Source organism: Chionomys nivalis, chromosome 8 (assembly GCF_950005125.1).
Source record: "Chionomys nivalis chromosome 8, mChiNiv1.1, whole genome shotgun sequence".
Lineage (NCBI taxonomy): Eukaryota > Metazoa > Chordata > Mammalia > Rodentia > Cricetidae > Chionomys > Chionomys nivalis.
The window spans coordinates 4,786,900-4,930,454 of NC_080093.1; the positions used below are offsets into that span (position 1 = coordinate 4,786,900).

Sequence of the window (143,555 nt, forward strand, 5' to 3'; positions counted from 1 at the left end):
ATATTCAAGCTTGCATGAAGGAGCCAGGTTTGTGGACTATTGTTGTGATAAGCAAAAATGTGCTACATTGCTGCAGAATATGACTTTAACTATGTGAAGGTGTGTTACATTTGTTTATGCTACATTGTTAACAGGGTAAGGATCTATGTTTAATTAGGTAAAGATGTGTTCCTTTTGTTTCACCTTGTCTTCCTAAGGTACCTAATAGCTCTAATAAAAGCTGAGTGACCAATAGCTAGGAAGTAGAGGGATAGGTAGTGCTGGCAGGCAGACAGACTAAGTAGGAGGAGAAATCTAGACTCAGGAGCGAGAGAAGGAGGAGGAGAGAACAAGGGAGAAAGAGAGGGACACTCCTGGGGTCAGAAATCAGGCACAAGAAGCAGGAAAATAGGACAGGAAGGAAGGAAGGAAGGAAGGAAGGAAGGAAGGAAGGAAGGAAGGAAGGAAGGAAGGAAGGAGGGAAGGAGGGAAGGAGGGAAGGAGGGAAGGAGGGAAGGAGGGAAGGAGGGAAGGAGGGAAGGAGGAAGGAAAGAAGGAAGAAAGGAAGGAAGGAAGGAAGAGGAGGGAGGGAGGGAGGAAGAACGAAGGAAGGAGGGAAGGAGGGAGGAAGAAGGAAGGAGGGAAGGAGGGAGGAAGGAAGGAAGGAAGGAAGAAAGGAAGGAAGGAAGAGGAGGGAGGGAGGGGGAGGGAGGGAGGAAGAACGAAGGAAGGAGGGAAGGAGGGAGGAAGGAAGGAAGGAAGGTAAGAAGCCCTGAGGCAAGGCATGAGCTAAGCTAAGTCAGAACATTCAAAACTAATAAATTATGTAAATATTCTGAACTAAAAGAGAAGCTGAAACCCCAAACACTTCTGGTCTCAAGCATTTTGGTTAATTGTTGTGGTCACCCTGAGGATCAACCTCATGCCAACTGTCTCCCCTCATTTCCCGCCTCCTCACACTGGTCCCTGAATTATAGTAATGAAAATATTCTCCTAAATGAGGTCCCTGAACACAGGCGTCAAGGGGCCAGGGCTTAGACTAAGAGAGAAAACTGGAGAAAGACGATGTGGGTATGAGCCAAGTGCAGAGCCTATTGTCTCAGCCTGTTTCCTGCGGCTACAGTAAGACTCAGCATTTCAGGATGAGTGACATTTGGCTCACAGCTCTGGAGGCAGAGGGCATGACACTGACTTCTGGCAAGGGCTTGCTGCTGTGTCATTCCTTGGCAGTAGTGGGGAAGGCACAGGCAACCTCAGTGTCTCTGTGATGACATTGGTTCACTAATTGCTACTTGTTAGGCCCCATCTCCCATTAGCACCTGGGGACAGAGTAGCCAAGACATAAACTTTGGAGGGCACACTTAGAACCCTTCATCCGCACAGAGGGAGGCCTGTGTTGGTCTTGCCAGAGATCTTTACTTCTGCATCCTTAAACTGCCCCTCTTCCAGTTCTGTGTGTGCTGTCGCCCTCTAAGTCGTGAAACAGAAGACCAGTTGAACTGGACAGCTTCCATCTCAGCAATCCTCATTTTCACAAGTGGGATAGAGAAGGTGGAGGAGCAACCGTGAGGTACAGTCAGCCTTCGGCCAGGTAGAACCACTCTTAGCTTTTCCCATTAGCAAATTGTTTCTGATTCGTTCTCACAGTGTGGGGGCTCCCACCCAATTTCCCAAGTCAGGCTTGAGAAGTCTGGTAGACAGCAAAGCACCTCAGGTCTGCTTCCACTGGTTCTGGCTGGGGACCACCCTACTATCAGGATGGTGGTTTCACAGTGGGAGGCACCTGAGCCTGGAGTTCTTGCCTGCTAGCTATTTCACCCCCACCCCAGTCTCTGTTTAGGGCATCACAACTTCCCTCCCTGCTCTGAGTGCCCTAACCACACCTAGCCTTAACTCCAGGAAGAGGCCAAAGGTCAGAAGCTGTAAAGGTACTAACTGTAACTCTGTGTAATAGTTTCCACTTCCAGTGTTCTACTTAAATTTTTTTTTCTTTTTTTTAAAAAAAAAGTTTTATAGCTCAAGAGTTAAAGCAAGATCATCTTCATTATAAGAAAACTCATTTATATCCCTGTTTAAAAGCTGCTTTTAGAAAAATCATAAAAAGGAAAAGCAATATTGATTTCAAAAGAAACCAGATGTTTGGTACAAACTAAAGTCCCACAAGTAGTTCAAACATAATGGTAAGCAACTTAGAACATTTTGTATTATTTTTTTTATTTTTTTTGTACACTCACGACTTCTTTATTACAAATTAGCCTGTAAGTATGCCTCCCTACAGCAAAATTAGCATTGTCTCAGGAACAATTTTTTTTATTAATTTATTTATTTATTAAGGATTTCTGTCTCTTCCCCGCCACTGCCTCCCATATCCCTCCCCGTCCCCCAATCAACTCCCCCTCTCTCATCAGCCCTAAGAGCAGTCAGGGTTCCCTGCCCTGTGGGGAGTCCAAGGACCTCCCACCTCCTTCCAGGTCTAGTAAGGTGAACATCTAAACAGCCTAGGCTCCACAAAGCCAGTATGTGCAGTAGGATCAAAACCCAGTGCCATTGTTCTTGACTTCTCAGCAGTCCTCATTGTCCGCTATGTTCAGTGAGTCCGGTATTATCCCATGCTTCTTCAGACCCAGTCCAGCTGGCCTTGGTGAGTTCCTGAAAGAATATCCCCATTGTCTCAGTATGTGGATGCACCCCTCACGGCCCTGAGTTCCTTGCTCATGCTCTCTCTCCTTCTGCTCCTGGTTTGGACCTTGGGGTTGCAGTCTGGTGCTCCAATGTGGGATTCTGTCTCTGTCTCCTTTCATCACCTGATGAAGGTTAATATCCAGGAGGATGTCTATATGTTTTTTTGGGGTTCACCTTCTTATTTAGCTTCTCTAGGATCATGAATTATAGGCTCAATGTCCTTTATTTATGGCTAGAAACCAAATATGAGTGAGTACATCCCATGTTCCTCTTTTTGGGTCTGGCTCACCTCACTCAGGATAGTGTTTTCTATTTCCGTCCATTTGCATGCACTTCCGGTGTTCTACTTAAATTTTTTTTTTAAAAAAAAGGAAATTTCATGAATAAATCCAGATTTCTGGCTTCATGGAAAAATGGGAATATTTGGCAATGCCAAATATTCTCTTGACATCTGTTGACTGAGGAGTGTTGCCTGCTATACATGGGGACTTAGGCATCCACCTGAGGTCTGACTGTTGCCTAGGACTTCACGTCTGGCCTCTGTAGGTATTTTGGTGTAAGCATTAAGCTTGCTCCATTAGTTTACTAGATCTAACTGAGAACCAAGGACGGGCCTTACTCCAGACCCTGAAACACACAAGTTCTAGCATGGACTATGGTGTTATATTTTGGTGGAGGTGATTCTGAACAATAAATTCATTCATATTTAGTATTTCCACGCAGCAATAACTGCTCTCCTCAGGTGGAGGACACATAAAGCAGTCAGGTCCTGGTGGGGACAAGTGGAATGTCACTTTGTAAAGGGTGTCTCTGAAAGTCATAAGGTTGCCTGTAAGCAGAGACTAAAGGCAGTGGAAACTCCCCAAGGCCAGGAGAAGGGATTTTTGTCACCAAGCCACCCCTATTAAGACCTTTGAGACAAGAGAATAAGCAGAAAAGCCTCGAGGAACATTCTAGCCCCAACACCAAGCATTCTTATTCGTCCTTATTGTTTTTGAATTCCACTATAAGTTAAACACAAATGAGTATCGCAGTAAGTTCTTATTCTGTTACTACAAAATAGATAAAATTCAGATTCGGCATTTATCCTTCTAGGAGAGTGAGTCAATCCTCTTTTGTACCCAGGGTTTGGAGACTTGTCCTGTCTGCATTAGTCAGAGGGGCCACAGTCTGCATTTCTATTTAGATTCCAAGAGGGGGTACAGCTATTCTTTAGGCTCCTTTTCTGGAGTATGATCATGGCTAGTGTTCGCCAGTTCCCTCCACCCCCACTCTCTCACACACACCCTGAGATCTGGTTATCCACATAAACATGATGCTACCATGAGTTAACTTTTCTATTTTGAGAAGCATGTCAGCTTGAAATACCTCCACCTTGTCTCAGACGCATGCGTGCTGACGGAGTTGCCAAAATTGTCCCTTGAGTAAGTAGCAGCTTTAAAAGCCAACCAGCTGGGGACTCCACAGCAGAAGGTCAGCAAAGGAAAGTAGAAGTTGGATTCTGAAGGCTCAAGGCGTCCTGAGGGGTTTCATAGTGGTGGGATTTTGAAGGCGTGAACATCTCGACTGGGTTCTGGTTTTCTTGCCTGTTGCTTCTCCCTGGGTACCACACTCCAAGATGAACGTGCAGGCCTGCTCTAGGTGCGGCTATGGCGTCTACCCTGCTGAGAAGATCAGCTGTATAGACCAGGTCAGTGGAGATGTTCTACCGTCTTTGGGAAGATTGACATGCCTGGGACATGTGTCTTCTCACATATGGAGCTTTACTGAACGATAAGGGAAGGATGCATTCTACTTTTCTTAGGTTCTATTCATTTCTATGTCTTCTGTGCTGCTTCAAGAAAAAAAAATTGTTTCATTTTAGAGTGTTCTACTCAAGTGTATAGTTCATGAATTTTAGTTTCATTTTGTCCATGATCCTCGACTTTTTACCTTAAAGTCTGTAAGCCCTGAGTCTGGAGAAAGACCACTAACTGTCTGGTCTTTTCCGTGCCTTCCAGACATGGCACAAGGCGTGTTTCCACTGTGAAGTCTGCAAGATGATGCTCTCTGTTAATAACTTCGTGAGTCACCAGAAAAAGCCGTACTGTCACGCGTAAGTGTCTGATAGCCAGCCCCCACGGCTTGGCTTCTGGTTTCTAAAAAGTAGCCAAGCAAGGGATGGGGTTCTCAGCTCCAGGCTGGATTCTATGCACCTTCTCTGGGAAAGTGCTCATTCAAATCTAGTCACGGAAGAGCCCTAATGTGGGACTTTGGCGAAAGACCAGCTCCCCCATTGTAACCGTGTGTCAAATTATAAAACCTGTAGGACACGGCAACAAAGATCTGCATAGATGGGGCTCCAGAAATGCTCTTAAGTGATGTCCGGATCTATGCCCGCCCTCAGTGAAAATTACCCTCCATGTTACGTGTGTTGAATTCACTTATGTTTACGAGGGATAAGATTTAGTGGGAAGCCATGAGCTGTGTTCTGGAATTTTGTGCTCATCCATCTTAAAAGAGACCAGTTTTCTAGGAAGTCACTTGTCCCCTTGGATCAAGCACTTTTCTAATTTTGATTTCCATTGCGTTTGCAGCCATAACCCTAAGAACAACACTTTCACTAGTGTCTACCACACACCTTTACATCTAACCGTGAAGACGCCTGTGGCCGCCACGGGTGGGGTAAGTCACTTAGCTTTGCAGTTTGAAATGCCTTTAAGGGAACGCGTTGGGCTCAGACCCCTGCTGATTGTTAAGTGATTCTGTTTATACACAGGCCAGTTCACTTCCTCTTCACACACTCAGAGTGTTTATAACTGCTCTTTGTCCTACAGCAGTGGAGACCAGTACACAGGTCCTTGGTTCTAGCATAGCCTTTGTGTCTGGCCAGCCAGGACACAGTGATTATCACTTTGTATAATAGGCCTTGCATACACTAGGTAGTTAATACATAATCAGAAAAGGTTTCAACGAGTCTTTCTTTTTCTCCCTCTGTCGTATTTTGGGTATTTTGGAGTAGAAAACCAAAGCCCTCCGGGTCTACGCTCCGTAACTCCCTTGAATGAGTGGCAGTTTATGATTATCCAGGGATAGCTCAGAGATATTTTAAAAAATGAAATTTGCTTTGGGAGGTAGGTGAGAGGGCTAGGCAGGCAAGGGTGGTGTGTTCGTATGTCCAAGCGTGTGCTCTGTCACCCGCCCAGCTGTTGGTAACGTCGTATCTATTAATACGCTGTGTCATCAGCCTTCATCTTTCTCCAGGCCCATGAGACGCTGCTCTGTGGCATGGAAATTTAGGCAGATTTCTAAAATTAGGGATTACCCAGCAGGTGCAGGGCTCTCTAGTAATCTCTCTTCCTGGCACCGCCCTGTTTGCGTTGACTCTGGCACTCGCTGAGCTGTCCTTAGGAAAGTCTGTTCATGTGTCGTCTCTGCAGCTGCTGTCACCAGACCTCCCTCCCAAGGCACGCGGCATTAAGTTTGGATTTAACTAGCGCGTGCGGTACTGACTGGAAAATCGCTTATGTCACTTCATATATAAGCCAGGGGAGCCGACACTGTTCTTATCTCACTCTCGAGACGTACAAACCTATACAATCCCATCCAGAGCTTGGCGTACAAATCCGGATCTGTCTGGCTGCAGAGTCCATATGATTGGCCCACTTGTATACACACCTGGAGGGTGGAAAACTGCAGAAGCCAGAAAAATGAAAACTTCATGTATCCAGAAGTTTCTGTGGTTGTGTTCAGGGAGAAGGACTTGACCTCAGAATGCATGTGTCATGCTTGGTACAAAGAGATCTGTGCTGTCTGCCATTTCCTGGCCTCCCTCAAGCCTCATCTGACAGGGCTATCTTGGAGTTATACAAGGAGGCACACAGTGTTTATTTACCTTTCCCTGGGCAGCGGAGGGTTTGCTTCCTTTCAACTGTGTATGACAGTCCTAACCTGGAAGGATGCGTGGGTAATCTATCACTCTCCTTTAGACCACAAGCAGGAATGACACTTTCCCAGCATGCCTGACAGTGTCTATTTTGTTTGCATCTATATGACCATGTGACAGTGTGTACGTGTTCCTATGTTTGCACATGGGCAGTGTGTAAGGGTGCTAGCAAGTGTAACCAGACATACATGCACATACAGACACATGATACATGCCCTGCTGTATATATGTATACATTCATGGGCATTGAATGTTTATGGTATGTTTGTATACATACATATGTGTATGTGGTGTGCATATATGCATGTATGAGTCTGTCTGTGTGTAAGTGTGTGTGCAAGTATATTTCTGTGTATATATGTACGTTTTTGCATGGTGTGTATAGTCTGTGCACATATAAAAATTATTATTGAGACTCCTTTCTCCAATTTTTTTCATTAGGAAAAACTGAAATAAATAATCATGTCCTTTTTAGGTCCCAAATCTTTGAGCTACCCTAGGGTTTGTGATGAACGAATTTTTCAACACTACCCTTCCACTCTTTGAGAAACACAGCCAATTCAAAAAGAAATATATTCAGTGTTTATGTGCTAGAATTTTCAAAGGAAGGAAAGGCCTGCTTCAGTGGCAGTGGGGATAGGGAATTGGGGTAAAGACTTCAAGCTGGCATCGATATATGATTTGTCATAGGCATATGATTTTCTGCTTCACAGATGTCATAAAAATAAATGCTTATTAAGCCAGCAGTTCAAGTTTTCTGAGAGTGGATGGAATTTCTATGGCTTCTGTTCAGAGACTGAATCTCCTTTTCAGCATCCCCGGTGGCATGGCAGCTTTGGCTTCTTGCCTCGCTCAGTCCAGTGGCTGTGGTCACTCAGGGCCGACAGTGCTGGGCAAGGGTGGCAAGGCGGCTTTCTGAAAGTGGGGTGCAGCCTCTTGTTTTGGTCACATGTTGTCTTTTCCTTAAGTTGTGATGTCGTGATTCTCTAGCAGGGTTGTTTTACCCATGTAGGACATTTGCTGATTGGGGACTCTGTCACTGTCTCAACTGGGAGGGAGGAATTATTGCACCTGGTGGGGAACCTCCTGCCATGCTCAGGGGAGTCCCCCAAGACAAAGACTTAGCTATGTAACAGGAACCCTGCCTTGAGGTTCTGTTCATGACAGTCTCTCCAAGTCCAATGAGGGATTGGCACCAGACAGTAAGCAGTAGCAGCCTGGGAAGTCAAAGACAGAAGTGTCCTTGCCTGGAAACTGGAACCCCTAGGTTAAATTTTTCTTTCTGCCCTTGTTTCTCCATTGTCTGTAAAATGAAGAATTTAAACTTTAGCTTGTAAAAACTGAAATTTTGGGGCTTCATCTCAGATCCAACAAATTGCGATATCTTGGCTTCGGATTTAAGAAGTTGCTGATTTTTTTTCTTATTATGAGTCCTTTCGTGGAGTTTTCTTTAAGAAACCTTTGCTTTCCCCCAAATCTGGAGGTATTGACCTGCCAGTTCTCCCCAAACTGATCTGGATGGGGACACGATATTGTACATCAGTGTCTTTGCCATCACAGTTGGAATCGTGGTGTGGCTTATAGATACTGCCGATGGCCTATCATAACTGTGTGAAACTATGAAGCCTCGGGGACAGTAAGGAAGCTGGAGGAACATAAGCAGAAGGACTTAGTTCACCAGTTCTCAAGATCTACTATAAAAGCAACATCTTGTCACTTAGTGCACTGAGCCAAAGACAGACAGTGGATGAGATAACACAGTCTGGCAATGACACCAAACACCACTACAGTTCACTGTCAAAAGAACGCTCGTTAGGGCACACGTTGGAGAGACTGACGTTTGCACACTTGCTCACAGCTAAACGGCTGAAGAGTCATAAGACTAGATAAGTGTGTGGGCGGGTTAAGTTGGCTCCTATCCTAATACTACATACAGAAATCAACTAAAAGGGTATTTCCAGTCAAAACAGGAAAGGAATAAACTTACACGGAAATACAAAAGGTAGACAGACTCCATGACATCAGAGAGCCAGTGCTTTATCTAGTCTGGTGGATGGTGAGTGACAGATTAATGGAAAGAAAGCCACGTGGAAAGACTTTCCCCTGTGTAAATTTGTGGAGAATTTTGATGTGGGGTTCCCCTCTGCACGCTGTGAATATGTTTTATTACCATTGGTTAATAAGGAATCTCACATCAGAATTTAGCTTAAAAAGCTACATATTCACTTGTTTCCGTGTGCGTATGTATGTGCGTATGAGCATTTGTGCCTGGGCGTACACGTGTGGTTAGAAGGCAACTCGTGGGAGTCAGCTCCCTTTCCCCACCATGTGAGTGTTGGGGATTGAATTGAGGTGGTCAGGGCTGATGGCAAGTGCCTTCACTAGCTGAGCAGAGCCACCTCTGTCTTTTCGATTTCACCACTCAAGAGCACTTTACCCACAGCAGGGGTTCAATACCCACCACCTGGCAGGTGGCAAAAATGAAGCAAACCACAGTGGGACCAATAACGCAGTGAGCTTTGTGGTACCGCTAAGATGCCTCCCAGCTGAGACTTGGAAGAACCGCCCCAATTTAGCTGTGCATCGCCTATTTTCTCTCCCTTCTCTGATGGAAATCTTACTGACACCGCTTTCACTGTGTACAGCTCAATGGCCAAGAAGATGGTAAGCAGGTAGAATCCGTTTTCCATTGGGACATGAAGTCCAAGGATGGAGCAGGCACACCTAGCAGGCAACCACTGCTGAGTGAGGTGAGTGTGGAAGGGAGAGGAGGGGCAGACCAAGCCGAAGAAGACCACTATTGCTGGAGCTCCTAAGGGACCACTAGCTTCGAGTCGGGCCACCTGTCTGTAGACTAATCCTTCCTGAGAGCACCCCAACTGTGTCTGCCCAGCTCAGATTTGTCACCTTCTGTCCTCCAACCTCAGGGTTTCTGTCACCAGGAACAGTGGTCCCAGTCCTGTGACACTCCACCTGATCCCAGGCCTTCCTCTCTGTCTCTCTGCCCCCCTCCTCTGAATCAGCCATTCCTCCCTGGTCCTGTAAGGGCCTCCTAAAATGGCTCTGCCTGCCTCTGCCTCCCACATGCTGGGATTAAAGGTGTGTGCCACCATACCAGGCTGTAAGAGATTTGTTTGTTTTTTTGGTGGCCCATTTCCTCCTCCTTCAGGTCTTACATTCTTCCTTTCCCCCTCTCCTGTGATTTTTCCTTGAGCCTTGGAGGGAGTGATATAGAGGCATGTAGGGCTATGAATATACTATTATTATTTATTTATTATAGAGGCATGTAGGGCTATGAATATACTATTATTTATTCTGGGAACTTTGACCAGTTATGAGTCTGTGCCCTAACTGCTGCATGTCTGACCAAGGCTGAGAGCATCACTAACCTGTGGCTACAAACTTCAATATTCAGGACAGTAGTAGATGCCCCTACTGCCAATGGCCTCTCTGGCCTTGGTATCTTGACCAGGTCACAATACCAGATCCATGTGTGTCATAAGTTCCCTCCTGTAGAAAAGGGTCTCAAATCAAGTCAGAAAACAATTTTATCACCTATAAAAACTTGTTAACCCACATGGCAATTGTGACGATTAAAGAATGGATAAATGCAAAGATGTCAGAGTAATGTCGGGTGCAAGAATATCAGCTATTAGTATATTTATTGATAACTATATGCCAATGTATTTTTCATTAACCAATGTGCATTATTTTCTTGCTGTCTTTCCATTCCACGGACACTTGAGAGCTAGGTCCACATCAGCACCTTTTAAGCGTGTGGATGTGTGTCAAGGACGCATCATTGAGAGCAGATGCAGGGTGTTGCCTTATTGGTGGGCAGGGCTCTCTGTTCTTACACATGATAAAGCTGCAATAATTACTCGTTTGGATATGGGGGTGTGTTCCTAGAACAGACAATGAAAACTGAGCTTGTGATGGCCAAGCATACATGACTTTTCATTTTCACGAAGGCTGTCGATTGCTCTCGCATACAGGTTACCTTAAAATGCTTCATTCTCCCTAAAGTATGTGTAAGCACACACATGTTTTCTAGTGTCTGTTTACTTCTTTTGTTTTATTCCTGAAGTTTTCACCAAATGTTTTAAAAGAAAAATCTTTTTCTTTTTCCTTTGGTTTTTCCATTGACAGATACAAAATAAGTAGTAAGCTTTCGAAATTTTGCTGGGTAAAGCTGACTTACTCATATCTGCCTAAGGTGACCTCTCCTGGCCCTTAATACACAGAGGAGCAAAGAAGTATTTTATTGCATCGGGAAGGTTTCTGTAACATAGAGGATCTCAGGGAATTGTTAGTCAAGATATTAGGTCATTTTCTTGTCTGAAACCCAGGAGCAGTTTGGTTGACTGAGACCCTGAATGTGTTTAGGGGGCTACATACTTTTAGAGAGCAGATTATCTTCACAGTGAAGGATTGCTGGGGTTGTGTGGGGTGGGCTGGGGGAGTGTGGGGTGAACTGGGGGGTGGACTGGGGAGAATGTGGGGTGGGCTGGGGGGATTGTGGGATGGATTGTGGGGTGAACTGGGGGAGTGTGGGGTGGACAACCAAGCAGGCACAGAATGTGTCTGGATGCAGGTGCCTGCTTTCTTTGTAGAGAGATTATTGGCCGGGGTATGGAGACAGGAACACTTGGTCTCCAGGAGATCTGCCAGACCCTGAGATCGTAAGGATGGTTGAAGCTCAGTCTCTCGGTGAGGTAAGGGCTTATGAACCACTTGCAATCAGTAGGTAACAATTCCTCTACATATTCCTTTATTTTTAAGATTGTGGTGGAAAGAACACCTGCCCTTGTCTTGACTTGACTAATGTCTTGTCACCATGGGAAAAACCCCTGACAGGGGGATGTTTGTTTTTGGCTCATGGATGCCGGGGTCTCAGTCCATCATGGCAGCGACTTGTTCACAGTGTGTACCAGGAGGCAGAGAAAAGGATTCTCTCTGTCTCCGCCCTTCTTTCGCCCAGCATTTACTTTAGTTTTCCCCCACCTAGCTCTGTTCTTCTGCCCTATCACAGGCTAAGACAGTTTCTTATTCATCAACTAATAAAAGCAACACATAGACAGAAGGACCTCCCACACCAGGAAGGGGGAAGTCTAGCTATAATGCCCCTCTCCCCAAGATTCCCATGTCCCAGTCTGTGGATCCTGTTACTCAGTTTCCTTACACATCAAAGACACTGTTTAGATGCGATTATGTTAAGGATCTCATGGTGATAAGGAGAACCTGGATTCTGAGGGTTGCCTCACAAAGTTCTCTCCAGCCAGTAGACAGGGAGGACAGGGCCAGAGGAAAGTCACTGTAGCGAGAGAAGCAGAGATCAAAGCCATGTCAGGTCAAAAAGTGAGGACTACGGGGGACTCTGAAGAGAGAAGGGGGAGAGATGGATTCTCCTCGTGTTCCAGAAGGAGCTGGTCCTGTTGCCCACAGTAGACTCCTCACCTCTAGAACCATGAGGGAGCAGTTCAATGGTGCTGGAGCAGAGAGGGGTGGAGAAACCCTTCACTGCAGATGGCGCCCTTGCTTCTTCTCTACACAGCCCATACAAAGCTTCCCGCTGAAGACTCTGCTGGGGAAATTACAATTAGTTTTTGTAACCTTTTCCTTTGGAAAACAGACAGCAAGATAAACAGAAATGCTGAGGTCATATTTCTTATTACAAAAGTTATCCCTCGGATTGCTCAGAAAAAGATGAGACTTCTCTCTTCCTGTGCTGTAGAACTCCCTCTGGAGATGAGCTCCAGCCGAGTCTCTTGGATTAATTGCCATGCTATGATACCAGGGCACATGAGGAAGTTGTACCAGGCTCCCCATAAAATGATATAAACACTAGAGGTGGTTCCCTTTGACTTGGGGTCTGTGGGTCCTCAGTCTAGAGGGTGTTATTCAAGGAGATTGATGTGTTTCCCACAAAGGGGATGAGTCCAGTGTCTCTGATGTCATTGTATCTCATGAGCTCTTATCCAGTACCAGGCTGGTCCTCATGCCTCTGTGGTTCCTCAGCAGGGCTATACAGGAGACTGCGAACAGCAGCAAGGCAAGGGGAGCTTCCCAGCCATGATCACACCTGCCTACCAAAGGGCCAAGACAGCCAACCAGCTGGCCAGCCAGGTGAGAGTCCCTGGGCTCACTTGTATCCTTGATGATGCTAACTTTTGACATGAATGCAGCCAGCCCTGCAATTCAGGAGAACAATACAAAGAACGTTTTACAGGGTTGTGAAAACTAAGTTTTCCTTATAATGTGTCTTGATTGGGCCACATCTACAAAATGTGAAGAAGGGAAGAATGCAGAGGCCACAGAACTCAGCCAAAGACTCAAATAAACATTCATCCAGGTTGCTGGTTTTCCTTAGAGTGGACACAGATCTACCTGGAGCATAGCATAGCTTATGGGTTAAGAGCTCAGGCTTTAGAGGTGGAAACTTATGATTCGAATCCTGGCTCTTTCAAACATTAGCTGTGTATCTCTGGTCAAATTACTTAGCTTTTCTGCCCCTCAGCTTCTCGTTCAGGGTAAAGAATAGTCCCACTGGATGTGATTGTTGAAATGGTCACGGGAGTTGCTAGTTAGTGACACTTAGAAGTGCCTAGTACTCTATAAATTGGCACATCAGCAAAGAGAACGTTTGTGAGCACAGACTCGGTTTGTTTTGTGCATGCTTGAAGGTTTAGCTTCTGGAGAGCTGTAAGGCAGGGTCCTCCCTGAGGCTTAAGGTAGGTGTGACACGGCTTTGACTCGGCTTCTCCTTGCCAGGTACAATACAAGAGAGGCCACGATGAGCGCATCTCCACGTTCACTCCAGTGGCAGACACTCCTGAGCTGCTACGGGCCAGAGCTGGGGGACAGCTTCAAAGTGATGTAAGAAACAGTGTAGGAGGGCTGGGGGAAATGGATCAGTGAACAAAACATTTGCCACGCAAGCCTTATGACCAGAGTTCAGATCTCCACAGCCCTTAAAAGATCCAGACAAGTGCACTGCACAGCTGCAACCCCAGTGCTCGGCAGGCGGAGACAAGGGTTCCTGGAACAAGCTGGGGAGCTAGAGTAGCTAGAATCAGAGAGCTTCGCATTGAGTGAGAGATCCTGCCTCGATACAGAAGGTGGAGAGCAATCAAGGAAGTCACTAAACATCAACTTCAGGTCTCTCTATGTAAGCACACATATGCAAAGGAGCCTGCAGACATGTGTACCCATCCTCATGTGAACACACATATACACAAACATGTGTACCACATACATATGAAAAATGATTTTGTCTAAGGCATGATGGTCCTTACTTAACATCGCTCGTTTTTTTGTTATCTGGAGAAGAGGGAGGGAAGAATGGAGGAGGAAGTGATCCCTGCTGGGCACCAGAAAGAGCTTCCTGAGGTCACTGTCATAAGTCAGCCCTCACCGGCCTTGAAGAAACTCTTTGAACAGAATACACTAGGTTATATTTGCACCCAGCCAGGCGTATCAGATGCATGAGAGAGAAACCTCTCGGGCCACTTCTGAGGATGTCCCTTTTCCACCATTGTCCCTTCTCATAGCCCATACGCTCCACCGTGTGCTAGGTCCAAGAACCGAGTGTGGTTCTGAATGGAAGATCGGAGCACAAATCCAGCTTCATGGCTGAGATCTGTGACTGAGATGCCCACTTTGTCTTCCAGACTTGACATCAGCTCCTCAGAGACAGCCTTCCTGCTTTGCTCCACAGCCCCAGCCCTGGCCCACAGCCGCTGCCCTGGCCCCCAGCCCCAGCCCTGGCCCACAACCCCAGCCCTGGTCCACAGCCCCAGCCCTGGCCCCCAGCCCCAGCCCTGGCCCCCAGCCCCAGCCCTGGCCCACAGGCTGGGGCTCACGACACTCTGCATGGACCCCCTTGGATGTCTAGTGGGACTGCAGTGGGGCATTCACTGGTTTCTTTTGAACTACCCAGGTGAGATACACGGAAGACTGCGGAGCTCCGAGAGGGAAAGGCAGTTTTCCCGCCATGATCACACCTGCTTACCAGATAGCGAAGAGAGCCAGTGAGCTGGCAAGCGATGTAAGTACCTGTGGCCGTGTTGTCATGTTAAGGAGGAAGCCAGAACTTAGCCTGGATTAGGAAGTCCAAGTTCCTGTCTGTTTTAACATGTTTGACAAGACCAAGAATTACCTTTCCCTCACCTGAGCTGCACACCTTAGACCCACACAGACAGAGAGCCCCTCGAGCATGTATTTTTACTCTGTGACTCTCATAACGGGACTCATTGATTTTTTTTCTTACCCTCCAAACAGGTGAGGTACCATCAACAATATCAAAGAGAAATGAAGGGAAAGGCTAGTTCTGTCGGAGCTGAGGGCGGCGTGACCAAGGAATGTGCAGACCAGTATGGCCAGGTGTGTGGTACTTCTGGGAGAGGCCTTGGTCCTCTCCAAAGCCAGATTGGTTTGTCCCCTACAGCGGTGACAGCCATGGACATATGATCAATATATAGATAACAAATCCCAGTACCTTGAAAAGAAGAGCCTACACCAGTGTGGCGACTTGGCCAGTAATAAGATGTTTTCATCTGTTCACTGAAGGACAATTACTAGGAATCAAACTGGTTGGGTTAGCACTGTATGAGCATTGGAAGGGATCAAAATGTATGTCTTGAGGGGCTGAGGAGCTGGCTTAGTGGGTGAGAGTGCTCGCTGTGTTAGAGGGAGAACTTCAGCTCAAATCTCTACCACCCATATTTATAGAAAAGGGAGGCAATGGGCAATGCCATGTTCAGCGATAACTCCAGTGCTGTGCAAGGGGGAGATACGAGGATCATTGGGGCTTCCTGGTTGCCAGCCTAGCTTCCGTTTCAATGAGAGACCCCATCTCTAGGAAATAGGGTGCAGGATACTAGAAGTCCCTCTTTGGTCTCTGCACACATGCACCCCTGCACATGCATGTTCAACATACACACCCCAAAATCTTTATCTTATTGAAAATATTAAGTATTTCCCTAAGTAACAGAAATTACTTCCTTAGGAAGTAAATAGTTCATCTAGCTTACTAGAAAAGCAGCATGATCTAGATTACAAAAGGCTTTATTCTACTTGATTTCTGGTTACACAGCACACGTGGCTGATGGGGACCAGTGTGGAGATGTCAAAGCACCTTCTGCAGAGATCTGATGTTGGGTCTAAACAAAGTAGTGTTTGAGACTAACAGAATACAACCACCATGGATATTCAGTGGCAGCATGGGGTGGGAGAGTCCTTGGCTTATTGGATATTGTGATGATTGATGAGGATGACAGTTTTTTATGTGTGTATGCATGTATGAATGAATGTATGTGTGTATGTATGTATGTATGCATGTATGTATGTATTATATGGTGGTTCAGGCTCTAGGACCTAGTGTCTTAGCACCACATGGTACATCTTTGGCAGTCCCTGGAATGTCCTCTGTGGATGAGCTTTCCTGAGATCAGTCTCTTGAGCTATCATTGCTGAGGACCACACATGTCAAGAGGGACACATTACTGACCAAAGCTTTTGATTGACTCATCAGGTTTACTCAGAAGAGTGTGATGAACCTCGGGGAAAGGGCAGCTTCCCGGCCATGATCACTCCAGCTTATCAGAATGCCAAGAAGGCCAATGAACTTGCTAGTGATGTAAGTACTGGCGGAGTCACAGAGGTGGAACCACGGAAATGCTGGGGGCTGCTCTTACTGCTCCGTGGGGATACGGGAATGCTGGGGGCTGCTCTTTCCGGGAGCCACGCGCAGACATCTCTTAGAGTCAAGTGAAAGCAGAATGCTAGTGTTGCCCCAGGTCCAGACTCATGGTGTCTTCTTGAGCTGCTCATAGACTTTGAGCCCATTTATCTGTCCATGTGGAAATGAGACTAGACAAACCGCCCTGCTCATGTGTCATTTGAAAAGGTACCAACGTTGGTCCAAGCAGATCAAAACCCATCATGAAACCAAAGCCCCATTGTGAAATTGAGCCTTTTAGGGGAAAAGCTTACTGAAAGGATGTAACAAGTCTTTCTCTGTCCCACCAGCCAGCTCCCAAATAGTGATACGGAGACTCATTATTAATTATGAAAGCTCGGCCTTTAGTTTAGGCTTGTTCCTAACTAAGGCTCATAACTTATATTAACCGTTTATAGTAATCTGTTTTGCCTTGTGGCTCTTTACCTCTCTTCCATCTTGTACCTCCTGTTTCCTCTCTGTGTCTCCTGTCGGCTCCTGTGTAGGGCCTGATTATCTCTACCCTCTTCATGTCTCTGCCTGGAAGTCCCCCCTATACCTCCTGCCTAGCTATTGGCTGTTCAGCTTCTTATTACACCAATCACAACAAATACATCTTCACACAGTGTACAAATACCCTACAATGGAAAAGGTCATGTGATTATCAAATTGAGTGTGACCCAGTGAGTGATAAGAGATTTTTATCTGGAGAATGTTAGCAGCTGGCAGTCCTTGAGAGACGGGCTATAATTAAACTTGGTAAAGTGTGGCACCCTCTGCAGTTCTTAACCTGGCCACTCGGACGTGGTCTCTGACTGGAACCTAATTCATTTCTCCCCTTTACCCTTCTTCATTCTGCCACCATTCAATGAGTACCCAGTAACCCAGAACAGAACCACCTTTGCCTCAGGAAGGGAAATGCAAGACTTTACTCCTTTCTCTGCAGACAAAGCAGAAATGGTGTTGGAATTGAGGGCAGGATGGGGTTAGAATTTCTCTTTAAGGTGGCCGCCTGAAGAACCTCTTTCCCTTTCTCCAGGCAGAGTTAGAGGGGCCAGGAAGAAAGAGTTTTAACACAAAAAAGAATCAAGTGGTTTCTAAATTTAATAAAGGATTTTTAGAGAGTCTAGAGGAATATTTCTCCCTTTAGAGAATTATAGCACGTCTGTCCGTGTTAGCATTACCTCGGGGTTATTTCAGATTTCTCGCGCGGCAGCCACAACCCCAGACCCTCTGTGTGTGCTCCTTCCAGATAAAATACAGGCAGGACTTCCAGAAGATGAAAGGCGCCGCGCATTTCCACTCGCTCCCGGCCCAGGACAACTTGGTTCTTAAGCGCGCTCAGAGTGTGAACAAGCTTGTGAGTGAGGTGAGTGTTTGGGGGATCCATTCTCCTGTATGCTCCTCCTTTCTCCAGTGGATGCAGTAGCCCTGTTGAAAAACACAGTTGCCGCTGCTGCTGGCACTTACCTATAGCCCTGGCCTTACTGGGTAACTGGGGCTGGAGGGTCAGGAGTTTAGACACAGTGAGTCAGAGGCCAGCCTGCACTGTGTGAGACCCTGCCTCAAAACAAACAAAATGAAACCACGCATACTGCCTGCGTGTTTCCTGTTTCCATATCAAGTGTACACAGAGCCAAAGAAGTTAAATCTTTATCTGTTGGCTCAAAACTTTCTTACTAAATATTCAGAAGTGCCAATCAACAGATTTGTAGATGTCAGAGCGAATACTACATGTTGCAACTTTTAGAGATTTATTTTAAGTTTTAACTGTGTGTGTGCGCGCGTATGTATGTGAATGCAGGTGCCCTGAGAGGTCAGACGAGGGTACCAGGTCTCCCTGGAGCTGGAGCTACAGGCAGTTATGAGCCACCCTCTTGGGAAGCAAACTCAGGTCCTCTGCAAGAGCAGCAACTTCTCATCATTGGACTGTCTCTTTGTCCTGCCTCTGAGCCATCTGCCTAGCTCCTATGCTCCAACTTTTAAAACTATGAGTTGTTTCATTTGTGTGGAGACAAAGTCTAGAAAGACTGTTGCAAACTCCACATTTCTCTTATCACTGGAGTCAGAGTTGAGAGAAGCTGTGTCTACCATAGGAGTTCCCCTTTCCTTCCAGGCTGGCCTGGCTGCTCAGGGCTGCACATTGCTTGACCCACTCCATGTTTAAGCCTTAGTTGGCAAGAACATTTGTCCTCTAGTTCCCTGGAGCTCTATTGTCCCTTAATGATGGTCCTGTCAGCTGCTGCTCAGTACTTGAAGACCTGTGAGTGGCAGCTCTGACTATGGGAAGATTTGTGGCTATGAAAGTGCCCTGTGTCATGTTCTCTGAGGATCGGGCACTGAGATGCAGGTATCTTGGAACAACCTGTTAATTCTGTAAGGCCTTGATCTCAAACCAAGCTGATCGGTTACCTTCTGACCTTTGGCCTTTGAATGCTCAGAATCAGACTTCCCAGTTTCTCATCAGGAGCCTTGGATGCTTTGAGATGGTGGCCGGGTGCTGAGAGCTTAGATGCTCTAGATGATTCTAATAATCTAGAGCAGATGTCAGCACACTATGGCCTTGGTTTCAGTTCTAGCTCATGGCCCAGATCTAGCTCAGGGCCTGTTTTTATAGATGAAGTGTTCGGGACACAGTGACCTTGTTATCTGGCTACATACTGCTTTTGGCTGCCATCAGGATCTCATGGTGAACATGAGCACTGACACAGATACTGCTTGGAGGACAAAGCCTGAAATATTCAATTTATTTTGTTAGCTATATGATAGAGTAATGATTATATTAATATATAATTAATGTTAACATATAGTTCTCTATATGGTATATATAATATCACTTTGTTAGTTCTGGTAGACCTGTGCAGTCATTGGACCATCTCTTTTTCATAGCCCAGAAAAGGAAAGTTTCTGGAATGATGTAGAGATCTCAGGGACAGAGGTAGAACAAGAGGCCGTTGGGCAGGTGGAGGAAAGGAACAGCTCAGGGAGATTCACACAGGAAAGAGCCACTCCTTTTTCTCCGTGAATATACATTATTGAACATATGACTATCAAGACATGTATTTATAGAGCCTGGGGAGATGGCTCAGTGGGTAAAATGCTTGCCACACAAACAAAAGGACCCAGGTTTGGCTCTCTAGAATCCAGTCAAAAGACAGAAATGGTGGTGCAAACTTATAACTGCAGCGCTGTGGGTGGGAATGTGTGGGGTGGGGCCCGGGGAGCAGAAGCAGCTAGGTCCTGGGAACCTGCTCTCCAGCCAGTGTGACTGAAGGAGCAAGTTCCAGCATGAGACCATGCCTCACAAAAAAACAAGGTAAGATGCTCAACACGGACCTCTGGCCTCCACATGTGGACGTATGAGTATGTGTATGTGCACACACACACACAGTTTGTTTTGTGTGGCTGTGCCTGGACCTGAGTGTATGTTTATTCACCATGTGCATGCCTGGAGGTCAGAGAGCACTGGATCCCTGAAACTGGAGATCCTCCATGTGGGTGCTGGGAACTGAACCCAGGTCCTCTGGAAGAGCAGTGGCCTCTTCACACTGAGCCATTTCTCTACCCCTCCCCCGCCCCACTTTAAGGAACTATCTCTAGCGGTAGGATTCAAAAGCACACATTTTCAACTATACATCATTTGTCTGCATTGAAATGCACCTTGCACACCTGTAGCTCTGCCATATGGTTTTGTCAGGCCCTGTCACCATTTAAGAGGTATTTCCTTTGGTGAGTGATCCCACTGGCACTTTCTGTTTTGTTTGTCCCTGTGATTATCAGCCCTGTCTCTCTTGGTGGTACTCACCTTAACTGCTTTCTGCAGTTACCTGGGACTGATAACAATAGCCTCCCATCCTGCAGTTACCTGGGACTGTCTGTTGGCTAACATGGCCTCACATCCTGCACGAAGCACAGGGGGGGCTCCTATGCCAGCCTATTTTAAATTAAAGATGGCCTTCCTTGGAATGGGTTCCTCCATCGAATTCCGTTGTAAAGTATTGTTAAATTTTTCTGATGTGTTCACAAAGAGACCTTCATGTGGGTCTAGAGTGGGAGGAGATTCCTCAAGTGGACTTATCTCTGCCTTGGGCTCTCAGAAGAAACAGGGCATGGCTATCACATAAACAAACAAGGCATTTTACCCCAAGAGTACCCACGCCATTTATAAAACCATTTGGGCCACCATCATTATTATTGTTATTTGATGCTGCAGAACAACCCCAGAGCCCCATACTGGTTACACTCACTGACACCTGAGTTACAACCCAAGCCCTGGGATGCTCACCATCACCGGGTTACAACCCAACCCGATCTACAGTTCTTGATCTGCGCAAAGAGTTACAGTACTTGCTATTGAGAAGGGCTACATATTTGTAATTTTCAGAATGAGAGAATGAGATAACTTGCTTTGTTATTTATTTTTATAGAGGAACACACACACACATTTTTAGTATCCTCTGCCCTACTTTAAATCTTGAGTTGAAAGTTTTCTAAAATAATATCCCAGTCAGGTCTTGGGTCTATTTTCAAGAATGACGTCCGGTTTGGTTCTACTAAGCACCCGGTGTTCGGTTTTCCAAGGTGGAGTATAAGAAGGACCTGGAAGGTAGTAAAGGTCACAGTATCAACTACTGTGAGACTCCCCAGTTCAGGAATGTGAGCAAGATCTCAAAATTCACCAGTGATGTGAGTTATTCCCGAGCCATCTGTCTGGGCATGTTTTGTGAGTTGAGCTTCTGTGTCTCCTGAGAGGCGGTCTTGGTGACAATATCCATGTGTCTTGGAGAAGCATGGCCTCCCAGGTGCATGGTACCTTGAGTGTTGGTTAGGTGTGTCTTCTGGGGTTAGTCTGCTTATCACCAAATGATGTCACAACCCCAGTATTCCCTGCTTGCCCGTATGTGACCGAGTCCTCAAGGCAGGACTGTGTACATCACATCTTTGTGGCATAGTGGCTGTTCCTGGTGCTGAATGCTAGCATGGGAGCCCGATGGAGCATGCTGTGCCCCCTTCACTGTGACTGTGTGCTTTGGAGTTGATTTATGATCTCACGTGATCTTCATTGTCAGTTGGAGAGACACCGAACGCTGGAGTGCCACTTACGAATGTGGATGTCCTCAGAGAAGTTTTGAGGACATATTTATTCCATTTTGGTTTTCCTTTTATTCAATAGACAGCATTTAGGACAAGTCTCATTATTCTGCATGGTTGCCCTAGTGATGAACTTTTACATCATAAAATTTGGCAAAGATCGGTTCTATTTTTTGTGCATAATCATTTCTCAATATCCACAGGGAATTAGTTCAGCACCCCCTTGGTAAATGCTACAATCCTAATATTCTCAAGTCCCTTATATAAAAATGTTGTAGTAATGAGACACAGCCTTTGCACACACAACTCAAGATTACTCATGATACTCAATGAAGCACAATTAATAAAAACTCAGAGACAGAAATTGGGGTTCAACCTGAAGAACAGAAAAGCAAAGCAGTCAGCCACTGGCTCTTGCCTCTACCTCAGCCAAAAACGGTAAATCTGCCTGCAGGAATCTCAGAATGAGACTGAGACTGAGAGCTGTCTCCTCCTGTTCTGTAATTCTCTCTAGTTCTGGGATTGAGGGTGTGTACCATGTACCACTACTGCCTGGTTGCTATGCCAAGCAAGTGTGGCTACTGGGATTAAAGGTGTGTGTCACCACTGCCTGGTCTGTAAGGCTGGCCAGTGTGTCAGTTTTACTTTTCTGATCATCAGGCAAGTTTTATTTATCAAAATACGAATGAAATGCCAGTATGACTCAATGCATCAAAGATGGTACATAAACAGCTATGCTAGAATTGTAAGAGCAAAGCTTGCTCATGTTTAGTACAGACACAGCCTTCTTCTCAGAGGTCTCAGTCTGTGGTTGGTTGAAGCTACAGATGCAGAAGCCGTGGATACAGAGGACTGACTGCGTGTAGACAATGACGTAATACCATGCCCTGACTTGGCTTGGGGACCCCCAACACTGTCAGGGCTCAGCCATTGGTTGTCCCCTGCCAGCTCCGCACTCTCACGGTACATTTTCATACTGAAAAAGTCTGGTAAATTTAAAATTAAACGTGTAAAAATGAACAAACAGAACCAGTCTGCTTGGTGCTCCCCATGAGACCAGTTTCTGTGTGCTTGTCTGACTGTCTTTCATCAAGTTCTTGTGTTCTTTTGAAATCTAAGTTGTTTTTAAAGAGTTTATTTTTTCAGTAGTGGAATTGTGTTTATTTTTAGTCTTAGACCAGTAAGATAAATAGTTTACCTTCATCTAGTTGGGAAATTTTCATCAAAACTTTAATGTTTTTGTGTAGAATAAATATAAGGAAAACTACCAGACGCACCTGAGAGGCCACTATGAAGGAGCCGGTATGGACAGGCGTATGCTCCACGCTCTCAAAGTTGGCAGCCTGGCCAGCAATGTGAGTTGTGCTGAAGGGGTGATAGGAAGCAGCTGGTGGGAAGACTTTAGCCAATTGTTTTTTTTTTTAACTTCCCCTTTAATCGTTTGTAGGTTTTGGTTTGTGAAAAAGACCTGCACAGACCTTTAAATGTTAACCAATACAGTAAAAAAAAAAAGTATAAAAATCTTTTAAAGCTTTCAGAGCTCAGCTAAGCGTGAGTTAGTATTTCTTGCCTTGAAGGATCCATTATAATTAATCCAGGGTAACAAAATGCTCAGCTTCTGAAGGATGCTGTAAAATGCACGAGTGTGATTCCTCCTTGAAATATTGCAGGATCTCACAGCTTTGACTCTGAGTTGCTTAGTTAGCTGGTAACTTTGGTTTTTCAGTCACTGAAGACACGCCATGGCTGAACAATAGTTAGAGCGAGGGGGCTAACCAAACTCTAGGGGATAGCATGGCAGCTCGTGCTCTCTTATCAGCTTTCTGGGCTTAGTTCACAGAGTGCAAACACCAGATTCTAAACCTTGGAGGAAATAAGTACGCGAAGAAGACCGACTCCACATTCAAATCATCTAAATGTTGGTTTTTTTTCTACCTCAGCGTGCCAGTGCTGACTGTTAAAATATGACTGAAATATTCTGAAATTTTTAAACTTTTCATTCATTTTCTTAGTTTGTCAAGAAGCACTTTTGTTGTAGACCTGCATGCAAGTGCTCGTTTTAAACAAAAATGAGGATCTCATAATTAAAAAGAAAGATAAAATAAATGCATTACTCGTGGAAGTTAACTAATCTTTGATTACTTAAGAATGATTTCAATTAGTTAAAGGCAAACGTGTGAACATAATGCAGTTTTCTTCCGAGGTGACGAAAGTGAATTAATTTTGTTCCTAATTATTTAAAGAAATATTTATGATATTCAGAAAAGGTCAGGGGAAAGCAGAAGCTGATATCTCTTCTCTTTGGGTTTCAGGTTGCCTACAAGGCTGATTATAAGCATGACATTGTAGATTATAACTACCCAGCCACCCTCACGCCGTCCTACCAGACAACGATGAAATTGGTTCCCCTGAAGGAAGTGAGTCCTCTGTTACCCTTGTATTCTATGGCTTGCGGTGGAGCAAGGCTTGGGCAGCAAGATAGAAAGGGAAAAGATCCCACCAATCTATAGGAGGTTTGGAGGGACAAAGAAAGGGCCTGCACCTCCTCTGGGAAGTCCATGCATGCATAACTAAAATCTCGCTTTCTGTGTAAAATATGAATGAGTCTGCTCTTGTCTTAAAAGTCTCCTAAAGTTCAATTTATCTTTGTAGAATCTGAAGAGCTACATCTGCTGAACACATAATAATTATTCCATAGCAATGATGACCTTTAAAAATTAGAACATAGGGCTGGAGAGATGGCTCAGAGGTTAAGAGCGTTGCCTGCTCTTCCAAAGGTCCTGAGTTCAATTCCCAGCAACCACATGGTGGCTCACAACCATCTGTAAAGGGGTCTGGTGCCCTCTTCTGGCCTGCAGGCATACACACAAACAGAATATTGTATACATAATAAATAAATAAATATTTTAAAAAAAGAAAAAAAATTAGAACATAGTATGCTGAAGATTAAGTAGATGTAAGTTAAGGGCAAATGGTAATGCTGGCTCTACCTTTTCTCAGGGGTGTATTAGCAAGCATAGACAAAGAGGAGGATGGGTGGATGGATAGATGGATGGATAGATGGATGAATGGATGGATGGATGGATGGATGGTAGATAGATCTTTTAGTACAGTAGTTGAGCCTACTTATGGTTTGGCATCCCAAACAAAATAATGCTATTAATTAAAATTAATATTTTATTGTGTTCAGTATTGAAATTTTAGAAAAATATAGAAAAAAGTATAAAGAAACAGAGTAATTTGCTCTCTTAAAAATGAGTTGACCTAAAAGTTTGCCAACAAAGGTGATCTTCAATTTAATCTAGTAAGTAATTCTGTGAGTGTTCTCTGAGTGCCCAGGGTGCCTTCCTTCTGTCCCTGTGGGCTCAGCACAGCTCCAGGGACTGGCTGGAATTTTCCCACTGGTAAATAGCCCATTGTGTCTCCCTCTCTTTTGCTGAGGGTAAGATGTGATGGGATTGTGTTAGTTAGATCCGAAACAGTGTCTGGACAATCAAGAGATAGGAGCTCGTAAATGACATCCTATTAAATGAGTTTCGCAAAGGCGAATACAGCAGCGGATGAGAACCAGAAGGACATAGTGGACCAATACTTTGTGCCTCTTTTTCCCAGGAAGTTTTGTTAGGTTGCCTTGTTATATCCCAATAAAACCAAAACATCTTACTTTTGATTCCAAATACTCTATAGGCTGCTTAGCAATTGAAAGTAAAATCATGAGTGTGTGTGCTTGCAATCAAGTTTTTGAGATCACGCCTAATTAATAGCACAGACAAAATGGCATGGATTTCTACAGCTCTGTATTTCCACTGTGACATTGTCCACTACTACAGTTGCGACTGTAGGGCTCGCCATCGAATTACACACCTGAAGTGTAGCTAGCTCAGAAAACTAGACTGCAGTGGAGATGGGGTTTAGAGATAGCATCGAAGCTGGAAACATACGCCATGCCCAGGGTCATTGCTCGCTTGTGCCTATGTGGAGTAAAATCAAAACATCACATAAAAAGGGATGCCATGTCTCGTGTCGCTGCGATCGGCGGGGCCCGAGTTGTGGCTGATGTACAGATGTATCTTAACCTCCTTTCTCTTACTCTCTTGGCTCTGGCATATGTTTGAGCAAACTATTTCTAGTGTAGATTATTAACATTCAGGAAGTTTGGGAAGTCTTTTTTTTTTTAAAGAGAATTTGTGGTCTTGCCATCTGGTAGCCTTAAAGGTGGTAAAATAGCCATGAAATTGAATATAGTGTGGGTCCTCAATTAGAGAGCATGCCTTCAGATGGATTTTTATAAGCACTAATAGAATTAAAATGGGACTCGATGCTTAGCATGGAGCCTTTCAGAACGTAGATTGAAGCAGTGGCCAAACATTAATGAAACTGGGAAGCTGTGATTAATCACTGAGACTGTTAATTATGTCCTGCAGAGGAAAGTAATTGTGTTCAGTGGCATATTTAGCGCAGAATTATCAGGAAGGAATGTGCTATTTTAAAAATACAGTTTTTGTGGCGGTTTATCATGCATAGTTCTGAATCCTAATAAGACTCTATTATGAGTTGATAATTTTCCCCTCTGAATGAGGAAATCATTGCACTGTAATCACATTAGTACTTGACATTGGAATGACTTTATATTCCCTAATTTTCTCTATATACTCTGGATACACAAAGTTTCTTCTTCTTGAATTATTAATGAGAAGCATAAAAGTGACGGTCTCCAGACCCAACAGAGCAGTCGGCTCTGTGCTGGAAGCTCCGCAGTGTCCACGTGTGCTGCTGTAGAGACAGATATCTGTCCTTTGTTTGCAAATGGAACACATTTCCTGGTCTAAATATACAAGGGTTCTCACTGGGGAACCCCCATCCATCTGTAGTCATCCCAAGCCTTCCAGAGCTTACAGAGCAAAGACCCAAGGGCCCAGACTGAGGACCAATTTGCCAGTGGGTCTGGGATGCCTATCGTAGCTTTTACCCTTTACTAGCTTAGCAATCACTTCCCTTACCACCTTGGAAGGTCAGGATTATTGCAGGATGGTGTGTGGAGCACTTGGAGCCATGAGAGCTGCATGGGAGCATCCTGTGTTGCCCATCACTAACTGATATTGTCAGGGACAAGGATGACATCAGTAGAGGGGTGACTTGGAACAAACAAGCTGGAAGCCAGCACACCCAAGGTGGCTCTCAAGTTTACTTCATGCATGCATGCCTTTCTTTCTTTCTTTCTTTCTTTCTTTCTTTCTTTCTTTCTTTCTTTCTTTCCTTCCTTCCTTCCTTCCTTCCTTCCTTCCTTCCTTCCTTCCTTCCTTCCTTCTTTCTTTCTTTCTTTCTTTCTTTCTTTCTTTCTTTCTTTCTTTCTTTCTGTTTATAAAACTATGGACTTGACTTGCCAGCTGTCAGCATTACAGCGGATCTGGAGTGGGAAGTGCTGGGAGACTGGGATTGCCATGGGTGGGATGTCTGGGATTTCCAGAAGACAGCACAGTCTTTTTCTCTGTCTTCTGGCATTTACGTTCATTCAGCTCCATTTTCTGTAGTGTGCCCTGGGAGGAGATGGTATGAGTGTCTTGTGTCATGCATCCATCACTCGTTCTCAGCATCTTCTGCATCCCCAAGATTCTGCATTTGCTGTCCTTTACTGGAAAGAGATGCTTCTCTAATCAAGGTCGTGAATAGCATCATCTATGGCCAGAAGGACATATACTTAGGAGTCATCTTGGGATTATTTCAGCTTAGGTAACTACTGTATTCAGCCTCCACCCGGGGCCTATGATCTCAAGACATCATCATGAGTCTTTGAACTCTTCTTACACTACCAGGCATGGATTCTTTCCAAACCAATCAGAAGGCTGTACAAGAATAGATCTAGCAAAAGTCAGGCATGGAGGAAGAGGAGTTAAGGAGTAGCCTATCTTTTTCTGTTGAATTATTTGCCACTAATAGATTCAGGGAGACCTTAGGGGTCATTGCCTTCAACTGTGCACCCTAGGAGCCAACTGATACTTCCAGCCTGGTGGTTCCAGATGACCATGGTTAAACTAAATGAGCCATAAAATAAAACCCCAAAGCATGAATTTGGAAAAGGGATTGGTGAGAATAGGGGGAAGGGGTTGGTGCAGATAGGGGGAGGTTGGTGAGGATGGGGGAGGGGTTTGGTAGGATGGGGAGGGCTTGGTGAGGATGAGGGGAGGGACAGGTGAAGATGAGGGGGTTGGTGAGGATCAGGGGAAGGGGTTTGTGAGGATGGAGGAAGGGCTTGGTGAGGATGAGGGAAGGGGTTGGTGAGAATGGGGGAAGGGTTGGTGAGGATGGGGGAGGGGGTTGGTGAGGATGGGGGAGGGGGTTGGTGAGGATGGGGGAGGGGGTTGGTGAGGATGGGAGAGGGGTTGGTGAGGATGGGGGAGGGGTTGGTGAGGATGGGGGTGTGGGAAAGAGGGTGACTTGAACACATTATACACAAGTATAAAATGGTCAGGTAATAAAAATGATCAATCAAACACCTTGTAAAAAGAAATATTGAAAACCAAATTTAGAAAGCCCCGTCTTGGAGCTCTGTCTTTAGAAGTGACAAAATGCCATGGAATTTTAAAGACTGGGAAATTATTCAAGAAGCAACCCCATTAAGATTTGCTTAAGCCAGGATTGTATACGTTTATTTTTAAAGTTGTCAGTGACTTGTGTGTACATTTGCTGTGTGCATGCTTTAAAACATGTATACATTGTGCGACATCTAAGCTGAGTGACTGGGCCCATGGGCTCAGAACACTGCAGTAGTTTATTTACAAAAGAAAGTGGACTTATTGCTTCTCGGTAACAACTGGAAAACAGAGCCACTGTGTGCCCCATTCTGGGCCCTGAGGCCATGTGAGGAGGCCAAGCAGAGGGGGCAGTGGGTAGTGCTACTGCCCTGACCCACCCTGAGGTTCTGGGTGGGTTTGCCAGACTTAGGCATCAAGGCCACAGCTGGGCTTAGATATTGGCGGGACTCTGTCAGCCTGGGATGTCTAGGCAGTGGAGGCTCGTCAGGAATACCTGTGTGGGCAGAGTTATGTCTAACTGTTATTGATCTGCGCAGACGCCATGTCTGTTGAAAGAAAGAAAGAATAAGTGGATGAAGTCAGGCATGTGGGAAGTGAGATTAGGGATGAGTTTACTTCTTACACTTTTCCTTGGATTTCTGGTAAATGAAATTGTGACAGTCGGTGGCCAACCACTGCCTCACTTCTTTGACTTTACCTAGTCCTCTTGCTACCCTAAGTAGGTTTTGGGGTTCTTGCTCACCTCAACTCAGTCCTTCTAAATGTTGTCTACCTTCAGGCTACAAACCTAGCTCTTGACTTCTTTTCCATGATCCCTTTCCTTCTGGGTCACAGTCAGGTGTATTTAGAGGAAAATGAGCTGGTTGGTGCATGTGTTCTTGCGTACCAATGACCGATAACACTTTACTCTTGGAAAAATAATTTGTCCAGAGGTAGGAAAGCTGGTAGCTAATGCAAGAAGCTTTGCAGGGGACCCCCATGCCCTCTCTTTCAGGAAGACACTGAAATATGGGTGGTTTCTTTGGGGACTGTGGAAAGGCAGAAGTGAAGCCAAGCAGCAGCTGGTGCACACGTGCAGGCACCATCTCTCTGGTCTCATCAGGACCACCTCTTCAAGGGTCCCAGAGGATGCTTTGCATCATCAACACAGAAATAGAGCCGAGGCATCACTCAGTGGGAGAGAGCTCACTCAATGGGCTCAAGGCCCTGGGTTTTTCTGTCTCAGACAGATAGACAGGGTTTCTCTGTGTAGCCCCAACTGTTCTGGAACTCACTCTGTAGACCAGGCAGACTTCGAACTCACAAAGATCTGCCTTCCTCTGCCTCTGGAGTGCTGGGATTAAAGACATGTGCCACCACCACAGGCCCAATTTTTTCTTTTTTAAAACACATCTCTTTTATGAAGTATTATATATATATGGGAAAATTCTATTTAGTGTATATAGTATATATAGTTACTGCTGTTTATGAGACTCTTGATGTGGGTGCTGAGAACCAAACCCTGGTTCTCTGAAAGACCTGTGCATACCCTTAACCATCTCTCTGGCCCCTTGGTTGTTTTATAAAGTGACCCTGTGTCCGTTTTCACTGGCAGTGAACCTAGGGATGGAGTTATTGGGATAGAGATCTTGTGTTTGTTCTCAAATGCTGTTCAGGATTCCAAGTGTCCTTACCACAGTCATGACTGCACTATGAGTCCCCATAGCTACCCTGTCCTTGCCAACACTTACTGTTGCCAGTAACTGTGCTTCTCTCTCTGTGGGTGCGTATTGCTTGTCTGGCGGCTAACGTAAAGATGCGTGTTTCCTGTGTTCACTGCTGAGTTAGCTGATCTCCTCTCCCAGCTGCTCTCCCCCGCCCCACTCCCATCTGTTGGCTTGGTATGCCCACTGGTACACAGTTAACAGTCCTCATTCTTTTTCCAATTCTCCGAGAATCACTACACGGCTGGGGAAGGGAGCCAGGCATGTCATAGAGATAACGGCAAGTGACATTCCCTGTGCCTGATTTTGCCCAGGTCAACTACAGGCAGAGCATCGACAAACTGAAGTACAGCTCGGTGACAGACACACCTCAGATTGTCCAAGCCAAAATCAATGCCCAGCAACTGAGTCACGTAAGTAGCACATTCCTGCTCAGCTGGGACTTTTGCAATGGCTGTGAATAGCTATCCTCAAGGATTTTGCTTTTATTAATGCTGGAATAGCTAATAACAGCCACGAAAAGATGCTCCTCCTTTCAAACATCTTATTATAGGGAAGGTCAGTATATGCGAAAACAGAGTCCCAAGTACCAGCTTCAACAACTAACTCTCAACTCATCCCACGTCACACTTCATCTGTGCGCCTCCCACTTCCCCATCTCTAGTATTCTGAAGAAAATCCACACACTATCTAGCTCCATCTCTAGGTATTTTAGTATGGATGTCTAAAACGTAAAAAGAATGAAACATGGTTTTGCAATTTTGATATAGCACACCAAAGATTAAAAAAAAAAAAAACCAACTAACAATAAATCCAACTGTCACCAGTGTCTCAGGTCCAGGGTTAATTTTTGAGCAACGCTCCTCACAGATGGCATTGAAGTCTTCCATCAGAAATCACCTGTCTGCTGGGCAGTGGTGGTGCACACTTTTAATCCTAGCACTCCATTTAGGAGGAAGAGGCAGGCAGATCTCTGTGTGCTCGAGGTCAGCCTGGTCTACAGAGCTAGGGCCATACGGAGAAACCCAGTCTTGAAAAAACAAAAGACAAAAAACAAAAAACATAAAAAGAAGAATTTACCAGTTTGTTTAGCTATTTTGTGCACATATGATGTACTTTTTTGAAATGTGCATTTGATAACCAAACATTATCAATTATTACTACCGACAATGTTGTGTTTTGACGATGGGTGAGTGTCTAGCCTGTGTACAGCAAACGCCCCACACAGCAGCCCATTAAAAACGCCTTGCAAACTCACAAACTCGGATGTGCCTGTGAGATGTTTCATTTTTTATTTGACATCTTCAATCTGTTAAATAAACCATTCCCCCAGAATTATAGGTTTTCTTGTAAAGGGCCCTTCTCGGGTGTTCCCTCTCAGGGATGGGAATCAGAGGGAGGTGGGAACGGAATGAACTCCCCAAGGCTTTCCTCCTGCTGTGCACAAACCTTGCAGAGTATTGTAAATCCAACAGGCTAATTACCGGGCTGACTACGAGAAAAACAAGCTCAACTACACTTTGCCCCAGGATGTTCCTCAGCTGTTGAAGGCCAAGAGCAACGCTGAACTATTCAGTGAGGTGAGAGCAGAGTGGGAAGGGATCGTGAAAAACCAAACCAACCAACCAAACAATCCCAAGCTAAGGGGCTCTCCTCCCAAAGAAGGAGCTTTTCTAGGGTGTTCATCACAGCATAATTTAGTATGTTGTCAGTCCCTAAGGATGAACCGTTCATAGCAACGCAGTGCTTGTGTGCACACACATGTGGCGTGTGAACACACACCCTCATCTCCGTCACCGTCATCCTCCTGGCGCCTACTATGTGTGGGGAATTTTAAGTGTTAAGAACAATCTTGATTTGATCAACAAAGACACAGGAAGTTCCCGGGGTGGCTGTACCTAAACCACTGGTCTAGATGGAATTTACAGGGCAGAAGAATTCAAGACAGGGCCTGATGTTTTCTGCAAGATTGTTTTTATGTTGAGGCAGAGGCTGTGGCAGCAAAAATGTGATGAGTGACCCACTACAGTGTGGCATTAGTGTAGCTCCTACTGTTTAGTGGCACGGGTTTCGATATGAGACGGATGGATTTGGAAGTCACATTGGTCTCTTGTTATCTGTGTGACTCTAGCAAATATCTTCAGCTTCCTTCCCCTCAGCCTGTGTGCAGATCTGTAGTTAGCACCTACCAAGCGTGCAGGACGGGACCACACACAAGCTGCTACCAGGCAGCATCCGTTCCTTGCATCTTGGGAACATTCACCAGTTTAGAATTTGTCTTTGTGCTCCATACCCAGCAGCCCCGAAAATGCTATATGCATTTTGAAATTGGTTAACCCCAGCTCAGAGACATAATTGTCCAAAGTCACAGGTCCAGGCAATGGGGGCTTTTCTTTGTCCTCTGGTGAGTGGTACTGAGGATCAGTAAGCTGTGTTAGCCATTACTGTGACAATCTTGACAATACCAGCCAAGACTCCCCTGCCTGCCAACAATGGAGGAAACCAAGTTTGCTTTAAAGAAGAAAACCTCTCAACCTCTGGCAGACGAGAGGGAGGGGCAGTGGATCCCACTCACCTGTGTTTTTATTTGTAGGTGAAGTACAAAGAAGGCTGGCAGAAGACAAAGGGGAGAGGATTTGAAATGAAGCTGGACTCCATGTCTCTGCTGGCTGCCAAAGCCTCGGGGGAGCTTGCTAGCAATGTAGGTTCTTCTCGTTAACTCAGAGATGTATAAGGAATGGTTGCAGCGCAATGCCAGCGCCTGCTGGAAAAATAATGGCTGTTAACACTGTAAACACCACAGCACTTTAATCTTCTGGGTTTGAGAAAGATGAGGGGCTTTTCCCCTCAGAATTGTTCTCTTCCAACTCGTTACAGTCAGAGTCCCTTCTATGACAGTTACTCTCTTGTTCACACGAGACTTTCTGCTTCCTCTCAAGATTAAATACAAAGAAGAATATGAAAAAGCCAAAGGCAGAGCCCTGGGAACCACCGACTCTAAGATCCTGCATTCTCTGCAGGTGGCCAAGATAAACAGCGAGGTAAACTCCCCCTACCCTGGCCCTGACTCCAAAATGACAGGTTCACTCCTGGGCAACGCTTTCTTTATGACACCTGCGCCTGCACACTTTTCTTCCTGGGCTCCTATGAGGGACTTGTTCACCTTTTTATTTTGCCAAAGCTTGGTGTTCTTTAAAAGTACGTGAGGTGTATGGCCCCGAGGATGACAGCATCTACTGATCAAGGCTCATAGGCTCCTGAACACATCTGTTTATGCCACAGATGTTTGCTGGGACTCTGGATCTAAAATAAGAAAGCAATGCTCGCAAGTCCCCTCCCCCCAGAGAACTTAGCTCAGAGGGGAGAGTGTCTTAGACCATCGTTCTGCTGTTATAACAGATTGTCAGCGATGGCTCTTTGTGGAGCAAGAACTTTGCTTTGTCATGTAATTTTGGAGGCTGGAAAGTCCAAGGATGTGCAGCTGTGTCTAGTAAGGGCCTCGTGTTGCACAGGATGAAAAAGTGTGAAGGGGAACGGATGTGTATACAAAAGAGAGCTCATGATGGCCTTGCTTTCTATTAGGAGCAGCTGCTCTTATGGTAATGAATCCAGCCCCACAAGAGGCAACAATAATGTGTTCATGTGTTCCAAAACACAAACACTTCTACTTAGCTCTGCCACCACCACCACCAACACCACAACCACCACCATTACTACCACCATCATCACCATCATCAACACCATCACCATCACCACCACCACCATCACCACCATCACCACCATCACCATCATCACCATCACCACCATCACCACAACCACCACAACTGCTGCCGCCTACTGTTTAGTAATTAGACCTCATTATAGCATTCAGTGGGGGGCGAATCATATCTCACCATAGAGAGGTTAGACAGTGAGTGTATAGTTGATTGTGATGATGTTCTGGGTGGAACAGTACCAGTATGACCTTGGTAACACAGATTTGGAGTCACCTTTCTAACAGAAAGGTGGTCTCACCCAGAATGCCCGAGAGTCTCTCCCACACTTTCACAGAACTCCACAAGAACAGCCTTTAACCAATGCAGTCTTGTTTTGTTGCATTCAAGGTTGAATATAAGAAAGGGTTTGAAGAGAGTAAAACCCACTTCCACCTGCCCATGGACATGGTGAACCTCAGGCATGCTAAAAAGGCCCAAGCTCTCGCCAGCGACCTCGACTACAGAAAGAAGCTGCATGAATATACAGTGCTCCCTGAAGATATGAGAACTCAGTGGGCCAGGAAAGCCTATGGGCTCCAGAGCGAGGTGAGTGAGCCAGATGCGGGCTCCACCCATGCACCTTGCCCTTACATACAATCTCAGAGTGATTGGAGCCTGTTCGTAAATCCATTGTCTGACACAGAGAAGTAGGAGGAGCTAGAGCTGCTCCAGGTCCAGGGAGGACAGACAAGAGAGGGGTGGGTGAGGTAGAGACTCAGGATGGGGCGGGGCTCAGAGCCAGTGTGAAAGTCAAGATGTACTGAAGTGACTTGAGCCAAGGAGGAACATGCTGGAAACATTGGTCAAGCAATATGAGACACCACTTTTGGTCAGTCTGGTGTTTCAACACAGAGGTAGAATATGCATAACTCAATCACAAGGGCCGTCCAGCAGCTTTTCCTCCTAAAGGAAGGCCTGCTAAGGATATATGGGGAGCGGTTTTCTTCCATCAACTTGGTTGTGTGTCAGATGAGAGCTTGGTGGCTTTTCTCTTGCAGCTGCAGTACAAAGCTGACCTGGCATGGATGAAAGGGGTCGGGTGGCTGACCGAGGGTAGTCTCAACCTAGAACAGGCCAAGAAGGCTGGACAGCTCGTCAGCGAGGTAACTTGAGTGTCTGTCCCTGGGCTCCAGGCTCTGAGTCACAGAGGGCTGGTTCCCTCCAGCACCCTCTTGCACCTCCAGCGCTTTAACCTGAATGAGTCAAAGGGAAGACCCATCTTCATGTCTCCCCGAAATGTCTCCTGAGCCAACTCCCCATGCCCTTAAATTTCCTGTAGGAAACTGTTTGTTTTGTTTTGGTTTTTATTTTTGTTTTCTTGACACAAGATCTCCTTATAGAGCCCATGCAAGCCCTGAACTACAAATCCTCCTGTTTCTGCTTTCTGGATGCTGGGATTACAGAATTGTGTCCCCATGCCCAGCTCTGGGGAGGTATTCTATGAAATTTATCAGTTTATTTTGAGAAGTAGTCTTTTTAAAAGACCATTTTTTTTTACTTCAAGCTCCCAAGATTCTGAACAGAATATCACAACTCACATCATGATATTTGGTACCACACATTGAATTATTGAAAATGTTACATAAAATTGCCCTGAGATAATAGCTATCATAAGGTATATATGAAACATAAATGAATCTAGGTTGGAGTCTCATTCCCAAAATATCTCAATATGTACAAATACACACTCCCCCAACACACACACAAACAAATAAACACAGAGAAAAGTTCCCTGAAATCTGAAAGGCTTCTCATCTCAAGAAACCAACCTGAGATGTCTTTCTGACACAATACCATGGGAACCAGAGTGTGGCATTTGTAGTGAGTGTTTGCCATACTCTCTGGAGACATGGGTGAAATCACCACGTCTTGTGGACCCTCTTCTCATAGAAAGTGAGACAGCTGCATAGAGATACTGCCAGGCCCGTGGTCCAAACCTGCGCATCTGGTTATGTCTTGGGGAGCTTAGGTTTGGTGGTCCAGTCTGTCATGGAGGGGAAGGCACGGTAGCAGGAGTGTAAAGTCACATGACACCCACAGTTAGGAAGCAGAAAGAGATGGATGCTGATGCCCAGTTCTTTTATTGATGATGATGATGTCTGGATCCTTAGTCCCTGGGATGGTGCCACCCATATTCAGGGTGTGCCTTAGCACCCCAGTTGAACTCATCTGGAAACACCCTTAGTAGCACATCCAGAGGCTGTGCCTCCAAGGTTGATTCCCCATACCAGCAGGATGGAGTGAGGATGAAGCATCGTGCCTGTGTTGTGGGGGTGGGGTATATGATTTCTTCTGAAGTGGAGTTTGGCATTTGTAGTAAGCCTTCTCTTAGGTCTGTGTTTTCCTTTTAAAAGATGGGAATTTGAGGTCTCCAACATTCCTGTCACTATTGGGTCCTCAAAATACTGCAGAATTCTGCTAATGGCACTAGAAGTCCCAGTGGTACCAGCTTGTGAGTTCCCTACACTATGGCTTGAACAAGTCATCCTCAGGGGCCTCCTTTCTCATCCATCTTGGCAACTCCAGTGGAAAAGTCAGAGGAAATAATCCTCAGGAAAGACAAGAAGTCCCCGTGAGGAGGCAGAATTAACACATTTGAAAATTTGCCAATTAGTTACTGACTGTGGGACAAAGACAGACTTCAGACAAAACAGACCTCAGAGATACAGAATGGCATATGACCTCTGACTTTTGACCCATTGCTTTGATGTTCTTCTTGACTTAGTTCCTTGGATACTTATGGGGACATCATAGGCAGTGGTGATGGAGAGGCACCAGCCTTGTGTTCTGTGTACTTAGGTTACATGGAAAGAATGGGCACTGAAGCATTTTGTTCACCTCAGGGTGACAGAGGTTCCTTCCTCATTATCATTATACAATTGAAGGAAGAGGGTCTTGGGTCTGTTAAGAGACAAACACTGAGTAAGGGAATTGGAATGTGGGGGAGGTGAGATTTGAACCTACCTTTGTAGTTTTAACTAAGTTTGCTCCACTTTGCCCTCTAGTGTCAGACCTCAGTCTGGGAGACAGACTCCCCTTCCCCGCATTGTACACGGACAATGCAGGGGTTGCTGAGAGACACCAAAGATCTCACCAGTCATCACAAGGAAAACAGACTCGTGTGAAGCAGAGGCAGGAGGAGACCGGAGCTTCTTGGCCTGCCAGTGTAGTGCAGACAAGTTCCAGGTTCTGTGAGAGACACTGCCTCAAAGAATGAGGTAGAGAGAGGTGAAGGAAGACACCCAAGATTGACCCCTGGTCTCTACATGCATGTGTTCTCACACATATGTGTGCACTCTTGTATGTGTATACACACACACACACACACACACTCTCTCTCTCTCTCTCACACACACACACACACAAGCTGTGAGGTTCTGTTTTGGGACCTGCAATACCCTCTTCCCTGCCCAAGGAAATGTTTGAGCCATAAAAAGTACAAAAGTGTGTGTGTACGTGTATATGGTGGAAGGGGGCAAGCGCACCCTAACACTATGGGGTACCTTTCCTCTGCAAATAGAAAAACTACCGGCAGAGGGCCGACGAACTGAAGTTCACCAGTGTGACCGACAGCTCCCAGATGGAACATGCCAAGAAGAGCCAGGAGCTGCAGAGTGGGGTGAGTCCTGGGCTGCCCTGGCGGCAGCAGTTTGCTGTGTCATGGGCCTGGGATCTCTGGAGACAACCGCAGGTGCTGCCCAGCCTCAGCTCAGGAATCAGAGAGCCCCTCTCAGGAGTCTGGACCTGGTGTGCTGCAGGCCCACGTCTGCAGATAAATCACTAGCCTCCCAGTTCTGCACACCCTGCTCCTCCCCAGTCACCAAGATAGACGGATGCCCTGCTTCTTTTGCTGCCAGGATTTCTTAAGTCCCTCTCCCTTGTTTCTCTTTATCCTGTCCTTTATCCCAGACTATAATTCTGGATTAACAGAGAATTATGTTGGAGGAGGATTTGCTTTTGGCCATGTGCTGGTCGAGTTCACATAAGGGAGTCAGAGCAAGGTACCACCTGTATGGTTTACAGACTGCTGTCCAACCCAGAGCCCTTCCACTAATGCCATAGTCTGCTCCTCCTAACCTCCCCTCCCACGGGTCCAGCAAATGCCATACCCCTGCCAGAAGGGCTGCCGGAGGCAGGGGTAAGCTACTGCTTACAAACACAACTTTGGGAGGGGAGAGAAGGAGAGAAAGTAGAGTCTGTTCTCACAGATAAGCTGGCCTGGTCGCTGCCCACTTCCTGGAGTCAGTTACTTCCTCCCAGCGTATGAAGGCTGATCATGGGGTGCAGGAGGGAGTGCGCTTTCTGCCCAGTCTCTCTGGAGCTCTCTGGGTGGGGGGAGTCATTTTTGATGTTCACAGGGTGATGTAGACGACAATAGATTTGGGGAGCCAATGGCAATTCTAGGGAAAGATGTGGAGGCAGAAAACCTGGAGGGTGTTTACGTTGCTCTCTGTCCCTAAACATTTTTCCCGTATTATTTCTTAATGTCTGATATATAGAGATGAATACTTTGTATTGGTATGGACTTTGGTCTATTGATACAAATTTGAGGTCGATTTGCTACACTGTGTTATGTATTTCTGCTCTTGTTTAAGGTGTTGTGTTTGTGCAGCTCATTTTAAAATGTACTGTATAGTTAAGAAATGCAGATTAATAGATAGTCACCTGTAATAATCAAACATCGTAGTCATGTTACTTAGGTTTTCTAGATGTACAGAGCTATATTTTAGATAGATAGATTATCTTCAAACACTTTAAAGAATTGTAGAATATGGCATTTAAATAACTTAGGATTCTGTTGGCATGAGACATGACTGCTCCTGGCAGCACCAATCTATTCCTGAGAGAATGTTGGGCACTAGGGATACTCCACTTGGAACTTGTTTTCTCCTTGGCAAAACTGACCTTGAACTCACAGAGATCCTCCTGCTTCTGCTTCCTGAGTGCTGGGATTAAAGGTGTGTGCCACCACACCTGGCCTATAGGATTGTGTGGTATACTTGTAATATGTTTTATATTGTAATAAACAAAAATGGTTTCATTTTCTTAGAGACATATGCTGGAGCATTGTCTGTCTTTATTTGTGAAGGTATACCCCTGATGGCCATAACTTCTAGTATATGTGTGATTATTGAATCAACCTTTTATGAACTCAAAGTAGTTGTTCATTGAAAACCTGAATAGGTATTGATGGTGTGGTGTACATATTTTAATTTTCCAAATTCTACAAAGTGTAGCACATCCACCTGTCAGATTTCATTTCTTTGAGTACCCTTTGGGTTAGTCCCTGCAGGTAGCGGTGTTTGGTTATACAAAGAACAAGTAGAACATCTCATTATAATGGCCTTAGCTTGTTGCCATGTAATAGAAAAGTGCTTTTTTAAGCCTTTGCTATTGATGTGATGGTTTTTATGAAATTCTGAGGCCTGCAACACTCTTCCAATCAATAATTGATCAATTTCTGCATTACCTTGTGCTAGAGGACCTGGCAGACCCTTATGGGGATAGGATTGTGTTATGTATATAGGACAAAGCCTATTTCTGATTATATCTTGAACCTGAATAAATGAAGATGTCAATTCTGTATCATCTGGTATAAATTCAGTGGTTTCGATATGCAAAACAACTCTTTTTGCATATTGCAAATCAGTAACTATATTGAGAAAAAATTTTAAATCCTTAGTACCACAAGAATAGCATATAAGTCTGCCTTTTAGACATAATTATAATGGCTTTGTTCCACTTTATTTAAATCTTCCAATTTGTAACCTGCCTTCCTGATTTATTTGCAACAGTATAGAATATAGGGGCTCCAGTTATTGGTGTATCACGTACAATGTGGGGAAGGATCCAAGTAGTTCTCTTTATAAGGTTAAGGTTGCTGCTTTTGGGATAATTGCTATTAATTTCTTCCAAAAAATTAACACAAGTTCTTTGCCAGGGTTCATTGTCATCCCATAATTTTTTAATTTTATCATTAATAAAATGTTCTATAATCTCTGCCAGGTCTACTCCTGCTAATTGCACTGGCGTTCGATATTTAGTTTTTTATGTTTGCTTTTTGAGATAAGGATCTTACTCTATAGCCCAGGCTGGCCTGAAATCCTCAGAAATACTCCTGCTTCAGCCTCCCTAGTGTTGTAATAGGAGCGGCGGGGCTGCGTCCCTGGCACCCAGCCGCCCGCATGGCTAGCTTATGCCCCGAAATAATTACACGGAAACTGTATTCTTTTAATCACTGCCTGGCCCATTAGTTCCAGCCTCTTATTGACTAGCTCTTACATATTGATCTAACCCATTTCTAATATTCTGTGTAGTACCATGAGCTGGCTTACCAGGAAAGATCTTAACCTGCGTCTGTGTCTGGTGGGCGAATCATGGCGACTCCTTACTCGGCTTCTTTCTCCCAGCATTCTGTTCTGTTTACTCCGCCCACCTAATTTTCTGTCCTATTAAAGGGGCCAAGGCAGTTTCTTTATTACTTAACCAATGAAACAACAGATAGAAAGATGACCCACCTCCATCACCCTAGTGCTGGGATTACAGACATAAGCATGTATTTCCTCTAACTGACTTATAATATTTATACTTAGTTATGAGGTACAATATTATAATCTGATACACGAATATCATGTATTGGTATAGTGACCAAACCACAGTAGTTAGCATTTCTAATTTTCAAATATGATTTTTATATGTTGGGAACCATTCATGTTCTTGGTATTTCTCTCAAGAATGCAAAATTAATTGCTGTAGACCAAGGGTGGCCTACATATGTGTGTGTACACACATATCTGTGTACTTCCCTGTATAATACATGCTGTATAACAAAACTTCCCAACAGCTGTATTTTTGTATCTATTATGCATCTATTCTCCCTGACTCCTGCCCCCTCCCCTTTTTTTCTACTTTTATGAAGTTACCTTTTTCAGTTTCTACAGACGAGTGACATCATGTGGCCTGTGTGCCTGGCTTGTTGTATTTACCTCAGCATCCTTGATTCCATCTATGTGGCACCAGTTATGATGGTGACACACTGTTATCCTTCCCCAACCCTGCTCTCTCTCTCTCATCAGGTGGCGTACAAGGCTGGCAATGAGCAGTCTATCCATCAGTACAGCATCAGCAAAGATGAGCCTTTCTTCTTGCAAGCCCGGGCCAACGCTGCTCAACTCAGTGAGGTACCACAGGAGGAGTGGGCAGATGTGGGCTGTGCTCTCCAGCAGCCCTAGTTACCTGGTCATCAAACCCACCAGTCACACTGGTAGTATCTGGTTCAACTAGAGCGCATCTGGTCATCCCAGGGGATCTGGGTCCTGACCAAGGAACCAGGGAAGAGAAAGCAGCCTTCCTAGCAATGGATGGCAGGGTTCTTAAGTCACTGAATGGATCCCGTGGGTGAAAGTGTGGTTACTCCAGGAGTCAGAACAAGTGGTGGTAGGAGAAATGGAAGGAAGGGAGAGGCTGAACTGATTCCCACACTGAAAGGAAGGGAGGCCTTCCCAAAGAAAGACCTTAGAATGTGGAGGCAGGGGTTTGGGATGGAAGGGCAAAGAAAGGCCCCAGGGGCTGGAGGCTGGAGGGGGTGGCGCAGGAGAGAGTCCTTCCACTGGTGTGGGGGCAGACCCAGAGGACAGGCCTTCCAATGCAGTCCCGTGCATGTTGTGGCATCTGAGATGTTTATGAGACTTCTGTACGACTCCTAGGGTGCATTTTTAAAGCCTTTTGAGGTTTAGTCTTTGCTTCTTTTGATGGAAGCACGAGGTCCCAAGAGGCCTTTGGGCAGGACGAAGAGGCGGTGTTCTCAGGCTAGGGAAGGCTGCTTCTTAGGAAGGTTTCCACAGAGTCTAGAGGCCCCGGTCATCTCACCACGGATGACCGCTGCTCTCTTGTGTCTCTCCAGACGCTGTACAAGAGCAGCTGGGAAAGGCAGAAGGCAAAAGGATTTGAGCTGAGACTCGACTCCTTGACGTTCTTGACGGCCAAAGCTAGGAGAGACCTGGCCAGCGAGGTGAGTCCGTTGGTCACTGGGCCGATGCACGGCTCTGCTGCTGTTTTTCTGGGCAGAATCTTTGTCTCCCTGAGCCTCTGGGCTCCTGTGGGAAAGCTGTGTGGTTTACCTTAGGTGAAGTACAAGGAGGACTATGAAAGATCCAGAGGGAAACTCATCGGAGCACAGAGTGCACAGGGAGATTCACGCATGAGCCACTCACTGCAGATGTCCAAGTTACAGAGCGAACTGGAGTACAAGAAAGGCTTTGAGGACACCAAGTCTCAGTGCCACATCTCCCTCGACATGATCCACCTCGCCCACGCCCGCCAGGCACAGCACTTAGCCACGGACATAGGCTACAGGACAGCTTCAAACTGCTTTACAGCTCTGCCCACAGACATGAAGGTGGAGTGGGCCAAGAAGGCCTACGGCCTGCAAAGTGATGTAAGCTCTGAGCTTGTATGTGTGTGTGTCTATACTGTGTGTGTAGAATGTGTGTGCAATGTGTGTATACTATGTGTGTATATGTATACAGTGTGTATGTACAGTGTTGTGCAGTGTGTGTATAATCTCTGTGTGTGTAGTGTGTGTCTATACTGTGTGTGTAGAGTGAGTGCAATGTGTGTATACTATGTGTGTATATGTATACAGTGTGCGTGTGTTTGTGTGCATGCCTGTGCTGTTGTTTTTGAAATCTTTTGTTTCACCAGATCTTTGGGGCAACAATTCATGCTTCTGGGGTCCATATTTCCGGATTCCTCAGGGGAAACACTCTTACTTCCTCCTGGTTAATTCTGCTCATCCTGACTTGAAGTTATATGCCAACAGTCAGAGAGACAGAGCTCCTTTTCTGGGATTCTGATTGACGCATGTTCTAGATTTCCGTTTGATGCTGGAGTTGAACGCACTGGTGACTTCCCCAGCTGTGGTCATCTCTGAGAGAGTCACTGACCCCTCATTCCAGCTCTAAAGGTCACCACTTTTTGAATGAATAGCTCATGGAAGCCCCCTCTCCTTCCTCCTTGTACCCCGTGCTTAATTCTATTTTCTTTTTGTATTTGGTTGGTTCTTGAAAAACAATGTGTGAGCGGGTCAGTTATAGTCAGGCCGTTACATGCAGGTTTCTCTGTCTCTCTTTCTCTGTCTCTCTCTCTGTCTCTCTCTGTCTCTCTGTGTGTGTGTGAGAGAGACAGAGAGAGAGAGAGAGAGAGAGAGAGAGAGAGAGAGAGAGAGAGAGAATGGACTGATTTTAGAGAAAAGTTTCCCTTTAAACACTTTCATTAAAATACTCATTTATAGCTAGTGAAGAGATGGGAACTCTGCTCCACGCCCCACGGTGGTCGGAGGAAGGAAGTGGCTCCTTGGGAAGACCCAGGTTTTGTGTGAGGGTCCCTCCAGGAGCTCCTACTTGGGTTCCACTGTAGGCCATCATTGTCCTCTTCCCCGCATGTCATTCTAAATGAGAAAACAGACAGCGAGGATGCTTTGTTCAGGGGAAGACACGTCCCTGATGAGGCTGACTGTGCACCTTTGCCTACTCCAGATAGTGTTGGGTAGGGCCCGAAGCCTCCATCTACGGGAAAACCTCTGATTAAAAGGGGGCTAATTGTATATTTGGGGGCCTCACCCATGACTCTTCAGAAACAGATAAGACAAAGTGGCATTTAATTTGACTCAGCTGGCACCGAGGGCACACTGGGAACTGCTAACAGCCCTTTGCCTGTCTGCGCAGTAACAGAGGCCTGCCTCTCCCCTTCCTCTCTCCTTTGTCAGAACCAATACAGGGCAGATGTGAAGTGGATGACAGGCACGGGTTGGGTCGCCACCGGGTCATTAAATGTGGAGCAGGCGAAGAAGGCAGGAGAACTCATTAGTGAGGTGAGATTTCCTGACAGTGCGTGTGGCGGGCTTGGCTGCATTAGGCGTGCGGCATTTCTGTATGAAATTAAAATAATTTCCACTCAAAAGGCAAAGGCACATGAAAGGGTCTCCGAAGCCGGACTAGGGCTGGTAATTAGAGAGAAGCCACATACCAAACACACGCCAGGAGGGGCCCGCGGAGTCCCAGCAAAAACAAAGTGGGTGACAAGTGGCATTATGTATAATAATGACAGCCAAACAGAGCTCAATTGCCATCCACCCCTTACCTTCGTAATGAAGCTGCAGGGGGACTCGATGGAAAGGTACATCGGGGGCACCCAGGAAGCCTTTCATGACTTCATTCATGTTTCTCCCTCTGTTACCGCAGTGTAAACAGTTGGTGAATATTTACATTGCTGTCCAACACAAGGACAGAGTCAGGTCTTTCTCGTGGGAGGGACACATCCCTTCTGCTGTTTCCAGCCTCACTTTTGACAGCCTCCAGTCACCCTAGCTGACCTTAAGGCGGTTCTGTGTATGGGAAGACCCTTTCACCGAGTCTCTCAGCAGCCTCACTGAGCGGCAGTTTTCAGGTCAGCCGAGTCAGGGCAGGGTTCTACCTCAGTGTCAGCAACACCTTGTCGATTCTTTTTGGTGCCATGCAGGGTCTTTTGGGACGATCAGCAGAGTCTCTCTGGCCTCTAGATGTCAGAAGCACTCTCTGCCAGTGGTGGCAACCTGAATGCTTGCAGATGTGGGCAGACGCCCTCTGGGGGAGGCGCGGGACAGAATTGTTGCAGCATAGAGCACCTCTGAGAGTCGTGACTGGAAAATCATCATAGGCCCCGCACCATCAAATGTTCCAAATCCACCCCTCTCCATGTCTGTTGGGAATGGCTGTGTCCAGAAGGCAAAGGAATATTTCACTGGCTTTAGAGCAGACTGGTCCAGGAAGGAACCCTTAGTGTGTATAACGCTGGAAGACTGGCAGGGAGGCTCCTGAGATATTGTTTCAAAGAGAGTTTCTTATTGACTGCCCCGTCAGTGCACAGCGACAGCCATGTTGGCTTTGTAAGGCCCTTGCTCAGTGTTGCGGTTTCCTGTGGGGCTGCATTCTAGATACTGCACATGAGTGGAAGCTCCTGAACTTGCCCTGTGCCCACTGACCTCATTTTCAGAGACCTTACTCAACACTTAAAACCCAAAGAACCCTGAGACCGCAGCAGGGTCAGTGCTGCCCCGTGTTCTTCAGGGTGGCTATAGAAAGGCCCTCTCAGGAGTAAGGACATGAGACACTGTGGGAGCAAACATCTAGGTTCGAGAATTAACCACCCCACTCTCAGCATCGAGCCCTTCCAGAAAGGAGATCCTTATCATGCACACTGCTTCATCCCACTTCAGGCTCTCAGATGGCTTCAAGCATCTAAGTCCGGCACCAAAGACTGGCAGAGGAGTCCTTTGCCCACAGTGATGTAACTGTGCCATGTCCCTTTCCTCATTCAGCAGCCTTTCTCAAGACAGCTGCTTGTTTTCTTAGCATCTTTGCTTCAGACCAGTCTTCAAACTGTATATCAGGCGAGATCTATATTTTAATAACTTTCCCTGACTATTTGATGTTTCTAAGTTCTTGTCAAATTGGGATGATTAACTTTCAGAGAGAATACCAGACCCTTTTGAAAGAGCCACAAATGAATATGGACGTGTTTACACACACATACACACATGTAGACATACATGCATTCACTCACACACACAATATATGAATTCACAAATACATGCACACATATATACATGCACTCACTTTCAAGTTTATATACGCACACACACACACACACACACACACACACATATATACCAGTACACATGCATTCATGCATATATGCACACACATGCATTTACACATGTATAAATGTAGCCACACATACACACATGTGCATTCTCACATTTGCACACATACATCTATTCACACATGTGTAAATATTCACACATGTGCGAACATGTATACATGTATTTCATGCACACACATACATGTATACATGCAGTCGCATGTAGACAAAGACACACACACACACCCTGTTTGTGGAGCAGGACTCATTAGAGCTACTCTGTGAAGCCCCAGGTAGTAAATATTTCTAACTTTGCTGATTCACAACTAGCCGTAATGGCGATGGTCCGTATGCTAGTGAATGTGCGGAGCTGTGGTCCAGTAAGACTTCATTTACAAAGCACAGATGGCTGAACAGATTAAGTGGACCTAACAGTGTAGTGCAATATGTTCCAACCCAAGCAGACCATGAGCAGGTTTAAAAATAACATGATTTGGGGGAAATAAACTCCATCATACCATTAAAATCATAATATTCCAGGCCCTGAAAAATTCAAAGAAAGGGGAGCAAACTTAATCATATTATCCAGAGTTCTTCAACATGAGTCATTTAGCTTTGTGCCAGCATTCACATTTTTTGTTGTTGCTTTGTGTTTTGTTTAATGCATATGTTCCACGTCTTCCAAACGCTCTAACAACTTTCAATGGCGGCAAAGGTATCCTTTTCCTTATTTGTGCCATGGCTTTGAGGATCACCACATATGCTAAAAGGACCATGGTCTAAAGTGAATGCACCCTGCATGTTAAAGGCCAGGTCTTGAATGGGTTAATGCCTGCCAAATCATTCCGGGGAAGGAAAACAGAAAGCTTCAGCTGATCAATGTAACTGGGAATGCGCTTTCTTGCCACACTAAGATGTGTAAACAATTGCAGCACGGGACTTGACGCCCTGAAAGACTGACTTTGGAAGTGTGCAGGGTTTGACGCCCTGGAAAGACTGACTTTGGAAGCATGCACCCTACAGTATTTTACTGGTGTAATCTAATTTTGAGATGTTGTCTTTGCACCGGGTAAAACTACTTTAATGTTAATTGACATGAGGTTACTCTTAAATTGAAACAAATATTAACCTGAAGGTACCTAGGATATAAAGACGGAGGAAGCCGAATAATAATTATGTTCACAAATTCACTCTAATCTCAAGCAACTGTGATTTTTCTCTTTCAAATGGCATGAAAGAGCAGCACAAAATTCACAGCTTTGATCTTTGCCTGCTCAACAGAAGAAGTACCGTCAGCATCCAGATGCTTTGAAGTTCACCAGTATTAAAGACACTCCGGAGATGGTCCAGGCCAGGATTAGTTATACCCAAGCAGTGGATGTAAGTGATAATGTATATACATTATGAGCCTGAGAGTGGGCTCTCTTTCAGCGGCCTGATTGAAGCGCAGGGGATCTCGGGCCTGCTCCTTCTGTCGTCCTGAGGATGAAGGGTCCCCTTGTCTTTTATGAAGCTCCCCTTTGCAGGGTTGCTTTCTCATTAGGATGCAAATGGGGCGTTCCTGTACTCAGTGTGCCAAGTGGGGCTCTGCACCCCACTGCCCCTCGGATGCTCTCCTTCCTTGTATTTGCATAGCTTAAGGATTTGTAACTAGGAGGCCCCTTCCCCCTTTTCCTTTTGTTCCAAATGTTGATTGCAGAGCTAGAACTTCGGGTAAAATTCTATCTAATTGAAACGACGAAGCCCTGCTTGGGGCTTCTTGGGATCTGAGGGCAGGGATTGACCTTGTGTTCTCATTTCTCCAAGCTTTAAGAAATGATTTGAGTCTGATTTGTGGATATAAGCCTGACTTTTAAGTCACATCCCATATTCTGTATAGTGTCAGAAACCAAGATTTGACCCAATGCTCAGTTCACCAGAGACTAAATGGAACATTGAGGTCTTATAAAAACCTCTCCTAAGCACAGGAATCAACTGGCTGTTACTACTGAGCAAAGAGTCTGTGTGTAAGGAAGATCTGGCTTTAAATATCTTAAAATAGCCAACTTCTGACATGCAAAAATATTTACCATCCTTGGGGATCCTGCTTTCAAAATCCCCTCTATGACTTTATGAAAAATTCTGGTTGTATCTTTTTCTACAGGCACCCCCAAAAGGGCCTAGGTACTCCTTTGGCTGTGAGGTGGAGTGAGTCCCATGCTTTGGTTTAGGAACTGAGCTCTTGTTTACCTGTTCATTAGCATCACATTGATTCTGAGAAACACAGTTGGACAAGAATTTCTTGAGGAAGAAACACTCACGTTGTGTCCTAACACTAACCAACTCTAGGGGGCGCTGCTGCAATATGTAGAACCTTGGACGGGCCTGATAGGGGCTAGGATGGAAAAACATGATTTAGAAAATTTCTTAGGTGCTATGCTAACTCTGTATGTCATCTGGCAAACTCCAGGCTGCCCGGAGCTCACGTGGAGTTCTGGGAAAGGAAACCTGAACTTCCTAGGGGGATATTGATTGGGTCAGGGATCCCAGATGGTGGGGAAGGAAAGAAGGCAGAGGCGGCCCTGGGAAACATCCCTGCAGAATGATCATTACCTGTGCACCTTCTGGGTCACTATTCCCTGTTGTGTAGCTTGAGGTGGATAGCCGGGTGAGTCGAGCGTGGCCAGACCTCGTTTTCTCCAGCTGACACTTGCCTCAGCGGTCTTTAAGAGTGTAGCATTGGTGTGGTGGAGACCATTTCCACCTGCCATGCTCTGAGTTGGAAAATAGAACTGAGGAGAGAGTGCCGTGAATGTCACTGTGCCAGGCAGGAGAGCCCTGGGTGGAGGCTGGGTGCCGTGATCAGGTCTCTAGGATGATATAGCAGCCGTGCGTCCTCTACCTTGTGGCTGCTGGCTGCATGGGGAAGGTTCTGGGTTTAATGCAAAGTCCTCTCTCGACCCACAGAGATTGTATAGGGAGCAAGGAGAAAGCATAAAGCACCATTACACACAGACGGTGGACTTGCCTGAAGTCCTGCTGGCCAAGCTGAATGCCATGAACATCAGTGAGGTGAATCTTCCGGACGATGCTGGGTTCAGAGACAGGAGGGCGGTGTGTCTTCATGGGCATGCGTGGTGCCCTGAGCTGTCACTAGGTTGACATTTATCACTTCTCTGAACAAGGGGATCCATACTTGAGTTTGTGGTGGGCCCTTTAAATAGCTGGTCCAGGGCAAGACAGAAACTAACTGGGGAATGACACAGGAGAAGTCCCTGCCTTCCTATGGAGGCCTTTGGATGCAGGAGCTGAAATGCAACAGAAGCATCTCAGTAGAGCTCCATGTAGCTGGTGGCTATGCCAAGGACACATCTGGGGATGTTAACTCTTCCCTGCTGTAGTTTCTATAAGAACCCTTCACCCCATCACTCCTGGTCTTTGGTTGAGGCATTTGGCTATTCTCTATCTTGTATAATGAGCTATCCAAACACAGCCGTAGGTTTTCTTAATCCAATGAGCTTGCTGCTCAATCAGATCTAGGTCTATCAGACTTCAGAGCCTTTGTTTGTAAGCAGTTCCCTCTCTGGCTTCCCCTGCCAAGGCTGGGTGGGAGGTGGGAGAGAGAGAGAGAGAGAGAGAGAGACCCACTGCTAACCAGATTCCTGTTGGAGAAAAACAGAATGTAGGAGACCATCAGATTTGTGCCTTTCTCCCTGCCAGACACGCTATAAGGAATCCTGGAGCCGACTTCGGGATGGTGGCTACAAGCTGAGATTGGATGCCCTTCCGTTCCAGGCAGCCAAGGCGTCCGGCGACATTATAAGTGATGTAAGCTTCCAATCCGGTGACGACTTTAATCCAAACCTGTTTGCAGTTCTTTTACCTCTCACTCTTGCCTTCTTTTGCCTGTGGATATAATATCCTCTCCTGTCCACACTGACTGTGTCAGGGCAACCGGATAATGACCGGTGAGAGAGAGTGCATCTTACACAAAACATTCCCTAGCCTGGGGCACAAAGCCGAATGCCCAACTGTAAACATGGAACCTGGGCAGATGAAATGTACCCTCCACCAAGAGTTTCCATAAAGCCGGCCTGTGAAGAGCCTGCTAACAATGCCTGCACCTTCTCCCAGCTCGGGCCGCCCAAGTGCTAACGCTTCTGCCATTTCAAATTGGAGCCCTTTAGTCATTGGGAGTCTTGCATATGAAAGAATAGACTTTTCGACGACTCCTGCGCGCTTCCTTTCAACTCACTCAGTTACTGTCAAAAGAACAAAACATTTTCGCCCAATACCCACCTCTTCCATTCTGTGTCCCTTGTCCCTGAGCCGGTGCTCTCTCCCGCTCTCTTTCCCTTTAGTACAAATACAAAGAAGCATTTGAGAGAATGAAAGGACAGATGCTTGGCTCCCGGGGCTTGGAAGATGACCTCAGCCTCGCACACGCAGTACATGCGACCTCACTGCAGAGCGGTGTAAGTGGGAGGAGACGGAGGGAGCTCTGGGGCCCACCTGATGATGCTCCTGGCACAGCCAGTTCAGGTCATCGGCCTCTTGGAAATGGGTGATGCTTCTGGTGCCAGTTTGCTGTGTAGAGTTATGAAATCACCTCTGGGTTTCAGAGGCTTCCACCATAAAACGAGGTTGGGTTTGTGGGGCCCCTAGTTCCTTGCAGGATGGGCATTCTTTGATTTGGATTTAAGTGGTCTGTGGGATGTGTTTGGTCTACAGAGATTTGTGTGTGTGTGTGTGTGCGTGCACGCGTGCACACATGTGCGCATGTGTGCACTACAGAGCAAATTCCTGCAAATGTTTAGAAATGGAGAAAGATTTATACAAGAAGTTCTAGATTGATGGTTAGAAAGTAGACTGGATTCCTGGAGGCCACAATCTGTTGAAGTTGCTCATAGTTTAGCTGTGTAGATAGAGTATGTACTTATTCAGACATACTTGCATACACACATGAATGTGGATACACATGCACATACACACATGCACATGGTTATGCACACGCACACACATGTATATGGGTACACATGCATGCACACACACATGCACACATACACATGGGTACACATGCACACACATACATATACACATGCACACGGGTACGCATGCACACACACATACATACACACATGCACATGAGTACACATGCACGTACACACACATCCCACTGCATTCTTATCTGTGCTCACTTAATGAAGGCGCCTGGTTTGCATTACCCTCTGACTTTGTATTCATTCTGGCTTATTGATAAGGAGACTGAGTGGCTCAGTCCCTTTCTCAGAGTCAGCTAGAAAGAGGCTCCAACATAGAAACAATGCAGCAGTCTCTTCTCTCTCTCTCTCTCTCTCTCTCTCTCTCTCTCTCTCTCTCTCTCTCTTTCTCTCTCTCTCTCTTTTCTCTCTTCCTCTCCTTCTTTCTCTTCCTCTCCCCTGACCCACAGCTTCATTTGCTCTCTGCCATTTTTTTCTCTGTGTGTCTCACTTTTTCTTTTCCCAACTGTGCTTTCCGTCTTGGGCTGCTGACCCCTGAGGATGGAATTAGATGGGCTGCCTTGGCATTTTTCTAAGAGTGGGGGCACAATCAGTGACAGGAGAGTGGGAGGTTTGGGCCCAGCAGTTGAATTGAAGGGTCAGAGGACAACTGGCAAAAGGAAAATGTAGAGACGCTGCACCCGAATTCAGAGGAGAGCTGCCCACCTCACAGTTCCTCCTAAGGCTGGTGGGGCTGGACTGGGCTTCTCCCTCATTTTTCAGGCTATACATTGGGCTTGAGGGATGAATATGCTCAGAACTGGCTTTTCTACTCCCATGGGCTCTAAGATTGACCAGGGAATCCTGGAATGTTTGATGACGCTGTTTGCTAGGTGGGGTAGCAGGGGAATCTGTGAACTTAAGCAGATATTGGGGAAAGATACATTGGGTGGAACACGGGTTGCCCAGGTGTGTTCTTGACACTCTTAAAATAAGATGGCCTAGGAAATCGAGCAAGAGAGTCACTAGTATTAGATCTGCTTCTTGTCTGTATTTTCCCCCGGTGAGAGAGTCGTGACCTGACCCAGGCCAGTGACTTTCAGAGAACAAGAGTTGCAAAGTTAGGGACCAAACTCAAGCATGCTTATTAGGTCAGTGTTTGCAAGGAGGGGCATGGCCTTGCATCAGTATCTCTGGCTGATGGGACAACTGCATCATAGCTGTTGTCCCTGATGGTCCTGTGCAAATAGTAGCTCTGAAACAGTGGCTGTTGATCTGTCTGCCCCTCTAGGTGAATTATAAGAAAGCCTTTGAACACTCAAAGGCTCACTTCCATCTGCCGCTGGACATGGTAACCTTGGTGCATGCCAAGAAGGCTCAGAACCTGGCCAGTGACCAGGACTACAGACATCCGCTCCCCCAACACACATCCTTGGCGGAAGACCTGAGGCTGAGCTGTGCCAAGAAAGCTCACAAGTTGCAGAGTGAGGTAAAGAGCCCGGGCCTCTACCTTGGGGCCCTTCTCCTAGCATTTCATATCACAAGGCAGGGACCCTCAAGCTCCTCTTGGCTCTGTGAAGCCCCTAGAGGTTCCTGAGGTCAGAGATCCTAAACTCTTCCAAGCCCAAGAGCTCTCACAAGGTCCGAATGCACAGTTAATTGCAATGCTCTAGTGAGAACCATCGTCTGTCCTTGAGTGTTTCTACCGAATTCAAAGCATTGAAATGACTTTGTCTAGCTACCATATTCCTACATTAACAATTCCCTTGTCCAGAGAAAATGTACAAGACACAGGAAGGCAAATCAGTCATCTAAGGTGAATCAACTGTATTCGAGGAATAGGTGAGATGCCACACTGATGTGTGGGTTTTCAGGATTTTCCAGTTTTGCCCTTGGTCTTGGGTTGAGTGGAAACCCTTCTTGCTGTTTTATGGGAAGAACATAGATCAAGGCCAGGCAGTCAGGCACTGGCAATGCCTCCCAGGGTCATCTTGGTCCTTGTGAGACATCCTTACTCCTCTGGTGATATGTTTAACCCCTGATACCTGTTCCTCAAGGCAATGAGGCACAGGGGAGTTAGGCAGCCTCACATACATGGAGAAGTGATGTCTGCCCTTCCCAAAGGCAGCAGCATCCCTGGTACCCACCTTCCTTCCCAGCCTGCTAGGTCTGCCTGTTCCAGGCATGCACAAGCAAGAAGCACTGTGGAGGAAAGTGAGACCTCTGTCTTGGTTCAGCAGTGTGTGCAAGTCAAGCAGAGCTCAGATCCAGAATCTGTCATCTCATGGAACATCATGCCTGTGGACAGCACTTACTGATGTCACAAACTGTCAGGAACCTGAGTGTAGCTATAGGGATGAGGGAACTGCCATACTCATCTCAGGCCATTTGTCACTTACCCTGTCTGGTGCTGCGGTGACAACCGGAAGGCAGCTCATCCAGGGGGTGCTCTGCTGTCTAAGGGGCGTAGATTTGGGGACTCTTTAAACTGTCATTCCAAACCACCCAGGTGATTCTTGCTCTTCCCCACACAGGCACAGACCAGAATGAGTCTTTGCCAAGTTATTTTTGATTCATTCATTAGTTCTTCCTTAACCCATGATTAATTAATACCGCCCGCTGCTGCTGGCTTTTGTTTGAAAGATCAGTTAAACCATTTGTACATTGGTCCCAAGACACCTGACTTTCTAGCCACAGCCCTCTCCAGCGTTTATGACTTGATAGTTCACATTAAAACAGAACTCCGTCTGGCCTCCCTGTCACAGCTACTCACAGAGAAGTGACAGCGGATGATTTCCTTCTGACCCACGCGTCCCCAGACGAGCCTTTACCGAGGCGCTTGTGCACCGTTGCTGAGTGGCACCACATCTGTGCACAGACAGATCCATGCTGCCTGGAGTTCTAGGCGTGTGCTTTCAGACGGTGTCCTGAGACCCTGGCTACTCTGGCTTCTTTGTTTGGAGGTTTGCTTTTCTGATGTTTGTCTGTTCCGGGTAGAATCTGTACCGTTCGGACTTGAACTTCATGCGTGGTGTTCCCTGTGTCATCCCTGGCACGCTGGAGATTGAAGGAAGAAAGAAAGCATCTGAGCTCATCAGTGAGGTAACGTGGAACTCCAGAGTGGGGGATGGTAGTGTGGGATCCATGGTAGACACCTCAGGGGCTTTGTGTCCCCCTGCTCAGGCCATTGGGGGTTAAGCTGTCACCTTTTGCCTAGTGCAATTCTTATTGGAGTTTCCATCAGACCGTGTAAGAATGTTCAATGGGGACTGGCGAGATGGCTCAGCAGTAAAGTTCAGTGAGCAAACATGAGGCTCTAAGTTTAGATCTCCAGCACTCACTGAAGCAGCCAGGCACTATGGTGCGGACCTGTAATCCCAGTTCTCTGGAGGTGGAGGCAGAGGATCCCTGGAGCTCACTGGCCTACAAGAATAGCTGAATGGGTGAGCCCCAGGCTCAGTGAGAGACCTGGAGTGGAGGGGGATAGAGAAAGACACCCAACATTGATTGACCTCTGGCTTTCACACACACACACATGTGTGCACATGAACACACACATGCATGCACACACATGCACACACAATGCAAGCACACACACATGTGCACACACACATGCACACACACAAGAATATCAAGTCAGTTCCTCTATTAATACATAAGACTGATTCAGGAGCTCCTAAGATGTACTCTTCCTAGGCCCTTTGAAGGGCAGCCCTATGGTACAATGGAGAACAGGCAGGCTTTGGAAACCAACAAATAAGGGATGGAAATTCTAGGTCAGCTCTCATTTGCTTTGTGACCTCAGCCTACTTACCTGTCCTCTCTGATCCCGGGCTTCTAAATTAGTCACATGGGGTTATACAGAACATCTTGGTTTGGCTTTGTAAGGATTGGCACCGATTCAAGCCTAGGGTTTCTCTGACAACTGTGTTGAAACGGCAGCTATGCGCTTGTTGATTTCTTGGTAAAAACTAAATAAATAACTAAATAGTCTCAGAATTCTAAGCTCTCTAAGTGCAAGGGGAGCCTTACTCACCCTAAGAGGGGACTTGGGTGGATGCTCACGGTGGATGCAAGGATGGGGCGGTGTGGGAATGGTGGGGTAGATGTTTGGCCGCAGCCTGCAAGCTAAGGTGGGCAGACAGTGCCCTGTGTGAACTCAGGGGACCGTAGGCTCTGCATTTCCAGAGCAGTCTTTGCATCAAAGTTCTCCAGAACCCATTCCCATCAGAGCCCCCTGTGGCTCCTCAAAGGACCCATAGAGGCTGGGCTCTGCCCATGGCCTTCTGAGTCTTGGTACAGTAAGGTGGTGTGTGTGTGTGTGTGTGTGTGCACTTGTGTGCGTGTGTACCCGGGGCCTAGGTATTATTCCTAGGGGGCCATCCACCTTGCTCTCTGAGACAGGGTTTCTCCCTGACCTGAAACTTGCTAAGTAGTCTAAGTAGTCTGACCAGTGAGCCCCAGGGATCTAACTGTCTCTGCCTCCCCAGTGCTGGGGTTACAAATGCGGAACCCCATGTGCAGTGTTTCTCAGGCATGGGGTTTTGAAGGCACATAGTTGATATCATGCATCCTTAATGAAGAAGACACCAAGCCTTGTCAGGTCCAGGCTGTAGGTGCAGTTGGTACTGGTCTCCTGGATAGGGAGGTGACTAGCTGGGCTCTAGAATGATGGGCTGGGCAAGGGGTGGCTTTAGTGGTGGCAGCATACACTTACAGTTCCAGTGTGGGGAAGGCAGAGGCAGGGGGATTCTGGGAATCTCTGGTTAGCAAGGCTCACATCCAGTGAGAGGCCTGTCTCAAAAAGAAGATATTTATATTGTTCCTGAGGAACAATACCCCCAATTATCCTCTGGGATTCACATGCATGGGCACATAGAAACACACAGATGCATATGTGCGCATATACACATCATACACATCCACACACACTGAACATATCACACACACACACACCAGACACATACACCACACACACACAGCATCACACATATATACCACGCACACATACACCACACACATCACTCACATATACACTATACACACAACACATACTCACACCATACACACAACACACATATACACCACACACACACAGAATACTCACGTGCATGTCACACACATATACCACACACATCACTTACACATACACTACACACACAGAGCATGTACACAGCACACACACAGCACATGCACATACACACCACACACAAACTTACACATGCAATACATACACACACACACACGCACATATACACCTTTAATTAAGATTTACAGCATTAACTGTTTTCTCCCTTACCAAGCCATCTTTTCTTCCTTTCTCAGAGTAAATACCGCCAACATCCTGGGTCATTCAAGTACACAGCTGTGACAGATACTCCAGACCTTCTGCATGCCAAGTTCAGCAACCAGATCACCAACGAGGTGAACTCTCCAGGGCTGTTCAAGGATGGCTAGATTTAAAGGGGGAGGGGGGATGCATGAATTATTATGGGCCAAGAGGGAGAAAGGCATTAGAGTTTGTGGGGGATTTGGAAAGAAAAGACTGTTTCATACAGAACCTAACACATCTTCTGGAGGAAAGGAAGGAGTTGGGCGTTTGCTTTAGACTGTAGTCTGACTCCTCTGGACAGGGCAGGCTGGAATCCCAGCCTCAGGTCACACCCTGGAGTGGCTGGATCCAAAGAGACACCAGACAAGGCCGTCAGCTGACTCTTTCACACATATGAATCTGAGAAATGCTGGCCTGTGCTTCTGTTCTAGGCATATGGTGGCAAACCAATACAATGTTCATTTATGGAGGCAGGTCTAGAGTACGAGATCTGTCTGGATTTGTGAACCTTTGCCTCGTCTGAACCTCACTCACAAGTCAGTCAGTGTACTCACCCCAAAGTTTACCACTCCCAGTATAAAACAGCAGGAAAGGAAGGGTCTCCCCTGCCCGCTGGCTTGCCCTCCCGGCTGCAGCTCTCACGCGCCAGCCCGAGCAGACTCGTTAGCAGATCGTTTTCGCTTTTTAAGGTTCTCCCAACTCTAGCTTTCAGAAGCTACGTGGAAATCTGGCTATTTTTGCTATTCTCCTCCGCATCTGAGCCAAACCTTCTGAAGCTGGAGGTGGTACCTGAGGATAACGATGCCCCAAAGAGACAGAGTTCACCATCTTGCACAGAGAGGCCGTCACTCGCCCTCGCTCTGTCTTTCTAGATTGTGGGCAGCAGGGTGACTGTGTTTTAGGAGGAGCTCTGACCTTGTGGAAGTCAGCCAGCACTGGCCACTTCTGGGCACAGGGACAAGTCTTCCAGGGCAGCCCCAGCTCTGCTTGCTCTCTGGAACTAGGGAAGGGTGAAGACCAGGGCTGCCTCTTTCTACCTGCAGCTCTTCTGCTATAAGCCCCAGGTCTCAGATGGCCTGTGCTGTATCAGGGGGATGGATTTCAGGACAGTCTCTACCTGTTCACCTTCCGCAGCATCGAGTGGAACAAACTGCAGTCCGTCCCTTACACGGTCCTTCTGTTTTACTCGATTTCACTCACACAGCCTGACTTTACTGAAGGGAATGTCCTGGTAACCCAGGCTGCAGCTGTGTCCAAGGCATTTTCTGCTGGCATGCTTTCCCAGCTGCACACACAGGGCATGCACACCGCTTGTCAAGGAGGTGTTCACTGCCAAGCTTCTCACTGTTCATTTATTTTTTCACTTGAGTTCAGCGTCTCTACAAAGCAGCTGGCGAGGATGCCCGACACCAGTACACCATGACCGTTGGTTTGCCCGAGTTCGCCCGAGCGAAAGCCAATGCAGACAACCTGAGCGAGGCAAGTCTTCCTCCCCGCTGAAGTTCAAGCATGTTCCAAAGTCACCAGCATGGTGTCACGCAAGTGATCTGACGGCCACCTCTCCACCATTTGCTGAAGCTTCTACAAAAGCACCCATTCTAGATGCCCATGTAAAATCTATGTGTGTTATATGTACATGTATGCTCGGAGCCTACCACAGGGCATGGCTAATGAGGGTTTGCTCTGTGAAACAGAAATCATTTGCCACTCACAAGTGGATTACAGGACACCATGGTACAAATGAAAGGGCATGCAACCTTTGTTCATTGATTCATGTATTTTTTTTCAAGATATACATGTGTTCCCATTTTAGGCAAAATACAAGGAGTCTTGGCATAATCTTCGTGCTCAAGGCTACAAGCTGACGATAGATGCTCTCCCGTTCCAGGCTGCGCGGGCATCCGGGGACATAGCTAGTGACGTGAGTGGACGCTCTGACCTTCATCTTGCCTCCTCTCTGTTAACTTCATAGAAAACAATGTGTGAGGCTGATTTTTCCCAAATTAATGCAAATCTATACCTGTGTGAGACAAGACATCACCTGCAGAATCTTGTTAGCTCTGAACGAGGTCCTTAGGGCCTAGCATGCTTTAAGTTCACGCTGAGGTCTCTGGCTGAAGGAGCCCGTGACTCAGGTCTTACTGCAAAGTGCAGACAGCGGCACATGGGAGCTGCCTGTCTGCAGTCCTGCCCAGAACAAGGACAGAAAGGAGATGGCGGTTGCCTCCTCTTGCTTCCGACTCTCCCCGCCACAATCCACAATCCGCCAGCTGTGCTTCCTATGTCCATAGTTTTGGGATATGAAGGTGACTTCTCTTTCCTACAAACAAATCACAGAAAACGTGGATTTCAAATGAGCAGAACCTGCCTTTGGGGTTTAATGTTTTTCCAAATATGAGTGGATAAAATACAAATTTCCTTTTTTGCCCTTTTTGATGAAATTCCTTTAGGCCACAGGATACCCAAGGGGAGCAGGGTGCTTCCTGAGGTTCTAAGGATCTGATTTTAATTAGATAGGAAGGGAGGTCTAATGTTTTCGTCCTTCAGCCCTGAGGGAGGGAGGAAGGGGAGGGAAGGAGGAAGGAAGGGAGGGAGGGAGGCATGCTTCGGGCCAAATGCCTGTGGTAGTTCTTAGAGTCACAACTACCTGGATCATAAGATGTGATCCCTCCCCTTGGCCCGTGATGAAGTTAAACCAGCAGACACACATGCTTATGTACCATTGAGAGGTGAGTACGTGCTAGCTGCATGCTGGCTCCTGACCAGCTGGCTGTCCTTTCTAGTTTCTCTATAGGCATGACTTTGTGAAGGAGCGGGGACGGCTCATTGGGGTCCGGAGTGCGAGCGATGACCCAAGGCTACGGCACTGCCAGCGGATGGGCCAGCTGCAGAGCGAGAATCAGTACAAGAAGGAGGCGGCCCGAAGCCAAGCCCAGTGCCACCTGCCCATGGATATGGTGCACCTGGTCCATGCCAGGAAGGCCCAGGCCCTGGCCAGTGACCATGACTACCGGACACAGTGCCACGAGTTCACTGCTCTGCCAGAGGATCTGAAGATGGCCTGGGCCAAGAAAGCCCATGCCCTACAGAGTGAGGTAGGGCTTATACAGTGTTGATAATTCCACCTTCTTTCCACTATACCCAGAGTTCATCTTTGACCTTTTGAACCCTCTCCATCCTTATTTGACCTATGTCCTCCAAGTGGGGATTAGTTCCTCAGCTGACATTTATTGAGCAGCTACTATATGGCCAGCAGGTTGCTGGTTTATCTTGTTTTTCGTCTCTCTTCACCTGAATATCTGCTCTGAGTTTCTGACCTCCCCTCCCATCTGCTGTCTTGTCCTCTTCTCTCTTTTCCTCTCCTCCCTTCAGTTCTTCTCTCCTTCCGGGAGAATGCGGTTTTCAGGGAAAGAGTAAAAAAAAAAAAAAAAAAAAAAAAAAAATCGCCTGTGCTTGTGGAACTTCCATTGCCTTGAGGAAGACTAATGGTGATTGACATGGGCCAATACCTTGTATCTCAGATGGTGACACCTGCTAGGGAGATTAGTAGAACACAGAAGTAGGGTGGGAAGGTGTATGTGTGTCTGTGTGTGTTATGCATATATGCAATCTTTCAGGGGTTTTTTGGGGGGCAGGGAATTGCTATATAGCCCAGGATGGCCTCAGATGTGAGCTGCTTCTGCCATAACTTCTGAAGTGCTCTGGTTACGGTGGTGCCCACATGTGCCACCACCCAGCTTATGTGCCATTTACAGCAGGGCATCTCTAGTTCTCAGTGGAATGGCAACATCTGAACAAAGGCCTGAAGGAGAGGAGGGAAGGGGATAGAGAAATGTATACAAACAGGACAGTAAGTTCCGGACAAAGACACGGGCAGGAACAGTCGTGCATGTTTGGTGACAAACAGAGCCGTGAGTAAAGCTGGAAAGATGGCGCAGCTACCAAAGCCCTTGGCATAGAAGTGAGAGGACCAGAGTTTAGACCCTCCAAGTCCCACATAAAAGCCAGAACTTAGATAATAGAGGCAGGAGTCCCCAGATCAAGCTCGATAGCTTAGCTAGCCAGAAATCAGCAAACTTCAGGTTCAGTGAGAAACCCTGCCTCAATCAATAAAGTGTAGATTGACTGAAGGACATGCCTGATGCCAACTGCAGGCTTGTACATGAGCATACACATGTGCACCCCGCACACACTTGTGATGTGAACATGTATGTATACACTATGAATACTACACACACACACACACACACACACACACACACACAAAGATGTGGATGAATGAAGAGGTCTCAGGGGATGGAGCAGAGAGCATTGGCCTACATATGGGAAGGATGGGCTGAAGGGCTACGGTAATGCAGCCATGGCTGATACTGACATCTTTGAGCGGGGACAGCTGGTAGGGTGGGCTTGGTAAGGCGGGCTCACATTCTACTCTCCAAACTCCTGCTCTCTTGGAGGATCTTAACGCAGTAGCGAACTTGGGTCAACAGGTGTAGACCCAAAGGCTCTCAAAGGAGAGAGCTTGCCCTAGTCGAGAACAAGGGCGAGCCGGGGCAGGGGTGGGTTAGAAACAGTTCTAGCCCATGTCATGTAGAAAGGCTCTGGGCCACATTTCAGAGGTGCACATCCTACTCCCCCACACTGGCCATGCAAGCTTGCACAGGTCCTTCATCCTTACCCAGTCTTGGACTTGGTGACAATAGTGAAGTCACCATATGTGATGGGTATGTAGGACGCACAGAATGGCAGGCATAATGCCACCCTATGACAATGCTAAGAAGAAATGATTCCCAGTTTAGATTGTAAGCTGTTGGTTGGCCCTTGTCACGTCTTCGTACCTTTGGGAGATCTTGGGCCGAATGGTGGAAGTGTGTTCTGAGCGCTGCGGGACACTTAGTGGCATCCCAGGTCTCAGGTCTATATTACCAAAGTAGAAAGGTGTCTCCAGGCATTTCCACACGTCCCTGGGGAAGCGAAGTTAACTTGGGTTGAGAAGCCAGTTTTTAGCTGAGAACTGCTCTGTATGAAATGCTTAGCTTGAAGCCTGGCCCATAGAGTCCTAGAAGAGACAGCTGCTTTCCTAAGTCCCCCACCGAGTCCCCAGTTCTGGCTGCTCTCAGAGAAGTGTGTGCTCTTAGTTCAATCATATATGGCAATGAGCAGGGTATCACACACAAATGGTTATTGACTGCTATAATAATGACCTTATTAATGAATGATTCATCACACTATGTTGCTGAGCCGGAAGGGGGATGTTCACCCGGCTCTGCCCTTAGCTGGCTAGGTGACCCTGAGTAGTTATTTTATTTCTTGGACTACATCCCAGAATCAGAAAAGCAGCAAGGTTTGATCTGGCTCATGATCTCAGACTTTTGAGAGTCAAGGGAAATTTTCTCTTAACAATAGGGTCAGCATAATGCCAACTTTTACATTACCAGGGAAAGAAAAAGGAAAAACAATTAATACCATCTGAAGGTATGATTTATGCTACTGTTATTTTTGAAAAGAAAGAAAGAGTTTAACATTTAAAAAAATATCGGGAACATACTCTCAAAAGGAGAAATGGTAGCTGGCAACTATATATTAAAAATTTAAAAACAGGATCTGATTTACAGTTATGAAGACTAAGAAATGATTGCTTCAGTTTCACATGGCCTTGTGATCCCCATGCACCGCTTTTAGCCTATGATCGGTGAGAAGTACGAAGTCCGAACTTCAGCTCTCTTTCACAGTGAAGGGATAATGCCCAGGGTTTCGGCTTCATGGCAGTCATTATCAAATGTTCGTGGTGCACGGCTAGGTTATATAGAAGAGGAAACACATGCTTGACTTGAGCTCATCAGTCTGTTCCTTTAAAAACAGTGTGTGTGTGTGTGTGTGTATGTGCGCGCGCACGTGTGCACGCGCGTGTGCATTCTATGCGAGTATAATGCCTGCAGAGGCCAGAAGGGCGCATCGTACCCTCTGGAATTGGAGTTCCAAGCAGTTGTGGGTTGAATGTATGGTTACTGGGTGGTGGGAACTGAGGTACAGTCCTCTGTAGGAGCACCGCCACCCTAGCGCCTCAACAGAAGTTCATTTTTGCACTGCTTCTCCTGTGTTTCCCTGCCCTGGCCAGGAAGCATTAAGATGTACCGGAAGGTCTGAGAGACACTACCCACTTGGGCTAACCTCTACACGGCCATGATTGCTGGTGTCATGCCAAGTTCTGCTTTCATTTGAAGGACACTTGAGATGCACGCTGGCCTGGGAGCATCCATCATGAACACATGTCAGTGACCTCCAGAGCTTGTTTGGTCTTTTATGAGTCTGTTGTTGTCTGCTCCTGCATGATCTCATAGCAGGGCTGTAGGAGGTCTTGAAACATACTGTGCCCCACCCTTTCCCAGTGTGGTATGGTAAGAACCCCTACTTCCTGGGCCAGGTATTAGTGTGAATACTTTGCATGATCTCATTTTATATAAAGATAGGTATAAGTATATCACTCTTACTTTTACAGATGCAGATGTGAAATCCTCATCATCTAAGTCATCGATGGGTCACAACCTGACAGGGAAATGACTTTCTCAAGACCCTAGAACTAAAAAGAGACGGGGCAGGTCTTCTGGTGTCTGAACCCCTGGTCCAGTCTCTTGGGCTTCCGTAGGCGACTGTATTGTGACCCAGACATTCTAGTCTGTATTCTTGATGGCTTCCAGTGTCACGTACCCAGAGCCCAGAAGCCCATAGCTCATCTAAATGTCCAAAACATCATTTGATCACTAAAGCTATTCTCTCTCTTTTTTTTTTCTTTTGGATTTTTCGAGACAGGGTTTCTCCGTAGCTTTTGGTTCCTGTCCTGGAACTAGCTCTTGTAGACCAGGCTGGCAGGCTGGCCTCGAACTCACAGAGATCCGCCTGCCTCTGCCTCCCAAGTGCTGGGATTAAAGGCGTGCGCCACCACTGTCCGGCATTAAAGCTATTCTGTGGGTAAGAACAAGAACCCCTCCATTGCAAGACAAAATGGGTGTGCACCGAGATAATGAAACATTCCCTCATAGCTAGTAAGGATGCTACTTCTTATACAGTGACAAATACACCCTTCCTCCTGGTACTGCCTGGGTACAATTGCTTGTATTGTACCCACACTCATCACTTGGCAAGAGATTGCTCCAAAATGGGGGTGTTTGGAAAGTCACAACCACAAATTCTCAAGTGGGCTCCAACGTTAGTATAAGGAAAAACAGAATCTGCCATTTGGACGGGTCAGATTGGGGCGGGCAGTTTGCGAAGGTTTATTCTTAGATTTGTTCTCTGAAGCCATCTTTGGATCGCTGACTTTCCTCAGCTCCCCTCCGCTCTCCCTCCTTTGATGGTGAGGTCTAGGCAGGTGTGTTGTTTTTGGGGTTTGTGTGAATAGTCAACGCTGGGCTGGGGAGAGATGTCAATAAATGATGTGTTTATCAGAGTCAGAGGCACAGCCGGATCTTTGGGGACCTACATCTTGCTTCCTGACTTACCTGTAATCGTACTGTTCAGACCAACAAAAGACAAGTTGAAAGAGTGCCCCACCCCATCTGGCTCGTGAAAGGAGCAGGACCCGGCTGTGAAGAGGCCCTGTAGGATTATTCTCTCCAACTTAGAAATTTATCCAATTTTCGCTGCTCTTTATCAGAGCGGAAGGCAAAAGCCTTGCTGGGGTAGACTGAAAAGACACGGTATGAAAAGCGATCTTACTGACATGGGGTTTAGAAACCTGCTCCCGAGCCCGACTGATGCCTCCCTTCACCAGTCAGAAAGCAGTGTGGAATTGGCACAGGGGCATTAACCGGCAGACAGTAGATCAGAAACGGGCTTGCTTTGAGGCCCGCTGTGAGAAGAGCTGTGGAGCCTGAAATGAAAGAGAACTAAAAAGGCCGAGAGGCTGGCATCCGGAGCGGTGTTTTGCGTTACAGCAGGGCTTATATCTAAATTAGAGAAATGCCATCAACTCCGTTTAGATCCAAATTTCAGATTTCCTTAGAGAGGCTTTTTCCACCTTTAAAAATACCGAATTTCCATAAAGAGGAGAAGAAAGGTGACTGGGTGACGGTGTCATTGTAGGCAATGTAGACAGATCAAGGGCTCCTGATTAGGTTTGACAGTTTAGGGGCTCCAATCAGAGCCACTGTTGTAATGCTCCTGTTTATTTCCTACTGGGAATGGTGCCGCTGGCCTAATCATCTAAGCCCTTACAGTGGAGAGAGAGGATAAGGCTTTGCCTGATTTTGCAATATAAGCAAATCATACTGAGTTGCCACTGGAGGCTGGGGAGTAAACTGAGGCACCACAAGATTAAAAGGACTTACTCATTGATAGCTCATCATACTTACATTTGCTTTAGTTCTTAAATTCCCCAGTAGTCAACCCCGCCCCCTCGGTGGCCACTGTCCGAGGAACAGAAATCTAATGGTCTCTTGTCCCTAGAGACTCTTAGGATTTTCATGAGGATCGTCTTGACCTTCAAAGGTGACAGAGAGACTGAGTTGCACATTGGTAAAGAAATTTACTCTGAGTCATAGCAGCTTCGATCCGGGGCTTAAAACCCTTTGATCAGCTGAACGGTGTGTAGATCGTTTTTGTTTGGCAGGTGGTAGATTGCCTCACTGTAGAGTGAACCTAAATAATCCTGCTTGATCCTTGGATTTGAACACATAGCTCTTTCTTTGAATGTTTGTCCATGGACGTCATCACTGTCAGCTTCAAGCCATGCTAACGTCTTGTACTTTTCTTGTTACTTTATACATGGAAAATGTGCAAACTCAAAACATTTGGACTGAGGATCTTCTCTCAGTGAAGTCACCGAACTGTTGGGAGAAAGCATGGTTTATTATTCTTTATTGTTATTATTCTTATTACAAAGCAAGGGCCTTGCGGAAATGTCCTCAGGTGCTGGGCACTGTCCTGACAGAAGCTCTCCATTTTCTTTCTGCAGTTTCGCTACAGGTCAGACTTGATGGGCATGAAGGGCACAGGATGGTTGGCTCTGAGATCTCCTCAGATGGAGAGTGCCAAGAAGGCTGGAGAGCTTATCAGCGAGGTACCAGTAGCCCGACCTCCCGAGTGACGTGGGCAACCCGAGGAGTTCCTTTTGAACAGAGAACTTCTTTACACAGTGGAGATCATGCCAAGATGAACCCAAGGCTTGATGGACTCCAAGCATTTTTTTTGGAACTATTTGCAATCCAAACCTAAAACAATGTTATTTCCCTGCTACTAACTCACTGCCAAGGAGTTGAAGGCATTAGACACATTAGGAGCTTCTTATTAGATACATTATGACTAGTTATCATCTGAGTGTGCCACTGTCTTCATTGGCAATTCAGGGAATCTGTATTTACCCACTGGTCCAGTATACAGAGGTCACGTGGCTTCTGAGGGTATTAAAAGTTAATAGGGTTAGCAATACCAGACTGATTGATAGCCTGGGGACCTCTGTCCTACAATGTCCTTGAGAGAGATACTGCCAGCTTTGACTTTCTCACTAACAGAATGTGCTTGGGGAATGTCTAAGCAAGGCTCCTTGGATTGTAACACTTCCCTTGACAGTCAAGAATCCCTTCTTTAAGAAACTAATGTCTGCCACAGGCTTTCAGTCATAAAGGGAAGCGTGGGTCCTTCCCATGCTCTTGATTGTCGGGTTCCTATCAAGCAGAGTGGCTTGTCTTCTGATATGCCATTGTCATATGAGCATTTGGTCCCAAGAAGCCAGGATTAAAGATGGAAGTGACGTTTAATCATGCATCGGGGCAATCTTTTCCTTTATAGACCAAGTACCGTGAAAAACCAGACAGTATCAAGTTCACCACGGTGGTAGATTCTCCAGACCTTCTTCATGCCAAGAACAGCTATTTGCACTGCAATGAGGTGGGTTCTTCCTCTAACCCTGGGCAGAGGATGGGATGCTGTGGCTTGGTGCTAGAGGGGGTGCAAGCCATCTAAGTGATATGGGCCCGCTGCTCATCTCTTCTCACCTCACTCACCTTATTCGAAGGCGGAAGCAGGTGGGAGAATGGTGAGGGCAGCCCTTCCTTACGCAGTTGAATGAATTTAAAGAGGGTTGAATGAGTAAAGGCAAAGAAAGCTTGAAGCAAATGCCAGGAACACAGAGTCCTCTACAAATGCCCTGGTGTGGTTCGAGTCATCATCACAATGATACCTAGCATTACTGATGTTCTCTCACCAAACGTGAGATCAGATATACCTTCATTGTTCATGTATGCAATGGAATTAAAAGGCTTAATTTAAACCCGCTAGAGGAGAAAAAAAGACTGCTTTTGTTCAAAGCTTCCTTCTGCCTTTGCTGCCTGTTTCCTCGTTCAGGGGACAGGAGGCTGCATGTTATCTCCCCCAAACTGTCAAGGGTTCCCATTCTCTGCGCAGTTATAGGACCGCCCCTTTCTCCTACAGCCCAAATGCTGCCTTGAATAGTTCCCATTTTCAAAGCCTGAGTGGATTTGGGAACTGATGGGAACGGAGTGTCTACACCTGCAGGAATAGATGGGATCCAAGTGCTTCTTGAGGTTGTTGGCAACACTGCTCTAAGAAGGAAAACCTAGACAAAACATTAATCTTAAAATTTGTGTCTTTGTGTGATTTGGGTCAACCATGAAAACCTTAAGGTTTTAAACACAAAGACATTTAATAAATTTTAAAATAAAAAGGCCCGTTTGTTTGTTTTTAATTACTGCTGTTCATGTTGACCAGCTGAGCCTCAGAGGCCTGGGAGTACTCTCTTGTTACCAGTGAACACACTCATTGGCTTGCAGAAGGTCTGACACCCATTTCAGGCAGAATCAATTGCACAGGCATGGCCTACCAGGGAGTTGGTTTATGGTCCATTTGGAGCAGATCATGGCAAATATTTTAACAATGTTCACCATACATGACCCTGGCCTCATAGGGACCTTCTACTCACCAGACGCTTCTAGAAGGATTGTTTCTAAGAGTAGCGCTGAATCCCACTTCCTGTGGCAAAGGGGAGGGCAGGATAAGGCATCAACCATTTTTTCTCTTGAACTTTTACCAAGTGTGACTGTACCTAGGCTCTGCCCTGACCATTGGTCTGTCTCCCCTACAGCGCCTGTACAGGTCAGGGGACGCAGACTCCCTGCACAGATACACCTCCATTCCAGACCATCCGGATTTCACCCGAGCACGGTTGAACGCCATGTACCTGAGTGACGTAAGTAGGGCTTGTGTGACGTGTGCCTGCTTGAATTGATTTGACTGGTTATTATTATTATTATTATTATTATTATTATTATTATTATTATTATTATGTTTAAGTCCTAAGAAGGAGGGCATGAAAGTAAAAAACCCGGGACCGAAAGCAGGACAAAGTTATTGTGTGACTCCTATCAACTTCCTGGGTCTCAGTTTCCTTACCTGTAAAATGGGAAGAAATGGAGCTGAGCTAAATGGAAGTCTCTTGTAGTTTTAACATTCTGATTCTATGCTGGGCTCTGAAGACCACAGTTATGTGGCTTCTCATGGTCAGGAGTATGATCCCCAGGCTCTGCTAGGTGTAGACAAACCTGTTCTGTGATTCCTTGGACATCTTTCTTTAGCTATCCAGAGAAGCATGACTGGGAGATGGGATGACACCATCTCGCTCTGCAGTTTGAAAAGATGTTCTCAATGTAGCTGGCTCCTTTGTGCATGGAGCCGTGCCTGCCAACACTCCAGCTTCCCCTGGATGTGTGCCCTTTGCGTACATAACCAAGACACTGTTTCCTAAACTCGGGCTTGTTGTTGGCAGGGGTTGGAGGCCCCTGGTTGTAATAGAATAGGCAGCCGCTCAGCCAGCAGCGCTATGATCCCCAGATAACAGGTAGAGAAGCGTTGCAATCAAAAGACGCTGTCAGATTGGAATAACACAGGCTGAGTGTGTCAGCCTGGGGCAGCGAGCGGCCTCCTAGAGTCCAGCCATTCTTCCTTCCCTGGCCTGGCCATTGTGTCCTGGGGCTGCGTGTGGATCGGCAGCTGCTGCTGCTCACCCCAGAGGTGTCTGCCTTGCAGGGGTTGCAGAGAGGCGCCTTCTAGTTAGCGTGTGTATTAGTTTGTTGCTGTTGTAAAGCCCTGTGGGATCCCGCACGGCCAATGCTCTCCTGCTTTGTAAATAGGAGTTATTACAAGCATTTGATGCTTCTGAGGGATGAACGAGGGATAATTTTAGAACGGCAGCTCTGGTGGGCTGGCCTCCATCTGGGGAAGCTGGACCGCCCCCTCTACAGAGCTGGTACAGAAGGTCCAGCTCATTAATTCCCAAGGATGGGGAGGCCAGGGCTCCACTGGAGTAACTCTCCGAGGACCACAGCCCAGAGGTTGGGATGCAACTGCTGGCTCATGAGGGTCCCCGCTTAAGGAGGACGGCCACCCCAGGCTGGTAACTGAAGTGTGGTCCTCTCACAAGGTGGAGGGACAGCCTGCAGAGTCCCGAAGCTGAAATTAGCCACCAGGGCTCACAGGGTGTGGAGAACTCACGAACCTCGTTTGAAAGAGCACTTCTTCAGGCGGGGGCATGGGAAATGTGCACAATCGGATCGAGTGTTCTATGAGGAGGACGTGGGGGCAAAGTGACCTTCCTGAGCAAAGAAAGCCATTGAGATGTGCAAGGCAACCGAAATAACCCGAAATCAAATGACTCTAATGTGTGAGGACGAGGACAAAACTGTGATCAAGAAGAGCGATGCCCAGGGTTCCTAATCAAAGCGCCCGCGGAATCTAAAGAATGTCAGCAGCAAAGCAGAAACCTCAGTAGCCTAGAAAACACGGGAGGAAGCCGCCATCAGCAAGCAGAGTGGGGGGCACCAGGAGAGAGAGAGCTGGCACACTGGAGACCCCAGTTCAGGCCACTGTCTCTACAGGTTCCTCGAGTTACCCAGGCTCAGGGCTGAGGTGCATAGATAGGCCACCCATGTACTCTGGGGTTGGACTTGAAGTCTGCGGAAAGTTTGGTGTCTTTAACTGGCCCAGATCTGGGGTAGAGCTCTTACTAAGAAGGTACTGGGTACCCCCATAGAGAGTGTTTAGGGGTGTCATCTCCATTTCCTACTCAGGTGTCTTTGGAAGCCACCAAAACAGGAAGCAGACAGCTAAGAGGAGTTGTTGATGGGTTCTTGTCTGATTCTTCCATTTCTTGAATACCTTCCAGTCCTCACTGTTAGACTAGATAGAGACCCAGTACATCTAGGCCTTTGGCGCTGGCTAAGAGACAGTAGTTAGTTGGGCCTGCGTTTCTTGGGCCTTGTGCGATTGGCTTGTGTGTTGGTTGTTGGGGTTGGAGGTCATGGTGAAGGTAGCTATGACAACATAGCCGATGCAGTCACACATAGGTGACGAGATCTAGCCTGGATGGCCCAGGCACTCCACGGTCCCCTTCCAGGGCTGAGCACAGAATAAAAGAGGGAGGAGCGCTTTGCTTTTCTTCTGCCTCTGCTCAATTCTCCAAACCTCTGCAGAACAGAGATCCAGTCCTGACCTCCATTTCCAGGCAACCAAAGGAAGGTTGGGTTCCTTGACCTGCTGCAGCTCTCAGAATGAGCCAGCAGCCACCGCAGTCTGAGGTTGTCATTTTGTTATCCATTGGTGCTGTGACTCTCCTGTTGTCCTGTGTCTCTAAGGCTGAATCAAGGAGAGCGTTTCCTGGGGTCTCCTGAGGACTCCTCTCCTGGAGGAATTGCCTTATCTTGGAAAGAAATAGTTAACTACGTGAAGGCACAGAAGATTTTGGTGCCTCCATAGGTGATGTGGCATGCATAAGGACTGAGAGGATATGATTACAGACCCCCAGAGGGGAGTGGATCAACTTGAAATAGAGAGGGGGAAATAAGAGAGGAAGACGGAAAGTGTGTGGGTCAGGTACCCAGTCAGGCAAAGGCGATGGCCTCTCTGCAAGTCTTTGGAGTGTGTGTGGGGTTCAGCATTTCTCCTAGGGATGGGGTGAGGCATCACAGTTAAACTGAATCCCCAACCTCGGGGAGTCAGCGGAACGAGCAAGTTCCCTGGGTAACAAGACCCAGAGAAGAGCACTTTTGGTGTGGCAGAGCTCCAGGTTCTGGGTTCCATCGAGAGGCTGAAAAGCTGAGACTCAGAGAGGAGATGCGGACACAAGAAGGATGGTGCAGGGACCCCGGGAATGGTGGGGTATAGCAAGTGAGCTAGACTCACAGACCACGACTCCTGAAGAGCAGAAGTCGTTTATGGCCAGTTCCATTATTCCTAGTGTGGGGCGTCCCCCAGCATCATAAGGAGCCATGAGCTCAGACATCCCTGGAACATAATTCCTGCTGAGACCAAATGGCATGCAGGCAATGGTTGCTCCTTGATCACAAGCACTTCTGTTCTCTCAACCAGAAAGTCTACAGAAACTCCTGGGAGCAGAACCGGGCTGGTGGCTATGACTTCAGGCTGGATGCCATCCCCTTCCAGACTGCCAAGGCGTCCAGGGATATCGCCAGCGATGTAAGACACTAAACTGTTCTGCTAAAAGGGTTCTCCCTGGTTACCCAAGTGGGCTGAAAGGCACAGCCCAGCCTCCTGGACAGAATCGTGTTTCAAAGGGAAGTGAACACAAGCCTGGTGGTTAGGATTGTGGTCAAAAAAAGGAAGGCTTTTTAAAAATATATGTATTTTAGGAGAGGCACTCAAGAGTTGACAGCTGGAGCACCTAGAAGCCAAGGAACCCGTGGGCTACGGTTGGCTGCTTAGTTTGTAGTGAAGAACCTTTTATGAAATCGCTTCTGTGCAAGCATGAGAACTTACACTCAGACTGCAGATCTCATGTAAAGCCAGATGTGGCGGCATGTACCTATAATCCCAGATGTGGTATATGTCTGTGACCACAGCTCTCCTATGGTAAGATGAGAAACAGGGCTAGGAGGATCCCCTAGGAGCTCAATAGCCAGCTAGCCTGGCGTATGCAGTGGCTAACATGAGACTCCATCTCAATAGTGTAGAAGGCCAAAACAGACAGACATTCAGTGTCGTCCTCTGTCCTCCATAAGTGCACTATGACACACACACATGTTCCCACACATACACACAAGAATGCTTACATGTGCTCGTACACATATGCACAAGGTAAAAGTAAGAAGAAGTGTAACTATGTAAAACGAACTAAATGCTTCACTTTAAGTAATTTGAGACGCATCAGACCAGGTCCCTGCGTGCAGCAGAGGACAGGAGGAAGAATGGCCCAGTTCTATTCCTATTGGATGTTACAGAAGCCATGCAAATGGATGTCGTCAGTGGGCATCCATTGAATTCCAGTCCCATATCATTGGCTTCTCTCAATCCCCCATGGGGTAGAGATTCATTCTCCTGCTCTGTCCTGCAGCTGGTTCAAGGCTACGCCACTGGGTTTACTTGATTCCAAAGGTTCTACCCTTACCCACTGTTGGGTTTCCTGAAGAAGTCCCAGGGCCTAGACCCTCTGGAGAGGCTGACTTTGATGGGGAGGGGCATCCCCATCACCTCTCTCTGCTTCTCTGCCTTGCAGTTCCGGTACAAAGAGGCTTTCCTGAGGGACCGGGGCCTACAGATTGGGTACCGCAGCGTCAATGACGACCCAAGGATGAGGCATTTCCTCCACGTTGGCAAGCTCCAGAGTGATAATGAGTACAAGAAGGGCTTGGCCAAGGGTTGTTCCCAGTTCCACAGCCGCACTGACCAACCTGGCTTCCTCCAGGCCAAAAGGAGCCAGCAGCTGGCCAGTGATGTACACTACAGGCAGCCGCTGCCCCAGCACACCAGCGACCCGGAACAGCTGGGCCTGAAGCATGCCCGGAAGGCCCATCAACTGCAGAGTGATGTGAGCCACCCCCACACATTCCTGTTAGCTTCGGGGGGGGGGCAGCCAGGAAGGCACAGTGACAGCTACTCCCACTGCTGCCATACCTGTAACAGACGCTTGCAAGGACGGTGCTGTGCAGCCCTTCCAACCCTGGTACTGCCTGGTGTGAAAGCTCAGCTTCTTTCCCCTTTCCTTGGCTCCCTTCTTCCCTCCCTCCATCCCTTCCTCCCTCCATCTCTTTTTCTCCCTCCCTCCCTCTCTCCATCCCTCCATCCCTTCCCTCCATCCCTTCCTCCCTCCATCTCTCCATCCCTCCCTCAGCGCTTCCTCCCTCCCTTCCTCCCTCCATCCCTTCCCTCTATCCCTTCCTCCCTTCCTTCCTCCCTCCCTTCTTCTCCTCTCTCTTTGTTTCTTTGCACTAGCGATGGAGCCCAGGGCCTTATGCATGCTAGGCAAGTGCTCTCCCACTTAGCAAATGCCCAGTCTGAAAGCTCAGGCCCTTAGTGGCTCTGCTCTATTTTCCTTTTCCATGGCGTCTAAAGAATTACTTAATCTGGTTTTATTCTTTCTCTGGTACGCACCCGAAGCTCAGAGAGGAAAGGGGAGTTTCCTAAGGGCACAGGGCATGTTAAGATAGGAACTTAGATGTGAACCAGGTGTCCCCAGTCTACTTTGCCCCATTGCAGCTCCCACCATTTGAATGGGAAGATTCCAGGAGTGACTGCATGGCGGACAGGCTCATTGTACACCAGGTCCTCTGTGCATCATGTGACTGCTCTTTGTCTTGGCACTAATGATGTCAAAGTGGTTCACATCTTGCTACATTTTAGATCCTCTCTCTCAGTGGTCAAGCCCCCAGTCCCCACTGACTATTCCTCCTGCTTCTTCCTTCCCCCAAGGTCAAATACAAATCTGACTTGAACCTGACTCGAGGTGTTGGCTGGACCCCTCCCGGCTCCTACAAAGTGGAAATGGCTCGTCGGGCTGCAGAACTGGCCAACAGGAGGGGCCTGGGTCTCCGGGGGGCTTATGTGAGTAACAAGCAGCAAACTGCACCCTGCCTTGTCAGACCTCGGGAAATACAAACTCATTGTTGCTTTTCAAAGCTTATTTTTGGGCAAAGGTCAGCCAGTTCTAAAGAAGCGTGAAAGGCAGCTGAACAAGGCGCCTAATTTCATGGGTCTGAGATGACCGGGCGGATGACATATGGGTTAAACTTCCCGCAGGCTTCCTCTGAAGTCACAGCCATTAGTTCTGCAGAGGCAAACCTACCAGGGCGACATCAATCCCGGGCCAGGGCAGCCCAGGCTGTGCTGAGTGCTTGCTCGTTACACGCACGGAAAGGGTCAGGGACTCGCTGGCTCCAACAGTCTGCGTTTTGAACCCCACTTTGTTCAGAAAAGAGACACCACATCTAAATGAGACACAGGATTTTCTTCTTTCTCATCTTTGCCTTGAGGGTCCTTTTTCTTGGGCAGGGTGGAAGAGAGGACAAAAAAGGGGAGGTGAATGTGTTGGATGTTGGCCGGCATCTTAGCACGGCTTGTGGGAGCGTCATGTGCACTCAGGGGGCTGTGTGTGATTTCTGCAGAGGGGACCAGAGGAAGTGGGGCATGGAGATCATCAGAGCCGGGAGGTGAACCCAGATGCCTCGGAGATTCTGCATATTAACAGGAGGAAGACTCCGCTGATGTGAGCCGGCTGCCTCCGCCTGCATCCTCGAGAGAGAAGCCACCATTGAGGGTTGCACGCCAGAGGCATGCCCCTGTGGCTTCACGAGTTGTTAAACAATGGCATCCTCTCCTCCTTCTCACATCTGCCTTTATTAAAACAACAACTCTGAAAGCAAACAATGGAGCTTGTGTTTGGGGATTTCTCTCGGATGACTGGGTGAGACTGGCTAGTTCTGTGCTGGACCTTGATGGTGTGGGCCGAGGTGAAAGAGTCCAGGTGACATCCGTGGGGGGGGGGGGCGGGATTTCAGGAAGCTCATGTTTGTGGTGTCCACGGTGAAGACAGTCTCAGTGTATTCCACTTTTCAAGAAGGTGTATTTGTCAGAAGGGGAGCAAAAGCAGGCATAGTTCTTGTTGGTTCCCAGGAGGAGGGGGCAGAGTGGGCCTCATGAAATGGTGCACATACCTGCCCAGAAAGGCCCAGGCCGGGCAGCAGTGTTTCTGTCCAGAGCCTGGCTCTTCAGCTACATGGTCTTCTGGAATCGAAAGGACATCCCTAGCTGTCCAGGAAGCCCCTTTTGTCTGGTGCTAAAGAAAAGGGGCTTCTAGGGTCCGAAGACAGCAGCTCAGAAGCCAGCCTCCTTTTGGATGGTGTTTTTGATCCAATTCAGAAATTTGGTGACTTGAGTGTAGACGCCTGGCTTCTTCCCACATTCTTGGCCCCAGCTCACGATCCCATAGACGAAGTAAGTGCCGTCCTTTTCACAGGTCAGAGGGCCCCCAGAGTCACCCTGAGGGGAGAACCACAGGAGGTCAGCCTTGACAACTAAATTCTGAGATGTCCCAAACTGCCTACAAGGGGGTGATAGAATGAAGTCGCTGGCAGCTACCTTGGACTTCTCTGGAAATCGGTTCCAAAGCTCTTCCTGAGTGTCCCATGATATATAGCTTCAACAGGAGGGAAGCTAATACTGGCTTCAGTTGCTGAGTTTGGAAAAAGTTTGAAGCCCAGGGCTGCAGCCACAGTGCTGTGGGCAAGGAATACTCCCTGACTTTCAGTTCTAATGGTTCTACCATCAGTGCCTAGGGCCCCCAACATCAAGCAGCCGACCAAGGTGGGCAATGGTGTGTTTGGACAGACCCACATGTAAGGAGGACAGGGACTCAGAGGCAGTCGATATGGTCAACCTACCGCCTGTTGGCCAGTGACCAGTGACCTTGCTTTTTCAGTGGTGAGCTGTGGATAACCACAGAGGAACTTTGCTCCTGAGAGGAGCAGTGAAGATTCTGTGTGAAGTGCGTGGACCAGTATAGAGGGGGCAGGAGGAAGGCAGCGAGGAAACCATCTGGCTTCATTCCAGCACCTAACAACTTTTACCACATGACTTTGCTCTTCTAACCTAATCATGGTCACTACCTTGTGATCTTATGGTCACATTGATTAATGTCAGAAAGTGGCTTCAAACCTTTTAGTAATAGCCCTTGAGTTAGCTAGAGGACTGAGTAGTCGGTGGTCCCACTCATCTTTCAAGAGCTTAGGGAAAACCACACCTACTTGCTCTTTTCCATCCAGAGTTTGTGGCTTCCCATGCCCCCTCCCCAGAGAAACAGAGGGTCATCGCAGAGCCTCAGACTCTGGGGAACTCCAGTTTCCCAACCCAATGGGCTCCGGATCAGAACGTGGACATGCTGGGTCTCTGAGGGCAGCTGGTCAGTGTGGAAGAATGAGCAGGAAACCTAAACCAAGCTCATCCTGGGCACCTAGGAAGGTTGTATTTCATGGAACAGGAAATGGGCTTTGATTTGGGGCAGGGACCAGAGGTCTCCTTAGCATAGAGTTGGTGGAATCACCACCTTCTCTTTCTCTAGGGAGCACCACCGAATCTCCATAGATCCCAGAACCTGGGGGTATGTCGTTATCATGGTGGAACGAAGTAGTACAGGCTTTGGTGTTCCACACACCTGGGTTGTTCCAGTTCCGGTTCCACTGCTTAGCACACTGCTGCTGTTGGCCTTGATAATGTCCCCAAGCCTCTGTACTGTGTGATGGTGGCAGCCCCTTCAGAGGATGCTGTGAGAGCTCAACCAGACAATGCAGGAACATGCCACACGGCCAGCTCTCCTAGCTTGATGTCGGCTCAGACAGGTCTGCCCACCTGTCTTAACATGGAAGCGGCTGGCCCGTTGACCCCCGTTCCCACCCAGAGCTATAGCAGGCCTCTTTTCTCAGCTTGATATTCAGAAAGCCCCTCCCTCCGAGGAACCCGTGGAGTCTCTGACCTGGCAGGTGTCTGATCCAGGCTTCTGGAGGTTCCCTGCACAGACCATACTGTCATCGATTGTATTGTCATAGAGTCGGCGGGAGTTACACAAAGTGTTAGAGATCAGCTTGACTTTAGCATCCAGGAGCTGGCGGGACCCTTCCCCTGTGGGGAGAAAACAGTCACTACCATGCTGCTATGAAGACTGGAGTGATACCCACTCCACTAGACGTCATCTTAGTAAGAAGAAGCCACCAGCTCTCAGTTGGGGGAGAAAGGTATTTTTTATGGAGGATGGAAAGAAACATCCCATCTTCATCCTCCTCACCCCAAGTTCGTGCAGACTTTCAAAGCCATTCTGATCACAGTTGAAGAAATGGCTTGTTCTGTTCTTTATCTTCTCAACTAGATCATAAATTCTGGAAAATGGGGATGGCTTGTAATCATCTTTAATTTCCTGCATCTAGCAGAAGGCTAACACATAACACACAGTAGGTTCTGAAGAAATAGATGGATCAATGCAAAGGTAGTCTCATGAATGCATGGACAGATGGGAGCAGATGGACAGATGGATGGATTCATGCATACATAGAATAGATGCATCCACATGAAACTCCCTGACATATTAAATTGTCTGCTTCCCAGAGAAGATACCCCCTTTTCAAAGATAATGAAATCTCTCAGAGCATCTTTGACTTTGAACAGAGTCTAAGGACTATTGGTGAAAAACAAAGGTGTTCTAATCTGAGACCCTATAGGACTCCCAACTAAGACATCCTCAGCTGAGCAGACCCGTTAAAGAGAGCTGAAGAGGAAAAGCTTAGACAGACTACAACAAAGAGCTGCAGAAACTTTTTTGGTTGACCTTAAGTCCAATTAGGCAGAGATTTTCTTTCCCTGGAGCCTCTGGCAAATGCATACATGCATTCTATTTCCTTCTGCGGGACTCTAAGCCTACTCAAAGTGATTTTTGCTGTCCGTTATTAAGTACACTATTAGTAGGTGACATATTTTGAGTATTTGGTAAAGACTTGAAAATACCCTCCTGAACTTCTTTGTATTCAAGATATAATTTTGGTGTGCATGATCCAAGCCCTGGGGGTAAAAATGACAACTGACAAAGTAAAACTGAGCTGCTTGAGAAACAAAACCAAGAATCTTGTGGAAGAATACCCAACACGGAAGAGCTGTTCAACGCTAGTAGCTTTAAACAGCATCATCTCTGCCCCTGAGTACCTACCATGTACCACACATGCCCACACATGGTCTGCACCCAGCATCCTACCAGGTACCACATGTGCCCACACATGGTCTGCACCCAGCATCCTACCTGGTACCACAGTGCCCACATATGCTCTGCACCCTACCAGGTACCACATACATGCACATATGCTGTGCACCCAGCATCCTACCTGGTACCACACGTGTCCACATATGCTCCACACCCAGCATCCTACCAGGTACCACACATGCCCATATATCCTGTGCACCCAGCATCCTACCAGGTACCACACGTTCCCACATATGCTGTGCACCCAGCATCTTTGCAGTTTGCTTGGAGAAGGAGAGAGGTCTTCTCTGGTGTACAATGATTGCTTTGGAAAGTTCACACATCTAGATCAAGAAGCCAGAGACCACTATGACGATGAGAGGCTCACAGGGAAAGTTCCATGCAAATGGTTACTAGAGTCTGAACAATGAGGCGGATGCATTCTTTGATGGGGCACTTTGAATTTGTTTCAAAAGCAAAGAGGGCAAATGACATTGGTCCTTTATTCACTGGATGGTGTAGCTCTCCCGCGTGTGTGGAGGGTACATCACCAGACTCACCTGTTTCCGTTACTCCCCAGCCGGAGATGTGGCACTCAGTCCCAGAGGGAAAGGGGTCGTTGGGCAGACATATGGTCTTCACGTATTTGGATTCCAGAGCACAGTGACCATCCACTGGCTTTAACTTGAGCAAAGCTGAAAGATAAGGGAGTGGTGGGGAGAAGGAAGGGGGGAGGAAGGGAGGGGAGAGAAGTATTGGTTTCATTTTGCTTTGGAAGGCGAGTTAGCTAGCCACACTGCTCCTCCCATGACTGGAAAACATTTTCATCCATATTTCATGTTTTAAACATCCAGAGAGGGCTAGGAAAACATTGAAAGAATACCAACAGTTAACAAAGCTAATTGGATTCAAAATCATTCCTAATTCATTTTTCAGAAGCAGGCTGTACGGAAGGGGGCTACTGATGAAGGAGGGGGAGTGGGAAAGAGAGAAAACCTCATAGTGTGTGTTGGGGAGAGGGCACAGCACTGAGCACCGAACAGCCCCAAACTGACCGCCTCTGCACGCGCACACCTACCAGGTGCCATGCGTGTATACATAGGCATCATGTCACAACACGGAGTCATCTGAAAGCTGGGATAGCACCCCCATTTATGGAACAGAAAAGAAGGTTCAGGCAGATGACCTGAATCCTAGCCAATAAGAGAGCTGGGATCCAAAGCTGAGTGCTCTTTTCACAATACAACATTTTCCACAACTCTAGCCTTCAACTGAAAAGTTTTACCCAGTTATCAACAATGCTATCATACACTCCCTAGACATAAAAGGCTGGGAAATAAATGATACAGCTTACAGGATTCCCTAAGGGATAAAAAGGATCATGGGAGCTTTCTGTAACCAAATCCCAGATTTCTACCAGTGGAGAAATTCACAGGAGACTCAGGGGATACTTGCCGATGTCATTGTGGGGAATATCGTCTTTCTCGTTGTACCGGCTGTACTTCAGTATCTTTTCTACCCCAAAGGTCTGCTCATGAGATTCCGTCTTCTTCAGGTCCTGGTCCCCTAGCACGACTTTCAGATGCCTGGTGCTTATACTACAGAGTAAAATAAGATGGTAGGAAAATTGCCCCAGGTTGTCGGAGGCAGAGCTCCACTCCTAGGAAGTCATGTGACCTTGGTGAAGCCCTGACCTTCAGCATCCTTATCTGCAGTTCTTTACTCCCTCGCAAAACTCTGCTTGGGTACAAATAGGACAACATGAGGGAACTTCTCCATCAGTGGACGGATAGTCCAGACAAACATTTGCGGAATATCCCTTTACCTTGTGTAAATAGATGTCACTGTGATTGATTTAATAATAATAATAATAAAAAGCTAAACTAAGCTTTGGGGCAGCACACGGATGAATAGAAATGGGTTAATTTATGTTATAAGGGCTAGCTAAAAACAAGTCTAAGCTATTGGCCGAGCTTTCATAATTAATAAGAATCTCTATGGAGAAACTCTGGCTATACACACACACACACACACACACACACACACACACATTTAACCTCACTTTTCCTGGGAGACCTCCCTTCTCTCTCTGGGCTTGACTAAAAGCCGTGGAAGCCTTGATTAAATCTGCTGCAATTCGTGGGCAGGCACTAGTGTGTATATGCATGACTTCTCTCGGGGAGCACGCTAGACCCCAAGAGGACAAGGTAGACTAGAAGATATGCAGGCTGCCTCTCAAGGCAGGGCTCGTGAGACCAGTCCTGATCATGGACTTAGGGAATCTGGACCAGGTGATAGTATCTCAGCTCCTGGAAGTCACCAAGAGTATAGATGAGGATGCATGACCAGAAGGGTCATTGAAAATGGGCTTTTTTTTTTCACCTTATTCAGGTGGACTATAGAGGCTCAGGAAGCAGACAGACCTATGTCCAATTCCACTCATTGGCCTTCTTTTCATGAGACTTTAGATTAGACATTAAGCTTTCCCAAGACCCATGTCCCCTTCACAAAAGGGGAATGACAATGTCTTTCCTTCCATGGACACTTACCAAATACTTCCTCCATGGAAAGGTCTCTGTGCTGAGGGCCCCAGGGACATGTCAATTAACCTCTCTTGGTAGCTAGTTATGTATGGTCAACTACGCGGAGCAGCTGTGGCAGCCATGGTTGTTATAGCTCCACTCAGTTAAGGCTCTGTTCTTCTCCCTCTGGTGCATTTAGCCTCACTCATGCCAACACTTCCAAGATACCACTTACTGGGAAGAGAGCCAGCTCGCGCCCCTGTCACGCCCCTCCTCCTTCCTAGTGGGTACCTACTCAGTACAGTGGGCTGCAGTGAGCACCCAGCAGGGGTGAATCAGGGAACCCCCACAGAAGTGGCCTTGGGGCATGGAGGTGGTCAGCGGCAGTGAGGTCTGCAGGGACACCTGCCACGGGTGCTTGCCCGCTGTGCTCTTAAAGCCCCCGTAGATACGCTTGACAACATGCTCAGCTGTCTCTGTCTTCCCACAGGAGTTGAATCCTGGCACCTCCATCACAGGCTCCAGAAGGCTTGCATCTGGGTTAGGAATAACTGTGGGGTAGATGAAGATAAATGACCAAGCCAGCCTCCTCTGTTCTTTCAGAGGTCAGAGCTGGAGTTATGACTCTCACTACAAGCTGACCAAGCAACCAGAGCCAAGAGACTGAACGCCTTCAGTATCTTGCTTGGTGAGTGACTGAGGTTTTTTGGATAAATTAATTAATATGAAGCAAATTCATAGCACTCATGATAAAGATGTTGCTTTTATTTTCATATTTTGAAGTTCATGACTCCTAGGATCTACAAATCTATACTTGAAATAAACAAACCCCTTATGCAGCATGTATAATATGTCATCACTAACTCATTATGATGTTATGGGGCTTTTTTAGTAGAATAGGGGAATAAGAGGTTTACCCATAAAGCTGTGGTAAGAGTTATGAACTTGTTCTGTCCCTGGAGGTTGCTCAGATGGAGATATAGCACCTGAGTCAAGAGATCTAGAGGACTTTTCAGAGGAAGAGGGGCTTGGGTCAGGTCTCAAAGAATGCTTAGAAACAGACAAAAGCAGAAATGATGTGGAGTATTACAGACAGCTACTCACAGAAAAATGTCACTGCAAAATGGGGAGAGAGTCCCATAGGTCAGATAGACTGGGGCATGTTCTATCAGATGTGGGTGCAGAGGTGGGCCAGCGAAGACTGTCGGGAAGAATAAAAGGCTGGACCTCAGACCAATATCATCCCGAGAGGCCATGAAGACCCAAGCGATGATGGCCATTGTACACCCTGACACACAGTACGTGGTCAATAGTACATGATGTTGAGGACACTGGCCGGGGGTTGGGAAAGGAAGTTTTAGAGCTAACCTGAGATGATAGAGGTGTCTAGGCTATCTCATCATCCTGAGGGCTATAGAGGAGTGGGCAGAGTTTGTAAAGCCAGGGTCACAGGATGTGTAGAGTAGGCGTGGTCAAGTGCGGGAAATGGCACCTCTTCTCCCCAGGTCCCTCTGAGAGCCACAGACTTACCTGGAGTGGGGCAGACTGTGACGTCACAGTATTCCCATTTCACCTTTTCATTGTTAACCTTAACAAAGCACCAGGGCTTGTGGTCTCCATCCGGGTTTCTAAAACACAAAATCAAAGTGACTGACCATCCAAGGTTGGAGGCCTAGACATGATGGAAGCACCCCGGATCAGAGGATGCCAATCCCCACACTGCCCAGCTACCATTCTTCATTTGAATCCTCCAATACGTTAGCAAACCTTGGCATGCAAGTGTGGTCACAGAATTTTGGCAAACTCCTAACTTCCAGACGAGTATCCCAAGGACCAGGAAGCAGTTTCCAAACTTTGGCTGGACCATGGGACACCCACGACCTTTCATGGGAGAAGTGAGATTCCTACTGACGATCTCTACTCCATGTGTTTAGAAAAGAATTGCAGACTGAGAGACAGGACGAGAGCTGGAATCCCGACTCAGCCTCTGAGTCCCAGGCATGAGAATCCTTTTAGAAGCGGTCACAAGGTTTCCCCATGAAGATTACACCCAAGAAGGTGGCGTACAGGGGGGCACGAGGAGGATAGAAGAAGAAGTTGTGTACAAGGAAGAGACTCTTGTTTTGGAGTCAGTTCAAGACAAACAAAATATCCTCACTTTCCATAGGCAAATCACCTAAGTCATTGAGCTTGACAGAACAAAAAACAGAACAAGGAGATGAGCAGTGTGGCTCAGAGACGGAAGACTGGAAAAGTCCAGTGCTCCCCAGGAAGGGTCATCACGCCATCCTTACTAAAGAGCATATGGCCATCTGTGGCGGAAATTATAATGCTCCCCGGACTCCGTTTGCTCCTCAGCCTTCCTCTTGACATTATGTGACCCATGTGACTACCTCTGTCGCAAAATTCACATGTGTGATTATATGTTACTTCTTGGCTTTTGTTTGACATTTTTTTAAGCCTCATTTTTCTCTTTTTATTCTTCCTGGGTATTTGTAAAACTCTGTGGGGTTAAATTCCCCCACAGCCACAAAACACACACGTGTAGCATTGGTAAGAAGTGAACTTTGATGTGTGTGAGCCCCTGAGACTCCCTGGGGAGCCTGCCTGCCTGCCTTCCTTCCTTCCTTCCTTCCTTCCTTCCTTCCTTCCTTCCTTCCTTCCTTCCTTCCTTCCTTCTTCCTTCCTCTTTGGCTGTAATATCAGTGTAACCATGCCTATCCCGAGTAGGATAATCTCTTCAGAAAGGCTGCTGACTTGCAATCTGATTCAAAATCAAGCAACCAAAATAGGACCTACAGGAGACAACAATCTGTACCTGCAAAAGTTGTGATCTGCAATCCCGTGGGTCTCAGCGTCCTCCATAAACATGTTGTAATTCTCCTGCAAGAGGAGGTGGGAATTCCAGTAAAGGCATGGGCTCTGGTTGACTGTCCTACTCACTTTGCCTCGGTAAGAGTAGCCATCACCGACATAACAGTCGTCCGGACCTCGGAGAGAGCAGGCCGCCTATGAGAACTGCCAGTCATGGACACATTGCCCACAATAGTGGTTGGCAGGGGGGCATACGAACTAGGTCACAGGGCTGGGCCTAACTGTATATTATCTTTAAGTTTTATCACAAATCTCCAGAATGTTCCACACTCAACCTGAATTAAAAATGTGAACTATCCCGTTGAGGAGGTGGGTATTTACAAAATGACTAGGTGGGGGTGGGTGTGGAAAGGGCCCTGATGTGGTCAGGGCAGAAGGTTGATTTGCCTGCACCACACCCCGGAGCATCATCTTCTAGGCAGAAAGTTGAACAAGCTCAGTGCTCCGAGGTTGGAGGAGTAAGGAGGTGTAGAGCTTGGGGAACTCAAACCGTGTGTTTATGAGACACTTGAAGAGAAAAGGCCTCCAGAGGTCTCACTTGTCCCAGAGTTTTGATGATGTGGTAGTGGAGATCCATACCTATTTCACAGAATCTCCCCCTGTACTGGTCTGGACAGGCACAGCTAAACCTGGACCTCCGTCTGTGACGGGAGCAGACACCACCATTCTGGCAGGGATTTGGTCTGCATGCCGGAAGAACTGTGAAGACAGGAAGTGGGGCCCAGAGGACACATTAGGAGAAGGTACAGTAACCCATGATGGTGGTAGTTTTCTGGAGTCATCCTCTCTAAAATGATGGGACATCACAGGGCATAGACAGATCATTGACACATTAGCAAACACCAACGAAACCTGCAGAACTTAAACTAATATGGATGAGCTGTATGGATGGTAGCCACACTAAAGAGAAAAACAAAAACAAAAAACAACCACATCCCCTCAAATAAAAAGATGTGTATATTCATCACCAAATAAGAACTAGCCAAGGTATAGACTGATCTAGAAGTTTTCAAATAGTCTGAGCTAGGTAGAAACTTGTCTGTGGACCTTGAGAGCTGTGTGACCACAGACAAGTTAACTTCTCAAGTTGAGGGTTCTTCACCTACAAATTTCTTCCTGCATTGAGGAGTAAATCCCTTGGGATGGTGCCCTACCCACAGCAGAGACTCAGTGTTACTCCCACACACAGCCCATCTCAGGAATAGATCAGAGCCAGCTTCCTGGAGGAATCAACTTCCAAGGTGACTGTGCGTGTGTGTGTGTGTGTGTGTGTATACAGATATTAGTTAATTCTCCCTGAGTTCTCCAAGGAAGGTTACATGTTTTAAAATCATAATTAAGAGGACTGTCTTGAGTGGCGCAAAACCCAGCTCCACTTCCACCCACTTCCACACAGTAAGATGCAATCGCCGTGGGCACACACTAGAGCAAAGAAAGCAATCTGCAGAGAAGAGAGCCTCTGCCACCTACCCCGGGAGCAGTCTGGTCCTGTATAGGGGTATTTGCAGGCGCAGCGGTAGTATGGAGGCTTCTGGGTAATAAGGCATTCACCGTGGACACACGGGTTGTCCTTACACTTGTTCTGGGCTGCACAAGATACACAGAGGAGAGAATGAGGGTAGGGCATCAGGCGGTGCATGTTTGACCTAGCAGGGAACATGCTTACCCCAGTTTTGGAGGTGGGAGCAGCAGACTGTGTCTGCGGCTTTGTCCACAGTCTTAAGTGCCAGGCTGTTCAAGGGTAAGGTTTCTCTTTCAGCCTAAACAAGGTTTCTTCCTGTGTTGTTATTCAGTGACGCACAGCCCTACAAAGGGTTCTATATGCAGATGCCAGCAGGGTATCGGGCAGAAGAAACTAGGGCAGGAGTCAGGGCCCTTGGCCTCTCTGATTTTCTCTTACATTCTATCCTATATGGTCAGTGGCAGGTCTACGCCTTCTGTCTACCCTCTCTCACGCTGGCCCTATGTGCCCTGAGACCTTCCTGTCATACCATTTGAGAATCCTATTCCTCTGATGTGGTTTGTCTAAAAAACAAATTTCTCAGCTTGGGCCATATTTGGGGTAGATGCCGTCTCTTGCCCTCTCCTAGCCCCCATTTGTTTCTCTGCAGAATGGACCCATGAGACATAGTATGGAGGCAGGAAACACACAGAGGCCACCTGTGCTCACATAGAGACCTGGCATCACATGCCTGATCAAAGAAATGTGATTATAACCTTTGCCCCAGGATCATCCAGTGCTTTCCCAGTGCCTTTAGACAAAGGCTGAAGGGCTTCACGTTTAACCCAGAGGGGACAGAGAGAAAGGGGCTCACCGTTCTGACACCGACTTCCTGAGAAGGGGGCTGGGCAGCTACAATGGAAGGTGTCCCCTCTGATGATACAGTTCCCACCGTGTTCACAGGGGTTGGACTGGCATGGATCTAAGACACAAAGGCAGAAGTCAAGGTCAGAGAAGGGGGAATCCAAAGAGAAGCCCCACTTCTCACCTAATGTCAGCCTCCGGCCCTAAAGGAGAGATTAACAATAGAACTGTTGCTTGGACAAAGGGAAAAACATGTATCATCCTTCAAGATCAAGGGCAGCTGCAGTCCCATGCCCGGGGAGTAAGAGGGGAGGCAGGCAGGCAGAGTTGTGACTGTCTCCCTCGGCCCCGCTTTGGACCAGGCTTTCTCACTGAGAAAGTCCCCTTCCTCTCGAGTGTTTTTCTCCTCCCACCTCGCTGGGAGTACATTGGGGTCTGTCTCTGAAGCCAAAGGCATTTCACAAGCCCGAAGACCTCCCCTACTCACAGTGCCCGGGGTGGAGGTCAGGCAGAAGTGTGCAAAGCTAACCCACCCCTCACGAAACACAGGCTCTCTGAACATCAGGAGAGAGGAGCAAAGGCAAGGGGGTGACAGAGAATCGACGCACAGAGGAAGTGACCCAGTGGCCTTCATCTTTCTTCAACTCCTTGTTCAGTTAGATTTTGTCATATTTCATCTGTGCCTTTGGCTTTTTCATGGTTGTCTGAATGGATCCTCCCTTGGGGACTTCTTTGTCCCTCGCTCTACTCATTGTTCTTTGGTTCAGGAAGTAGGAGCCCAGGGCCTGGCTCCTGTTTTGATGGTCTCTTCTGATGTTCTCCTGGTGCCCTGTATCTTGGCCCTGCCTTCCAGGCCACTTTGCAATAACACAGCTTTTATGCCAGCTGCTAAGGGCTTTCCATGCATTCCCTTGACTCAGTCACGTGGTTTTGCCTGAACCCAGTTTCTTATTTTCCTTTTTGTCCGATTGGTCAGTCTAAGGAGCCATAAACCCACAGCACATATGTGAACACACAGACATACACACAACCATCTGACATATATACACTCACAAACAAACACACAAACCACATTCACACACACATATATATACACACACAAAACAAACATACACAGCTATACTCATATGCACACAGACACATACAACCACACTCACACAGACACAACCACACTCAAATACATACATACACACACAACCACACTCATATATACACATAGATACAAACAACTATGCTCATATGTACACACACAACCACATTCACATATATATACATACAACCACACACAAACACAATCACATACATGCACATAATCACACACACACAACCAGTCACACACACATATATACAACCACCTTCACTCACACATACAAACATAACCAACACATACACACAAACATTTATACACACACACGCACTAACAGCTGTAAAAAGATTCTGAATAAAAAGCTGGGCGTGGTAGCAATACTTATAACCCCAGCACCCGGGAGGCAGAAGCAGGAAGAACTTTGGGGCTCACTATCAGTTGGTATAGTGGGGATCATAGGTCAGTTGGCAATGACTCAAAAACCAAGGTGGATGATTCCTGAGGAAGAACATCAGAGATTGCCTGCTAGCATTTATATGCACACATGTACAAGAACATGCATGTACAAATATACACCCCTCTAATATACACACACAGACTTACAAAACACACACACACACACACGCAAGCACAGAGACTATAAACAGCAAAAAGAGGAAGAAAAAGGGCAAAGATGGAAAAGCAAGGGAAGCCCCAAAGCCATACTTGTCAATGTTGCAATCCAAATGCTCAAAAATAATTTAGATTCTGCTGCACAATTAGGACTAAGCTTGAGGTCAAGACACAGAACTGACTTTGGACTTGATGTCTCTCAGTGTCAGGAGAGCTGGATGAGGGGGCACTGCCTTACTGAGTGACTTTGGCCGAGTCCGTTCCTCTCTTGGCCTCCCTTACTCTGCCTGTTGCTCAAGGGTAGATGCCTCTCAGCACCTACCCTGTCCTCGTAGTATAGGACTCAACGGGAGGAATCCACCCTAGAGAGGTCTTCAATGCCATTTTACTATGCAGCCAGAGAGAGGGCAGAGAAAGGCCCTTGCATATAGTCACACATAAGTTCCTTCAGTCACGGTCTCCCTCTCCAGTTGACACCCACCATCATCTGCGTAGTACCAATCGGGGTTCTCAGGGGAGGTCGGCACGACTCTGGAACCTTCATCTGGGCTGGAATGCTCGTAGCTGTAATAGTCTTCTGGCGTCCAATCTGCGGGGCAGGGAAGGACAGAAGACAGTTTAGTCATTAGGCTTGAGAGAATCAGTTTTTGGCTTAGGGGACACCTCTTCCCAGAGAACTACATTCCCTTACGGAGGAATTACATGTCTTTTGAGCTCTCCCCAGGGATGCAGGAAGACACGAAGGTCAGGTTGGGGATGTCTAACTTGAGGGATGTTCTGGTCCAGCAGTGCAATGCTGGTCTTTGGAATGGCAGTACCTGGCTAGAAATGGAGAAGGAGATCAAGTGCCAACTTTCTACCAACTGTGCCAGTGGGTACACCTACTGTATGCCTTGGGTTTCTCAGCTGTGAACACAGCAGGAAGCATCCTGTGGGCTTCAGGTCTTGACAGTTCTACACAGGGTCTACCAGGGCTAGAGCGCATGGTGCCATCACAGTGCCTAACTGGTAGCTTTGTGGACAGTGTTTCTCCACGAGACTTCACTAAATCATCTTGGCTCAATGAAGTCCAATATACTTGTCACTTTCCTCTTTGGGCAAGCATCTCTTACTCAATCCACAGAGCATTTAGCAGCTAATCTTTACTGTTAACCTTTTATGGGGTCCTGTGCTAAACATTTATAGGTACCATCTCATTTATTCTCATAAAAATCTGGGAGGTTGGGCCAGGGATGTTGCTCGGTCGGTAGAGTGTTTGTGTTGTATGCAGGAAACCCTAGACTGACCCCAGTTCTGTATGAAGTGGTATGGTGGTACACACCTGTAACCCCAGCTCTTACTTTCTTTCAATGTGCTGTGAAAAAAATAATAACCCAAACCTAACAGTCAGCTTATGGAAGGGCTTTACTCCAGCTCATGGTTCAGGGTTCACTTCACCATGGTGGGCAAGTCACGGCAGCGGGAGCCTGAATCACTGGTCTTATTGGATCGGCAATCAGAAGAACAGAGGGGTGAATGAAGCTAGCACTTGACTCACTTTCTCCATTTTAGACAGTCTAGGTCTAAAGCCAGGACATGGTGTCACTTAAGTGAGCCCTGTCAACATACCCCCTCATGAGCTTTCCTAGACAGAAAATAATCCCACACAGGTGTGCCTGCAGGCTGGTCTCCTGGACAAGTTCAGAAGTTGCCATGTCGACAATCAACACCATCACACCAGAATCAGAGGTTCAAGCCATCGTTGGGTATAGAACGAGTTGGAGGCCAGGCTGGGACAGACCCTCTCTCAAAAACAGAACAAAAAAACCTGGCAAGTGTATGTTGGCTTAGGTTGTGGAAACTGAGGCCCAGAGAGAATCAGCAATGTGCTCGAGGAATGTGCTCGAGGTCGCCTAGCTAATTCACAGCTAGATTTAAACTAAAGTTTGTCTCTGTACAACCGCCATGTCTCTAGCTCAATGATGGTGCTCAGTTGCTTTAATTAGCTCCTTCCATTGCTTTGCATGCACGCGCACGCACACACACACATGCGTACAAACACACACACACAACCATTCCCACTGAATGTCCAGCTGGCTACTTAACAGCCACCCAAGTACAGCCCTCAGCTTGTTCCTGGAACTTGGTTACTGATGGAGACAGAACGTGATGGTGCCCACAAATAGAGAGTTCGGTTAGATAGGACTGGGACAAGCAGGTGTGCGCATGTCTGAGCTAGAGTCTTGGAAGATGCCCAAGGCTCTGTGGCTGTGGCAGAGAAGTTTGGAGTTGGGAGAAAGTTGGGTTCATTTTGACCTTTTCTGCTGATAAGAGGATGGCAAGTTGGCAGAGGAAGCTGCGGGGAGCTCTCCAGAGAGACGTGTGGTAACGAGGCAGAAGTGAAGGCAGACACCTGACTTGAAAGGCAACCCCACAGAGGCAGTGATGACGTGGAGGACCGTTCCCTATCCAGCTGACTGCCAAGCACACTGTCTCAGGCATCTCCCCATCACTCTGTTACAGTCCTTACATCTATGGCTTCTAAAAAATTGACTTTTTCACAATGGCTGTTTTATATTTCCCATTAAAATGGAATTATCTTTCTATTTCTTTTTTGGATGCACCAACTCTGGCTCCTTGGCAAAGTTTCACCTCATTTATCACAGTGTCAAGTCAAGACTCTCTTTGCTTGCTCATTATTTTTCCCTGGCTGCTTTCCCCAGGATGAAAATGCTCCCAGAGGAGGCCACCTCTCCAGAGATGAGGATCTAGGCTAAAGATAAGACCACTGTCTTCCTGGAGCCATAAGGCTTCTTTCCATAAATATGATAAAGCAGAGAAAGGGAGGGAGATGCAGAGGGGAAAAACGGTTTTTCAAGTTGGCCACGAAAGATTTCAGACTGATATTTGGAGGAGACAGAAGGTTGATGGCAATTTCAATTTATCTTGGTTTTCACTGGAGGACTTACTTTTGTTTTTCTCACACGTGTTTATAGATGAGAGTCTTTTGTAAAGCTCCTAGAACCCCTCTCAATAGTTCTGCAAGCTGGAGGACAGATTGGCTAATCTGGACTGTGTTATTGACACCCCCCCGATTGGTGGTTAGGGAGATGGCTCAGTTACTAGTGCTTTCAGGACAAGCGTGAGACCTGAGCTCAGATAGCTCCCCTCTACGTGTGCAAAATCATGGAGACAGAAACCAGTATCCTGGAGCTCACTAGCCAGCTACTCTTGCTGAACTGGTGAGGTTTATGCTCAATGAGACCCTGCTTCAAAGAATAACAAAAAGATGGAGAGTGATAGAGGAAGCTGCCTACCATTAACCCCAGTCCTCTACATGAATACACATATGCGAACACAAATGCATAAATGTGTGTGAGTGCCTGTACATGCAAGTACAGGCACACACACACACACAATTACATGAAACACACAAATATGTGCAGATGCACTTTGCATCCATACACATGGGCGTGTGCACACAAATGTATACAACACCATCCACACATATAAAATCAAAGAAACACACAAATCTGTACACATTCACTTACCAGTCATACACACATTTTAAAATCACGTGAAATAGAGAAGATGCTTACACGTGTGGAATACTGTGACATTTTGAGGGGCGGGGGTGGGCAAAGCGCCTGGTGTGGGATTTGGACTTCAGTCAAGTCCTATGTGCAAAGCTTCTCATTTCTCAGAGAGCAGAAGAAGAGTGGAAACACACCAGTTCTGGATCAAAGTCCTCAGAGCAAGACACGAAGTCCCTACAGGTTGTGAGGGTCCCAGGTCCCAACTGAAATGGACTCAGCGCTTACTGGCTCCTGATCACCATAGAAGAAGAAGCCACTCAGCTGGAGGCGGGGGGCGGCGGGCTGCACAGGCACGTCACCAAGGCCTTTCCACTTGGGTGGACTCCCACCCCTTCTGCACTGTTGGCACTCCGTTCTACGGCATGTGTGAACAGGTTAAAGCAAACCAACAATGGATGAAGTGTGTGACACAAGTGGAAGCCCTGGACATGGAGAGTTATAAAGAGAGACCAACAAGAGTAGGGTGTGGCCCCATCCTGGAGGAATCTGCGGTCTGAGGAGCCTCGAGGAAGGAAGCAAAACGAGAAGACTGAAGGATGCTGTAGAGCAGAAGTTGGGTGTGGCCACGGGGAACCCTGGTGTCTTCACTTTCAGTGTTGGGTATGGACTTGGTTTGAGCCCCTCTGATGACAAGCAGGCCCCCAGTGCATCTCCACCCTCCATGCATCTTTACTCTCCAACAGCAGGACTGCACTTCCTATCATTTTCCTCCCCTTGGTCCAGGCTGACTCTGGGACTTGATTTAGGATTTATGGATGAAACAATGGGTCTGCTCTAAGGTTGACCCCAAGAAACCTCGTGGTTGTTCTCTCCCGCTTCTTCCTCCTCTCCCCTTCCTTCCTCCTTCCCCTGCTCCCTCTGCCCACTTTCCTAGACCCTCCTAACCCTTTAGCCTGGCCTACGTTATCACACAAGCCAGCAGCATGATAAGATGAAGCCTCAGACATGAAAAAGCCAGCTAATAGCAAGACAAGATGCCAGACCGACCTCTCATTGACTGTAGATGCCAGGGAATCCAGCTCAGATCTGCAAAACTTGGTCTAGACCAGAACTGCACAGCGGAACCCAGGTGGAACTGCTGACCCAAGGAGCTAATAGCTAACTACATGGTTACCGACTGACATCTCCAAGTCTGAGGTCTTTTATCGTGTAACAATAGTAACAGCATCACATAGAGCTTGACTGACACTGGGTTGCTCGTGGGACTGGGGGTTAAGATACAAGGGCATTCCTCACTGGCCTGTTGGCTGCGGAGTATGGATGTCCTTGCTCGAACCTCTTTGTTTCTCTTTGGGGCTTAACTCGTATTTTGGATTTGTTTCCCTGAGTCTTAAAAACAGGGCCACTTCTGATCTTCTGTCTTCCCCGAGCAACCAGCACAGAGCCCTGTGTGCAACAGACTGATATTCCCTGTGACCAAGCCTCCCTGCTCCTGATTGGCTCAGCTTGAAGCAGTGTGAATGAGGAACTTAGGAAGAAAAGGGGTGATATTTGCACTTTTTAAGACCTCCTGATGATTCTCTACAAGTCTATAAAGTTGTCCAACTGCTTTCTTGGTAGAAAGGGATGTGAGATCTGGTCCCACTCTGGTGGACTGGAGAAACTGCTTTGGAGAAGTAGCTGTAAGGGGGCCTTCCTTCAAGGGATGAGAATCAGAATTCAAACCCCAGAGTCCACATTTTAAAAAGCAAGGGTGTGGGGGTACACAAATTTGTAATCCTAGTGCTGAGGAGACAGACAGCGTGATCGCTGGGACCCACTGATCAGCCAGGCTAACCTACTGTTGAGTTCTGGACCCATGAGAGCCCCATCTCAGAATCCTCAGAAAATCGTGGGTTGTTGGGAGCAGTGAGACCCCAGATCCTGAATTTCTTGTAATCCCGTGATCTGAGTGCCTACAGCTGCTCTGAGCATGAGACCTTCAGGAGTTCCTGATGGCAGGAGAGTGGTTTCTGGTGGGTTTGGCTGGGGCGTGGCTATTTCTATATAATCTGCCCCTGAACACAATAAAGGGGGCATTCTTGGGAAACTCAAGGATGACCCATGTCGCTGTCTCTCTGTCTGTCTGTGTATTTTAACCTCCAGCCCTCTTGCCCGAAGCTTGCGAACTGGGTGCCAGTGCACAGAGCGCAGACACGGGGGCGCAGTGCGTGGCAGTGGGTCAGGTAGCCTGCCATGAATGTGAATATGAAACTGTGCATCAAGCAAAGTGTAAGGTGAGACTGTCCTCTGACCTCCAGCATGGCAGCGTATATGCACACACACCCATACGCACATGAACATGCATGTATGTGTATATTCAGATACACACATGCACACACACAAAAGTATGAGAGAGCGAGTCTATCTCACAAACAGGAGCTGTGCCCGAGGTTGCCTTCTGGAGCCCATAAACATGCATGCACACACACAAAGACTGCCAAGGGTTCGAATTCAGGTTACTTGAGACCTCTTCTGAACTACTGGAAAATAGGAGAACCTTGGGGAGAAAGGGCGACTCTGAGGCTTTTATATTAGATGTAAAAAGAAATCCTACGACCTTGCCACTTTATCAGAATCTAGCTGGAAATAACTATGAAGAGAGTTGGGGGTATCCTGAATTGACACTAATGATTTCATTGGCAGGTTATTATATATTAAATATGTTCTATGTGTCAGGTACTCCATGCAATTATGCACGAACAAAAATTCACTTAACTCTCAGTCTCTATGGTGGGGTAATCCTTATTCCTCGTCTACAGATCAAAACACCCAGACAGAAGGGCATCCGCACCCAGGTGTGCCTAACCCCACGTCCCATGTGCCTTTTCATGAGGCTGGCATCTCTGTGGCTCAGGTTAGAAAGCCTTTGACCTTTTGGCTTCCAGGAAGGAGTCTGCACCAGGAAATCCTCAGCTAGCTCATGACCCTCCAGCCCTCTCCGGGATTCCTGTGGTCCGTGGTGAGGGCCTCTTGGAAAGAGCTCACAGTTAGTGCCGTGGGAATTTCACAGCTGCTCCACTAAAGGAGCTTGCCAGATGTGCGGATTGGAATGAAAACCCCTGGAATGTCATCCCAGTTGGCTCCATCCATCACTGTGCCACAACTGGCTCCTCTGAGGGCCTCCCCAAACCCCAGCCCTGTCGGCCTGCATGTGACGTTTCCAGCCCTGCTGGCAGGCGAGTACAGCCGAGAGCCTTGCTGGCAGGCGGCAGGACAGCTGATGGATGGGCACAGCCTGTGGTGCTGGGCAGAGCCAAGGCAGCTTTGAAAATGCATTTCCGCAGGCCTACCGGCTGTGTGTCACCTGCTTTAGGGAGACGGGCAGAGCTTGGGCTTTTGATGGCCACCTCCTCTCCCACCCACTGGGGACTGGGGACCAGGCACCTTCTGCTCTGTCAAGGCCCTTGCCATGTCCTGGCACCAGTAAGACCAAACAAGGAGGCAGCTTGCCTGAGGGCACGAGCGGGTGTCTCTCCGCCATGCTGCTGTCTGAAGGGAGCAGGGAGCTGATGAATTTCATCAAAGAACAGCCCCGTGCGCAATGGGACCAGATGAGGTTATGCTTGAAATCTAACTGTCTCACTCCACAGCCAGAGGCCAACAGAGCACCTGGAGTTAGACTCTAGGACCCAGAGCCGGCGGCTTCCTTTTCCCTCACCAAACTCTCAGAAATTATCTGTAGGGTCCTTGTAGAGATCAGGGTCTTGGCTTACTGCATCCCACACTGTCCACTCCTGTCTGAGTTGTTTGCTAACTTGAGCCTTTGCCTTAAATGCCTCTGATGCTGGAGAATTCGTTGGCACCCCCAAAACCCATCAGGTCATTCAAATTCTGGAATATTCTAATGTTAGGAAATTCTTCCTGTTTGTAGGTCAACTTGGACACTATACTTTGTGATCTATTCAACTAAAGCCTTATACGAATACACACAATGAATGAATCCACTCTTTTCTTTGTCTACAGGGTCGTTACAGTTATTCAATTGGTTCATTGTCTAATTCCTAGGTATCATAAACTCCCTGTAGACATAGTATATGATGTTCTAGAAGATGGCAGTAAAGTGCCTTGTGGTAAAGACGACTCTTGGTCCCCCCCACCGATTTTTGTGTGTGAGCATGTGATGGAGGAAGGTCATTGGTTAATTAATAAAGAAACTGCTTGGCCCTGATAGGTTAGAACATAGGTGGGTGGAGTAAACAGAACAGAATGCTGGGAGGAAGAGGAAGAGAGCTCAGGCGCCATGCCTCTCGTCTCCAGAGCAGATGCAATGAAGCAAGCCACCAGGTCAGACATGCTGAATCTTTCCCGGTAAGACTGGTGCTACACAGATTATTAGAGATGGGTTAAAGCAAGATATGAGAGTTAGCCAGAAGAGGCTAGATATAATGGGCCAGGCAGTGTTTATATGAATACAGTTTGTATGTTGTTATTTTGGGTAAAGCTAGCCGGTGGCTGGGAGCCGGGCGGCAGGAACGCAGCCCGCAGCTCCCTTCAACAAGCATGTGCCTGTGGATGGAGGAGAGAGGTGGATATAAAGAATCATCCTTCATTGCTCTTCCCCTTTGCTCATTGAAGCAGGGTCTCTTAATCAAACCCAGAGCTCACTGATATGGCTAGCCTTATTAATCGGCTTACTCCAGGGTTCCCCTGTCTCCATCGTCCAAGGTGAGAATTACAGGATGGCTGACATGGCCATCTAGCATATGCATGGGTTCTGGATCCATCTCTCATGCTAATGAAGCATTTTATCTACTGAGCTATCTCCCTGGCCCATAAAGACCCTGCTTAATCCCTGCAGGTCAACCATGGACCACAAGTGGAACTGCTTTTCAGACACTTGAAATTGGGGTCCCTTGACTCCTCTATGTCCTGTCTCTCTCTCTCTATTCACTCCATAACACCCACAACCCTGTCCTTCTGACCCCCTAGATTCAAGAGCCCTTTGCTGGTGTCTAAACAATGTGTGTTTGAGGCTGGGGAAATGGTGGCCCTTCCAATCTTGGCCTTGGCCTCTCTTTGAACTCCACACGTGCCTGGAGTCTGAACTGGGGCCTTCTGGGCAGTTGGACTACCTTCCTGCCCACATTATGCCATGCTCTGGAAAAGGATGCAGACTCCCTCTATAGTCTGTGCTCACATGTTTCTACCTCATCCCCTGAGCATATGGAGCAAAGGCCTGGGTCACCTGCTCAGAACAGCCACGGTCTGACTGCCTACCCAGAACTCTTTTCTGGAGAACATTGATGGCTGGCTGATCAGGATTTGGCTAGTGGGGTACCATCTTTGTTCTAAGTAAGTCCTTGATGCAAGCTTGCACCACAACTCCCTGTACAGGCTGCATGCTCTGATCCTCTGAGCATGACCAACCCAGTCTATTATCCGTGGGGATGTCTGCCTTGGGTCCCTTAGAGCAGCGAGAAGAATTTTTACCCCAGACTCAAGCAGGTGCTGTGTTGTGTGGCCCACTGTGGTGTGGGCACTAGGCAGAGGAAAGAGAAAGTGTTCAAGGTGACAGAGTGAGTCTGAGAGAGACAGAGCCTATGAGAAACAGCTGTGTCCACGGGGCTGTCACAGGTGGGAGAATTCTCTGTGTGTTGGATACTATACGACACAACCTCTTTGATTCCGTCATTTTGTGTATTTGTGGTTGTTTTGGCTTTGTTTTGGGACAGGGTCTCTTATAGTGTAGGCTAGCCTCAAACCTGCTATATAGCAGCTGAAGCCTGCCCCAAACTCTCAACCCTCCTGCCTCCCTCCATCTCCCAAGTACTGGGATTATAGGAGCATCCCACCATGCCCAGTTTTGAATGCAATCTTAACACCACATCAATGCGGGACATGGCATCTCCCTCAGGTCTGCCCGACTCTCAGTGCTCTGTGCCTTGTTATCAGTCTGAGACTTCCTAGGGCTTTTCTGGACTGGCTAAGCCCAAGGACAGCGGTGGAGGTATTGGTGCTGTGGGGAGCATCGCTGGGGTAGCTCGTCCTGGAGCTGCCTGTCTTGGCTTCCCCATCGGGTAATGGAGTACGTAGGATGCCCCCTTGCTCAGTCAAGCCCCTTTTCTCCACAGTCACTAATGGACGAGAAGCCTGTTACTTCTTTTCTCTGGGCCTCGGTTTCTTTCTCTGTAAAGTCAGGGTGTTTGACTACATTAGTGGTTTCTCCCTTAGATGGCTGAGACTGGCAACTCAAAGCTGTGTTGAGTGTTACAGAGGTGCAGTGTTTCTGGATAAACTCTCAAAGGTTTTGTGATACCCAGGAAGCAGGCTAGTCCTAAGGTCCCTTGAGCACGTCTATGCTCTGGCTCTGGGCTGGTGGAAGCCTGGGTGGTGGCACACTCACCTGGGTCTGGGGGCGCAATGAAGGACAGCAATGAAAACTGAAAAATAAAACAACACAGTGAGTGTGTGATGGAGATGCCGGCCCTCCCCAGGTGCTCTAGGGCAGAAATCACCATTCCCCAGACACGGGCACACTGGAGAATGCCGAGGGGAGGCTTGAAGGCACTCCCTCTCCTGTGCACACATCTTGACCCTTCCCCTCTCACATACATACCTGTTGGAATATGGCTTCGCTGAAATCTGCCACAATACTAACTAGTCAGTTGTTTCCGGACTGTGAGTGGCATGGTTACACCATGTTTCCATGACAACCCCATCCACAGAGGAAAACACTTAGGATCTATGCTCAAGTCTAAGTGATTCTTGGGAGTGATTGTCTCTGTAGATGGGGAAACTCTCTAGAGGTTTCCCAGTGTTCTTGGGATAAAGCACAACATCTGCCCTGAAGAGACATGTGGATTGCTCTTTAATTTTCCTATAGGCTCGAGTGGTGACAACGTGAATCTCAGGGAGGGAAGAGATAAAGAGAAAGACGGAAAATGATTTCTGATATTGGGACTGAGCCTCTGTTTAGTCACTTTATGGTCCCCAGCCGTTTTTACAGGGAATGAGACAGGGACATGTGTTTCACTGGAGGTGGGGAGAGGAACAAAGGGGTATTTTCAGGCTGGGGAGACAGGGACCACCTAAGAGTGCTGAGGAGAAGCTAGAAGGAAGGCAGGGCAGGGTCCAACTTCACCCCCAGAACAGCCAGCGACTGTAGCTCAGATCTGGTTCCCTGCTCTGCCTCACCTCCCTCCATCAAACTTGTGTGGAACCCATGGTCTGGGGCTGTCTACCCAGGGAAATAGCATTCGGGGTTTTCTATTTGAGATGAACAGGGTGGGCTGCTGCTCTCTCTGAGCTGTGTGCAGGACCCGGGAACCTTCCTTCCTGAGCCCCAGAGAAGCCTGTAAGCCTAGTGGCAGGGTTAAGGGTCTCAAATCCTGCTACACCTAGAGCCTGAGACAGCCGATGCTGCACTGCCTGGAGCCAGCAGGTGGCAGACATGTCCTTTCTAGGCACAGCAGCTGAAGGAATGACACTGATCTAGAGAGGCTTCTGGGTGGAGCCAGCCTGGCCCTTTGGACAGCCAGCCCTCCAGCCCCTGCAAGTGCTCCAAGCTCACTTTATGACCCTGTTTCCACTCACAGGTAGGCTGTGGTGCCAGATGGAGCCAGCCTAACACCAGGCTGGCATCCGGTTTCCAGACGCCAACCTCCACCGTGTCAGAAACAGGAAGAGTGGATACCGTTTGTCCCCTTCCATCCCATCATTCTGTTCTGCTTTTCCACAGTCAGGGAATAACAGAGGAACCCCCTGGTCCTGGGACTCGAGAATCCAAGGATGAAAATTAGTGGAGGAGGTGGTGTGTGTGTGTGTGTGGGGGGGGAGAATGTAGCTAAGAAACCAATAAGAAAATGGAGTGCTTGTCGAATTATTAAGAGCTGGCAGTGAACCAGGGGTGGTGATAACCTTTTCCGTATACATTGTCTTGATTATTCTCCAAGGCTCATTCCAATACTATAGTTATCAATTCTCCCCAAAGCGGCAACACAGACTTGGAATGTGAGTGCCCATTTTCCACCAGAGTCCTTATTCCTAGCCATCATGTCAGAGTTTGGGAGCCACTGCGTGCCCACACTGGCCTGCTTTGGTTTCTCTTGCTGTGATAAATATTATGACCAAGAGTAACTTGGGAGAAGAGAGGGCTCTCAATGCTGGAGTTTCTGTCGGCTCACATCAGCACTCCCAACTCTTCGGGATGTGCCCCTAGATGTGAAGCTGCTGCTCAAGTTGCTGTTCTGTCTTTAGTCTTTATAAGGGTCATGCTGGTTTCCCCAGAGCTGCATCATCCCATGCTCCTCCCACCGTTGAGACGTGAGGGTCCAGTTCGCATGTCCTCAAAATGCTTGCAGTCACGGCATGAACAGCTCTGGGGCCAAACACGTCAGAAGCCGTCTAATGGAGGGAGGGTTTGCTTTCACTCACAGTTTCAGGGGATACAGTCCATCAGGGTAGCTAGTGCAATGTTGGCTCTGTGGTGGCAGGAGCTGAGAGTGGAGATGTGGGCCAGAAGTAAGACCTTCAATGCGTGCCTCTGGTGGCCCGTATCAACCAGCTAGAGAGTATGTCTCAAAGATTCTGTTTATAACCTCAGAAAAAAAGTGTCACCAACTGGGGACCAAGTGTTCAAAAATAAGCCCATGGGGCTGGGGTGCAGTTCACAGACAAAGCACACTGGTGTTTTCCATTTGAAGAAATTAAAGCCTCTGTGATTGGCCCAGAACACTGCCACTTCCTTCTGTATCCACAAGGCTTCTCAGTTTGGCCCAGAATGTGCTCAGTGCTGACTCAGTTGCTAGGCTCAGCGTGGCTATGCCTTGATGCTCTGGTGAGGAGGGAAAGGCTCTTGTGGGGCGGATGCCCCAGGAGAAGGTGCTGGCAAGCAATCTCTTCAGATGGATTCCTTCCTGGAGACCTGGGGGACACCCTCTACAGAGAGGAGCTGGCCTACGACACCGGGGAAGTGGCTCAGAAGGATTCCAAGCGGTTCTCCTGCTACAAGGCCCAAGGTTGTCCCACTTGGGTTCCCGCCTGGTGGCCTGGGAATGGCTTCAGGTGACAACAGGGGGCAGACAGACAGGGCGGGAGAGGAGAGGAGACAGGAAGGGAAGATGTCTCTAGACCTAGAGCATCGTTTACATTCTCTGGTTCTCACACTGCAGTGCCTAGAGGCCCTGTGGAGAACTGGATCCCATGGTGTGGTGGAGCCAGAGAAGGCAGGCCTGGTGACTCTGCCCTTTGCCCGTGTGTGTGTGTGTGTGTGTGTGTGTGCATGAGCTGCATGCATGTGGAGACCAGGAGTTGATGTCACATATCTCCTAACCACAGTCTGTGCACTTAGGCATGAAATTCCTGGCCCAGGAAACTGGGGGTTCAGCTTTCTCCTGGGCAGCTGTGGGCCAGCTTCTTGTCTCAGTTTCCCAAATTAGGGAAAATCCCAGGGTTGTAGAAATGATTTAGTCAGTAAAGTGTTTGTCATGCAAGCATAAAGACATGGATTCAAGTCCTAAGAGCCCGCATGGGAAGCTAGGTGTGTGGCAGCATGTGTCTGGAGTCCCTCTATTGAGGGATGGGACAGGGGAACCCTGGAGCCTGTACTCCAGCCATATGGCTGAGTAGGTCAGCCCCAGATTCAGAGAGAGCGAAGGAGGAAGCTGGTGTGGTAGGTAGAGCATGTCCTTCATTCCGGCACACAAGGAGCAGAGGCAGGTAGAGCTCTCGGATCTGGGTTAGTCTGGGCTATGTGTCCCAAAACTCCACCCTTCACAGAACAGAAAAGAAAGATGGAGAGAACAGAAGGAGATATCTGATACCAACCTCTGTCCTCCAATGCATGTTCGCTCATGTCCATACACATGCATGGACACTCATGCACATATACATGCATGTACATTCATGCACACACATGCATAGACACTCATGCACACACATACATGGATACTCATGCACATATACATGCACACTCATGTACACGCATGTACTCTTACATATACAATACACACAGGCATGTACGCTCATGCACACACATGCATGTATGCTCATGTACACACAAGTATTAAAAATAAATCTTTGAAGTAGGCAAAGGTGAGTCTGTAACAAGAGTGTTAGGATATCAGCTTAGGCAGTGGCCGTTTCTGAAATGGATTCAGCCGTGACTGAAGTCTAATTACTTGGTTGTCTGGCAGGACTGAGACTTTGAAGAGAAGTCTCCAGGAAGAGACAACTTCCTCTCTTGGTGGACACTTCGGCACAAGCAGGATTGAGAGGCCACACTCTGGCCTGACACCTTTGGGTCCACATCAAACAGACCTGTAGTCTTTGGAGTGACACGCATGTCACCATGGCTACAAGCACAGAACTGGCTGTGGACAGAAGAGTTTGAGCAGCTCGCTGGCCTGCCAGGGCACCATCTTGGACAGGTTATCCTCGTTTCTGTAGCTTGTTTTGCTCTCTCTGAAATCAAAGTGATGCTGGCCCTACCTGGTAGGCTTTTCAGGAAGTTTGAACCAGAAGAAATGTGTGGTAAAAGTCAATAAATGTCTAGTAGCACTATTATGAGATAGCTTTGACGATTAATTAATTTTATTGCTATTATTATTTCCAAATTGCTTGATGCACAGTGGGGGGCAGGGTGTGGAAGGGGCAGGGTATGGGAGGGGCAGAGTGTAGGAGGGGCAGGGTGTGAGAGGGGCAGAGTGTGGGAGGAGCATGGTGTGGAGGGGCAGGGTGTGGGAGGAGCACGGTTTGGGAAGAGCTCGATGTGGGAGGGTCAGAGTGTGGGAGGAGCATGGTGTGGAGGGGCAGGGTGTGGGAGGAGCATGGTGTGGGAGGAGCATGGTATGGGAGGAGCTCGATGTGGGAGGGTCAGAGTGTGGGAGGGGCATGCTGTGGGAGGGATATGGTGTGGGAGGGGCATGCTGTGGGAGGGCCGGACCAGGAGGGCGGCTCAGCACAAGGTGTTCCAGGAACTTATTTCTTGGGTCAATCACAAGCATATCATATCAGCCCCTCCTCCACCGCTTTTCCCTGGGATCCGTGCCAAACCCTAAGCCAGGAAACCTTGTTATATTAATTATGAAGAGAAAGCATGTTTTATTTAAAATCCCGGCTGCTGAATTTTCTGCCATGCTGTTTTTCTGTGACAGCAGAATTTCTTTTGCATTTTGGAAATCCTAATGCATTTAGAATATAAATATATCTGTGCTTATACACACAGGTGGCTTCAGCGACCTGATTTCCCTAAATACCAGGGTACTCTGCAGAGCTAATGAGTTGGACTCCTGCTTGCAATCAAGTTTTTGGGTTTGTTTTTCCCCCCTCTTAAATCTGTGAGAAGTTTCAGTGGAACTCAATCCTTTCCTTTATCCAGAAGTCTTTGCCTAGATTGGAGAAGAGGAGGGGACCCCTAGGCGTGAAAGAGACTACATTCTGGGGTGTTGGGGGTTTCACAAAGAGTGCCATCCAGGTTCTGCCCTGGGGCTTATGTAGATTTGAGTGCTGAGACTGGGGAGTGGTCCACTACAAACTGGCATGAATACTTTGCCATCTATGGCATGTCTGAGTAATCACCATACACTCTCTCTCCATCTTTCTGCCTCTGTCTCTTTATCTGTCCCTCTCTCCTTCCCTCCACCCCTCTTTCCCCCCTCCCTCAGTAAAGTATGAAGGTGTAGAATGGTGATCCATAGGCTGGGGAGACTCGTGCACCCCCCTTTACAGTGTGCACAGGAATGTGTGCTCACTTTTACTATAATATGCAGTTTTTATGAAACCTCCGTGAGCTCTGTCTATAACTGAGATGTTGGACTTCTCAAATGCCGCCTGGCAGCTAGAAGACAAAGAAAATGCTCTGTGGGCTGCCCTACACGACGAGCAAAACCGGGCTGTGAGCCGGAGAATGGACTCTGGTTTGCAATCTCTGGTCTACACGGGCCATTCTGTGCTTCAGTGCCTAGGAAGATTCCAGAAGTGAAATAGTACAGCGATGTAAACAAACAAGCATTTCGTTCGTGAGTCCCTTTTGTGCAGAGCAGCAGAAACCAGCATCTTTGTTCCTCCCTGAAGCAGGACAAGGCTGACAAGCATTATTCTCCCATTCTGACCCCGGAAGAAGCGAAATTTCATGGTGGTCAAGCCTGTGTGTCCCGACCACTTTAAGAGTCACCACTGAAGAGATTTCTAAGGCAGTCCCTGGCTCTTTGGCAGTCGAGTAGCCTTTCTGTAAGGATGGGGGACAGAGGGACTCTGTCTGGCACAAGAGAGTCAATCACCCCAAACCTGTTTCTTCTTTGGAGAGCAGGGAAACAGAACACAGCTATGCTGGGGATGGCCACTCTAATGATTTGTACTATAGGTATGCACAAACCAATCTGGACCAGACAGGAAGGCATATGAATGGTATCTGGAGTTCACGGTCACGTTATCGGAGCTGTGACTGTGCTTTCTAAATAAAATCTCAGGTAAAGACCCAGGAGACGACTCGGCTGGTGAAAGTGGTTGCTACAAAGCCGGATGACCCAAACTCAATCCCCAGAACCCACAGGGTGGAAAAAGATACCTGATCCCCACAGGTTGTCCTTTGGTCTACACACACACACACACACAGGGGGGGGGGGATGAGGTGAAGATGATGGTGATGATAAAATGTTTATTGAAGGAGAGCCTCTGATAGCGACGATCCTGAGACTAAGTTAACAAGAAGTTAACAAGATGCACTTGGCGCCCCTTGGGTCAGCACTGGTCTTCTTTCTGCTTCAAAGCCCCGTTACCTTCTCCCCTGCAGATTGTGCCTCCAGCTAGGATGTGGGCACCCTAATACCACACGCACCAAGAGATGTACTTAGGTCCCTAAGTACTTAGACGGTACTCAGGGACCTAGGCCTGTCCTCTAAAGGCTTCAAACTTCACTGTGCCATTCCCCAGCTATGGGGCTTAGTTCTGTATGTGTAGTGGGAGCAGTGACAGCAGCTATGACTTGGGGTCCTTTTGGCTGTGAACCAATCAGTAGCAAACTTAGGGGCTGGCACTGAGGGCTGACTCTACCATATGCAATCAGTTTATTATTATTATTTTATTATGGATACAGGATCTGGTTGTTTAGGCCAGACCAGCCTGTATAACTCACTATGGAGCCCAGACTGGCCTGGAATTCACAATTCTCCTGCCTCAACTTCCTGAGTGCTCAGAGACAAACTGGTTATTATTTTCAGCTATGTAGGTGGGAAAGGCCCCTCAGTTCATCAGGCTATGTGGCTTTGTCTCCCCACGAAGCCCCAAACTCTCCCAAGCATCCAACATGACTATTTTGTTCTGGGTGTAATGTGCCAGGTCACGGAACATGAAAAGACTCTCCAGCCATCTGTTTGGCACACATCTGGGTAAGAAAATGTACGAAAGGCACGAGTCCTTTCTTTGGAGTAGACTAAGCTCATTGCCTGAGGCTAGCCCTCATATGTTCTCTTTTATCCGTTGTTGACTTACAGTTTCATTGATAACCCTAAAAGTTCCCTGGTTGTTATTTAAAAAAAAAAGATTTGTGGGAAGGTTGGGGAGCTGGGATTATCCTTGTGAATGTCAAACCATCCTGTCGCCCCTTCTTGCCTGCAGACTTTAGGATCAATTGTTTCCTGCTGTTGCTTTCTCTGGGCCTCTGATAACTGCGCCTGCCTTTCTATACAGCTGGGGGACAGCCACTCTCAGCTCCAGGTGCCACCAAGCAATCAACTGCAGCCACCACATCTGTCCGCCTCATAATCTGGCAAGAAAATCTCTAAAACAAGTCACTTGGAAACTGCATCTGGAACGAAGGAAGGGCTCCGAGCTGAGTAACTGAGAGGGAGCTAAAGATGTTATCTTATGAAAGTACTAATGAGCAAGGCTGCAATTAATTCCATTCCCTCAGGAAACACCCGCAAAGGGAAATACAACTCAAAAGTGCTTAATGAGATGCAAGAAGTTGACACCTGCTCACACCCGCCCCCTTCCATGTCTCTTCTTCTGAGGGACTATGCTCTGCTCTTCATAGGTAAGTGGCACACATCTGGACATTATCCATGAGAAGAACTCACACAAGGGTGGCAGTTTGGTTCACGCGTAGAGAACTTGCCTGGAGCACACTAAAGATCTTGGTTTTGATCACCAACACCACAAAGAAAAAGAAAAAGAGCTAAGGTTTATTGGAAGCCACATATGTGACCTTCTGTTGCCATGACCTATACCAAATGAGCAGTGGGTTGTTGGCCATTGCTTGGAGGCCCAGGGAGGTTATTCAGCCTCATTTTCCAGTTACTGTGACAAAGTCAAGACTATTGCTGGATCCAAGGTCCAACACTCAAGCCTTAGTCTATAGCCAGCATGGAGACTCCAGGAATTCTATTCCTCCTTTTCCTCAAAGATCCTGTTGGCAGTTGCATCACTGGGGTGCACAGAGAAGGGGTGCACACACTTGGGGGTGTCACAGACTGGGATGGCACAGACCGGCCAGCATCTCCCTTACTTATCTCAACCCAAAGGTCTCCATTGCCCTAGTCAAAGCTTTAGTTTTTCCTTTCTGACCCACCACAAACTCCCTCAGGCCCTGGCTCCTCTTCTTTGTTCTGTCTACTATGGTCACGGGAAAAAAAGAGAAGAAGCCCTAGTCACAGGGCTTCAAGTTGGATGCATCTAAGCAAACCCTTTGCAGGGCTCACCTGAGCCACCAGGGAACCTTCTGGGGCCCAGGAGTTCTTTTCTTAGTGTCCTGGGAGGGCTGGAGAGTCTGACAGGTGTGTTAGGGCTGGTGCCCCCCACCTGCTTTCGTAGGGACAAAGGGGTCCTTGAGGTGCATATCAGATTTCATCCATATCGGAGGACATTTGTGTACACTAGCTATCTCTGCTGGAATAACTTCATGGAGGCTCTGCTGCAGGAGACTCATGTCACCCGCGTGTCATTACAAAACTGCGTACATGTCTCTGAGACGGTCTGTAGAAGCTCTTGTAGTCAGAGCGCTCAACTTGGCAACACCAGCCTTTCCCAATTTAAGATTTCTTGCTTCGAACCCAGATGGCTTGATTTTGCTAAAACCCTCATAGTCTGCCAACCACAGAAATTTGAAATGACCACTTACCCCAGTGGCTGACTTCTCCAGCAGGGTGATTAGCAGCAGAACACGGAGCTCCAGCATCCTGACCGACAGCTGTGCCATTGAAGGCCTCTTGATTTGCCTTCCCTACAATTTCTTTTCTTGTGTATGCCTTTCGGAGTGGGGGTGGCGATGTTGGTCTCTGAGGATTCCGGAACAAATGAAGAGGATGCAAATTATTAACTAGGCATCAAATACTGTTTAATGTTTTGCAAGCCAACTATCTTGATTAAACAAATGGTAACTTGGGGGGTTGGGCAGAGTCAAGGGGTGCCTTGTCTTCTGTTAAAAAAAAAAAGTCTCCAAAGATAGCGGTCAGAATAAAGAGCCCAAGGCTTGTGGGTGCATGTAGGGGTTGTTGAGTTTCAGTTCTGTGGCTGGCGTCAGCCACAGGGCAGAGGGCTCCAGATCAGGCAAGAACCTCTGCCATCTCTGAGAATACTGGTAGAGTTCTGATCTTCAAATCTCAACCAGAGCTAAGGCATGGATGGGCCCCTAAGAACATCACACTTTATATTCATGAAAGATAATTAAAGGATGCCAAGCTGCTATTGACAAACATTGATTCTGGGCTGTTTGAAGTGCTGCCCATAGTTGCTTGTTGGCTTCAAAAGTTTTCCTTTTTTTTTCTTCCCAAAACCTCATTACATAAGGTTTTTACTTTTTAATTATTTCCCCCTTTAGTTGGAGCCGTCTTTGATCAGCAGGAGGAAAAGCAACCATGGTGCTCATTTTGGGGACAGCTGTTTTCAGCATTCTCTGGTTAGCAGCACAGGTTGCAGGTAGGGCTACAGAAAGCAGCAGTTACCGGACGAGGGTGGGTGCTTGTGGACTCAATTGATTTCATCAATAGACGTGATTCCCCAGCTCCTGTCTGTCCACAGTAATCTATGCGTAGGCTCCAGGAATCCTCCAGCCCGATTCTGCAATGCAGACTTGAAATTGAGCCAACTGATCCACGGGTTGGTGCTCCACCTCTCTCCTCTGCCATCCCACAGGGCGCAGGCACTCGGTGCTCACCCAGGGGCTGCACCAGTGGCCGCTCCTACCTCCGAAAGTCAATTGCTCACCATGGTGAACTCAAACTCCACAGACCCAGTCCAGGAGAAGCCTGACGGTGAAGCCCACTCAGCAGATGGGTTTTGTTCAGTCAACTAACTTTTCACAAGACCATTATGAGGTACCCGGCTTACTATCTCAGCAATATATGCTCCCTCTCTGCCCCCTTAGATCGAATATTCATAAGACTGGGCATTCTGCTAGATTACTGGTGAACTCCCAATGTAGGTGGACACTAGGCGGATTTATGTGGGGAAAACGGAGAAGTGAACAATCACTTTATCGAAGCAGCAATTGGGTGTTTCATATCAAGATGTCTTAGTAGAGGCAGCTCCCTGTGAAATTCAAACTGGGTATGAAAAATCAGTGGCATTTATGACCTGTTCAGCACAGCACTGCCTGCTCACGAACACATTAATAGTCCTTAAATACAGTGATCTATTGCGAACTGGGCACTGGTGATTCAGAAACAAAGAAGAGGACGTCAGCTTTAGTCTTTGTGTGTACATGAGCATGCGTGAGAGAGTGTGTGTGTGTGTGTGTGTGTGTGTGTGTAAGTCAGAAGCAAACATCTGGTGTTCTCTAAAATTCTTCATCTTGTTTTCTGAGAGAGTCTCATTGAACCCAAAACCCACCATTTCAGGCAGATTGGCAGGTCAGCAAGTGTGCGAGATCCTTCTGTCTCTATCTCTCCATGCTGAGCTTACAGGTGTGTGACCCATGCCTGACTTTGCATGTGGGTACTGGGGATCCAATTTCAGGAACCCCCACAGAGTCCTGGCCAGCACAGGTCCTTTCTGGTATGCCTGGGGCTCTTGCTAACAGAAGCCACATGTTGTGGCTGAGTGGATATGACTCACGCTTGCTCACTGTCTTCAAAGCCAGGTCTTCTTCCTCCTAAGCCTTTGGTGGGGAGACAGCAGCCTGGACTCACAATAGACCTAGGATCCAGCCCCGCGGCCATGCTGACCACATAACGCTGGGCCAATCGTCTACTTCCTCAGAGTTTCAGTTTTCCCACGTGTAAAATGGAAACACAGTTCCCTCTTCATGGTGTTACTGGGAAGTGTGCAGGAGAAGGGAGGGCCAAGGGGAGTGTTCTTAGTGGAGGAACTGACAGAGAGTAGAACGCTACAGAACATGCTGGCTGTGACATCAAGACTTTCCGGGGGCAGCCACCTTTCTGGGGAAGGCCCCCATTCTTAACTGGCCTCTCTAGGAGGAAGGTACACTATGTTCCAGGGCAACTGTGCCAACAATCAATCGGGTGACAGCCTTCACAGCACTGCCGTAGGAGAGCAAGACACACAGACAACTCACAGTGCCCTGGACAAGACGGGAAGGACCCTGGACTGGTGTAACGTTGCGTTCCTCAAGCTAACCCAGAAGGCACATACCTTTATTTCTCAGGATCATGGCAGATATCTCTGTGGGGTGAAAGACCAAAGCTTGCTTAGTCACTCATCCTGCAAGCTTCTGCTAAGCACCTTCTCTAGGGCTGGGCAGTGATCTAGGGAATAGGGAAAACAAACCCAGTTCTAGGCTCTGAGTAGCCATCTTACAAAGACTCCACTCGGTGGCTGGTCTGTAGGTAAATTCTTTGTGCCATCCCCAGCAAGAGCTCAGGTGTGGGGCACAGCTCTTTCTTATTGTTCTTGCAACTCCCTTGTTCCCTCCATTGGCCTCTAGGGGCACGCCCCTGGAAAGGGCAGGGATGCTAGCTTTTCTCCACTCAAGGATCCTAGCCAGCTGGTATTCCAGAGTTGTTGTACTCTGTTCTCTGGACTGAAAGATGCTGGGGTGTGCCCAGAGCATGAGAAGACATTAACATTTATTGGTGAGCTTTGTTTCCCAGGGACATTTATAAGCACATGGATGTCTTTCTAACTCCGATGCAAGGTGCTTCAGCCCATTTTTCAGGTAAGCAAGGTCCAAAGAGGCTAAGCAATTTGGTTAAGGTCTCATGAGTGGAGGCCAGGCCAGGCAGGATTCCTGCCTTCCGGTTTCCTGGCAAATGTTGTTCCTTTGCCACAGCAGACTCCTGGGTGTCGGGGTGTTTTCCCCACAAGAGTTTATTGGCAAAGGTTTCTTGTTTCCTACTCAGCACCCACCTTTCCCTCTTACTATTACTTGTTGGGGTGTCCAGTCTCCAGAGTTTATTGAAAAAAAAAAGACATCTTTCTGGCTGTAGCATGGCTGTACTCTTAGTTAGGTATCCTGGAAGACAAGGATGCTGAAATTTGGGTGCAAGAAGTTTGTTAGGGTGATGCTTTCAGGATTCACATGCACTGGGGAGGAGCTGACTTGCAATGCAGTCACAACCGAGGCATATCCTCCAGAAAGTTCTGGAGCTATATACCCCTCAGACCTGTCCTCCTGTCAACTCATCAGTCAGAGCTCTGCATTGGATGCTCCTCCACCAGTTAGGAGCTTACGCATGAAAGGATTGTGACCATAAGTCACTCTGTAGTGGTACTCCTCAGTGAGGAACTCAGCTGAGTCCTGGATGCCAAGCCCCTGGTGACTGAAGGACCAGATGTCTCACTACTGAGTAGGGATCTGGTGACATCTCTCCAACTAACAGCTGGACATACATCCATTCTGCATCCCTTAGGACAGGTGCCTGGGTATGGAAGTGTGAATGACAACTTTGTGGGGTTTAAATGAACTCTAGTCTCTGGATGGCCTAATCAGAGATGGTCGAAGGCACAGGCATGGCCAGGCAGAGTCATGGGCAGACGACAGATGGTCAGTGGGTTAATCAATACCTGAGAAAGCTCGAGTGCTGCCGTGGGGATGCTTGCCCAATAGTGTTCTAACTATGGCTGAGCTTCTGATGGCAAAGGAGACATATGATCATGATGTATTTACGTGTCATGATTTTCACCATGCGAAAGTCAATGTCACTGGAGAAAAGTGGCTCCCATTCCCATGAACAATTCCTGACTAATTTTGATGTTTAAGAAAACTCGGGATCTAAAAAGAACAGATATGATGGATGCCCAGGATAGGAAAGCCCACAGATGCTGAAAACCCTGAATTCCTGGTGGGGCTTCAGCATGGCCAGAGGAGTGTGGTCTGTCTGGGGGCTGGACTGGGAGTCTGGACAGACCCAAGACAGCTATTCTTTTCTTCCCGGAGACAAGTTTTGAATTCCCAGCATACAGTAGGTGCTTAAACAGTGCCAACCAGAGGAAGGAGTGACTATATTTTCTAAGTTCATCCTTGTCAGTAGTACCAGCATGGTCATGGCTTCAAAGTCGCAAACATGGAAATTACTGAAAATCCCTTTTTTCATCCCCACAAACTAAGTCACAGGCATGTTTATACCCCCAGAAATCTTCTCAAGTCCCCACAGCTCTTTCCTCCCCTTTAACACACTCTTGTACACGTGGACACCACCTGGACAGCCCTCACATTCTCTGCCAACTCCACCAACCTTGCTTTGTGCCCCGCCATTTGATGTGCTGTTCACCCTAAGATTATTCTCCATGTTGTATCACTGTCTTCATAGAACTTGCTATAGAGCTACCACTGATGACTATCTGCGGGATGGGTGCGTAGGTGAGGGGTGGGAGATAAAGAGATGGATCAGTGAACAGAGAAATTGTTGGATGATGGGTGATGGGTAAACAGAAGATGCACAGACGGGTGGATAAAAAGAGGGATAAGGTGATGGGTAAACAGAAGATGCATAGACGGGTGGATGGACAGAGGGATAAGGTGATGGGTAAACAGAAGATGCTATAGATGGGTGGATGGACAGAGGGATAAGGTGATGGGTGGAGAGAAGGATGGATGCTTGAGTAGATGGGTGTAAAGATGATAGAGGGGTAAATGGCTGGATAAGTGGAGCAATGGGTGAATGGATGGGGCTTGTGGCTGGCTGGATAAATAAATGAATAATAGGTGGCTAGGTAAATACATGAATAGACATGATATGGATGGATGCATAGATGAAGGGGTGGATATAGGTGAATGCATGCACACATGGACAGACGTATGAAGGAACAGTGGACAGCCATGTTTGATGAGAAGACAGAAGCTACTCTTGTGGCCAAAGTTCATGACCAAGTTATGAGCTCCAAACTGTGAGGTCTGCCATGGGAGCTGTGATTTGAAATCATCAGTAGTTCTAACTTCTGTGTACTGTGAGCTTTGGGGAGATGTGGGAGCCCTGGCAGAGCCCAGCCCGATCTGAAGCACATACCATAGCTCCCCTCCCCAGAAACTGATTTGCCCATTTGTACTTGTGTCTTTTCTTTAATCTTTCACTGGGACTTCAATATTTCTGCCGCATCTGAGATCTCCTCTGTTGAGGTGGTTGTCTAAGGCAGGGAGTGAGTTTTCCCCTGATAGCTCCCATCCCATCAATCAGTTCTGTCCTTGGATCTGCAGCCTCGCAAAGAGCCATCGCCTGGGCTGTGTGACGCTTTTTGTTCTTCGTGCATCTTTGATTTATTAAACATTTTTTTAGTAAAATTCTGCATACGTTTAGCATGTGGAAAGCCCCCTCCCTCCCATACAATAGAAAATCTGAAAGAGGGAGGGGGTCTAGAGATTTGGGTGTCTAGACTTCCCAGATTTCTGAATGTAACACACCAATGTTTTCAATGCCTCTTCACTTTGAAGAGAGACCTCTGGGTCCCTCTCTAAAATGAATTTCTAGACGTCTCCTGGCATTGCTGTTTTCCTAAGTGCATTTGTATGCTGGTTTTGTGCTAGCACAGCACAAAACCAATAGAACAGCCATCAGTGTGCTGTGTTATTTTGGATAGGTTGTTTAATCTCCCTGAGTTAAATAAGTTTTTTGCCTAAATGTGCAAGATGAAATTTGTGAAACTGCCTGAAACACAACAGATATTTAATGTTTATTAATTTGCCTGCCTGTCTTTTCTTACTTTAAATTGGCCTTTTCCTTTGTGGGGCTGGGGATTGAACCTGAGACCTCACCTGTTCTAGACCTGCTACTGAGCTGTGTCCCCAGTGCTCTTCTTAAGTGTCTCACCAAGTTTCTCAGGCTGACCTTGAACTCACTTTGTAAATTTGCCTTTGAAGGCATGATCCTCTTGCCTCAAGGTCTCAAGTCCTGAAATTTGATGTTCACCACCATGCTTGGGTTATCTCTAATTCCTCATGGAAACGATACACATTGTTCTCAAAGTGAACAAACTTTACAAAAATGAGTCAGGCAAGGATGGAGACAGCAACAGATACTCAGACAGGTGCCACCCAACTGTGTAACACCTGTCACTGTACGTACATTCTTCTACCCCGTTAAGAAGCCACTGTGCAGTGGGTACCGTTGCATTCTAAGGCAACCAGAGACCAACTCTGTGGGAAAAGCTAACAGACAGAGCCACAGACACTCATGGAAGTGGGATTTGCCCAAGTACCTGGCAGCTATAGGAGGAAGGAATGCGGGATGAATGGCGGGGACACATGGTTATCAACCATGATGACAGGACACAAATCCTCACCCTCAGTCTGCATTCCAATCATGGAACTCTACATAAATAACACCAATTGTTTTCTGGGCAATTATCCTCACTGTTGTGTGTGTGTGTGTGTGTGTGTGTGTTCATGCATGTGTGTGTGGGGGGTACAGGCTTTGAATGGAGATGAGAAACCTCACTCACAGCCCTTGTTTTAAGTTTCAGCTTCCTTCTGTGACATGGGAGTTACTAGGATGCACCTTAGAATTGCCACTGCATGGGTTAGAATGGCTGGATTTCAAAGTGCTTGGGCTGGACTCAGAGTGTGAAAGTGGCCTGCCCTCCAGCGTCCAGAGCAGCGTCTTCCAGTCTTGCCACCTCTGGGCTCATTACCAAGCAAGTCAGGGAACCAAATGGGATCCAGTGTTACTGTCTTAGGTCACACCAAGAACTCAGTCGGTTAGCATAAAAACTGTTCAAAAGACACCACAAACAAGTGAGCAATACTGAAATAGACAAACAAGAAGAGGAATGAACAGACACCTTTGCCCCAGTCCGTGTGAAACGAAGGATGTGGGAAGAAGGCTGGCTGCCATTGGCTTCAGTGTGGACGTTCAGGTCTGCACAACCCTTGGGCAGCTCACCACTGGCTGAGCTGTGTTTGCGAGGTCACCCTTTCCCTAGGTGGACTGTGAGAATGCCTGGAGACTCAGCCTGAGGAGTGATGGGAACCCTCTCCTTGGTGGCTTCCTGTCTCTGTGCATGCTGCAGAATGTTTTGTGGGTAAGCCGCTCACCATATAGTAAGAAGGGGTGGCAGAGGTAGGTAAGCTGCTCACCATGTAGTAAGAAGGAGTGGCAGAGAGTAGCTCCCACCACCTTTTGTCAAGAGAGTCCCCTATGGTTTCTAGAAGAGCCTAGCAGTTCCAGAATGCTTGTTTGGCTCATGTCGGTCTAGAGCCTCTAAAGCAGCGATTCTCAACCTTCCTGATTCTGCAGCCCTTTAATACAGTTCCTCATGATGTGGGCCCCAAACATAAAATTATTTTTTATTGCTACTTCATAACTGTAATGTTGCTACTGTTATGAATCGCAATGTAAATATCTGATATGCGGGATATCTGATATGTGACCCTGTGAGAGGGTCATCTTACCCCAAAGGGCTTGAGACCCACAGATTAAGAACCACTGCCCTAAAGGGTTTGGAGCTGTGCTTCGCAGGTGGTATAGACCCCAAGGCTTAAGCTATCACTGCCCTGTGTGGAAAAGAATCCCCGAATTGGTCAAGACAGGACAGTGTGACTCTAAAGGAAACTTGGTCCTTGGAGTGGGGTTAATTTTCTTGGACCATTTCTGTGGAGCGTGACTTCCCTGAGCCTCAGGAACCCTCACTATAAACTGCAGCTCCTTGGACTCATCTATACAGTGCTGTTATTTGGGGCTGGCATGGTTCAGCAGTGCTGTGTCCTGTCAAAGCACACAGTCCATTCTTCCTTGTTCCTGCTGACCCGCTAGTTTCCCGGCCTGCTGCATATTGATCACGGGGTCCTCTGTGCCCTGCAGCTCTTCTGCCACCGACTGTGTCATCCCTGCTTGACAGCTGGCCTGGCAGTGGGCAGCTTTGTCCTTTGAGTGGCTCTGTCTCTGGAGTTGACACTGCCCTCTGACCTGATGACTGAGCAGGAGTTGCTTGCCCTCAGGCACAGAGGTGTGACAAGGACATGAAGGAGCGAGCCACCAGCTTGTGCACCTGTCAAGTAGCTTCCGCCTCAATCTTCTCCACCTGGTTTCAGCTCCAGGCCTGCAGCTGAGGCAACATCTGTGCCTGGAACGGCACAGCCGCCTACAGGTTTTCAGCCTCACTACCTGGCTTTTGTTGTGACGGATGAGTCTGATCCTGAAAGGCCTACCTGATGTGCCACCAATGTTGCCACATTGCCTGCAGGACAAAGTTCGGATGGATTACTGTGGCACGAGAGGTCCTGCTAATCTTTTCCTGGTAGCTTGTGTTCTCTCCTCCGTCTTTCAGACCAGCTCCACGTGTCCATGTCAACTCCAGCACACTCCCTAAGCACATGTCCTAACATGATGTCTTCATTCTTTAGACTCAGTGCTCACTGCTACGGAAGGCCCTCTCACTTTCTACGGAAGGCCCTCTCACTTTCTGGGCTTGCAGAATACCACACATCTTCTAAAACCTAAGCTCAAAGGTCTTATCTTCCCTGGGATTTGGAGTTAGCACTCCATTTATGTAGTACGAGGCTGCTTGTTTGTTTCCAACTGCTGAGACCCAAAATAATTGCATAGAAAATGTATTAATTACAACACTGCTTGACCTATTAGCTTATGCATATTTCTAGCTCACTCTGATGTCTTAATTTAACCCATTTCTATTATTTTATATTTTACCATGAGGCTCGTGGCCTTACTGGCAAGGTTCCAGCTGGTAGCTTGCGTCTTTCTTCTCTGGCAGCTTCATGGCTTCTCTCTGACTCCTCCTTCTTTCTCCCAGCATTCAATTTAGTTTTTCCCACCTATCTCTACTCCGCCCTATCACAGGCCAAGGCAGGTTCTTTATTCATTAACCAATAAAAGCAACACAAAGGCAGAAGGACCTCCCACACCACACAGAAGGATCACTTTGACATTTTGTCCATCTGTGTGTGGCCTTAGGGCTCCAGTGTGAAATTCTGGGAACACTTTGGGTGTGACACTTATCAGCTGATACTCAGTGTCATCTGCTGAAGGTATAACACAGATGCACCACTTTATGGATGTCTGAGAAAACTCAGATCTCAGAGGGGTGGGTGGGAGACAGGTGGATGGGATGGGGGAGGAAAGGAGAAAGAGAAATACCAAGGTGGGTTTAGAAACGGAGTAACAGTTGATCAAGACCTATTCTGTAGGCTGCCGTTTTGTGTTGTTGACTGTGTCCTTTGCTTTACAGAAGCTTTTCAGTTTCAGGACGTCCCATTTATTAATTGTTTCTCTCAGTGTCTGTGCTACTAGGGTTATATTTAGGAAGTGATCTCCTGTGCTAGTGCATTCAAATGTACTTCCCACTTTCTCTTCTATGAAGTTCAGTGTGGTTAGCTTTATGTTGAGGTCTTTGATCCATTTGGACTTGAGTTCTGTGCATGGTGATAGATATCAATCTATTTTTATTCTTCTACATGTTGATATCCAGTTATGCCATCAGCATTTATTAAATAAACTTTCTTTTTTCCCATTTGATATTTTTTGCTTCTTTGTCAAAAATCAGGTGTTTGTAGGTGTGTGGATTAATATCTGGTCTTTGATTTGGTTCCATTGATCCTCCTGTCTGTTTTTATGCCAAAACCAGGCTGTTTTCAGCACTGTAGCTTTGTAGTAGAGTTTGAAGTCAGGGATTGTAATGCCCTCAGAAGTTCTGTTACTGTTTCAGCTATCCTGGGTTTTTTGCTTTTCCATATGAAGTTGAGTATTGTTCTTCCGAGGTCTGTGAAGAATTTTGCTGGGAATTTCATTGAATCTATAGATTGCTTTTGATAAGATTGCCATTTTTACTATGTTAATTCTACCTACCCAAGAGCATGGGAGATCTTTCCATTTTCTGGTGTCTTCTTCAATTTCTTTCTTCAAAGATTTAAAGTTCTTGTAAAACAAGTCTTCCACTTGTTTGGATAGAGTTGCTCTGAGATATTTTGTGCTATTTGTGGCTATTGTGAAGGGTAATGTTTCTCTGATTTCTTTCTCAGTCCATTTATTATCTGTGTAAAGGAGGGCTACTGAGTTTTTTGAGTTAATCTTGTATTCTGCTACAACAGAAGGCTGAAGAAATTGATCATCAAAAGAACAAATAATCCACTAAAAAATGGAGTACACACCTAAACAGAGAACTTATAACAAAAGAATCTAAAAGGGCTAAAAGGAAATGTTTAACATCCTTAGCTATCAGAGAAATGCAAATCAAAAAAACTCTGAGATTCCATCTTATACCTGCAAGAATGCCAAGATCAAAAACACTGATGGTAACTTATGTTGGAGAGGATGTGGAATAAAGGGAACACTCATGCATTGCTGGTGGGAGTACAAATTGGTACAGCCCCTTTGGATATCAGTATGGTGATTTCTCAGAAAATTAGGAAACAACCTTCCTCGAGACCCAGCATTACCACTTTTGGGTATATACCCAAAGGATGCTTAATCATACCACAAGGACATGTGCTCAACTATGTTCATAGCAGCATTGTTTGTCATAGTCAGAACCTGGAAACAACCTAAATGCTCCTTGGCTGAAGAATGGATAAGGAAAATGTGGGCACATTTGCACAATGGAGTACTACACAGCAGAAAAAAATAATTATGTCTTACAGGCAAATGGATGGATCTAGAAAACATCATATTGAGTGAGGTAACCCAGACCCAGAAAGACAAATATCACATGTACTCACTCATAAGTGGCTTTTAGACATAAAGCAAAGAAAACCAGCCTATAATTCACAATCCCAGAAAACCTAGACAACAATGAGGACCCTAAGAGAGACATATATGAATCTAATCTACGTGGGAAGTAGAAAAAGACAAAATCTCCTGAGTAAATTGGGAGCATGGGGACCATGGGAGAGGGTTGAAAGGGAGGGGAGAAGAAGGGAGGGGAACGGAGAAAAATGTAGCGCTCAATAAAGAAGTAGAAACGGATTAACAGAGATGCAGGTCCCCAGATTCAGTCTGAGTCTTCTCAGACGCCAGTCTTTACAATTCTGTCGACGGGAAAGTTGGCAGCAGCCAATACGTAAAGGACACATCAGTAAATGGACCTGCAGAAGCCAATTCTCTCTTACCAGGTTCTGCATTGTAGCTCTGATATCTTTCAAACTGAGCTCAGACTGGAGGTTCCCCCCTGTGTTGGTACACACCACCATGAATCTTGACTTGCAGAGAGGCCTGCCTACACCACCACTGCTGGTGATCTTGGGAGCTTCCTCTGCTTGATCCTCCTTCTGGCTTCCATTCAGATTATTGCAGGTAGTCTACTCTGAGTCCTGCTGTGCACAGGCAGGAACACTGGAGCGAAGGTGCTCAGGGCTGGGATCGTGGAGCCTGTTTGCTAGTTCTTTTATACTGTGACATTTGATATTAATATGAGATTTGGGGGATAAGCAAGAAAGAAAAGGTTATAGTTCAACAATAATGCATTTGTGTGCCAGGTTGACAAGGGGTCAATTGTCCCAGTTAGTTTTTTTTTATAAATATCAACTTGTCACAGGTGAGAGTCATTTTGGAAGAGGGAATCTAGATTGAGAAAGTACTCCTACCAAACTGGCCACTGGGAAAGCCTGTGGTCCATCTTCTTGACTTAGGATTGATGTAGGTGGACTTGTCCAGAGTGCGTGGTGCCACCTCTGGGAGTGTGGTCCTGGATGGAAGAAGAGATCAGGCTGAGCGAGCCATAGGAAACATGCCAGCAAGCGGCACCCTCTGCAGGCTCTGCTTCAGTGCTTGCGTCCGGTTCCTGCCCCAGCTACCCTGGATGATGGACTGCAAACTGTAGCGTGAAACAAACCCTTTCCTTCCTAAGTTGCTTTTAGTCATGGTGTCTGCACACAGCCATAGAAACCTAACTCAGACACTCGTGCAGTGATCTGGGTTAGGTTCAACCCTTTGAGGCTTATGAGGTGATTTGGATTAGGGAGCCTGTGTGAAGGCCTAGGGTGGGGTGTGAACACCTGCTCAGTTAGGATCCCTGCCCTGGACTGCTAGGAAGAATATCAACTGCCACCAGCTAGCATACTTACAAGAAGAACTTAGTAATAGCTTCATATGACATGTTGGGGGCTCTTTCACAAACTGGACATTCTTTGTCCATCCCTTGACATGAGCACCTAACAAATCATAACATAACATTAACAAATCATAACACAGCACACATTCCTGGTTTGTCTTATAGGAAGAAATTGTAGATTTCTTGAAGCTACATTCATTTTACAGTTGGTTGCCCTTGGGACTTTGTGGCCACACCAGTGACCCAATGACCTCCAGGGCCAGGTCTCCTTTCAGGTGGCATCTTCTGGTCCCTTCTCCAGGACCTCTGGAGCTGACTCTCTGCCTCTCTGCTCTTGTTCTTTGCAGAGGTGACTTTGAAAAGTTTACAGTGCAGATAGTTCCAATCCTAAACAGGGATTTCCTGAAATGGAGAATTGTCAAAAGCTTCCAAGTAGTTTTTTTGGTTTGTTTTTCGAGACAGGGTTTCTCTGTGGTTTTGGAGGCTGTCCTGGAACTAGCTCTTGTAGACCAGGCTGGTCTCGAACTCACAGAGATCCGCCTGCCTCTGCCTCCCAAGTGCTGGGATTAAAGGCGTGTGCCACCACCGCCCGGCCTTGATATCCTTAATTCTTAAGTGATTGATTGATAAGTCAATCAAGTGATCAGAGCCCCATTCTCATCAAGCAGGCTTAACAGGGCTGGTTCACTCTGGCTTGCAAGAATCAACTGCATTTCCTACCTGCAGACCAGCAGCTTGAAGTCAGCCTCCTGGGAATGTTTATAACTCAGAGATTGCTAGATGCTGTAAGGGCCAGTTTCAAGGTCACCAGCGTGGCGCTGCACCTGCTGAAATGAGAACCAGAGAGGTCAATTGCATCTCGGTGTCACGCACACATGGGCTGAGATGTGCTAGGAAGGTTTGCATAGGACGTCGGGTAGGTGCCAAAGAGGCAGATGGGGAGACGGAGCCACACTTGGTCACACAGACAAATACATTGCTAGGACAATGGCTTCCAAATGTGTCCATCCATCCCTCAGAACCGTGAATCCAGAACGTCCTGTGTCAAAAGGACCTTGGTAGACGGGTTTAACTTTGCAAACCTTGTTACCTTAGATTACCTGGTGTGCCCAGGATTCTGTTTGTTGTTGTTGTTTCTTAAAGCCATGAGTCCTTAGCAGAAGGCAGAAAAGCTTTCCTGGCTGGGTCAGAAAGATGAGAGAGGAGACATCGGAGATGTGATAGGTAAGCCTTTGAAGTCGGACAGAGGGGACCATGGGACAGACGGGCCTTGCCACACAGAGAAATGGCCCTCGGCTGATAGCTGGAAAGAAAGGACAGATCAGTGAGGAGAGCAGCCCCCTGCCTACACCTCGATTTTAACCCACAGAGACCCTGGATCATGGTAGCATGCTTGCTTAGCATGCATAAAGTCCTGAGTTCGATTCCCAGCACTACATAAACCTGGTATTATTGGTAGTTCCTGCCTACATTCCCAGAATATCAGACATTCAAGGTCATCCTCAGTTGCACAGGCCAGCCTAAGATATATGAGACCCGCTCTTAAAAGGGGGTAGTGGTAGGCAAGAGGGATCAGAGCAGAAGGTTCATGTGACAGGACAAAAAAATGACAGTTGTAAGTGAATGACACTGGCATTGTAAATGCAGGTCACCATGGAGCCTGGCAAATCTCTGACAATGCATAGGAAGGGGAGGAGGGAATGGGCGGAGGGAGGGAAACAGCAGGGGGAGGGAGGGAAACAGCAGGCGGAGGGAGGGAAACAGCAGGGGTGGATGAGATGGGTAGCGGCAGGATGTGGTCATGACATTGAACTTCGGGCATGAGAAAGACAAGGGATCAGGGAAGGTCTTTGGTCCATCTAGAAAGTTCCACCCACATCAGGACTTTTCTGGAATATGGTTCCTGGTGACCAAAGAGTTTAACCTTTGAATACAAAGCCACCAGGAGCCCAGAATCCATCAGATGTCAGAGTGTGTGACAGTTCCATTCTTGTGTTTTCTGTTTCCTCTCTGGGTTTTAGGGTCCCCTGTCTACTCTCCCTTTGCAGTAAGGTAAAGCTCCAAGTCCAGCAGTGCAGTCTTAAAGGAGGAATCAGCTGTCCTGGCTGCTGCAGTCTATGTGATTATGAGGTAGCCCACGCCCTCCTTCAGAGAGGGAAAGAAAGAACTGGTTGCATTGACTTGCTGGCCAGCTCAGCAAACCCCCAGCTGCCTCTCAGCCCTTGTTGCTGGGAAGCCAGGCGAGGTGATGGGGTTCAGACTTGCACCCCATTCCTTGCTCGCTCCCTTCTCACTTCTGCCTACTTGGACTTTTCAGTGGGGGGGGGGGGGCGGCGGTTATTTGAATTTCCTGCCAGAAACTTATCTGTGCGGACAGAATTCAATATTTTCCTTCCCCAAAGCTACTATCTACCTATCTATCTGGGGTAATTGATTCTTACTTTTCCTATAACACTAGATTGAGCTTGCTGAGGAAGCAATTCTAAGTGTCAAATTGCACAGACAGAAATAATCAAAGCTAGAGTGACCGCTCGCCGAGATTTTCCTCAGCAGGAATTTCCTTCCCAAAGGGATAGACTGTTATTCTTGACAGAGGGAGTATGGTCACTTCATCCACTGCCATGAGACCAGAATCGCAGACTCTGTTCCAAGTGAGGCCAGCTGGTCAGTCATTCTGGGTCCACTGCTTAAGGCACGTGTGGCCTTGGATGATGTGTGCCCAGTGTCGTGAATGTGTCAGTTACTCTTCTTCATGGTGTAGCAAAGAACCCGAAGGAAAAGTGAAGGGATGCTTTCGTTGCTGTTGGTTTTGGCTTATAGTTTGAGGCACAGTCTGCTGTGCTGGGGAAACAGTGGTGGCAAGGTCTTGACGCCACCAGCGACTGCATGCATGGAAAACCGCTGCTCACACCCACGGTACGTCTTACCACCTCACTAAACCGCTGTTCTGGAAACCTCACAAACACACCCAAAGGTGTGTTCCACACTGACTCTCAAGCTCAGTCAAGCTGACAGTGAAGACTGGCCATCACACCAAGAACTTGGGATTATGGCCTAGATAGGCTAACAATGGCTGGCTGTCTACCAATATAAAGTTCAAGAGGCTGGATGTCTCGGCTGGTCTGCAGAATACACGTATACACTGGAATCCTGAAGAAGTAGGCTGTAAGGCCAGTGTAGGAATGGACTTGCCAGAGAGAGAGAGAGAGAGAGAGAGAGAGAGAGAGAGAGAGAGAGAGAGAGAGAGAGAGGACAAGCAGGCAAAGAGCAAGGACTTCCTTCCTGCATGTCCTCTACATAGGCTGCCACCAGAAGATGTGGCCCAGGTTAGATGTCGGTCTTCCCACTTCAAATGATTTAATTAAGAAAAACGCCTCACCAGTGTAGCCAGTCATTTGAATTTAGTTCATTCCAAATGTAGTCAAGTTGACAGCCAAGAATAGCATCACGGCTGTCGGGCAACCTGGATGTCAGGATCTCTGTCTCTTTAGAATGTGACCCTCTTGGTATTGCTGAGAAAGACACCATCTCCCTTCCCTGTCTCTCAGGTGTCTTGAAGGTCACTGATTTGGGTGGTGGCTCAACTGAAGAACACAGTGTCAGCTTCCACTAACCCAGCCATTGCAGCTGGGTGTGCCATCGTCCCAGCGGCTTAGGCTGCTTCTCCGGGACTCCAGAGCCTTCTGCTTTGTTCTGGGCTGGCTTTGAACTCACTAGCCCCCTGCCTCAGTTTCTAAAGTGCTGGATTACAGGTGTGGGTTGTCAGGCCTGGCACTGAAGGATGATTTTCTTCTGATAACATTGGCTTTTCCCTCTGGTCTGTAAACACAGGATGGGTGGCCAGACTGGCTGAGAAGGTTCTCCAGCTCGGCCTTCATGTTCTGCCTCTCTTTTGCTCTTCGACATGTCCATCACCGAGAAATCTGCCCTGGACTATAACGCAGGCCCAACTGGATCCAGAATGGCAGGTTGCAGCCACCATGACCAGAAACACCCTAAAGGAGCGAAACAAAGCGGTTCTCCTGGGAGATGGCTGCCTGTCCCAGAGAAGACAGGAACACCCCTCCCTTTATTAGCACGTGTCTCTCCCTTGTTATTCCCACCCTGTGTCTGTGATTCCTCACCCTGCTGGAGTCCAGGAGCTGATCTGCAGGTAGGATTCTCTTTGGTCCATCCTTTAGCCACTGAATAAGGCCGTTGTCATTCCTAACACTTGTCCATGGATGTTTTTTTCCAGGAAGTGAGTTCCCTGTGAGTCTCAGTTTCCTTCCCTTTCAGGGTCTTTGTGAGGGTTAGATGCTGGCTCTGCTGATCCTCCCTGTTGTGTTTATGAGTGCGCAGCCCAGACTGTGTCTACCCTAGTGTGATAGTATTCACACAAGGCACACTGCTTGTGTCCTCAGCCCGTCTGTCCCCTGCATTACTTTGTGCAGTGGGAACTGTATTTCTTAGGTTCGCTTGCCCTCAGACTTCTGAGTGGGCTTGGCCACTCATGGGCACTAGAGAGAAAGATTAGAGAATGGCAGGAAGTGTGTGCTAGGGAGTCCCTCCTCTTCCTTCGCTTCCTGTAGCCACTCTGGATATGTCTGGGTCTCCTCTGCCTTCCCAGTGCCTGTTCAGAATCCAGTGGCATCTGCCCAGCTAAAGCTGGGACCCTTGCTCAGAGTCCAGTGGCGGCTGACCGGCTACAGGAGGGACCCTTGTCGGTTCCACATACTAACTAGTCACTTAACATCTCACTGCGTTTCATCATCTCAATAACCCTGAGATGTTCTGATCATTAGCCCACTTTGCAGATGAAAACATTGAGTCTCTGAGTAGTGAACTTGTCTGCTACCATTTGTTGCCAGTCAGTGGGAGGGCCAGAAAGAGACCCCAGGTCACCTGTGTCTAAGGCCATGGCCATCGTCCTAAGCCAAGAGTAGAACAACTGTGCCGACCTGGCTCAAGGCTCACTTCTATTAGTCAGTCAACTGTGACCCCAACCACCAGGCCCACCCTAGCTCCTAACAAGGCTCACTTCTATCAGTCAGTCAACTGTGACCCCAACCACCAGGCCCACCCTAGCTCCTAACAAGGCTCACTTCTATCAGTCAGTCAACTGCGACCCCAACCACCAGGCCCACCCTAGCTCCTAACAAGGCTCACTTCTATTAGTCAACTGTGACCCCAACCACCAGGCCCACCCTAGCTCCTAACAAGGCTCACTTCTATCAGTCAGTCAACTGTGACCCCAACCACCAGGCCCACCCTAGCTCCTAACAAGGCTCACTTCTATCAGTCAGTCAACTGTGACCCCAACCACCAGGCCCACCCTAGCTCCTAACACTGCAGCCCCAAGAAGCGGGAATCAGCCCCCCCCCCCAAATGCATGGCAGTTACTGTGACAGACACCTGGCTTAGGCCGCAGGAAGCTGCCGTGGCTTTGATGGGAGACCAGATCCCATGCAGGCACTTCCAGGATGTGGCTTACTTTGAACAGATCACTTGGTATAAAGGAGAAGAGAAAGTGAAGGGGTGGAGGAGGCAGAAAAGGGAGAGGGCGAAGGGAGAGGAAGCCCCCGATTTCACAGAGTCCAACCCCACAAGACAGTCTCTGATGACCAGGCAAAGGCTTTGAAAAAGGGAGGGCAGCGCACAAACCCACTCTCTGAAAGTGGGGGTGGATCCTGGCAGATATCACATGGGGAACCCTGCTGTGGAGCCAGGGGGACCTCGAATGAGTTCAGGTGATGAAAAAATATATAAAAGTTAATAGAAAGCTGTCACACTGTCTTCTAACTCCCAGTGGGAATCCTCGGGGCAGAACGCACCGGGCTGCTGCGTCTTCGTGCCCAGCCACACTCCACGCATCTTGAGAGGTCGTTCAAAGTTGAGGAACATTCTATCAGCTTGGGATGAAAGAGTCTTCATCTTCAGTGTGCCATGCAGGCATCTTGGTTTGAATGGCTCTCTTGCTATTCCTTTCCTTCTATCAGATCCCCAAATGCTTGCTGGCTACAGGGGATAAAACCTGTAGTAAGGACCACAGAATGGGGGAGTGTGTGCCTCTGGTTAGAAAAGAGGGGTCCTGTGAATGCCCCAGGAAGATTGCCCTTCAGGACCCACATCTGGGTAGAGTTGCTTCCGTGTTGAAATCATTTGCTTCCTTCTTCCTGGTGCTGAGCAAGTCAGAAAGCACTGGTAGACCAAGCAGGCCCTGTGTATTCCCATCCCTGGTCTTTGCTCAGTTTACCCTGGACCACTGTCCCCTCTGACTGCCCAGTTCCAAGTGAGCTGCATTCCTCCCCCGTTTCCTAAGCACATCCGTCTCCATCGTTACGGCTGCAGGCTCTCAGCACGTCCATCTCCTTTTCCTTAGACGTCCCTTCAGCCTGCTGATTGCAAACCTGACTCTTCCACACTGTCTGGCCTCAACGGCTGGCATGCTGGGTTCCATCCTTCTCCAGAGAAGATGTCTATTTTTTTTTCTAGTTTTTTGAGAGACCTATCTGTCTCTTTGAGAGAGCCCACAACACAGAGTTATCCACTACCTATCTCTTTCAGTGGCCTCTCATGCCCCAGTCCCAGGATTCAAAGAATCGTGTGTTTATATCTTCTGTGTCCTGGTGTCCAAGCACAATGCAGGGGCTCTGGACATATTGGTGGAGCCCATGGCTCGTCAGTGCAGGGAGGGAAAGTCGAGAAACAGCCGGGAGATGTTGTGGAGAGAACCACATTCCTGGGAGGCAGAAAATGCAGTCGACAGCTGGGAGATAGGTCGAGGAGGGCCAAGCATGGCATTCCAACTGTCTACCAATGCCCTACCCTCTACTGGAAAACGCTGTGCACATAAATGTGTGGGGCTGTAGGCTGGAGTCTGTCTTTTCACTTGAGACTGTGTGTACAACTGGCGACATTGGCTCCAGGTGCATTTGCCCCACCTGGTCATATTTCCTCACTCGTCCTGTGATCACACAGATGGAAACATTGCTAAACTATGACAGAAGAGCCTAGAGACAGCCTGTCACTCAGAACATATCCTGCCGTTAGTGACCTGTGCCCTGTGATTGTAGTTTTGAACAATACTTACCTATCCATTGTTTAGAGATCGTGGCCAACAGAGGGACTCAGAGATGATGTCATTTATCTGTGTGAATGAAGGGGAGGGGGAGGGCAACAACCAAGGACTTCTGTGTGGCAAGTCTACTTCGGCCAAGGTCAAAGGTCAACAGGTAAGTGCCCGATAGATAGGTGAGACATGGACTATTTGAGCCTAGGAGTTGATCAGCAACACTTAAACTGGAAACAACTAAACAGCAAGGGAGTTGCCTCTGGGGCTTGAGGGGGGTGTTGTTTCAACTATAAGCCGGACAGCACTATACATTTTTAGAAAGTCATGCATTCCTCTAACTTTGATATAACTAACTTTATTATTATTATTATTATTATTATTATTATTTGGTTTTTCGAGACACCGTTTCTCTGTAGCTTTGGAGCCTGTCCTGGAACTAGCTCTTATAGACCAGGCTGGCCTCTAACATATAGAGATCTGCCTGCCTCTGCCTCCTGAGTGCTGGGATTAAACGCATGTGGCACTGTCGCCTGGCAACCTATTTTAAACTTACTCTGTCGTCCTGGCTGACCTAGAACTTGCTACATAGAATGAACTGGCCTGTAACTCACAGAAATCTGCCTGCCTCTGTTTCCCGAGTTCTGGAGTTAAAGGTGTGCTCCACCGTGCCTGACTCCAGATATTTAATTGTATGGCTCTATGATTTAGATACAATTAACAATTTTGTCATATTTTCTTAGACATAAATTCTTTCTGAAATGAGAAGATCTGTGAGAGGACATCAGAGAGGCCATCTGAGGCTGAGGCAGGGGCCAGATGCCTTAGCAATCTGGAACAATCTGCGACCTGTTTCTCTGTTGGTCCCCCAGGCTCCCAGGCTGGTTGTGTCATTTGGTGCCTGTCTGACATTGTCCTCCAGTCCTGCACCAGTCCGAGCTCTGGGTCTCTGTGATGGTTAATTTTCATTGCCAACTTGACTGCACTGGACCACGGGCGTGTCTGTGAAGGCATTTCCAGAGGGCAAGAAGATGTCCTGAATGTGGGAAGCAGTCTCTCAGGGGTTGGGGGTCCCAGGCTGAGTGGGGGAAGCAAGCTGAGCACCAGCGTTCACCCCAGCTTCCAGACTGTGATGGAATATAAGCAGTGTCCTCAGGCTCCTGCAGCCGTGGGTGAACCATAGCCACTAACACCTCCAAATGAGTGCTGTCCTCTCAGAACCCTTGAGGTCATTGGAAGATGCACAAATTCCCTCCAGTTGGTGTCCAGCTGGTATATTTCCTGCCCTGTTTTGGCCTCTCTGATGCCAGTCTGATGGAGGAAGGTCATTGGTTAATAAAGAAACTGCCTTGGCCCATTTGATAGGCCAGCCCTTAGGTGCGTGGAGTAGACAGAATAGAATGCTGGGAAGAAGGGAAGTGAGCTCAGATGCTATTTCCTCTCCTCTCTGGGGCAGACGCGATGAAGCTCCGACCCAGGATGGACGTAGGCTAGAATCTTCCTGGTAAGCACACCTCGTGGTGCTACGCACATTAATAGAAATGGGCCAAGCAGTGTTTATATGAATACAGTTTGTGTGTCGTTATTTTGCAGCATAAGCTAGCCAGGCGGCCAGGAGCTGGGTGACAGGAATGCAGCCCTGCAGCTCCTACTACACCAGTCCCTGTTCTTCTAGCCTAGACCCCCTCCTCTGAGAAGGCCAAGGTCCTGGGAATGGAAATGGGGGACTTCCTCTGGTGAGTGCTGAGGTCCTCTGAGGAGGTCCTGCTGCTTTTCCAAGGCTGGGACCTGCCTCTTGGCCTTTGTGTTTCCTGATACCATGTCTTCCTATGGTGCACCAGGAAGGCAAATGGTCTGAGGAGGATAGGTGTCACATGCCTTTACAGATGTGTGGGCCTCATCCATGTAACCCACACTCCTTTCCTTCCTCTTCCGGTGCCTCTTCCACTCATCCTCTACTTGCCCTGCACAGGCTGGTCTCCGTGACCTTGGCTGAAGGGAAAAGGACGTGGCCTGCTGTTCTGCAAACCACTCAATGTCAGGTTTTGCCAAGGGGGCTTTCTCTTATCTCCCTCTCTGCGTCCTCAGAATGATATTCAGCTGGTTTCAATATGGGGATTAATCTAACCCAAGTGAACCACCTACCCCTCTGCATGGAGAATACTCTCAGGTCTGTTGTTTATCTGTCTTCCTCCTACCCCACCCTAATCTTTGGAGCTTAAAGGGCTTAAAATGCTTCTTAGGCCTGGAATCATTCTTATAAGGCAACTATTGATGAGCTAAACAGGAACGGTTTCAAAAGTTAGTGTGAGAACTTTGCTCTCCAATTCCACTGCCATGCAGCAGACAGAAGAGGAAACTTGTTCTCTCTTTGTCCCCTTTCCTAACATCCGCAGATGCTTTTTCCCCAGGGAGAAGAGGGCCACTGTGGTCACATGTCAGCCCATCCCTCCACCTACTCATCCGATCAAACTATGACATCCAACAAGACTGATCACAGCAGCTCAGCCCAAGGGTTGGGTGCTAACTCAGCCTAGGGGATGTGTCCCCCCCTACTGTCCTCCCCACTGTCCTCCCCACCATCCTCCCTATCTGTGGCACAACCTCTGATCAGAAGCACACCCTCCTCACTGCTCAGGAGCTCCTTTTGCTGGTGTTGTTTCTTTTCCTTCTTACGACCCAAGTAGGGGAGTTTCTAGCTGAGAAAACGGGGCCCTGAGAGGGCAAGAGCCTGCCCAAGAGCCAGGTCTCGAGGTTCTGATTTGACAGCCTTCCTGTGGCCCATCATAGTCAGGCTATTTCAGTGGGGAAGAGGACCGTTGTGGGCAGTGATGGAGGACAACCACGGGCAGAGTGTGAGCTTGTTGACGCGCCAGAGAAGGAGTATCTGTGGTCATTCCCAGATGGAACCTATGGCAGCCTCATGTACTAGGAGACAGAAGGACCCTTGGACAGGGTGTCTCTGCTGAGACGAACTTGCATCAGCAGTTTACACGAGTGCTTGAGGAACCAGAGTCACGCTAGCCATGTTAGAATCGATGCTACACATGGGACAGGTGACCGCCGCCTCTTCTTGCAGGAAGTGTAGGCTCAAGACTCAGCAACCCTATGTTTCCATGCTGCGTCTTTGCCAGGCCAGAACTGACTGAGGAAGGAAAATGCACAAAACGCCGAGGAACCCTGCAGCCTCCGTTGGGGGGAGGGGACAGTTTTAGAGGGAAGCTGAAGACACAAGTTCCAAGGGGACGAGTGTGGCTGCAGGCAGCAGCTTTCCAAACTGGGGAAGCTGGAAGCCTTCTTCATAAGGCCAGGCTTGGCATGAAGCAGACAGGAAAGGTAGAGAAATCAGGGCAGAGACCCGAATCCCCATTCATAAGGATTTTCCTCAGTTTAGGAGGCAGCATGACCTCAGGCTCTCTACCTTCTAAATCATCTACTCAGGGACCACAGAATACACAGTAGTGTCCTGAGGAAATAATAATGGGCATGCCCTCCGCCCCAGAATCCCTACAGGGAGACTTTCAGTCCCCTAGATGGGGATGAGGGCTAATAAATCAAACATCAGGACTCAGGATACATACATAGCACCGGGGGCTACACCACACACACACACACACACACACACACACACACCACACATACAGACACACACATAACACACACACATAACACACATAACACACATACACACACATACGTGCACACCCACATGGCTTGTCAGGGTAAAGAAGATCCACCAGGCTCTGCTTAGGCACCCAGAGGTGTCAATGGCAGGAAGGAGCCTGCAATAGGTCCTTAGGCTAGAGAAGGAAAGGGTCACATTGGGAGTATTTATCCTGGGACTTGGTGTCTGAGAGATGAGATTGCTGTTTTTAGGAACCGCCATCACCTTCTTGAGTTTTATCAACTCTTGGGTCTTTCCCAGCTCCCCAAGGCACTTTCCAAGAGCTCTTCACCCAGTAGGGCTGCTCTGCGCTTTTGGGGTTTCTTAGCATTGTCCCCAACTTCTCCCACTTTGAACCTCCAACAGCTTGCTTACAGATGACATGAAGAAATCAGGACGCTCCTGAATGCTCTAGATGGGGAGCTGGGTTAGTCGTCCTCAGCTCAGAATCCCCAGAAAGACAAAGACTGAGTCATCCTTGTGTTTGACTACGGATGCCCCAGTGAGTTCTTCCCTCCTGCCAGCCACGAATTCTCCACCTGGCCTCAGCTGTCCCTGACCCTCCCTGCCCTGCGCTAGCCAGGCTAGTCTCCCCACTACTCTGCACACACACACTCGCTAGGTTTTCACAGCCCTAGGTTTGCAATGTCCCTCGTGCTTCTTCAACCCCCAGAATCCACACCACCCACTTCCTCTCATGTTCAGGCATGTTGTGGAGCTGTTGCCTCCAGGTTGAATCCTTCCACCCTGGAGGGAGCAGAGAGAGAATCCTCACCCTGGTGGTGTCTTCTGAGGTTAAGTTATATAATGAGTGACCACTGGCCTGGCAGAGCCACTCTGTGGAGCTGCCTGTAAGTTGTGCAGGAAGCTTGAAGACACAGCCTCTCTGAGCGTTCGCCTATGCCGGGGTGGGCTTTTTGGTGACGCAGTTGCTCATGCCATTTGTCACTGCTCACCCTTGCTTCTGTCACCAGATAAACTCATTGGTTAGATGGGAAAGCCACATTGAGAATGATAAGGAGGAGGGTAGAGTCAGTGGAGGCGCCAGGAGACACAGAAGGAGCAAACCATGCTGGAGGACAGGTAAAACCACGAGCTATGTGTCAATACATAGATGAATAGAAATGGGCTAGCTTAAGTTATGAGAGCTAGTTAATAGGCCTGAGCTATCAGCCGAGCATTTATAATTGATATTAAATCTCTTGTAGTTATTTAGGAGTGAAATGTCTCCACGGTGGGGTCTAAGAGGCACTGGGAGGTGGGTCATGAATTTTTGTATTGTTTTTCCTGTTGTGTGGGGTGAGAATAAGACAGTAACGAGAGTCCATTTAGACAAGGCGCGCATGGAGGAGAGGTGGCACCAGTCCTTCTCCACGAGATTAAGGACTTGGCTTAGAACTAAGTGGATTCCAACTTCTGTGGCAAAGTCACCGACTAGCTTCTACCTCCTGTTCCTCGAGCTGCACACGTAGGGTGAGGTGATGACCACAAGAAGGCAGCCCGTGTACACACACAGTGAGGTGACCACCACAGGAAGCCAGCACGTGTACACACACAGGGTGAGGTGACCACCACAGGAAGCCGGCCCGTCCCCAGGGCAGGGAATGCTTCTTTGATCAGTGTGAGTGATATGAGGCACAGGCTGGTCCTTGGGAGACTTAGGATTGCACTGGCGAGCAGGAAAAGTCAGAAAGATTTGAACAGGGTGGGAACACTAACGGCAAAGGGATTCTAGAAGACCGGGGGTTAGGAGGAGCTGAGTTCCAGGCAGCGCTGATCCCAGAGAGATGAAAGTGGCCAAAAACATTGGGCTCCTGATCTTCATTTACACTGCTCTTGATGCTCAAAACTCTTGTCCGTCCTCCGTGGTATTTGATTCTCACAACACAGTAGGGCAGACATTCTTTCTCAGTGACCAGGAAAGGGAGGCCTGGGGAATACGGATGGACATAAAGGATGGCGAGGTGAGACAGGACCCGATTCTAAGCCAGGTCCTCTGACTCTAAATTCACTCTGATTTTTCAAAGACCAGGAATGTGATGAAAAACACGTTTGATACCATTGTAGTAACAGCCACCATTTGTTGCGGGCTCCGATGTGCCCGGCGCTATGCTAAGAGCCTTGAAGTCATCCGCGTGTTTCACTGTCACCATGTCCCTGCGAGGAAGGTCCTCTAATCCTCCACTGTGTGCAGGTGGGGGAGCCGAAGCCCAGAGAGATTAAGACACTTTGCCCACGGGGTAGAGCCGTGATTGGAACCAAGATGAATCTGGCTTCAAATCTGTGTGTGTGACCTTTGTAATATTTTGCCTGCTCCTCAAAGAGGATAACTCCAGGGGTCCGTGTCCCCACGACCTGAGGCTGTTTGAAAAGACGAGAAGAAGGGGAAAGCGGCTCTCCACACCTTCAGCTTAACTGAGCTACAGCCAGCATGCAGCTTCCTTGGGATGGATGGGTAAGGAAGAAGGCTGGCTGAGCACTGGGTACACGGTCCACAGGCAGCCCGCTCAGAGGAGGACTTGACAGGGTGCCGGCAGCCACCTACTGTCCCCCAATGCCTAGGTAGAGTCACTGTGCCAATATCTTCCTTGTGGAGGCTGTGTTGAAGGCAGCTGAGGTGCTTTGCATTTGAAATACCTCCACAGCCTTGTGTTCAGGAAATTCAGTCCCCAGGTTCTGGTACTGTTTTGAAGGTCATGGGGCTTTTAAGAGATGGGGCCTGGCTGGTAGAAAGAGGCATTCGGAGCGGGCCCCTGATCCTGGCCTGTGTTTTCTACTTCTAGACCAGTCACCATGTGAGCAGGTGCTCCAGGGAGCCACTGCCCAGGACACAGCGCTCCTTCCTGCCTCTCTGCCAGGACAGGCTGAAAGCCTCTGAAGCTCGGAGTCACAAAAAATCTTTCCCTCCTTGCTCCAGTCAACTGTTGGCTCATATCGACTCAAACCTAAGTGAGAAGGTTCTGTGGGGGGGTCTCTGATTTCCAAGCAGTGATTTGAGGATGGGTACATCTCCACTGGGTACCCAGAGGCACCTGTTCCCCAAGTGTCCTTGGAGAGTCTGTCTTCTAGCGAAATGGAAGAACCAATCCATGAATGAGCACGCTCACAGTTCTTCCACCATATTCTATGCCTGGATTAGACTCAGGCTCAGGAGAGCCTCTGGGGTCGTGTACCCTACTTTGGAAGGTCCCCGTGTCTACTCTTGCCTATACCCATCAGTCTCTCTGTGGACCAGGTTGAGGTAAGGAGTGGGTGAGCCTGCTACCCTTGCAGTTGCTCCACCAGCTAGGAGGAGGGTGAATGCCTTATGGATGTGTTCATGTCTCCCACTAGAAGGTCCAGAAGGGAAGATCTGTGGCTTCAAGCAGGTAAGCTACAGAATGGAAGAATCTGTCTCTGCCTTCTGCCTTCTGTGTATTCAGAAGAAAGAGAGGTGCTCACCCAAGTAAACTGTTACTATAATCTTTGAAGGCCAGCTATCCCTGTCCAAATATTTCCCTACAACCCACTGCCTGGAAGACTCTGGGTCTCTGGGCCACAGTGATCGTGTGAAGAGTGGGGTGACTCTTCATAGATTTTGATGAGGGAGAAGTGGGTGCTAGGCCCCACACGGTTTTGATACAATGATTCCTCAGTAAATGTTAGTGCTGTCGTTAGAAGGAACCGGAACCCTCCCTCAGCCAACTCCCCTCAGCTGCAGACTGAGTAATTGAGGACAGGGGACAGAGCCTCCAGGGGACAGGCAACAGAGCCTCCAGAGGACAGGCAACAGAGCCTCCAGAGGACAGGCAACAGAGCCTCCAGGGGACAGGCAACAGAGCCTCCAGAGGACAGGCAACAGAGCCTCCAGAGGACAGGTGGCTGGAGAGATGTGCTCTCCCGTGCTGTCCCCACATCTTTTCACAAGCAGTTTTCTGGGTGATGAGGGCTTAGATTAAAGGGACTAACCTTGATGGCTTACAGCACTGTGTTTCTCTGTGTCCCTGGCAGGTAATGAAAGGGACTAACCCTGATGGCTTACAGCATTGTGTTTCTCTGTGTCCCTGGCAGGTGCAAGGAGCCATGTCAGTCTTGAAAAGGCAGATTGGGTGTTTCAAATTGGTCCCTAATACAGGCAGGTGATTGGATAAAAAGAGGATTCTAATCCATTCAATTATGTGTCGAGTCCTGCACTAAGCCTGCATATGCATCATTTCTTTTGATTGCCACCCTAGCCCTGTGAACTAGACACTCTATTATCTCGGCTCTGTGGATGAGGGAACCACGGTTCAGAAAGGCTAAGTATCTTGTCCAGGGTCACCCAGCTAGGAAGTGCTGGAGCCGAGGTTCTAATCCAAGTCTGTTTGACCTTTGAGTCAGAGGGACCTTGTTACCCATTCAGAAATGGAGTCTTGGAATAAAGGGGTTGTCGCTTTGACCCTGCTTCTGATTACTCGGGTATTTCAGTTAAATGTATATGTTCTTTCTTAGCAACAGGGACATTAGGGGTCCTGTGCATAAGACTCTTCAAATCCCAGTACCAAAAAAGTTCTTTTTCCTCCTCGTTCTAGGTGAGGATGTGAAAAGGACACTTGACCCAGATACGGAGTGTCTCTTCCAATCAGCAGATCGCAGAGAATGCCTCTTAATTAAGCCGTGACCTTCACCCAATTCAGCTGCTTCCTGTCTCTGGCTTTCTTTTCCTGCTCAAGCGGCTCTGAGTGAAAACCTGGACCTGGAAAGCATTAACTGTCTCTTGTCTTTTCTCTCCATCGCTCCCGTGCAGGCTCCAATCTCCCTGCCAGCTGCCCACAGGAAGTCACTGCTGGATGCCCAAAGCCCACCAAGGCCAGGTGCTGGAAAGGAGGCACCTCCTTTCTTTCCTCCCAACCTGTTTTCTGGTGAGGCGCCACTGCCCCACAGCAGGTGGAATACAGGGTGGACAAAGAAGCCGCCTGAGTGGGCACCTTTTCTTTCGCTCCGAGGAACCAGGAGGCAGTAAGTCCCCCAAGGCTTCCTCCCTCGCCCACAGCCTAAGCTCCAGCCGAGCTCAGTGCCCTGTCCAGTTCACCTGGCGCTGGCTGCCAGTGATGGTACCTCCCAGGAGTGTTGCCACACCCTTACCTGCCGTGTGAGGTTGCCTGCTGCCTCTGACATTGAGGAAGCCTGCTGTCAAGGGCTCCATAACCCAGCCCATCTTTAATTCACTTCCTCTTCCTCTTAGATCTGTCTTTTCACTTGCTCTTCATCTTACTCCGCTGCCTCTGGCTAAAATGCCTTCCCCTTCCTCGGGAAGCTTTAATCTACCCAGGTGCCACGACCTGGGAAGATAGCTTCCATTGTCTGACATTTTCCCAGCCTGCTCAGTTGTTGTAACTGCCTAGAGCCCTCTAGGATGCACACTCTGGAAGAGACACATGATCTACCCTAAAGAAGGGTGATTGACGATGTATGTCATGGTGTAGGAGGAAGCTATCGATTAGTGATGTCTGCCATGGTTGTAGGAGGTAGGTGTTATTGATGAATGATGCCTGCCATGGATAAAAGAAGGAGAGACTACTGATTCGTGATGCCTGCCATGGATAGAGGAGGGAGAAGTGGAAGTGGACTTTGGCTAGAGCCAATGGGTATCAGCCTCTCCCATATGGTATAGCAATGGCTTGTCTTGCTCATCACGGACTACCATATCAATGAACATCTTATCCCATGTAACCCATAGCAATGGCTTGTCTTGCTTATCGTGAACTACCATACCAATAAACATCTTATTGCAGGGGTTGGGGGGGGGGATCTGGCCAGTTTCTATCCTCAATCTGCACCAGACAGTTAAGGACCCCGCCTATCATTGTCATGGCTAGTTCTGATGAGAGCTCTCAGGGTGCCGTCACCACACCAAAGTGCTGGTCCCGTCCCTCTCATTGTCTCTGCTCCCTCCGTGAAGGAGGGTCTCTTGCTGAGCCATTGGAGATGGAGAAAGGTCATTCACGGGGATAAAGTGGCCTTTTCCGGTCAGCTGGCTCCTAACTCTGGCCTTTAGGCTAGCACGCGTCTCAGTTTCTTCCTGAGAGAGTATACTGGTGGTCAGTGTGATCCCGAACCCCTTGCTTTGGGTGAAGTCACTACAATTATATTGTAAAGTCTCTGTGGACAGACACTTGTCAAATTCTTTATTGTATCCATCCCTGACACGGAAGGACACAGCTCAATCAAACCAGAATAGATAGGTCTCTGCTCTTTTGGGGGTGGGTCTATTTATCATCTTACAATTTTCTTACATTCTAGAAATATGGGATGGAGGTCACAGGTGCATATAGAGCTTGGGGCTTGTCTCAAAATGACTCAGGAGTTCTAAAATCACTGCTCCGGAGCTAAAAACAGCCTCCCTGCTCTTAAAAAAGTTTCCAACTTCCCCAAATGCAATATCAATATTTTTCCACAAGAGGGCAGTAAAGACAAGGCTACCGAGCCCAACTCCTACGCAGGCCTCTTAAAGCAAGAGGAGTCTGCCGGCCAGGGTGGTTGTTTCTTTTATTGTGGCTGCTGTCATTAATCTCAGTCCACTTGTGCCACAGCAGGCTGATGCAAAGATCTAATGGATAATTTCCTTGCAACTTCCAGTAGAATGTGGCAGTGGGCATTTAGCCATTTATCCCATTGTCCGGCCTCTATTTATTGAGCGTCTACTATAATATAGCTCTGTGCCGTCTGGGAGGTGGCCATGAAGGCTATGTAAACTGGCAAACACTGGGGCATTTGTGGAAATGCCTGAAGCCTGGGAGGCCCAGCGTTTGTCTGAGCCGGGAGGGCATCTTGGAGGAGATGGCATTGAGTTTTCATTGGAAGTCAAAGGTGGGCAACCCAGATAAACAGAACTGGAGAGGGACAACCCTAGGTTTCATATCTGAGATTTGTCATCCACCATAGCCCTTTCCTCGCAGGGCCTGAGCTGTGAACCCAGTGTGCCTGAGAATCTTGGGGGTGAGGCTTGGGGGAGTGTTAGCACCAGGGCAAGGGCCTCGGGTTAATTCCCTAGGAGGCCCCTGAGAGAATCGAGTATTCTCTTTCCCTCAATTTGGGGCACCACTGCCGGGAAACCAGTCAGAAGCACTGACACGTGGGGGCGCTAGAGAGCAGGCGCAACCCTTCCCAGAGATCTTCACCAGGCAGAGGGAGGAGAGGTTGAGAAAGGTCCTGCCATGCGTGTTTATCACCTCCATCATGACGATCTCACAGCAATGACAATAAAACCCTAACTTTGATTGCTGAGAAGGGGCCACACTAGGCTTTTCTGTATCTTTACAGTAATAGCTCTTCCCGGAGGGAGTCCTTACTGTTCCCATTTTAGAGTTGAACTGATGTTCAGGGAGTTTAAGGATTGGAGACTCGCTAAAAAGTGCAAGATGCCAGGCCTGGTATCATAAACCTGGAACCCCAGCTGCTCAGAGACTGAGGTAGGACTGGGCTACAGAGTGAATTCAGTCTCTGAACCACCCCCAGCCCCCAACATACACGTGCGTGCGCGCGCGCACGCGCACGCACACACACACACACACACACACACACACACACGGGGCACACCAAGAGCAAAGATTCTCAAACTTTGTGTTCTCGTTTAACGTGGGAGTTCAGAATTCTTCCGTTTCCAGCTGCTTGTACAGAAGTCAGTCACTGTTGATCTGATCGATAGGAAAAGGCTCCTTTCTGGGGCTTCGCTTGTTCGCTTTTCCCTTGACAATCCATTTACCTTGAATTGAAGTGGATCGAGGGTCAGGGAGATGGCTGAGAGGACCAAGGCGTGCTAACCCGAGTTCAGTGCTTAGGATCCACATGATAGGAGAAAACCAACTCCGCTAAGTTCTCTTCCTACCTCCACACAATGCCAGGGCACCCCCAAAACAGCAGATCCATCAGTCGGTCAACCAATCAATGCAATAACAGACTTAAAAGCTTGGAGGCAGAGTCTTAAAATTAGTTGGTGCGAGCTGAGTAGTGGCCAATGTAGGACGTTGTATTGAGAATGGAACCCAGCCCGGGGTTCTCGTTCCTCTCTCCCACCCTGTGGCCCACCAGCCTGGATGGGTTCTTACACTTCCAGCCATGAAGGATGTTTTCCCCTTTTCCTGCCTCACGGAAGCCAGGCATACCTCCTTTCAAGTCCAGACAGAGGCTATGTGTTCCTGGATTGGTCTTCTAACCTCAGTGCCGGAACTGCAGGGCGTCTGGGCATGCTCAGTGCATGTGTACTCACAAAGCAGCGCAGGAAAGGGAGAACAGGGAAGCGACCAGGCTATGAAACCTCAAAGCCTGCCCCCCTCCCCCAGAGGTTTATTTCCTCCAGCAAGACTGCACATCCTAAATGTCCCAGGACCTCTCCAAGCAGTGCCACCCGTCGGAGACCAAGTGTTCAAGCTCAGGATCCTGGAGCCTGTGGGGGACATTTCACATCCCGGTCACAGCAAGAAAGGATCCACTGAGGTGCACAAATCTAAGGTGCCTCAGCTGCTTTTATATATTGCTGAAAAAACAAAACAAAGCAAAAACAAAAACCGCAAAACTTCTGCTGAGCTAGGTATGGTGGTGCACACCTGGAGTCCCAGCATTTGAAAGGTGAGGCAGGAGGATCACTGTAAGTTTGAGGCCAGCCTGGACTATAGTGTGAGATCTTCACACACACACACACACACACACACACTCATGCATGCACACACATGCACAAGCATACTGATGTCAGTTAAACTGTATCTCAATGATGAAATGCTGTATATTGTAAGAAACACACACATTTTGGTGCTATCTCATGTAATGGATGAATTCAAGGAATGGTGACCTTGTGGTCCCCACATAAAGCCCTCAGCCTAAGTGTCTTGTTCAGAGCCACTAGTGAGTGAATATGGGCTCATTAGTCACACTGCTGTCTTGCCTAGGGTCCCTGTTGGAATTCCCTCTGCCCTCGGGAAGTCTCTCTCTAGCGCTCGCTCTCTCTTTATGCCCCCAAGCTCTTGGGAGCAGTTTCTCCCCAGGCAAGAACTTGGACCCAAGTCCCTTCAGAAACACAGAGAAGAAAGTATCTTGCAAGACTCTCAGGGAAGATTTGACTCCTCTCTGTTCTCCGCGAGCCTGTCAGACTCCTACCTGATTCTTTGAAAGTTCGAACATTAGCTGGGTCAGCAGGGAGCCGAGTACACAGCAGAAGTTCCCTGCTGCAGCAAAACTTTTCTTCCTCACGAGGCGTGGCAGAGTTCTCTACCCATCCCCAGCTCTCCACTGCTTGCTCTTGGAACAGTGAGGCCTTTTCAATTGCTTGAGAGTCAGCCACAAGCCATCTGAAGAGGCCAAAGGCAAACTCGGTGGCTACCAGCTCTGCAGAGCCCAAGTGACGAGCCAGGAGCCCCTGTCCCCCACGGCTGGCAATTGACAGAAGAAACTAGGCATCTACCACTGGGCAGAGCGGGGTTTCCTGGCGGGTTCATGGTGCACACATCCAGTTCCACCACAGCCTTGGCCTCCTGGTGCCCAGTCCTGTTACACACATAGAATGTCTCCACGGCTTTGTGCACACACACTGCACACACACACACTGCACACACACTGCACACTGTACACACACTGCACACACTGTACACACACACTGCACACTGTACACACACTGCACACACTGTACACACACACTGCACACACTGTACACACACTGTACACACACAGTGCACACACACTGCACACACAGTCTCTATTGCCATGGTCCCCTCCATGGAGCCCTGTTGCACGCACAGTCTATCCACTGCCCTGGCCTCGTGGCTTTGGACACTTCTTGCTTCCACGTGAACAAAAATTAGTAGAGAGAGGTAGAGACAACACAAGCTTCTCTGCTCTTGAGAAAGGCTGGCCTGGGTTCTGCTAGGAGTTGGCCTTTTCAGATGCCCCATAAGCTCACACAGGCCAAAAGCAATCTGCCCCACACCCTGGTGACCCCAAGGGGTATTCTGCAGGGCCAGGGTGATACCCACCTGCTTTCCCCAGGGTTAGGGCAATCTCCCCACCTCTTTGAGTAGCAGATCTTACCTGCTGCTCTGAAGAGGTTTACTGTAGTGCCAGTGTGTACTGTTCTAAACCTTCCCCCTCCCCCCAGTGACAGTTCCCAAGCCATGCAGCTTCCCAGGCAGGTTTTTCTTTTTTTCTTTTTTTGTAAAAATGAGTCATATTTTGCCTTTTGTCTGCCTATTGGCTGATCCTCCTTCTTGAGAGTCAAGGAGGGTGAGGCAGTGTTGGCCTAGGGAAGGGAGGTAGGCTGATCTCTGCAGTTGGGCGGATGCCACAGCACCTGAGTGCCCAGCAGAGGGCCTGGCAGAGAGGAGGAAGCAAGGACTGAGGGGACCAGCTCATATCCCAAAGAGATGTCATCGTCTGAGGCCTCCACTGACACCAGACCAAGATGCGGAGTCAAGGCCATGTTTCTCCATGGCAAGGCCATTGCCACACAAGCCCAGCCCCCTGACTTCCTCAAATCCAGCAGGCTGTTCAAGTAGAAAGTCTTTCCTCCTTCCCCAACCATTGCCTCTAATTCCCGCTTAGCAGAAAACCTGACCTGGATGGTTATGAAGTCAGTTGTTGTTGTAACTTTTGTGTGTCAAATGTTACCAAATGTAAGATTAATAAAATGTCATGCAGAGAGCTAATCTTCTGGGTCAGAGGGCACCACTGGGGATGCTGTGACTGTTACATAAAATCATCTAGGCCACGAATGACCCTTTCCCTAAGACCCAAAAGGAGAAAAATATCCCAGGCTGGGCTTGGAGGCTCATACCTATAATCTTAGCACTCAGGAGGTTTGACACAGGAGGATTGTTGAGAGTCCAAGGCTAGCCTGAGCTACACAGTGAGTTCTAAGCCAGGCCAGTCTGATCCAGAATATGAGAGACCTTGTCTCAAAAACATGAAGTAGTACTCAAAGGCCAAGGCAGGGAGTATAAATTCAGGGCTAACTTGGGCAGCTTTGTGAGATCCCACTTCAAGACAAAAAGAAAAAATTCCATATATAAAAAGTCTCAATTTTAAACTGTGTCAGATTCTACAGAACTTTGGATAAAGACCTTCCTCAGAAGATTCTTCTGGAAATCAAATGGGGTAATGTACAGAATTCACCATACAGTATTTGGGGTAATGTACAGATTTTACCATATAGAACTTGGGGTAGTATATAGAATCATATACAGGATTTTGGGTAATGTACAAAATTTACCATATAGGATTTTGGGTAATGTACAGAATTTACCATATAGGATTTGGGGGTAATGTATAGAATTTATCATGTAGGATTTGGGGTAATGTACACAATTCACCATACAGAATTTGGAATGTTCTCCTTATTCCTTCCTGCCTAACTCCAAATGTCTCTCCTGCTGGTTTGGGGCCACCAGACAAGGCAGCCTGTGGATTTGAAGAGCCACCTCTGCCATAAGCCACAAGGAAGCTTCTCCCCTCACCAGCAGACCCCCCACCTCCCTCCTCACATAGTCTCATTTCCCTCAAGAATCCAAGCACATAAGCCAAGCTCCCTGTCTGCTTCCTGGGCTGTTTCCTAGAAAGGACGCCATCTTGCTGCTTCCCTTCTCTTCTGCTCTGGGTTGCTATAATCCTTGTTGATTATGAGGGAGAAAATGCATTCACATCTGTCCTTGATCTGCTAAGTCAAGAAGGACGCAGCAATGCGGCGACAGAAAGCATTCTTGCCTGCCCCTCTGAAAGGCAGCTGCCATCAACTGTGGGCTAGCAGGAGCTCCCTTACATGTGTTTTTGAAGCCGAAACTGTAACATTTGACTGTCTTCTCCTGCTCCCAAGTGTTAACCAAACAAATAAGAATTAGATGTTTGTTTAAGCCTGGATACATGACCTGAGGTTTTTGTTTCTCTTCCGACTGCAGCACAAAGCTACCCACTTAATCCCTGCACTTTAAAACGCACCATTTATTCTATATTTAGTTCATCAAGCCAGAATATGCCGTGAATTGCCTCTTTCTTGGCAAATGTGCAGGCATGGATCGTTCTTTTGGGGACTCGGAACCTCAGTGCTGCCTTGGAGACTTTGCGGGTATGTGCAGATATTCCCCACCCACAGCACTGGGGAAGGTGATCACTTTATAGTTACTACTGCTTTTAGGATAAGGTTCACATCTGAACCACAGGACTCCAGACAGCAGGACCTTGCACTGATTCTTTCCCAGTGAAACCTGGTACCAGGCCTCCCCTCTCTCTAGACCCCAGCACACTGGCTTGCTCTGGTTTCCACCCATCGTGGGTCCTTTGCGCCTCCCAGTCTTCCTTCTGGCACACCCCTCACTGGCCTTTCTTGGGTTATTATTCCCCTGTCTTTACCTGTTACATGTTCCTGGGCCTGGGATCTGCTGTTACCTGGAGTCACTGATCACTCATGATCTCCTTGGATTGCTGATCCTTCATGGTCCACGACCACCTCTCAACTTTCTGACCCAACTACCAGATTTTGGTGTTCCCAAAACCAAGTCTGCTTCTTAGTGCTTGGGTTTACGATAAGACTGTGCCCAGCACATCATTTGTGAAAGGACAGAAAAGAGAAAGGAGTTAGGAGGGGGCAACAAGAAAGAAGAGAGAAGGAGGAATGCGTCCAGAGAACTGAGGGGTCCTGGTACGGGGCATCTTGGTATGTAGGACCAGAATACTTTACTAGAGTCTCCAACTAGATGGCCTTAGGACAAAAGGTGCTGTCTTATTCTTCCGTATTTATCTCTGGCAATGACTGAAGTGAATGACCAACTAAAAACCTTGGGAGCAAAGGCCTGGCAAGTAGACAAGTTGGCAAATTCCAGCTTCGGAGAAGCTCAGAGAGACTTTTTCCTGGGACTCGTATAGCTCAAGACCAGTTGTAGGAATGAGCCAAGGAAGCTCCAGGCTCTCCGCAATGGGTGACCTTCAGAGATCACACAGGCAGGAAGTTAAGGGCAAGCTAACATCAAGAGACTGCCACTTGAGTGTTGACATGTTCCCAAACACCCCAGAGTCCATCTTCAAAGACTGGGGTGGGTGCCTGTCTGATTTTTGCTCTATACATTTAATGAATGCTCAGCTCACTTTGTAGATAACTGCTGAGCTAATAGAACAGAAATTCTGGCAGTCTCAGGTGACAGAAAATATAGACTTGGAAACATCTATTCAGAGAATCATTGCATAGGCAATAAGTGTGGGTGTTTACTGCACACTGGGGAAGAGAATCTGATTTCTAGGGAGGCTATGCTCTAGTACCAAAAATGGTTAGTGGGCAATCTAGTTAGCTATATAAGAAAGCTAATTATTAAAAATGTGCTCCAAGACCTAAAGGAAACAAAAATATGAAAAAAGGAAGCAACAAGAAAGCCATTGTAACACTGAAAAAAGATGTAAATTATAAAATAAATACAAATATAAATGCCTCAGTTTTTAAAAACAAGATAAAAAATATACTGTGCATCCAGCAACATACTTGAGTGAGAGAAAGAAAAAAAAGAGTCAGAGATATTAAAAATAGAGGGGCTAGAGAGAAGGCTCAGCCAATAAAATGCCTGATGTGTAAGTATGAGAGCCAGAGTTGAACCAAACATACCTGTAAAAAAAATAATCTGGGTACAGTAGCTTCTATACGTAGTCCCAAAGACAGAAACCGGTGGATCCTTGAAGCTCACTGGCCAGCTTATCCACTCACATGGGTGAGTTACAGATCCATTAAGAGAGTGTGTTTCAGAAAAGTAAGTACGACGGAGGAAGCAGTTGTTGAAGACATCTGATGTTGACTTCTGACACACTCATGCACACCTATATGTGTATACACACACACACACACACGTCCCTGAAGAAGGCAGTAATGGTAGAATTGAGGCACAACTACAATATATATAGAACAGCAAAATGAGTGTAATTTCTTTCTATTCTTTCTTATCAATAATTTAAAAGCAAACGGTCCAAAGTGTCCACTTAGAAGGCAGAACAGAGCTGTTGATGGAGGCTGCAAGTTCACTTCCCGGCAGCCCAGACCTGAAATAGTCACACAGACACTATGTTAATTGCAACACTGCTTGGCCTGTTAGGTTAGGCTTCTTATTAACTGACTCTTACATCTTAAATTAACCCATTCTATTACTCTATGTATTGTCATGAGGCTCATGGTTTACTGGTAAGTTTCCAGTGCCTGATTCCTTCGGTGGCTACTTGGCATCTCTCTGACTCTGCCTTCTTTTCTCCTCTATCTCTGCTTGGAATTCCTGCCTTGCTCTATTCTGTGCTGCCATAGGCCCAAAGTAGATTCTTTATTAACCAATGGTAATAAAACATACTTACAGCATACAGAGGGAAATCCTACTTCACCAGAACTGTGTGCTGTCTACAAGAAACTCACTTGAGATTCAAAGAGGCCAATAGGTCAAAAGCGTGAAGTGGAAAAATCTGTCTGGAAAGAGTGCCCTAAAGGAAGCCGAGTGACTACTGATATCCAGCATGACAGATATCAAGATAAACACTGTTAAAGAGACTAAAGAGATGGTGTTACCAGAAAAGTCACACTAGAAAACGTTTGTCATAGCAGTAACTCACACACTGCAAAGCACAGACCCTTTCAGTATGAATGATGAAGTGCTTACTACACATGAGTAGAATTGAGAACCCAAAATTAAGCCCATGCAATGCTGATCCAGTGACTTTGACGAGAGTTTCAAGACCACTCAAGAAGAAAAGGATGGTGTTTTCAACAGATGGGTCCGAGACAGCTGAGGCTACACCTAGAAAAAGGCTAGCTTAGGCTCTGCCTCTGAGAGTGCTTAAATCTAACCCAAAAGGACCAAACACCTGTATGGAAGAGCTAAGAGAATACAGCAACAGAAGAAAGCATAGGTATCTATGGATTCCCTATTTTTAAAGATCATTTTATTTTTTGAATTATGTATATTGGTGTGTGTATGGGTATGTGCACACGAACGCAAGTGTCCTTAGAGGCCAGAAAAGGGCATCAGATCCCCCGAAGCTGGAGCTGCTGACGGAACTCAGAGCACTACTGCCCTTTGCAATAGTCATAAATGCTCTTAATAAATCATGTTTCAGTCCCCTAATGACTACAAAATAGGCAATGGTTTAAAAACATGACATCAAAACACCAGTTGCAAGAGGAAAACAGTAAATTAGATTTCACTAAAATTACAATTCTGAGTCAAAGGGATGAAATGAAAAGGCAATCTACTTTGCCTGTTGACAAATCGTATATTGGATATAGGTTTAGTATCCACAATAGAAAAAATTTCTAAGACTCAACATGAAGAAGAACCCTATCAATAATGGGCAAAAGACTAGAACTGATATTCTTCCAATGCAGGTACATAAACGGACCAGAAACACGTGTCAATAAAATGTTCAGCTTCAACAGTCGTTAGAGAAAACTCCCACCCAAGCTGCAGTGAGACACTTTATACCGGGTAGGATGGCCAACATGTAAGATCAGGTCAGTAGCACGAGGTGTTCAGAGCCAGGTGTGGTGGCTTGAGTCTTAATCCTTCCACTCTGGAGGCTGGGGTAGGAGAGTTCAAGGCCAGCTTGTGCTATAGGACACATTATCTCAAAAAGCCCAAAATGTCACTGGAGAGGAGAAGCCATTGCAAGTTTTCTGCATTGCTGTGGAAATGTAAATTGTTAGGGCCACTGTGGAAAACGGCTTGGCCGTTCCCCAAGAAGTTAAAAATAGAATTTCTATGAGAACCAGCAGCTCTACTTCTAGGTATATTCTCATGGTCATTGAAAACATCTGTTCAGACAAAAACTTGTACCCGAGTGCTTATAGGGCATTATTCACAATAGCCCCAAAGTGGAAACCACCCAATGCCCATCAACTGATAAATGGATAGGCCAGATAGGGAAGATGCTCATGGACCATCCAGCCACGAGGAGCGCTGTAGCAGTGATGAGGCTGCATCATGGGCGCACTTGAAGATACTATGCTATGTGTAGACGCCCAGACAAAATGCCACATATTGTATGATTCTGTTTCTATGTAAGGTTAAGAAAAGTCAAATCCATGGAGACGGAAAGATGAGTGTTTCTTGGGGCTGGGAGGAGGTGATTTCTGGATGAGGATGGAGTTTATGAATCATGCAGATGTTCTGGCATTTGATAGTGGTGACAGTATATGGTATTTTCAGTGCACTAAACACCCATGAG

General features: G+C 47.6%; 2 protein-coding genes across 5 annotated transcripts; one reads left to right on the forward strand and one right to left on the reverse strand.

Annotated features, from left to right (window-relative positions):
- The first annotated feature begins 4,129 nt into the window (after positions 1-4,129).
- Positions 4,130-73,014, forward strand: Nrap (nebulin related anchoring protein). 4 transcript variants are annotated; one of them, XM_057777669.1, is made up of 42 exons: positions 4,130-4,351; positions 4,662-4,756; positions 5,238-5,325; positions 9,232-9,336; positions 11,200-11,301; positions 12,605-12,712; positions 13,358-13,462; positions 14,526-14,633; positions 14,867-14,968; positions 16,119-16,223; positions 17,557-17,673; positions 20,886-20,990; positions 22,643-22,750; positions 23,708-23,812; positions 29,946-30,044; positions 31,107-31,211; positions 32,225-32,332; positions 32,571-32,672; positions 33,735-33,932; positions 34,385-34,489; positions 36,907-37,005; positions 40,463-40,567; positions 41,290-41,397; positions 41,512-41,823; positions 43,153-43,257; positions 46,347-46,445; positions 48,012-48,116; positions 48,765-48,872; positions 49,406-49,519; positions 51,315-51,512; positions 53,021-53,125; positions 55,349-55,447; positions 56,730-56,834; positions 57,169-57,276; positions 58,139-58,450; positions 64,309-64,413; positions 65,142-65,240; positions 66,454-66,558; positions 69,732-69,839; positions 70,876-71,187; positions 72,069-72,200; positions 72,761-73,014. In XM_057777669.1, the coding sequence occupies exons 1-42, from the start codon at positions 4,280-4,282 to the stop codon at positions 72,863-72,865; spliced, it is 5,190 nt and encodes a 1,729-aa protein (XP_057633652.1). In that variant the 5' UTR covers positions 4,130-4,279; the 3' UTR covers positions 72,866-73,014. The 4 variants fall into 4 exon arrangements, with proteins under 4 accessions (XP_057633652.1, XP_057633653.1, XP_057633654.1 ...); XM_057777670.1 differs by having other exon boundaries at positions 12,608-12,712; XM_057777671.1 differs by lacking the exon at positions 20,886-20,990.
- A 455-nt stretch (positions 73,015-73,469) lies between these two features.
- On the reverse strand, positions 73,470-86,400 carry Habp2 (hyaluronan binding protein 2). Its single transcript, XM_057779592.1, has 11 exons — positions 86,250-86,400; positions 84,086-84,193; positions 83,241-83,357; positions 82,350-82,469; positions 81,715-81,886; positions 80,427-80,524; positions 79,192-79,447; positions 77,830-77,972; positions 76,935-77,069; positions 75,124-75,269; positions 73,470-73,634 (listed from the first exon to the last, which is right to left on the reverse strand). The coding sequence occupies exons 1-11, from the start codon at positions 86,398-86,400 to the stop codon at positions 73,470-73,472; spliced, it is 1,611 nt and encodes a 536-aa protein (XP_057635575.1).
- Between the last annotated feature and the right edge of the window lie 57,155 nt (positions 86,401-143,555).

Bases quoted from the DNA above. Each gene is read 5' to 3' on its own strand.
- Nrap (XM_057777669.1), top strand. From the start codon at position 4,280: ATGAACGTGCAGGCCTGCTCTAGGTGCGGCTATGGCGTCTACCCTGCT. The intron at 32,333-32,570 runs GTAGGTTCTTCT...CTTCCTCTCAAG, and splicing joins CGGGGGAGCTTGCTAGCAAT to ATTAAATACAAAGAAGAATA. The intron at 46,446-48,011 runs GTAAGTGATAAT...CTCGACCCACAG, and splicing joins GTTATACCCAAGCAGTGGAT to AGATTGTATAGGGAGCAAGG.
- Habp2 (XM_057779592.1), bottom strand. From the start codon at position 86,400: ATGACTAAACTGTCTTCTGTCCTTCCCTGCCCCGCAGATTGGACGCCA. The intron at 84,194-86,249 runs GTCAACTGGAGA...TTTGTGTCTTAG, and splicing joins CTACGCAGATGATGGTGGGT to ATCCATGCCAGTCCAACCCC. The intron at 73,635-75,123 runs GTCAGAGACTCC...TTCTCCCCTCAG, and splicing joins CTGGATCAGACACCTGCCAG to GGTGACTCTGGGGGCCCTCT.